Raw genomic sequence first — 144,179 nt, 5'->3', positions numbered from 1 at the left:
CTGAAGAGGCAGAATACCTCGGCTCGCTCCGTCTGATCATTGAAGAGATGTCAAAACAAATCTGATCACAGTCTGTAACCTTAGCTAAGCATAATGGACTTACTTCAGGCCATTTACTCTCTCTGGTGTTCATACCTGTTAAACATGCTTGAAGAAATAGCTGACTTTAAGCATCAGTGAAGACTGGGAATTACACTCCCTTTGTTATGCTAATGCTTTCAAGCATCAACTTCCAGCTATCAGAAGACAATTTTTGTCCCCTTATGCCCATGACACCATGTATTTTGGATCAAGATTCCATTAGTTTAGGTGGATTCCCAAAAAGAAAATTGCTCCTTATTCTCTCCACTACCTAATTTCCTCACTCCTTCTCAGGAGTACCCTTCTCACAAAGCTGGCCTGTATCTTCCAGTTGTCACAAGAATATATTAGTGTGGAAAATATGCAGTTGCTGAAAACAAAATCATAATTGCAACCATGACTAAATGTTATACATTTAAGTCCAGACTGTGGTTGACCCAGAATGGCGTCATAGATCCTCCGGTTCACAATATATCCAGCGGATCAACAAGTTGACGACCAACAACAGGCCACCATTCATCATGCTTACTACAGGACATTATACAACCCTGTATGTAAGGTATACGTTCAACCCAGCCGCCCGAAACCTTTTTATTTGGCATTGTACGTTTCTGCAAACCACGGAATATATTTCTGAACCGAGAATACATTTGTGACATCACGTCACAAGAAGGTTTACGACAAGAAAGCACGACAAGAGCAAGCACGGTTTCACAACCGGATCTTTTATCAACCAGGTCATCCAGTAATTTAACAAAGGAAGAACAGCAGTGAACGTTTGAACCAACCAAATTGTCCGGGCTGACATGATTTGCATTTGGGGAGAGGGGAGGTCGTTCAAAAGGAGCTGGGGTCAGCAGTTAGAAACCAAATGCCCCGCCGACCGGCCAACAAACTCACAGATTAGCCACCACTTTATTCGGAGGGAAAACTGAAAGTCACCATACCTGTAATGCAAGAGTCCATCATTGGGCAACAAAAACCCTATGGTAGGTCAAAGTTGAACCAGGAATTAACATTGTAAACAGTGGTGAAAGTTTATGACAGACAGTTTGGGTCATACTTTGACGGTTTGCCTTAATATTCTCTTAACTTTTGAGAACACTTCACTTTCATTTGTTTTGTTGATCCGAAGCTATTTTAGTTTACACCTCTTGACAATAGGCTCCCCTTCCCCTAAGCACATTTGGTGCTTTTTTTTAGGCCATAATGTGCAATGCTAGATTCATGGTCTGAATGTTCCAGTCCAGAGGAAAAGCAAAAGGAGTGAAAAAAGCTTTAGTGTCAGCCAATTATCTCAGCTAACAAACTGCGCTCTGCTAATCTGTCCAAATGAACCCAGATGAGAAAAAGGTTCCAGAGTTTGAACAAACCAAAGCTAGCGGCGAACATACCCTCACTGAAAAGATAACCAAACACCATTTGATACAGCCAGTTGTCTCATTTACACACTTTAGCTGTCAGCATTCCCACACGTCTGTATTACAACATGACAAACTAATCAAGCACCATGGGAACGGGGTGAGCCCGGGAGCCATCTGCAGCCGTATGGAGGGTGGGACCGCGCAAAGCTATTCTATTCACTACGCCTCGTTCTATTTCTAATAAGTCATCAAGTACCGTCCTGCAGGCCCCCTGAGCTGTTAAGCTCTTGCTCAAACATGATCCTTGCCATGTTAGTGATTTGCAGGACAATTGGCCCACTAGGGATGTGAAAAAGGTCAGGCAGAGGTGCTTGTCCGGTCCACTATGTTAAAGCTGATACACAAGCAAGCCCTAATCTCTCTCAGACTATGCCACTGGCCACCTAGCTAGGGATTAGAAACTCCGCTGCGAGTGTGAGACCTCCGGGTCTGGACCGGGTTCAATATGGGCGAGATGCAAACCTGCAGTCCGCCTGTTGTCACTGCTAACACAAGTCATTAATGTCAGTTTAGGTCTTTTGGTTTAAGTCACTAGAAAATCAATCCTGTGTTGTACCAAAATGGAAATACGGGACAGACATTTGTTTCCCGCAGAGGAAGCATCCCATTGACGTTGGTGGTTCTCAGACTTTCCGTCTAGCTCCGCCATCAAGCAAATACTTCACTTTGCTTCATGCACAACTATTTACATATGTATAAGGGTTTTAGCATCAGCCTGAGTTGTGCTTTGCAGCAGCATTTAGTCCTAATTAGTTTCTAGCATGGTAAAACATTAATTGCTATTGTGAAAAGACAAATGTTTAAATACTGACCCTAAACCAGATATGCATTTAAATAAGCAATCTTCCGATCCCAGTCAGATCTTCATCAGTTAAACAATATATGTAATGGTTACCACACCACTGTAGCTATACTGGTAGCTATACAGGCTCTGTGAAGACATGTGAGGTTAAGCATCCAACCTACTGAAGATTATGAATCTCAAATCAACAATTTAAACAGTATCCAAGTAAAACTAGAAATACATGAATCCCCAACAGTAGGATTACAAAGACAACACGTATATTTGATACGATATTTATACTTATGTATTTAAATAAAAAATACAGTTCTAAGATAAAAGAAAAACAACAAAATTTGATAAATTGCAAAAACACTGTTGAACCTGCTTAACATATTTATGTATTTTGTAAGTGGGACATTTGTATGAGGGAGTGGTTAAAATAGGAGGGTTTGGCTAGGAGGAAGATATAATAATCATTTTCAGAATGTTACCATAACACTGCTGATTGACATTTTTTATAAAGGAAACCTGGAGACAACCCACAAGGGTTTATGGGTGATGAAATGATAGGACATTATCTTTATGTTTCTTTTATTCACTGCACAGTTGTAATAGAATATTCAAAATGAAGAAGTATCCATTTGCAATCAGAACATACATCTGTAGTAATTCACCACATGCCATATTATTCTTTTATTATACGGACATCTTTGATGCATAGTAGTCATCACTGCACTATCTCGGCACTGCACGACCCAGGGATCTCTTGTCAAACACTTTTCTTTTGATTTACTGTTGATGAGGTCTGACTCTCTTCAGCTATATTCATTCTTCGGTCTTCTTCTGCTCTGCTGATGCCACACATTCATCTTCTGCTGTAGCCAGTAACTGGTGTTTTTTTGTTGGAAGTGCAACATATTTGTCTGCACATATCTCTGTTTCTTCAAGGAGAAAATAAAAGATAAATCTGAAATGAATATTTTGTTGCAGTGCTGTTTACAGGCCTCGAAGTAAATGGATATTAATTCATCCTCTTCCTGTTGCATGTTGCGCAACACTTCTCACACTGTTGTGTGTGCGTATGTGTATTTCTGTGTGTTGGTCGCTGCCCTGAAGAGAAAACTGTGTGTGGCTGTTTTGTTTTGCATTTCATTCTCGACTGAGCGGGACATGGAGGAGCAAGTCGAGAGCTGTTTACCAGAATAACAGAAGGATTCACAATTTGAAAAGATATGTGCCATTTCATAATAGAAAAGCTAACTCACAGCCAGGAGGCTCGGCTGAGTTCCAGCTGGCTCAGGGTCAGTAGGATGACATACACTGTAAATTATACGCTGAATATGATTTGACCTGTCTGTCGCCTCAAAAGTCTCTAAATCAAGGTATGTTTTTATATGTAAACCACAGGAGTTGTGGCAGTAGTTTGATGTATTCATTTGTGATTGTAGCTGTTGTGGAAAATGGGAAATTCAGCTTCTGCTTAGGGAACAACAGTAGAGGTTTTCACAAATCCACTCGATTAAAAGTACTTGATACCTGATCCAGGAGCTGGAGTTTATTCTGTCTGATCAGGCCAAGTAGGATTACGTACTATTGCAGCAATGGAAGTTACTTGATATATGATCATGATTTGCATGAAGAATTTGACATGTTTCTGCAAGAAACTGTATAGATATGGTGGTGGAGGCAGGATGTATGGGCCTGATTTTTAATTAATTGGCTGAAGTTGCTAAATAGTGACAACATTCTGCATTCTGCCACTTTGCATTGCAACGTTTAATATCTTCCGAAAAGTTATTTTATCAGTTTTTTTGACAAATGTTCAGCAGGCTTCTGCAGTGTTTAGGCATCAAAACTACTTGGTTAGGTTTAGGAAAACATCGGAGTTTGGCTTAAAATAAGTTTGTTTAAAATTCTTGGTTAGTTGTGTTACTCACGGACGGAAATTACTAAATTCCCCAAAAAGTAAATGTTGACTTCCAGTTTCACACGGGACACTAATAGTGGTCTTCTGGCTGAAAGTCGGGTGTTTTTAGTCCCGCCCACTCCAACCTCCTCCCTGACTTTTTTTAATACTACGCCATCGCTCAAGATTACTTGGATTACATCTGAATCGATTGCGTGAGCTATAAATGGATTATAGTGAATTACTTTTAGTTGGTATAGTTACAAACATTGTATGAGAACAGCCTGTGCTTTCAGACCAGATTTCAACAATCTTGTGATTACAAGCCCTGATTACTACCTCGATGTATGACTGCTCGACTTTAAGCCCTTTTCCACTGCAGAAATTCAAAACATAATGTACCATTGTTTAAGGTTCTGCTGTTGCACTGCGAAGACAGAAGGTAAAACTGAATACTAAAACGTTACTCGTAATTTCAGTGCTGACGACTGTGACCGATCAAGAAGATGTGCCATGTCGTCACATCACAAACGACCACTACATCTGTAACCGTCATTTCCTTGCTCCATTAGTTTCAACCGGCACAACCGATACTTGAGAAGAGAACAAAGGAGAAAGATTGTTAGACAAACCAAGATGTTTCAGACCCTCATTGTTGGAGAGAAGGCCATTCAGTGCTGTAGTCAGCGGTTAGAAACCAAAATGTCTTTTAGCATCTGGCAAAAATTAGGATACAACAAAGCCATGCTAGCAGCTGTGTGAGGCTGTACACAACAGTGCTTTGAGCTAAATGCTATATCCAGCTAAATGCTAACATGCTCACAATGACAATGTTAACAAGCTGATGTTGAGCAGGTATATATATATATATATATATATAATGTCTCCCATTTTCACCATCACCAGCTTAGCTGGTTAGCATGCTAACATTAGCTGATTGGCGTTAAAGACAATGTACAAATAAAGCTGAAGGGAATGTCATTAGTTCTGCCAGGAATCATACATGTACCATACCATTCACATCCATCTCTGTAATATTCAAGTCTACTTACTGTAGATTGCAGTGTAACATTACAGTGTCTTTCAGTTTCTTGCACCTCCTTACACCTATAAACAAACTAACCAGTAACTAACCAGTAACGCATCAAATGGAACTTGGTCAGTGCCCCTCAGCGTCTGATACCGCCGATCCGTATGGAATATAATATTTTAAGGAGAAAATTGATTTGAACAGAGTGTATCAAATATCTACATGCAGTGTGTGTAACGTGCACCATGTGATAAATGACATTTTCAAGCCGAGCAGAATGTGTGTATCTGAAAGTAGTAAAACTTTGCAGGTGATGTTGTGGTAGAGTGAATAGATCCATTGTGTCCCCGCCAATTCAGAGGAGGTTGCTGTGTACCCAGCTCAGTTCACTCTTCATATGTTTTATGGATTGCCATAACTCTGACACTGATACTGACTATTTAAACAGTGTATTTTGTTCCTCCGCTCTGAAGCAGCAGCATGGCCACTGTCATTTTCAGCCCTGCATGCCCCAACAGTAGTTTTCAGTGCGGAAAGGCACCTGCAGAGCCGCAGATGAGATTGCTGATACTGGGGTTTCGGTTGTCCCCAACCTTGGTACGTCCCGGGCCCCCCCCTGTCCTCACCCGTACATTTTGAGCGAGGGATTATGGGTTCATTTGCCCATCCGTTTAGCACCGCAAAGCCGCCGTCGGCCTTTGACTGGAGGGGCCTCCACAACATGGGCCCTCCCGCATGGGGTCTGAATGCTAAAACGTAGACCAAGATTAAGGAGGCGGCCCCCTTCCTCCCTGACAGTCCCTGCCCCGCCGCTTGACGCGGTGTCAAGCCCAGGTGCCGCGGAGGCTCAGCTCCTCTCAGTGCTCCAGACAGGCCAGATCCGGGCTTTGACAGGCTCGGTCTGTGGGGAGAGTCTGAGTCCAGACGCTGCTCTGACCCCGCTGCCCTCCTGTATGTTGTTTACCTTCAGGTGTTGGCACCTGCTCAAAGAGAGAAAGGAGGGGAAGTAGAAAAAAAGAGAAACAGGGATGTCTGCTTCTACCTCTCCCAGACAGGAATCAGGAATTGACATTGCTGGGGCTCAAAACAGCCAGACATTGTGGGTCCTGTGGGGCTGCCTAGAACTGACTGGACCATGACCATGGCTTAAGCAGATTCTCCAGGCCAAATGGACCTGAATTCATCTTTTTTTTTTGCCTTGACAAGAAAAAGAACAGTTTAATCATAAGTTTCTCTGTTGCCGCTTTAAGGGGAGAAAAAAACAAACTTTTATTTAAATCTAAATTTGTAATTATGCTTTTTTTATTTTTCAAGTATATAATGAATGGCTTTCAGGTCATGCGGCATTTCAATTGACAAACTCCAACCAAACCTTGAATTACTGCCAGAATAAAAGAGGAGACGGCGGCCACGTGGGCGACCCCGACGTGAGCTCACGCTGGGCTGCACCGCCACCTCCTTCCCCCGGCCTCGGTGTGAATGCACTCTTTTTCAATAGCTTGATTTGATATAATTTACTGCATTTCGTCCAACAATGTGACGTCCTAATGAGGATTCCAAAACACAATGCGGACTCAAATACATTTGGCCCCCCAAATTGGAGGTTAAAAAAAGACCGGACGGCCGTCGCAGCAGATATACTTGCTCGCCGACGGCTTTACTGCACACTGATCCATTCTTGGTGAGCATCAGTGCATGGGTAATTATGGAGAATTATTCAACAGAGGCATAATTATGCAAAGTCTTTTAAATGACGGACAAATGTGTCGCATTATGTGCATTGTTTTGCAAATGCGGTTGACGATTTTTCGTTATCTGTATCTTGCTCCGCAACACCTGTTTTGTATAATTAAAACAAACTTTGACATGGAATTTTTGACTGAAGCAATTAATAGAATCATAAATGCCATTCAACTTCGAGGAAGGCTCACGGGGGATTTATTTTCATGTGGACATTCTCTCTTTTTGCCACGTGGGCGACAAATGCCAAACTAGACGCCGAGTGTGGACTTGAACGTATGCCTCTCCGAGACTTCAGAGTGAATAGTGTAATTTTAGAATCCTCACAAAAGAGGGCTTCACTCGCTCTTTTGCATGTTATTTTTAGAATTGCATGCCTTCATTATGTGTTCTGCTCAAAGACACCCACAATCCTGCCAATCCATCCTGGTTTACGCTTACACTGCTGTGATAAACAGAGCTGAAGTGCTGTTTGGATGCTGTTATTGGTGCTGTTCAAAGTGTGGTAACTTAAATTCAATCATCCACATTCAACATTCACAAGAGGTCTATAAGCACCAAATATAACACATAATAAGACATTTCAAATGAATCCACCATCACCGGTGTAGTTTAGTAACTGATAACACAGTATAACATCCTAAAAGTGTGTTATGAATCTACTGAAGTACAAAGGTAAAAGTAATTTGTAATCCGGTATAACACTGATATATCATTACAGACGATTACGAAATGTTATAGAGCAGTCATTACCTGTTTTCATGGTAAATAGATTGTACTTGCGTAGCACTTTTCTCATCTTCTGACCACTCAAAGCGCTTTAATACTATTGTAATCATACCATGCAAGGTGCCACCTGCCCATCAGGACTAACTAGCATTCACACACATTCACACACCGTAGGCACAGCTACGAATAGGAAATTGGGGTTAATCGACATGGACTAGTGAGCCGGGGATCGAACCGCTGATCCTCTGATTGAAGGACGACCCTGCTCACCACTGTATGTTATACATCAAAGTAACTGTAAGACAATACATTTGTTGTATTTTGATACAATCAGTATGAGAATGTCCCCAATATGTTCATGAACAAGTGTGAATTTGCAATAGCTCATGCATCCACGAGTTATCAAAGAGGGTATGGTGTAAATATAGGGGGCTGGGCTAACCCACACCTTTCGACAAAGGGAGTCTCTGCTGAGACCGGTGATGCCTATGAAAAACAGCTGATGAGTTAGGCCACGATATGTGAATCTGTTCACATGGTGCGACTGACCGATGGGATCAAACCCGAGGCCGGTACTGTGGCGTTCCACTGTCACCACTCAAAATGAGTGTAATGTGGACGAAACGGAGGTGTAGATCCATTCAGATTGTGCCATTAATGGAACTCTAGTGTAAGTACGAAAAGGTCTCATCCCATGTCTGATCATGTATTCCCCCCGGGGTCAAAGTCAATAACCCATTACATGGATTAAAAGAGCCTCTCTTGTCCTCCACCGCTCACTTCTGGACAGCAAATAGCGTCGGATTTTTATTCATTGGTTTCTATCACAAAGACATAGTTGGTAAAGTACGTGTCAAAGCAATTTACTCCCTAACATATACTCCCACACGGAACAGGACTCCTGCTGCTCGCTTAAGCATTGGACTTCCTGACTCACAAAGAGAGGCAGAATAAAAAGGAAAAAAAAGAATCCCATCTCGGAGGGAATCTTAAGCAGATGCATGGAAGCAGGAAAATCCCCCTGGATAAGCCGTTATGGTGCGACAACCTCTTTCTGGTTATGAGCTGACAACACACTGCCTTTATTAAAAACAGGTTCCATCTGTGACAGATCTAGGAAAAGGTATTTCAGAGCGACGCGGGGTTGCGTCTGACACAATCGGCCGATCCGAGCCGGGTGCGGGGGGCGTTCACAACGCTTAAACTGCTGCAGCGGAGAAACCAGACGAGATCCGTGCCTCCAATCTCGCCCTTGGAATTTCAGGTTCATGCTTGACAACGTATTTACCCGTCTGATGTGTGCGAAGCGGAGTTCTAACAGGCTCACATTTATCACCCCGTTACATCCACGGGATCCAAGAATTCTTCCAGCAAAGCCATGATATATTCATATCAATTCAGAATAATCCTTTGTATATACTTGTAAGATACTGTATGTATGTATTTTGGTCTCCTCTTGTCTTTTCTTCTCTCTTCTTTTTCAACTTGATTTTTAAAAGGTTCACAAAATGATGGTTATAGTGCCAATAATGAGGAAAGGGATAATATGAGACATTTTATGATGATGTGTCGGCCCCTGTCCAGTGGCGAACAGATGTTGGGTTGGCAAACAGCTACCCAAACTGACATTGCATACAAATGGATGAAATGAGCAGCGGGTATGACAACCAGCTGAGGGGAACTGGTTTGTGCCCAGTTGGATTATCACCTGTGTTGAACTGTAGGAAATGTGAAATAGCGCATAATGCCAAATTGTGAAATAGATGTAATTTACTGGTTTTGCATCGGCGCTAAAGTAGTTGTTGCTCCTGGGACAGCATGTGGGGACCCGGATTAATCTCTAAAACCCTACCACAGCACTATAGGCCCATTAAAAGCATATCAGCACTGCACCTCAGTGAAGTGAATTCTCCACAGGTCCAATCTCCTCAGCACTCAGGATGCTTGGGATTCATAGGCAGCTGGACCGATGCAAAACTACAGTATCCGGACTCGGCCAGCGCTGCTGTTTCTCCAATACGTCCCGGTGACCTCGGGAGTCGATATCCTTATTTGCTTACTTAGTCCAAGGCACGCCACGGCGCGCCACAGTTGTTAACGGCAAAGCAATGATTTATTTAGCCAATTAAACTTGGGGATAATTAGGTGGAGACAACGAGGGAGCCGGGCGGGGAATTTGTCCAGTACGCAGAGGTTAATGATAATCCTCTTTGAGATAAGTGCCATGTGACCAATGGGAGCTCAGACCGGGGCGCCCGGTCCAGCAGACGCCGGGATAAGGCAAGCCCGGCGGCTGATTTACTGTAACTCCCGAGTGTCGCGCTCATTACTGTAACGTCTTCTTCCACTTATTTGACCGTGTTTATTTCGACCTGATTAGCCCCATTTTTTTTCTTTTTTTTTCTGGAGAGTGGATTAATTGAACGAATAGACTGAGACTCCAATGTTGTGGGGCGGACTGACAAACATTGCGTGTCTTCTGCTGCTGGTTTCCACATTATTGACAGCAGTGTGTATAATGAAGTAATCATTGCCTACTTAGACAGATTAGGTGCTGGGTTTTTCTTTTCTCGCACTCGGTCATTAAAAGAAAATTTTGAGCATTTAAATACAGATTGATTGGCTGGCTGCTCCTTTAATTTGGGGTAGGTGCGAGATGATCGCTGCACAATAATTGATAAAATGCTTAATCATCATCAGACATAATCATATTCAGTAAATAAATGTTTAAAGTGCTCTCACTTGATCATAGCATTTAAGATAACAATAGGTAATTTAATTGATCACAATTTGTGTGAGTGTTATTTCTTTTTTTGCCCAATGGCGACACAATGTGAGTGTGACTCATTGGTAATGGAATGAAACACTGGCTTTTCCACATGTGAGTTGTTGTTGTTGTTTTTTTTATGTGTATATTGTAATAAAATAAAATCCTCAAAACTGCAGATACAAGGTTTCCCTGTGAGACTGCTGTTACAGTGTGTTGTAGCCACCTTGCGGCAGTGGCAGTGGAAGCAATGTGTTAATATCTCTACAAACATGTAAATACTTGTTTGCCCAGTTATGTCATCGCCTCATCGCAGCTGTTCGGGATCTGCTGTACTTTACGTGACAGCGGCACAGCCGGTGAGTCACACACTACAGCCAAAAAGAAAGAACAGAAAACACCTTTCAATTCCTGTTACATTCTGTACAATCCGCCATATTATTACAGACGGATTTGAGTCAGAGCAAAGTGAGTCAGGAAGGGATTTCACCGTGGAGACGCATCCCACATGTATCATCCCAGTGCAGGTCCAGACGGGAGTCGAATGGGAAGTCGTCCCCTCTGCAGCTCCGCACCTCGAGTCGTGTATTCCGCGTGACTCAGATCCAGGACATGAACGGGACTCGGCGGCGGTCTGCTCACGATGACAGGTTGTGTGATGCACCGCTGAGTACAGTTATTTAAAAACGCACACACTCAAGTGCATGTAGAAAAGCTCCTCTCGGGGGAGCAAAAAAATAAGTGGGTGATGGATTTGAGACACAGGTGGACAGAGCTGCAGCTGTTAGTGTGTCCATTTCTACCTGCTGGGAGAACTGTGGGGGGGGTCCTGAGAGCATTGAGCCCCTCCCCTACCCGCTATGCTGCAGGCCTGCAGCTCCATAAACAGCTCTGGTCCTTCAGCCAGCCAAGTTTCATGGACCCTAAAGTTTGGAAACAATCATGACATACCTCCTCGATCCTTATGCTGCGTTCACACCAAAAGCGCTGTGAAGATTCACAACGCTTTACTCGCTTGACTTGATGTGGTTAATTCGCTTCATTCGCGCCAGAAAGGGGCCGTGGTTTATCTCCGTAAAAACTGTTACTATTTCTGCCACCCACCATTGAAATAACCAATAGTTCTGCTTTATACTTGTTGTGGAAATTCCACAAACGTCGGAACATCAGACGCCCTCGTGTCTGGGTTCATTATATTATCCGTAGTCGCACACAGCTCTACTACATTATCTTAGAACTACATTATCAGTGCTCAGGAAAAGAACGTCAAAAACCTTGTAGCACTTTAGTAGCACTTAAATAGCACTCACTGCATGTAGTAGTTTGGCCTTCTCGAAGAAATTGTACCTCCTTGATTATTGTTGTTCTGAGTTTGTACTCATGGTTGAATGCACTTACTGCAAGTTGCTTTGGATAAAGGGTCAGCTAAATGTAATGTAAGGAAAGACAGCGTTGCAGCCATAGAGTGACCATGTGAGTGCATACGTGAAAGCCTTGGAGTTATTTTTAAATCCACGCTCTGTTTATTATCTATGCCAAGCATTTAGGTAAGTTACTGCGAGCATTTGGCTGAAAGTCACCAATGGAAACGGTTTGCTTGTTGAAAGTGAAACACCTCTTCTGAAACGGCCGTGATGCCGTCCGAATGGAGTGGAACTCGAGTCCGCTGTCGGAACATCGACGCTGAAATTTGAACATGCAACAATCAGGCATTTCTGATGCTGGGAACAGTTTTAATTCAATGTTTAAATGGACGGCATGGGGGCTAAACGCCACTTCCTGTAAAAGGCTCTGGGGTGGACTGGCAGCAGCCCAAAAACAAACAAAGGAAGTGCTTTGGGAAGGGCGGCTGGCTGCTTATTCTCACAGACATTAACATGAACATAGTGTGCGAGCTTTAATAACCACAGACATATACCAGATTCCATCATTTCTAACAAAGTGGGGAGTAATGATAAGTATAAGTAATGCATTCATAAGTGTATGAAGAGCAGGGAATTCCTGATTGAACGATGTAAATTTACATATTCCGTTGCACTTATTAATTCCACACCCATCCACAAAATGTGGATAAAATGATGATTTGTTTCCAGCAGTGAGCAATAAGATAAATGTGATTATTGCCACTAATTTAAAATTATTTTTGTACCGCCTTATATCTAGCAGTAACCATACGGCAGTGGTTATGAATGACAATAGTAATCAGTGATTTTTTTTTTGTATGTGACATTCAGCATGCTGTACATTCATAATAGCATACAAGCAATGCATTATGTATTAATGTGTAATTATGGAATGCTATTTTTCTTTGTGGCATTTGCATGTTTGCTTCACTGTGTGCTTCCCAGTCACATCTTTGATGATTATTGTCATCGTTTGGCTGCTGCCGCCATATACAACAAATATTTCAACAAATATTGAGCATATTGACGTCCTTCCTCCTGCATAAGATATACTGAGCTATAATAAGCACAGAACACTGCATTTAAAGAAATGGTATAACAGGAAGTGGAGAACATCCAAGAAAACCAATCTGGCTTGAGGTTGTTGCCAAAGTCAGAGCTGTCCCTTCCAAATTTCATGCAATATCTGAATCCTGTGTGGATTGTCGAGTATATGCCCTTGCATGTGCAACGTGTTGTGGGTGGCTTTTTTTTGTTCTGAAACAAGAGAAAATGTCTTTGAAATGGTTCACAGAGCTATGCAGAAATATTGCCTAATCAATCAGCAACCTTTCCCCGATAATACTGCTGCTTCTGTGGTGTCGTCGTCAATATATGAATTACTTGGTCAATGTGGAAGACACGGACTCGCTACCTGAAGATATTTTGTCAAGTGGAAAAGAATGAGCTTCCTGATGGTTACAATTGTCATGGAGATTTATGAAGGTTGATGACTGGAAATGCCATGGGGTCATTGAAGTCAAAGGGTTGATCCCACTGAGATTCCCTGAGGACCATGAATGTGGACAGTATTGTCATTTCTATCTGCCTATTAGACTTTGAAATTTTTGCCTGATAGTGATGCTGTGGAAAGGGTCATGGAGGGGAGGGGAGGGTCACCGACATCAGCAAGAATTGTCCTCTGGGAACCATTAAAAACCCAGATCAGATTCCAGAGCAATCTGGCCTGTAGTTGTTGAGATTGTTGCTCATGGACAAAGTCTTGGATCAGCATCGCCATCCCTGATTCTTGTAAAAGTCGCCTAAATCTCCATGACCTCTGGAGCGGAGCCCTTTTTAAAGATGATTTTTGTGACATTCGTGCTTTATTAAGGGGTTCACAGTGCATGGGAGGTATAAAGTGAGATGTGAAATAGAGCCACAAAATGTCTTGACACTGAATTTGTACTTACAGGCCAGAAAGTGAGCCACAAGGGCATATCACCAGCGCCTTTTTATGGAGATTTTAGTCTCTCCTCTTCTTGCCTGCCTGCCTCTTTCCCACTGGACAAAAAAAAAACACTAACACCCATTAACATCTTTGGCCTTCAGTGGGGAAGGTTGCAATCAGCATTCATTCCCGGGACAATTGCCTCTGCTGCAGTCTCAGGTATTTATCGGCTCCGACTCCGATGGGCCGAGGAGGAAACATGACGCACGGGTGGACCAGCTAATTTTAGCTCTGGCACAATGCTATGTGACGTACGTTGAAGTGAGTATACAATATATAGAAAAACAGGTATTTGGAACATTTTTATTATTCATTCATGTACCAAAATATACTATTACGACGCTCTCCTCAAGGTCTCAAGACTGCATTGACAGAAAGAGTGATTTTACATGGTTGGTTGTTGTAAAACAGGACAGACCGAAAATGAAACTCATCAAAACCATCTTTGTTGGTCTTTCCAGTGTTGCAACTCTGGTTTTAGTGGAAATAAACTCTTAATTCACGAGTTAGATCTGAACAGGCCGTATATGGTCTCTTCAAAGGCACAAGGCTCCATGGACAGAGGCAGTAATCAAAACTCGACAGAAACACAACCAAACTCATCAAAACCATCTTTGTTAATTGTTCCACTATTGCAACAATCTCCAATTCTGTGTGTGTGACACACCAGAAAAAAACAAAACAGGTATACTCATCTGGCATTGGGAAAGGAGTCACAAAAAAACATGCATGTACGTGCTAATTTTGATGGGAAAGTCCATGACTCACCCGTAACGTTCCCCGAACACGACCTCGGCAGATGATTTTTGGTTTTCGCCGGGATCCAATAATGTCCAATGGGAAAGCAAGGAATTTACAGCGCCTGCCGAGCACGGGCTCCAATCCTCGCGAAGACAAACTGCAGGTAAAAATAAAGTTGACAGGAATCTGATGAGATGCCTGAGCTGCTTAGTACCGCGAGCCATCAAAACGATGAGCGATCGCATGTGACAGACGTCAGCATGGGACGTGTGGTATTCTAAACAAGTGATTATGAGTTGCAATACAAGACAAGACAGTGGGACGGAGCTGTGTGGAAATTCTGTGGGTGGGACGCACAAATAAACAAAGCCGACGCGCCCACTCTCACAGCTCGCACTTTTCATGCTTGAGTGTCGGTGACAGGTCATGAAAGGAGAGAATACTGAGAGAGATATCTGTCATGGTGTGAAAAACGAGGAATGAAGACAACAACCACGACCGGGGAAAGAAGAGGGGAAACAACGGGTTTGATTTGAGGGGAAACTCTGATGAAAGCTTTCGCAACGATAGGAATACATGAAAAAAAATGATATAACAGACTATTGATAGCATCTAGCATATACAATTGAAGCTTTATACGGGATGAAATGCTCAAACGGAACATGGCTTGTTTGCATCACGACCATTTTGATTTTTTTTTTTGTATTCAGGAAGGTTTCGCATAGAGAAAGGCTCTCGGCGATGATCACAATGGTGGCCTTCCGTTCACATGTCTTTCCTCTCAAATCTTCCATTGCCACCGCCACCTCGCTTTGGTATTAAAGGAGACGTGTCATCTTGAGAACTACTGTTGCAAAGGTTCACCATAGTTTTCTCAAGCCAATCAGAGCAGACGGGGCTTTTTTTCAGCAGGAGGTCTTAAAGAGACAGGCGCTAAAACGAAGCATTTCAAACAGAGGATGAATACGGGTAAATTCAGATTAAAATAATGTGTTTTTTCAACAGTAAAGCATGTAAATATGTTCTATCAGAAACCCAGAATACTGTGTGAACCTGACAATGAGCATGACATGACACCTTTAAGATATTTTGTCCATTTGAAATAGTTTCAAGAACAGTATCGAGAAAGAATAAAACAGCGCTGTTTTATCTCTTTATGTTTTCCCCCTTTGTTTCTTTCTAATGTAGCATTAAGATTGGGAAAAAAATCAGAAATATTCAAACCCAAGACTCCACCTGTATTTTTTAAATGTCATATGATGATACGTTGCAATGGAAATATTGTCGATATCTTGTGCAACACTTTATACACATTTCCTCAAAATGAACGGTTACATAGTGACCTTATATCATTGTGTATTTGTGCCAATTAGAACACAATAATGCCATTTAGTTTGATAATATAATCATTTAAAAAACACAAGCTAGCTAGACATCGTTTATTGTGTTCTCTCAACTAGCATAATAAGACATTTATTCAAATAAAAAAAAGACGTCATGACGTCATGTCATCGAGTCATTTCTAATTGAAAGCAAAAACGCGTTTGATGGAAAGACTATCTGCTTTTTGTGTTACAAAGAAAAAGGTTCCCTCCAGCAGCGATCAGTGCTGACACTAACTGTACGCTCCTGTATGAATGAACCGCAGCAGTGTTTCCACTCGCATCTCTATTAGCTGGATATTTGTGGAGGCAACACATTTCTCTCTGCCATAAACTGTGCAGAGGGGAAATAGCCTCTTTGCTGTGTGTGACAGCAGCTCCATGGATGCATGTACTCTGAAAGCTGGTCTTTTCCACACAGGGAGGAGGAGCAAAACTCTGATCAGCATGCCTGAGCCAGCGCTTGGATTCAAGCTCGCTCCACTGTAGCCCGAAGTCATCAGATAGAGCAAAAACAGAAGAAGAAGAAAAAGCTGTAAATCTAGAAAGATCACCAAGCCCTGACAAGGAAGCGAGGAGGCAATCAACACATTTAAAAACCACTGTATCCACTGCGTCGCGTTCTGCACTAAAGTTTTGGGACTCGGCGGCGGAGGGACTAATGGGATTATCACGAATATCATGTGGTGATGTGGCAGCTACGCTGATGACTAGCCCAAGGGTGTGGAAAAACAATTATTGTGCAAAACCACCATGGGGAAAAGAGAGCGCATTTAAAAAAATTATAATAATAAAGATTTTTTTCTTCTCCCCGACCCTTCATCTTCATAAACCTGCGTGGGGAGAGAGAGAGAGAGAGAGAGAGAGAGAGAGCTGCTTCAGAGCCGGTGTGTTTTGATAGCTGTCACGGGACGTCACTCACAGCTTTGACAGGTCCGACATTAACCCCGGAGCCTCGCCGGTGTCGAGCGGCGTGCGTGTGCGCCGGCGGCGACTGTAAAGTTGATGAGCTGTTAAAATGACTTATTATGTGTTGTTTTTTTCCCGATGCCTTATCTATTATGTCAAGGGAACAGGGTTTCAATTTAACGGCAAATATAACTTTACAACGGCTCCAGCCCTATAAAGTGCGTTTTTTCTTCTTCCCTACACTCCTTTTGTTATATGGAGGCTATTATTAAGCAACGCGCTCAAAATGAGGAATAAGTGCTTCCCCTTGGTCTTTATTGTCCTCCGATGTTGCGATACGTCCTCGGGGGGTCGGAGTGGCAGCGTTCGATTTCACATGTTGAATCCGACATGTACGACGACGAGAGGCACAATTGTTTGGAGATTTAATTATCTGATAGCATTGTATGAAGTATGGCTTTTCCGATTATCGGACGCTCTTGTGCGGCGCCCTGTCTCGTCGGTCGAGCTTCCTCGCCCCTTTTCCGAGCATCTTCTGGATCATAAACCGTATCGCGTGTCTTTATCAGCTCCTGTGTCTGGCATCTACGGCCTCTCATTCAATCTCTCAGCCACAAATCATACTGTCACTTTTTTTATTGCTTCCATCTTTCGATTCCACGTCGTCGACTCCCCTCAGGTGCTTCTTTGAAATAAGACAAAACTGTGTTCGTCTGATCTCAGTCAAACAGGCCCACCGTCGACACACACACACACACACACACAGACCAAACAACACATTCTCGCATCAAAAGTAAATGTATACTCGCCCTCCGTACCCGTCTAGAGTCAGTTCAGGGATGGCGAGCCAAAAATACGCTCATGAAAGTGTCTTTTTGAAACAAACATCCGCCTTCACAGGAAGTTAGGTTCAGGGGACAAAAACAAGACGCGGTTGTTTAATGCACTGGCGATCTGAGTAAACCAGAAACTAAATCCGTTATTGTTTTCATCCAGTTTGTTCGTGTTTTGAATGATGCAAATAAAGCAATCAGCGAGCTACTGACGGAGAAAGAAAATAATTAAATGCATTGCGCCGCTCACGGTGGAATGTTTTTCTTAAACGGTGCTCAATGCGAGGCAATTGCTTGACATTGCGAATCCATCAACACACCTTGAAAGTCACCGCAATACATTTCACGATTGCCTTTGTTTTTCTTGGCTCTCTTGCACGAGGTACGCTTTAGCCATGGTTAGATCTTCCAACTCGTAAATCTAGTTCATCCAGATGACGCAAACCGGGAGGGAAAAAGTGTCGGGGGTTTGTTTCCAATGCACTCTGGCAGCGATACACACACATGCACACTTGTACTCATGACTTTGTAAGGACACTCATAGACACAATGCAATCCCCTTGGCCATTACCATAAGCATAAGCATAACCATCACAACTAAATGCATGACCCCAACCAAGAATTGTAACTTGGACTCTAAAACCAAGTCTAAACCCTCAAACTGGCTTTTTTTTCAAAACTGTTAGGATTAACTGACTAACTGGTGAAGTATGGAAGTTATGGAGCAAACGTTGGGTAAAATAACCACGTAAAAAGAAGCTAATGGCCGACAACCGGCGATAACGCCCAGTCGGCTGATAGCATGAAGCAGGTGGAGTCATTTAAGTTTAACTTCACTGATCCATGCTGTTCAGGAAACACATTTCACCAAAGTGTATTTCTCATTGTGGAAAAAGAGAGTCTTGTTGCAGTGATGTCTCAAACTGTCTCTCCGTGCCCGACATCTCATAACAGCCTTTAATAAACCCATTACTGGTTCCTCTTGGAAGCGCTTATATGCATAGTGGTGGGATTTATGCAGGAAACATGGAAGGTGATGGGCTTCACACTATTTCACACTGGATATGTTTCGTGACAGCGAGCTGTAATGGATTGAAAGGTGCAAATCCATATGGATTTACCATAGGGAAGTAATAAAACATGTCGGTTGGCTTTTTTTCGTCTTTTTTCGGGGGGGAGTGGGCGACCCAGCTGCAGACCCTGGAAGATGAACAGTCTTTCTCTGTTTAGCGGGAACGCAGACACATTTCACATAATCACAAATGTGCCGTTTCAATCCTCACCTCCCAACAAACGCAGGGAGAAAAAAGGGCTGCAAAAGGTTGACGCTTCGCACTTATTAATTGAAAAGTTTCTCTTTCGCCTTTTTATACTTTTATTTTGTTGGTTTATGATTTTAAATTATTGTTAAAATATTAGTTTATGTTAATTTGTCCATCTTTACTTCCATATTAATTTATTGACTGGATAAAAACATTTACTCTCTCCTCCTCATATATATTGCTTCCCTTATTGCCTGCATCTCTGTTTAATCTCCCTTTTAATCCTTCATTTGTGCTTAATTGCGTATTAAACCTCCCTTTTTTCTTATTTGCATCATTTTCATTGCTTTTTTCTTTTGCTTTCTGGCTGAATTGTGTGTGTGTGTGTGTGTGTGTGTGTGTGTGTTTTTTCAAAAGACCTTTGAGGTTTCAGTCTCTCACCCGCTCCTTGCTCATTTCTTCACTTGGAATCCGTCGCTACCAGTTGTATCATGCAAATAAAGCAAATGTGTAAAGCTGTGCAGCCGTATTGCTGTGAAAGGGACAGAAAAAGGAAAGGAAAACCTGAAAAGCAGGTGAAAGGAAAATAAAAAGACACTTCTTTCCACAACATCAGTAAAATGTAAATTATCTGAAGGGCGCTATTATGTTGCCAAGGACATGAATTATGTGCCGTTCCATTATCTTTATCAATGCTTCTTACATTTAACATCTCATACAGACGAACTTCATCTCAAATACATTCTTCAAAGTATCCTTCAGTGTCTCCCTCTTTTTTATCTACATCACAGAACAACAAACAGAAGTCTTGCCTCCGTGGTTCTGACAGCCACGCGGATCCCAAAGTCACCCAAGTTAACAAGTGGCATATTATAATTCCGCCGCTCTGGGAAGTGGGCACGCAACGGTGACCTCTCGCTGCGTCGGAGTACGCCGCCGGCATATTAATGCCGATGTAAACATAGTCCAGGGCTAAATTACAGCGCTGCGACGGCATCCTCCACATTTTAATGAAAAGGATGCCGGTGGCTCCCGGTGTCTGTTTGCAGTGGAGCGTCTCAAAGGTCAGCGATGGTCACTCCAAGCCATCGCTGTGAAAGAGGCCTAAGGGCACGGCGTACATGTCTGTCAGAGCGAAATCATGCAGCGGGGTCGCTGCGTCAGAAATGGATCAGAGATCTCATTTCACAGACAGACGTGAGCACACAGAGGAAAGAAGGGACTGTCAATGTTGGTATATTGTAACGTGTATTATTCAGTACACTAACAAAATAAACACAATCAAAATTGTTAAAAAACACTTTTTTTATATTTCACATCCTGTTTGGCAGTTTAATTAAAACACGCACTAGGTTTTAAATGCCGACAAAATGTTGCACATTTGCTGCAAAATAACTGGCGATTATAGCTGCCAGATAAATGTATTGGTGGTGTAGCGCCATGAAATATGTTATTTCATATTACTAATTTAATACAACTGTGTCCATTACTAACAATTTACTTTAAATTGTGTGTTTAAGTTAAGTCATATGTTGTTTGAGAACATTACATTACCTGTTCACATACTGGCTGTGAAGGGCAGACAGTATTGCATTGGTCCCTTAGAAAAGAGCGCTGTCTCTTTAAGAGAGGAGTGACGGAGACGTACAGTGTAGGCTGAAGACAAAAACGTATGTTTGTTTTTAAAATGGGATTTGTTAAATAAAAGTTGCAAAACTGAAGAAGGGCCTGTTTGTGGACAGTTTGTTTCAAGGGTGCAACAGTAGCAAAAAAAAGAAGGGAAAATATAAGTAAAAAGATGAGATCAGATTTAACTTGACTCGTTCATGAGAAAGAAATGAAGGACAGCGGTTACTATGTTGTAAATGAGTAAGGTGGTCGGGTTTAGTGATACCATTAGGAATAACTAAATGGAAATAGCTGGGCTTCTCACTGATGGCCTTTCATATAGAGGAATCAGTATATCATTGAGACTATTTCATAACCAGTAGAAGTACCTCATTGAGATGTTCAGTATGACAGAAGCTTGAAATCAATGTAGAAGAGGCAGAATTGAGGAAGTGATGAGTCAGAACTGTGCATGAATGCTGTCCATCTTCTGCTTCAAAGCTGTGATTCACTCAGCCTTTCCTAACCCATAATTATCTGAATCAGAAGATAATTCTGATAGGGCAGATCCCTATATAAATCTTACATAATCTCTTTTGCTTCCCCTAAAGGGCAAAGAGAAGGAAATCTGGAGGCAAAAACGTGAAACGCAGGATGTTTTAATGACAGAGAGGAGTCGAGAGAGTTTGGAGCTAGCCAGTGGCGTCTCATTAATATAAACACACGGCGTGGGGCGGGCTGGGGCCGGCGTTAAAGGATGACTACCGGCTCCCGTATCCCACCTCAGTCGGTGCTGATGCACTGCAGCCGAAGCGAGTGGTGATGAGGAAGGAGTTTAAGGGAGGCGAGTGGCGATTGATGTATCATGATAGCGCGTCTCACCCAAGGCTTCAGCCTCGCTGCTGCAGAGCTGTGGGCCTAGCTGAGACCTGTTGAGGAGTCTTACTCGTTTCCTCTGACTCGAACTTGTTTCTTTTTTTACATTCAGGCTAAATGTATAAGATTAGATTGCAGGGCTGCATGCAGTGCTTAATTAGGCCTGGTCTAATGCGCACAACTCTCCGTGTTTTCTTCTTCTTCTTTTTTCAACCAAAGTATCTTCCTACATCGGTTCGTATGATATCTTACAAAATGTTACTTCTCGTTTTTGGTGCCTTTTTTTTCTACAAAAGCCAGCAACAGGTGTCCATTTCTGCTCGTTACATGCATACAGTCTCTTCAAAATAAACTTCTGTCTTCACAGGAAACACCTCAGTTCGGGGGTTTTTATCAACAAGTTGAGTTAGGTTTAGTCAACAAGCTGAGTTAGGTTTAGTCAACAAGTTGAGTTAGGTTTAATCAACAAGTTGAGTTAGGTTTAGTCAACGAGTTGAGTTAGGTTTAGTCAGCAAGCTGAGTTAGGTTTAGTCAACAAGTTGAGTTAGGTTTAGTCAACAAGCTGAGTTAGATTCAGGAATAGTTTGTGAAATATTAAAGAAATACATATGTTCAACATAATATCCCATCCACAAAAGGAAAGCCACAAAAAAAAGACTAACTTTGCTGAATTACTAAAGGCAGTTGGGGCATTGCATTCATCCTCACTCAACCAGACATAGTGAAAACAATCAATATTTGCTCAGCCTGCTCATCCACTCAGACATCTGTTCTGACATGTGCCATCCACCAAAGGTGATACAGGAGCCAACTGACGCAGTACCCACGTGAGGCGAGTACAGTAAGCAGTGTGTGGCCATTGTAGCCTTGTCACTACCGTGCCTCATATTGAGTGAATCTGTAAGAAATAATATGCTAATACCACAGATCTTAGTTCCAGCTTTATTGGCTCAAATGTGCGCTGCTTATTTCCTGGAATTAGTTTGTTTCAGGCTGGAGTTGATTTAGGTTGTCTTCACCACAGCCAAGAGACGCTCTTTAGGAAGCAATTTCCACATTGCAAGGGGCAATCGATTGCACGTGCAGATGATCGCCAACACACATTTTAAAGTGAACCGCCATGACTCTGCCACGAAAAGGAAAGACCGCCCTGCTCGGCAAAATGTCCAGATGATATGCAGGGCTCACTATTTTTGGTTATATTCAGACTTTTGTGCGCCTCTCAGCAACATATGTTAATGTATCCGAGTCAACAGGACACAGGGAATGAATTATTGCATGTTTTTTTTTTCCATGAACCTTAATAATATTTGCATGCCATTCTTTGTGTGCTTAACCACAACAAAGTCATGAAATAAAAAAAAGGTCATTGGATGTTGTTGGCTAGAACAGATAAGCACTACATTTATTATTATTTTTCTCCAGTGGCAAAATGCAGCAAACAACACAGAGTTGAATGTTTCCATACCCAGGTCTGCAACAGCTTCATCTGCATATTAAAACATTCAGCCCATTGTGCGAGCAGCTGATTAAAGAGCGATCGTAAAAAAGGAAGAAAAAAAGAGGACATCTTTTTCTCAGGGGTCTTGAGTGCCAGACAGGCAGCTTGGCTGAAGGCTGCGTCTGGGCGGCGGACAGCCGTCGGACAGCCGCTGCCCGGTGGGAGACGCGGGCCGAACATCGGCCCGAACTGAATGCTGTCAGACTGCAGCGCGGGCAGCTGGAGAAACAGTGAAATAAAACACCTTTTCTGCCGCTCATCCTTCAGGTTTGAGGGGTGAGTGAGGGAGGGAGGGGGGGGGGGGCTACCTTCTTCTCTTTCAAGTCGCTGGAACCCTCCAGCGCCGAGGAGACGGTCAAGTAAGTCGACACTGCTGCTGCATTTGGATCGGGGTGATATACAGTAACAGTCAGTACCTGCAGGGCCATACGAGCCCCGTGGAGCCTCGTTAATCCTCCACCACTTCATAAAATGAGATTTACAGCTGAACGGGCAGCTGTACGATCCCATCGTTGCACTGTGTTTTCGCAGTTGTGCCGCGACATATGTGAATTAGCCAGAAAATTCGAGCAACCCAATAAATCAATAGCAATATTAAAAGCTCAAATCGTCACTGGGAATGTGAATTATTCTTATTTTCATTTGAACAAGTTAGATTTCCTAAGGTTATTTGAAAATGCCCCGATTCACAATGACATTTCTCCAACTTCGTTCTCAGCTAACGTAGCTAATGCTGGACGTCAATTGAGGAAAAACACGTGCAAGTTGGCCGTTTTTTCTACTTTATCCTCCGGGCGTTTGCGAGTCGCAAGCAGGAAATGGGAGGACAAATAGTCCCCGACTGAGCTCGGAGCTCAGCAGGGACTGGCAATGAGCTGAGCACGAACTTAAGCTTTGTTAATGGACCTATGAGCAGAGGCCTTAATGCTCAACGGGCTGTTTGTTGCATTATTCTCCGGAACGCCAGCGGCCATACGAACAGTATGCACTGTGAAGAGGCGAGATGATAACGAGTGTAACCGGAAAAACACCATAAACCAACCTAAACAACAGCAAGGAGGGATTGTAATTAACTTTAAACTCATATCTCATATTCATAGATATCATTTATTGCCTTTATACAAGCCCTGTGAAGAAAGAAGGCACGTATTGAATGCATTATAAAGAACTTCCTGTAAAACAATTTCATTTGGCTGGCAAACATGTGTATTTCTTAGCCTCTGGTTTTTAAAGCATTTCAAAATGAATCGTCTATCTTCACAAAATCCCCCGACATGTTTACTTTGTTTAATTATTACATTTGTGACAGTCACGTCTGAAACGCACAAAAGAAATCCTGATGCGCAGGCGTTTCCGGCGTTTCCTGTGGCAGAGGAATGTCACAAACAGGAGCTCCCGGGCCGACTTCCTCGCCAACTCACGTTTCACTATTCCGCTTTCAGACGTCTCGGCCGATTGGGAAGCCATTTTAATCAGCTCTAAGTAAACAAACAACACAGCGGCGCGTCGCCCCACATGAATGATGCGGAGTGAGGCCGACCACATGGTGCCCGTAAGTGCAGACGTCTGGCTATCTTCATTTGTCAACAACCATTCCAACAATCCCGCCATTGTAGGCCGCTGAGGGAGGAGAGACACGATCCCGGGAATGACGAGAAATTGGACTACAACCGCGGTGTCTTATACCAATTAATTAGCACTTCAGTTGACTTTCAAGTGCGTGGCAATATGAAACAGGCACTAAGAGGCTTGTCTTTACGTGTGGTTCTGTCTTTAATTTGGATACAACATCGTGGCAACAATTACTACCGCTGTGTTTTATTAACGATGAGAATGTCGAGTCATTTGAGGCTCCATTAGTTCTGTTTGCGTCTCATTTTTCATTCTGGCTTGCCGTTCTTCCCGTAATTACAGCAAATGAATTTATATATATTTGATTTCTGTGCTGCGGGGGAAAAAAAACGAGTTGGCTGGGAAATCTTCTTCACTCTGAAGTTGCAATGTCGCACTTCCTGTGACCCTTAAGTAAGTTGCAACGCACTAAAAACCCCCGCCCGTATAACTAAAAAAATAGAACAACATTCCAGACAGAAATGTGCTTAACAAATACAAGCGCACACTTCTCCCTTTGAATCTCCTAATTGGATCACGGAGCATCGTGGCTTTCGCCTCGTCTCCCGATGAACACAGTTTCCTAATTGTGACTCAAGGCACATGTGAGTTTTAAGCACAGGGGAAATTGTGTGTGGCGCTTTGCGTTCTAGAACTTCACCGGGAGTCGTGGGCCGTCGTCTCCGGCAGGAATGTGATTATATCAACAACAAAAAAACGGTGTCAGGTGCAAATGGCTTTGAGCTGCCCCACAACAATACCAGTTGAGTTTCCAACACTTGAGATTTCCTCTGGGACGGTCTTTCCATATTACCGATCTATAAAAAGAAGCAAATTGCCTGCCTGCTCCAACCCAAACCGCCATTTGACGAGGGGGGCCTCTGGGCTGCTCCTCATGGCCGCTATTAATGCTCTGGGTGGTGTTTTCCTCCAGGGTGGGGGGGGGGGGGGGGGGGCTGACAGGCAGACTTCAGACCGCCATCTCCTCCTCCTCCTCCTCCTCCTCCTCCTGGACGCCTGGATCAACCACCGGCTGTGGACGACACTTACTGGCACAGCCCGAGAAGGACGGGTGCAGGGGAACAAGATACAACTGTGTACATAAGTAGCTCCAACTTCTTTACACATCTCAGCAGCAGTCGGAGACGGGTAATTCGAGCCTAGAGGGGAGGAAACACTGGTGGAGGAGTTAAGTGCTGCCTGCTGATGAGGACACCGGGTGAATGTTTAACAGATTCCTCTGGAAAGGGAAGACAAATTGTAAGCGTTTGTCTGTGTGGACTTTTTTATACACAGTAATACACTTTCTTCAAACGCATTGAGAAACATTTGGACCATCATTGGGGCACTTCAACTTTCCACTTGACACCAGAGCTGGTGATATTTTTAAAAAGGGAAGGGTTGGTCCTCTTCAATGTCAGAATGTTTTGTGTTCGCTAAACAGGGCTGAATTATAACAAGCTGCGGTCAATCAAACACAGAACAAAGAAGCGTGGCGGAGAGCAGAATGTCAGCAGCTGCCAAACTATTGTAAAAGTATTCTTCATTATAAAAAAAAAAAGGGCGACACATTTGAATTGCCGTCAGTGATGTCGACACAGTCCTGAAGGCACTGGCGTCTATGAGGTGAGTGTCAGTCCACAGTTTGCAGTGACAACAGCTGCGTCTTCTTACAGCCACTCCCTCGCCCGTTGTTGCCCCTGTGACAGAGCTCCTGTTGGACCTAAATTAGCTTGAAAAGCCCCCTCCCCTCCCCCGGCACGGAGCTGGAGCTCCGACACGAAAAAGCATCAGAGCTCCAGCAGCGACCTTTGACACGTCGCACAATTACGCTTTCCCCACTGTTCGCCAATCAATTTGGCGGCGACAAGGCGAAGGCGACGGCGGCTTCATTACCCTCGCTGCTGAGCATAATAGCTCTAAACGCTTAGTGTCACTTCCATATGAGGATGGCAGGAAGGCTTTAATTAGAGGACGCCACGGCGGGCATGTTTAGGGTTCGGCACAATGATGGGAAACAGGCAGCTTCCAATGTAGACGAGGAAACTGGAGAAATCTAGGAACATGAGAAAAAGAAAAGAGCCATAAAGGGCAAGAAGCATTAGCCAGGATTCTGTAGCTTGGATACGTTAGCGAGTGAAAGGCTCGTCCAGTTTGTTGGAAAGATGGACTCGTCAGATGGTCAACAGCAGTGCTGCCAATAGTGGACACAAGCTATATATCACAGCAATAAAATGGTCTATTGACCGTGTTGTTGTTGTTTTAATGCATTCATCCCTTTTCTCATTTTTAGAGGGCACCAAGAAGATTGGCTACCATCCCAACGAGTTGAGCATTTTTAAATAAAGGTGTTATTAATAACTCGAGTTGAAAAAAGACCTTTAAACCATGGGGGCGACTTTTTTTCCTTGTGCGATTAATTTGCACGTCAATAAAAAAATTGACCAACGTTTTTTTTCCATGAGTACACGGAACGCAAATATTACACAGCTGAAAGAAGCAGCATGATTTTTTCAAGTTGAGGTAGATTTTTCTCAGCTTTTGCGCCGCCAATAAAGGTACTAATGTATCACGTTGCATGGGAGAGACGTATTCAAAATGTACACTACAACACTCATGAGGATTGCTGTTAGTGCATTGAACCACTTTTAAGACCCAACGAGTTGAACAAGGGCTATTTAATTGTCCGTCTATGGGACAAATGACATCACGTGACCCATGGTTTGGCCACTCTTTAAAATGTGCTTCAAAGCGCGGGGGTCTTCCTGGGGGCTTGCGCATACTTCCATTTTGTTTTGCCTTTCACAATAAATGCCCTAGTTATACACACTGCGTAATTGTTTACCAGAGGGAATTCAAATTCCCTCAAAGCATTTCAATGAAAGGAAAGTCAATAAGAAAAAGCTTGCAGTAGCTTAAGTTATACAACACTTTAGCTCAGACAGACAGCCAGATGCTTCTCTGGGTCAATAGGAGCCGTGTGGTTGCTCCACTAGTTGCACAAATCCATGGGACCCTTTGAATAAACAAGTTTTGCAACTGTGGCACAAATTCGCAGGGAAGTATTTTGTATTTTCGCAACGCTTATTTGTCACATCCCCCGGTGTGTAAAAGGCCTCAAGGCTGGAAAAGAATCACCATGTGCACTCGGTTGGCAATCGTGTACTCGGCTCCTTAAAATACCCAAATTCTCAGAAACCCAACAGAGGACTTTGGAGAGCGAGGGAGCTACGGACGAACGGCGCCGATAAGACACAAGTTGTAATAAATGGACAGATACTGGTTCAGTGGTGGTGTGACACAGACGGTTTATGATCAAGGTAACAGTAATCCAGATTAATTCAACAATCATTAGTTAAACACTTTCACGCAGGACTCGGCTGTGTATCAAGGGCAAAAAGGATTAGCGGCAATTTGCATAATAAACAGGCCAAACAAACACACAAATACAGAAAAGCAGAGGTAAATAAACCTTGAAGGGAGTCCTTGTCTGCTTCTGTCCATTTTTATGTACACAGTTTATTAATCAATATTTGTGTCCATAATTACAGCTGTTTTGCGTGTTGGGAGGTAATGGAGATTAATTAGTGACCTGCACCGAAATGCTGTATGTGTAGAGGGATAATGAGCTCCGCTTTATGCTTTCATTTTTAAGTGATATTTCAAGTCAACCACGAAAGTTGGAAATCCACTTTCGACTTCCTAATTGCGTTTGTTGTCGTCGCCGTCGTTGTTTGTCTTTGTTTCCTGTTCAAGACCCCCGCCGGTTCCTCCATCTTCTCGGTGAAAGTCTCTCAAGCAGCAGAGCGTTAATGAGCCGGGTGCCGTCGTCGCAGTGGGACTCTCCCTGGCTTAAAGTGACCTTCCACAGATTAAAAACACCATTTAGTGTCTCGCCATGTGGCTCAAACATTAAAGACGCCGTCACAAACTAGAACCCAGGAGCTGAAAGGAAAAGACTTTGACACGGTGTCGGAAACTCTTTAACTGCTTCACCCCCTAGAGGCCAAAATATACAATATATATATATATTTGTCTTAATAGGGAGGGGGGTTAAGGGAGATAGTGGGTCAACAGTAGATCCCACGTAGTGGTGAACATCACCAATTGAAATAATAATAAATGAATGAACTTTGAGAGTGTATCAGGGTGTAGAACAGTATTATGAAGGTATATGACGGCCATTCCTGTGCTGTGAAATTGTTGCAGCAATTTTTTGGGGTTGATACCATTTGTTGCACAGAATTGGTGCTAAATTCAACCATATTTGACCATTAAAATAATTGATTAAAAAAGCATATTTTTGTAATCCCTCCAGACTACCACGTTAAGATCCAAAGATACCATGATGTGATTTTGTATAAAAAACGTTTGACTTTTTTTTTTTTTTTAATTTTGTGATATGGATGTCGATGCACTTTTGTTCTGGAAACTGCTCAGAAACCTCAGTATATTCACAAACCCTCCGATTGCATTGGCCTTCATTTTGGGATTGCACAGTTTCATGACGCTGTGCTTATCCCACAGGTCATAACACGTCATTTATACGGGGACGCCAAGTTTAAAAAAGGGATCTCCCTGTGAAATGCCTAAGACAAACATAATCACACATGAATACGACTCATTGAAACTGCAAAAGTCCCCGACTCTACAGTCATTCACAATTCCAAAACTGTTTAGTTTAGAAATGTTCAAAGCTCATAGCTATAACACAAAGCCCGCTACAGCCCCTGAAAGACAGTGATGATCGTCTCTGAAAAAATTATAATTATATTATATATTAGAGCTGTTGCATCCTAACTTTTACAATTTTGCAGCACATGTGCCGGTTATTTTTCTGGAAATATATCCAGACATATATGGCGCGGAGGTCTCCGATGTGCCACTCCAAAAAAGGAAGAAATAAGTCTAAAACATGTAATTAAAATAATGCAAAAATCAAATGAGCCAAGTAAGCTTTGAGTCTGTCGTATGTCAGTCTAAATAAGAAGTGATAAAATAGAAGGAAAACAAACAGAAAATGCCTTTAAATGCTAAAGAAAATGCCTTTTTTTTTGTCTTTAAAACAGGCCGATTAAAAGTCACATGCACCAGATTGACGTTTAATAAAGTCTCAAAGGTGACGGAGCAGGAACATGAAACACACTTTGAACACCGTGGGGGCTCATTGAGCATCACAGCAGCGACTTCAACCTACCAGGAGTCCTCTTGTCCTATATGCTTCTTCTATTGTGCGCGTGCGTGCGCGCGCGCGCGTGTGCGTGTCGAACAAGAGCGTGTATTTTCCCGAAGAAAACCAAAAATATCTCAACCAAGCAAGTTGTGACATTTCTTCCGCCGTGCGCGAGCCTCCCCCCGCCCACCAGCCTCCCTCCGCGCGCTCATTGGCCCCCGGTTTTCCAGACCGCTCCCGCCTCCGCGCAGCGATTGGAGCAGCGCGCCGCCCGTCACCTTGACAGACACCGCCGAAGCCACAGACTCCGCCCAGCGGCGGCAGACGCTATTTGAGTGGGGACCAGCGGATTGTTGTACACAGAGCCGCTCTCAGTGTCGTCAATGGGAAGCACGCGAGGCGGTGGCACAGAGAGTTACGGTCGAGATTAAAAAAGAGAAGAAAAAGGAAACCCGCGGCTTGCACCATGCTCTCCAGGTCCACCTCGTGTCTGTGGATTACATTTTGCCTTCATGTTTGCTGTCACGTATACAGCGGAGAAGCACAGAACACGAAGGAAGGTAAGTTCCGAAAGTTTGGCTCTCTTCTCCCCCATCGCGCTGCGGGGAAAACGAGCTGCGGAACCAGCGGAGAGCTGTCAACGCATTCAGCAGCGGGCTTCCCTTGTTTTCTTTCTATGTTCCCCTGTTTGAAAAAGCCCACGCGAAGCTTTGACAAATAGCTGGATTGTGTTTTTTTTGTTGTTGTTTTTTTGTAAAGCCAAAGCCCCGTCAGAACGAGGCCGGTGTGCGGGGATGGCAGCGTCTGCTCCCGGGGCTGCTCCAAGCGACCTCTCGGTGCTTTTACGCACGGCGACGACACGGATTATTGACGCCGGAGCTGTTTTAAAAAACATATATATTTATTATGATTTGACTCCAGCGTTTTCGGCACAACTCGTTATAGATTATCAATCCATCACGACACAACTAGGTAGGCTAATACCGGCGGATCGATGGTTCCGGCGGGGCTCGGGAGTGAGTCTTCAGTCTGGACGCAGTTCTTCTGGAGGGGCATTTCCTCCACAAAGTGGCCTCGGCTCTTAACTGTCTGTGTCTTGCGGGAAAGGAGGGGGGGTTCAAGGGGGGGATTGGTGCGGAGCCGTAATCTGCACCGAGACGCTCCAGCTGATCGGAGTCAAAGCTATAAAGCACCAAAATAAGAGAGAGGGGGGGTGGTTCAAATATCGCCAGATGGCTGGAAAAAAATACCACTTTTAGTCGATTGGATTCTGGAGGACTTAAGTGAAATGATGTCGTGCGTAAAAACAGAAAATCACAAGGGCAGGTATTGGTTGTGTCTCCAGCGGGACTACGGCGTTATAACCGCGCGCCGTGCGGATGTTATAGCTGATATGGAACGTAAAGCCTCGGCGCTTAAAATGCGGGATTTCAGCAGACCTCCATACTGTCCCCTGTAACATAGAACCAGAGCATGATTATTTATATATATATTTTATTTTTACAGCGATGCGTCCTGGCTCTCACAATGCTGCCTGCTGATTATTAAATAAAACAACTTCATGTTTTGGTGGAGAAAAAAAAGCCCTCTCCGTGGTTGCCGCTATGCGCTCTCACGGACGCTTCCGGGACATAAAACAGGACAAATTTGGACAAATTTCCGTTTTATTTTGTATTATATATGTGTTTAAATGAACATGTTCTTGAGTTGAAGCGCATTGGCCGTGTGTGCGTCGGGATGAAAAGCAGCAGCAGCAGCAGCAGCTTTGACCTTAACGCAACAACTTCCAATAATAAACGGATGCGTAAAAACCAAAATGCGTAAATGCGCTTAAATATTACGCGTAATGATTCCCGGCACGTTCTAATGCGCGTGTTTTTTTGTAAAAAAAAATGTATGGCTCTTTATTTAATCTCAATGCGCACTGTCAGTGTCTTCATTTGTCTCTCAGAAAGTTCCCCCGCAGACACGAGGACCTGTCTGCTGCAGTGCATATATCTGTGTGTGTATGTGTGTGTGTGTGTGTGTGTGTGTGTGTGTGTGTGTGTGATTATTTATATATATATATATATATATATATATATATATATATATATATATATATATATATATATATATATATATATCTCACTATAGGGGCTATATATATTAATGAATGTTCCAGCTTTAGCTGCTTCTGGTAGGAATTAGGTCACGGGTATATGCGCTATAGGTATCGATGTGTGGCAGTAATATGCAGTCCCGGTGTCCCCGGTGAGATTTAACCACCTGCCTCTCGGTTTCCTGTCACTAGTGACTCTGCTGGACTCCAAGGCACAGCAGACAGAACTGGAGTGGATCTCCTATCCTCCCAATGGGGTAAGTCCGCAGAATGTCTGCATCACACCGGCGCGCTCCGTATCTATCCATTTGTTCTTCTTCCAGCTTCCCACATCTGTGACGGGAATACTAATATTTAGAGGAGGGCATTGGGACACACTTGAGGACCAGTCGGCGATATCGCTCCCCCTTTAAACAAAAGATAAAGAATGCTCTGCCGGCCTTTGACATTCAGAGCACAAAGGGCCTTGGGCTACACGTCCAACCTGCTAGTCTGATTAAAAGCAGGCTGCGGGAAACTTTTTTTAAATAAGTAATGCGAGCAGGAGCAGATAAACTTGAGCAACCATCAGAGACATTCACTCACGGCAGTTTATTGTGTCCAATAAAGAAAAAAATGACGATATTTCTTCAACCTTTCGCCACATTCATGACAGAGTAGCCGCCAGCCACATCCACACGTATTCCTCAAATGTACGCGTTGATTCCCGAATGTCTTCTTGCTTTTTTCCAGTGGGAAGAGATCAGCGGCTTGGACGAGAACTACACGCCCATCCGCACGTACCAGGTGTGCCAAGTCATGGAGCCCAATCAGAACAACTGGCTTCGGACTAACTGGATAGAGAAGGGCACTGCCCAGAGAATTTTTGTAGAACTGAAGTTCACCCTGAGGGATTGTAACAGCCTGCCCGGTGTGGTGGGCACTTGCAAGGAGACGTTCAACCTGTACTACCAGGAGACGGATTCGGAGGTGGGCCGGAGCCTGCGGGAGAACCAGTACGTGAAGATCGACACGATCGCCGCGGACGAGAGCTTCACGCAGGGCGACCTGGGCGAGCGGAAGATGAAGCTGAACACGGAGGTGCGCATCATCGGGCCCCTGTCCCGCAGGGGCTTCTACCTGGCCTTCCAGGACGTGGGCGCGTGCATCGCCCTGGTGTCGGTCAAGGTCTACTACAAGAAGTGCTGGTCCATCATCGAGAACCTGGCCACGTTCCCGGACACCGTGACGGGGTCCGAGTTCTCCTCGCTGGTGGAGGTGGAGGGCGCGTGCGTGAGCGACGCCGAGGAGGAGGCCGACAACTCCCCCAAGATGCACTGCAGCGCCGAAGGGGAGTGGCTCGTGCCCATAGGGAAATGTATATGCAAGGCTGGATTTCACCAGAAAGGGGACTCGTGTGAACGTGAGTACCCTTTTATTTATTTTTGTATTTGCTCCTTATTGTTGTTTCTTCTTGAATTAGCTTTTATAAATACGTATGGGGCGTCCTTGGATTTCACACAACAAAAGAAAAACAACACAATCAACTGGGGAATATTTGTGATTTGATTATGCAAAGCAGGCGATTGGCAATTCGGCCACCGCCGGCTGAATAGTTGTGCTTGCAAATGGGATTCAAGCATCTGACTTAACGGCGGGGAAGATGGATAAAATATTGAGGCCAAACGATGTCATAGCCTCGCTGCTAATTGGTCGCGAGGCTCTTTATTAGCCGTGATTGTGTTGACTCACTGGGATCAAACAAGAGCTGGAGTTTACTCCGACCCCTCCGGTGTCTTCCTCACTGGCCTGGAACCAAGACAATCACACCGGTCTAGAGGAAGTCCGGACTGTTTTTGTTTTCTTCCCCCCCGTATCGTCGTTCCACCACCGGAACCAGACGACCCCGACGGAGAGAGGCAAAACAAATAGCCGGCCGCCATGTGGCATTCAGGGCCTCGGGGATATTTGCGAAGGAGCCCAACAGGAAGGGCAAAGACGAGCCTTCGCAAGCGGCTCGCTCCGGCCTTGTTGTGGTGCCGGATCGTGCTGCTTCAATTAACAATAACGTGCTCTCTGTCACTCCGGGGGATTATTTCCAGCGGGCACCTGACTTGAAAGATAAAAATCACAGTGGATTTAAAAAAGGGGGAGGTGGGTGAGTTAGGTCACACAACTTAAGTGGCCTGCCCCTGTCAGCCAAGCTTCTTTTTCCCCTCCTCTCTGGGCAACCTCAATCTAAGCAGCTTATGAGGAGCAGCAGCCAGCAATAATTGAATGGAATGTGTCTAAGAACAAATTAGTGTCCCTAGCAGGACGATCTTTTAGGCCACGCCGTCATCCATTAGGGACCCCACTGAGGGAGGTGTGCTAATGAAATGTATTAGGCCGTGTCGTTTAGAGAAACACAGTCCGCCTCGAGTCGTCTCTGACGCTCGAGGGTTCAACCGCAAGGAGCTCCGTCTATTGTTCTTTGTGGTTTTATCCAGCCGTGCACCACTGTGGGAAGAAAGCCCACTGCTTATTTTCCACGGGGGAGAGCGACTGCATGACAGCTACGGGGAAGTCTCAGCCCCCGTGACCCACGGACTGTTGCATGTCCCTGTGAATCGTGTCAACTAAAACAAATAGCACGGCACAGACGGCAGTGCGGCGTGTTTAGAGTCTGCGTGCGGATCAAATTCCAGTCTCGACGCCGCACCTTTTTTATGAGCTTTATCTCCGCCGGGGCATGAGAGGCCTTTTTGTAGTAACGGGTAGTTAATCTAAATAAAATGAGCATCGCGGTGCACCATCAGCATTTCTTCCGGCGGCTGAAATGAAAACGTCCATTCAGTAGTTCTCCCCCTCCCCGAGCACAATCTCAAAAGCCATTCAAAGTATTGCTGGAGGCCGAAACCCGCAGAGCTATAAGTCCAAGTGGCCGTGACCGTTAAGAAACGTGAAGTCCATGACGTTTGGACCAGCTTGTCTTGGCGGGGCAAAAGCACATATTTATGTAATGATGCATCTGGGTGATGCTGCACCTTTTTTGTTTGTTTGAAAGGGTTCAGTATGCCTCGAGGAAACGAAGTGTGGTCCGAAACGGCAAAAAAAAGTGTTGTTTTGAATGGGCAAACTGGAGGGGGAGGGGCCTGCCGTCATTTGGAGAGAGGGATGATGACAGAGTTTACACCTGCGAACTTGTTTGTACAGATAGAACATGATAAAAATCTTTCAAAAAAGAGTGCTTGAGAAAGTCAATGCCAAGTCTCTGATCATAGGTGTGTGTGTCACATTCTCATTTAACTGTTCAAACAAGTTTCTCAGTAGATTTGATCTCTGAGCCCAAAAAATAAAATTAACTCCCACATTCCAACATTGGAAAGTAGTGAGGGTTTCCAGATTGCGTTGACAGTCACAAGGATGACTCTACTTATCGTTCAATATATGGACATTAGCTTATCACCTGAGGCTCTGGTGTGTGTTTTGGTTGAAGCCAAATGTTGTTGTTGGGGTCAAACAGGGCGACTGTGACTCAGTGGTGAGCAGCGTCGTCCGTCATTTAGAGGATCGGCAGTTCGATCCCCGGCTCCAATTGCCCATGTCGATGTGTCCTTGAGCAAGACACTTAAACTTAAATTGCTCCCGTAGCTGCGCCTACGGTGTATGAATGGTTGAATCTCATCAGTGTGTGAATGGGTGAATGATGTCATGTAGTGTTAAAGCGCTTTGAGTGGTCGGAAGACCAAAAAGCGCTATACAAGTACGGGTCCAAACTTATCGCTAATATATTGATATTTAAGGATTATTCTTACCATTGAGCAATTGGCAGGATATTGTCTTAAATAATGCATGTTGTATACCGCTGTGCCAAATTGTTTTGGCACAACATTTTATTAATTGTGCGTTATTTGATTTTGTTTTATATATTAAGGATATTACATTTTTCACTTTCAAATTCCAATGTCTGAATATTCTTCAGAATTAAAAGTGTGTTGCTCTTAGGAGGGGATTCACTTGCATGCCTATGATATTATATCATGATAAGAATAGTGACGATAATATCGTGTATCGCAATGATTTCTGGGACGATACATCGTCGATACATCGTCGAATGACCCCGACATGGCACTCCCTTCGTCGTCCCCTCGCTCTGGTATCGGCGGTGTGCTACGATGTGCAACATGGCCGCCGGCGGGCCGGGTGCAGGTGGAGCGAAGCAAGTTGAGCTGTCAGCCTTGTCATTTGAAAAGCCCGTCCCCCTCCTTCTGTGGATGCGAATGGCCTCCTCTGAAAACGTGTTGCGGTCCACTCATTCATCACCGTCAGCGATGAGAGACCCCTTGTCCCGCTCTCCCCCCCCCCCCCCCCTCTCCACTGTCTCTCTTTAACTCTTTGTGTGGCAAATCTTTGGCAGTAAATGCCACTCCCCCGCCCCGCCTGCTGCGTTCACTGGTCTCAGTGTAATGGGTGTTTGGAAACGGCCAGTTGAAGTGTCCCCGCAGCCTGCCGCGCGCGGGGGTTCTTCATTTTGCGAAGGCCGTGCGTGTGGCGGAAAATAGCGCCCATTCATCCCGCTGGTCTTGTTCAGCGCCGGCCACTGGCGGCCGAGGGGCCGCGGAGCCGTTCGGGACGGAGAGAGGGCCCTTGTGGTGGGACATTGGCGCCTTTGTTCGCGCTCAATCCCGGGAATGTATGTTGTCCCTTTTTTTGACACATCGCATCATTGTGGCACTAAGTAACCAGTGGCTGGGAAATGATTAACTGTTGACCCTCGACCAGGGGAGAGCGAGAGCGGCCTCTATCTGGTGGAAACCCCAGATAAAACAAGGCTCTATCTTTCTGCTATCGCTGCACGCTAACAAGAGAATTAATGAGAGGATACAGCATCCTGTAGACGCCGGCACCATCCATCTCGACTGTCAGGGAGTTGGACAGAAGTTAGTTGGAGACTGATTGATGATTTGAGCCCCCGAGGGACGGGAGGGAGGGGGAGGGGCTGAGCTGTCAAGGGCCTGACCACGGCAGCTAACGTGTACGGAAGGCACCAGGCGGCGAGGCCCACCTCCTGGCCTGGAGGGGGGGGGGGAAAGCTACATTTAGCATTTCAAATGAAGGCAGGAAGCCAAGAGACAGGAGGTCCTCATGCATCTTGGCGCTCCCCTGATTGATAAGGTGTGAATTTAATACACCAAATGGCTGTCTTTTACCACCGCTCCAGAGCTTAATTATGCAAATAGCAGGTGTGCGTCGAATCCACAAGAGACCCAAATGGACCTAAATCACTCAAGATTGAAATAAATTGGTGACGGATGGGAGCTCATCCCGTCACCGCCGGTGTCGGCTTCCCGTGAATGGCAGCATTCTTCCACAGCCCAGGGCTTCTACCTCCTTGTTGTCTTGGCCCGGCAGGTAGCAGTCAGTCACACAGATGTCTAATTCTCTGCTCGGGATGTTCCACCCGTACAGTACAGGTGGTGTCCTGAGATGGATCACTTGGGTTGAGATATACCAAAGGATTGTTCAGATTTAATCATTAAAGTTGTGTTACGTAAAAATGCCAGAATTAGAAGCAATGTGAGGAGGTTTAATACCACCGTACATGTAAATATATGTGTGTGTTTTGGACTGTTGGTCAGACAGAAGAAGACATTTGAATCTGTTCAGGTAATTGAAATAATAAAGTTCATAGACTAAACAATAAAAAAAAGAACACCATTAATTTGCTCTTTAACCATTATTTTCATTATTGATTACTATATTAGCCATTGTCTTAATGAATTAATACATTGTTGTTTGGTTTAACAAATAGTATAAAAATGCCCAATTACAAATTCCCATAATCCATGGCGACACCTGTGTAAAAACTACAGAAAGTGTTCACATTAATAAAGGTGTTACAGGGGGATTATTGTATTTTGTTTTTGCTTCAAAAATATCTCTAAATACACTTATTTATTTATATATATATATATATATATATATATATATATATATATATATATATATATATATATATATATATATAAGTTTAAGTTTTCGTATAAGTTCGATGTCCATGAACATCTAACAGTAATTTTCCTTATGGATTACATATCTCTAAATTTGAGATTTAGAGATATGTAAAGAGACAAAACTCACAATAAAAGTTGAATATGGATTTGACAGGTGTTTCGATAAATACGTCTCGATAACAGCGTTGTGAAAATCGTAGAATTGTGACAGCCCACTCCGCCCGTTTGTTTGTCTGTAATTCGTGATCATAAGCATCTGGTCACTTTGAAAGTTGTCTTTCCCTTCCTACTTCCTCCATTGCCTTCAAAATAAAGGTCTCTGTGTCTGCTGTGGACCGGACAAAGACATTGTGATTTCAAAGCAAGTTTCTGCAGCAAGGGGAACAATGGTTGTTCAAATTACAAAAAGAAAAGAAAAAAAGGCCAATGAAAAGGTTGTTAGATTTGAGCTGAAGTTGCTTTACAGAGAACAGCATGTAGACTTGTCTCCATGAGCACAAGATACTGCTGTATCCCCGTGCTCCACTAATGCCTTCTCATTAGGAGGAGCTAAAGCACAGTTACCTCCCGAGGATGAAGAGACTGCACAATGTTTGAATTCTGGATCTTAGCGAGCTGTAGTGAAACCGTGTTTCTTTTAACTCCACATCCAGTGCCCCCCTTTTTTTTCCTTTTTTTTTAAAATGAGAAGTAAAAGCAAGAAGAAGTTGTTTCCCGGGATACACTCGCCTGAGCTGGTGCCAGCTGGGCTTTCTCTGGGATCCGGCCTCCCTGTCAACATGTCAAATTAAATACAAATGGCTCATTTCAGAAGTGAAAAAAACACAACTTTCACCGGGAGGCTCATTCACAAAGTCGTTTGGCTGGGTAAATATTTGTCTCAAAGTTACATTCATAAGAGTCGCATGCTAGAACAATGGCAGGAAAGCAAAAGGACCTGTCGCCACTAATTATTTGCTCCAACTGGTTTTCACTAGAAACACTAGGAAATACTATAAGGAGCATTAAAAACAAGTCTGCATCTGCACATTTTCCAGATTAACTCTTGAGCCGTGTGCTGTTTGTAGTATCAGTTTCAGTATCAACCAAGTTTTTTTCCCAGGCTCATTACTGGACCTGTCGCGATATCTCTCGATATATTGTCCCAAAACTAGTCGAAATAATATAAAACACAAATAAAATAACACAGCCAAACAAATTAATACAATTCTGACATGTTGGCTAAAATGTTGGTGTTTTATGTAAAGGAATGCGCAGTATCGAGGTCGGCAAAAAGTAATCGAGGTCGATACACGGACATGACCTCGCTTAAGTCGATAACGTAAAAAATAATCGCGTCCATGTCCATTTATCGTAGGATAAGTCGATAACGGGAAAATCTTCGCGGTCATGTCTGTACGATAAATCGATAACACAAAAAATGTCGAGGTCATTTCCACACATCGTATAATAGGTAGATAACGTAAAAAAATCCTAGGTCATGTCGATATATCGTACTATATGCCGATAGCGTTGAGATAATCGAGGTCATGTCTATTTATATTGTGCGATAAGTCGATAACGTAGTTATCCAAGATGGCCTACTTTTTTATAGTGTTGTTATTGTTACTTCTTCATAGAAAGAACAACAGTTGGGAGTCAGTGGTAGTTTACTAGCAAATAGGAACATGATCTAGTCGACTCAAAGTTTTACGCAATTTGAAATGGTTTGGTATCGGGTTTCAACATAGTGCAGACATCTGTAGATGAATAAATAGGACTCTCAATACTTTAGTCATCAGAGAAGTGATGTGCAGATAATAATCAATGGGACTGCTTCAGATACCGAGGGGAAAGTCTAAATGTAATGATTTAGCTTTAACACAAGGAAGAGCGCATTTCTACTGAGATTCCTCAGCAGCATTTATTGACGTTCCCCCTCAATGCAAATCAGCGACGCTAACGTCTCTTCGTGGAGTAACGTTGTGCCGAATTCTAGAATATGTGCATGACGGGTCAGTCAGGTTTGACGTCCTTACTTCTCTGAAAGGAAACGGTGCACATTTTTAGGCGCAAATTGCGCCATCTGCTAAAGAAAACTAAGTGATGACTCATCAGTATCCAGGTCTTGGAATCTGACCTGCCTGGTCCAAATTTGAGGCCCGGCGCTGCATCCCATGAATAGACAGAATCCAAGTAAACAGTCCTCATTCTCACGCAAACAAAAGCCTCATGGTCAGCTATGCTGGTGAGAGACTTTGTTTTACCCCTCCAACCAGAAAAAAAAAAAAAAAAACGGAGACCCCAGTGACTTTTCGTCAGATAGTGTTATTTCCAAGGTGACACGGGGGTCCCGCATGTGTCCATGCATGAGGTCAGTGAATATTAACTTCATTTACACATGGCTGCAGACCAGCGCAGCGCCACAATGGAGGCCTGCCCGTTGTGTTTAGTAACACGAGCGCCTCGGCTGACAGGACACTGTCAAGACGGAAGATGGATGATCGCAGCAGTTGACCCCTGATCGCCAGAAGAGTCACCTCCCCGGCCCCCCGCCCTCCTCTCCCTGCATGACAAAAGAGCCCTCCCCGCGGAGCGGCGGCCCTCATCTCCTCTTGCACTAACAGGTTCAGACATCTTCATCGATCCGCGCCTCAATGCCCCTTGCAATTCTAAGCTTTTGCCCTTTTTCTTTTTTGTTTCTTTTTTGTTTCTTTTTGCTACCCAAACTGTGGCGCAGATGTCTGTTTTTGTAATTGCCTGCCCGCCGACCGCTCGAGAGGGACGCGATCAGACAGGCGAACTCCGTGTCAGAAGACAATGTCTTCGGTGTTCCGTGTTGCGTCCCCGTGGCATGAAGGTGAAAGTGATATGTGACCGGTGGTCTGGCCACCTTGAAGAGGCGGCGGGGAGCGGCTCCTCCGGGGAGGCTTCAGAACCCATGGCTCTGTACTTCAATCTTCCTCTAAGAGGAGAATCGATAAGTTATTACGTAATTTTGCACGGCTTCTTTTTTTCTTCTCCTCGCCTACATCAAGAGCAGAGGAAGCAGGACGTACAATGTGCTGCGGGGATGGCTCTGTTTTACCGGGACTTCTGGTTCTGTGTCTTCCAGAGACGATTTTAAATGACTCGGCAAAACAGGAGGGATCCAATTTTATAATAAACAACTTAAGGGCTCTATATCATTATTATTCTAATCATGTAATTACAGGACAGATTTTCTAGAATGTTTGATTAACTGTTTGGTCGACAAAAGGTCAGAATAGTGCAATAAAGTTTCCAAAGCAGAATGAACACGACTCATTTTCCGTCTTATCCTGAATATCTTCTGACCTTGATACTGCTAGGGGTAAATGTGTGTGTGTGTGTATATATTTTATATAAATATATATAATCAGTCTAGATTTTGCAAAAGCACCCATTTTTGTGTATCAAGGGAGGATTAATCACACCGGTGACGATCAGCTAGTTCCACATTGTTCCATTCTTTTCTACCATAGCTCTGGGACCCGAGCTGGGTCAGTGTGGGTTGGTAGTCATTGGCACAATTCAGAGATAATGCTCAGTTGCTGACTGGGGACATTTAGCTTGGGCTGCAGGGGGCTTTGGATCGGTCAGACCTTTGGACCCTCTGCTTTCATCCCCTGAATGCAGAGTCCTCCCCGTCTTTCAGCAAGGCTCCCTTTCTTTCTTTCTTTCTTTTTTTTTTTTTAGAGCCTCCCACCTCATCCAGTAAAAGGTAGCCGCAACGCCGGCCCTCAAAGGGCTACCTCCTCCATTCCTGCTTCCATGCGAGTTAAATGAACTAAACAAAAGGCGATTAGGTAGGGTTTCCACGTCACTGACAATCCATTTAAAAAAATTAAAAAGAAGAAGCTCACTCCGCGTGATAGCTCTCAGGAGGACTGTGGGTAGAGGACTCTATATGCACCTGCGGTCGGAGGGAGAGGCCCGGAAATTCACTGGTGTAGCGGGTTTAATCTTAAAAATGCCCTTCATTGTCCACCTCCAAATCCATGCAGTAAATCAGCAGGAGGGGCCGAACGAGAGAAAGCAGGTGTTCAAATTGGTTGTTTGCTACTTTGGAACCGCTGTCAGCGGAGGCCGGGACGCAGCAGAAGCAGCTGTGTCGAGCGAGATCGTGTTACCTCCACCTTTATGTTACCCTCAAAACTCCTGGAGATGTCTTTTGCTTGATGGTCTGAGATTGAGTTAAAAAAATTTAAGTGGAAGGAAGATTGACAATATTCCAAAACGATACTCAATACTTTATGAGTTCGCTACGTCTGTAAAACTGTCCCAGGAATATACATTTAAGTTTCTTAAATACTTCTGAGTTGATGTTTTTGGGACTATTTTCAGCTGCGGACTGATACACATGTGTTGTTCTGGTGAATCAGGGCTTGCCTCAAAATAAAAGACATGGTTAGATATATTTTTCATGGTCTTTCAATAGTATTTTCTGACAATAAGAAGCATATTGATCATCGCCAGCCTTATTCTTTTATTGGATCGCTTCACCCCAGTAACAAAAAACACTTTTCTTTTTTATCTTTAAAAGTAGGTTAGGTGTCTCGCCGTGTTGAAGTTTGTTTTTTCGATTTCTCGTGCTAAAAACTGTGATAAATGATATTTGAATTCCATCAATGGCACCATCTCTTTCATGTGATCAAACGTTGCCATTTAATTCGGGTTAAACTCTTGTTTTTGGAGACAGCAGCGGTACTTACAGGCGCATTAGCTTCAATTTTTGAGTATAACTTAATCAAGTGTCTGGCTTTGATCTTTCAGCTCGCGAACAACCGAGCAGGCACTTCCTTCAGCTCGGAGGGGCAAAGCTGCATGCCCTCCAACACGGGCTAAGGGAATGCTAATCTTCTCTCTTTTGTTTCTCATGGAAAGCTACTTATCTCCCGCTAAGCACAGGTACCTCGGATGAATGGGCTGGTTGTCTGTATGTGTGGAGTGTAGCGGCAGCCAGACAGAGTCATTCCAAGTATGCGTGGGGCGGAGGGGAGGATCCAGCAATCCAGCACCGTATGACATCAGATCACCTTACCGTTTGAGCTAACGTTTTTTTTTTTTCACCCATATTTTCCCACTGTGTCCGAGGTTTCCCGTCTTCTTCTTGCGATGGTTCTCGGGTTGCGTCACTTATTTGAAATTAACTTGTTTTTTTGTTTGGAAGGACTTGGGAAAAGCCTCGGTTCTTTCTTTTTATTTGTTTGAGGTGGGAGATTAGCGAAAAACACTGCTGCTAAGCGTCTCTTTCTTTACTTAAAACTAGAGCGATTTGGAGCACTGCGATGGGCTAGGAGGAAACCGAGGAAAAGAAGAGCATAATCACCTGCTGGTTACTTTGTTGCTCCTGTAATCAAACTGAAAAACTATTAATTCATATTTATGAGTATGACAAATACAAAAATAATTCTTAAGCGTGCTATTAGAATACTCTGAACGCAGTTCAGACGATGCAAAGCTGCAAACAAAAATGTCAGCCAGCACTGCAGAGGGCTCAATAAATAACGCACGTCTTCCTTGCAGGTGCACTTGATTTCTCCACAACCTTTGCAGCTACAAAAGTCCACACATCACCCGCAAGACGAGATCAATTGAGCTGTCCTTTTGGCTTTTCAAGTACGAGAAATACACTCGGCTAGGAGGCGTTGTGTGTATTTTCTTCTTCTTCTTCCCTTTCCTTCTTTCCCAGGTCTGCCTGCCTGTGTTGCCCTGAAATTACTCACAAGATGTACGGCCTCTTGCATTGTAGGGGAAAACACCACAGGCTTCAGTCCATAAAAAGAGCCGTAGCCATAGTTCAGCATGCATAAAATGCCAGTAAATAGAGCCTGATGAATGTCCACACCCGGGCCTTCCATTTATTGGAGGCAAAGAACATAAGTCACATCTAATCAGAGCAACACACACACACACACGGGCCCCGAGCTGCATTGATGCATATGGAATAAGCTCCGCGTTGAGCTATTGACATCCCTCTCTATAGTGACAACAAGCGGGCACGGTCTCTAATTGCATGCCCTGGAAGTAGAAAAAAAACGAGAAAAACATGAAGCAGGAGTTGTTTAGTTTTTTTAGAAACAGCATTTCATGCTTGTCTTAACATTCAGCGGGACACGGGGCATTTTGAAATAGCTGACAAAGAACGCTCATGACAGCATTAACAATGGGCCGCAGAGTTTTAGGGAGAGAGCGCCTTTTGTTCCCCCCCACGTGTTGCACCGCAGCAAAACACTAAAAACCCGCCATTGAAGTTCTCGCCATGTCTTGTGACCACAGACTGTACACAGGAAGTGGAACTTGTCACTGTGACGTCACCCATCGGTCTGTGGACGGCCTCCTTTTTGAATCCTCGAGTTGGGGTGTTTTTTTGGCCGTCGCCACCTTGGAACACGGCGTTCACTTGGTTGGTTGGTTGGGTTTTTTTTGTAACCAATGGATGGACGTGACCATATTTGGCGGGTAGCAACCTGTCAATCACAGTAAAGCCCGCCCTGAAGCATACTCTGCTTTATGGTCCATTTGACTCACTTAATTGGGACCATGACAACGACAAAAAATAAAGACAACATTAGCTCCACATTTTTTTTTAGAACCGGAGGTTGCTGCCTGGTTAGCGTGAGCTCCCATGCCACCATGAAAGCGAGATCATTTTCAGACATGGGAACATTTCAGATGATACACAGACTTGTTCAGAGGGCCAGGTCTGCATCGGATGTCTGAATCACACAGACAAAAAGGAAAAAGACACTGGGTGGAAACACACTTCTATAAACCACAGGCGACAGGCTCCCCATCGCACCGGGCGTGTGTTGAGAGTTGATATTTATAAAGACGTTTACCTAACCGAGAGGCTGTGAGCGCTTTCTTTTTTTAAATAAGAAAATAAACTGTTTCCTTTATCACGCTTGACCCGCTCCACCTGGCATTCATCAGCTATGGGGGGACGTGGACGGACTGCACGTCGGTCCTGTCGGCCGCTCTCCTCCCTCTGCCTCTTTTATCACTCTAATGGGGTGCTATCTCCAGGCCGCTCTCCCCGGGTCTCCGCGGCCCTGCTCGCAACCCCCCTTTCCCACACGCATTCTTTCCACATCCATCCCGGCACACGGGCGGATTTAACACATAATCAGGCTGGACGGGAGGGCAGCCGACGAAGGTGTGTGTGTGTGAGGAGGGGGTGGGGGCCTGACAGGACTCATCACTGCGAGGACCGCGGAGACAGAAAGGCCCACACTAGTCATTCGTGCTCGGGCAGTCTGTTCAAAATCAAAAAGGTGAATGTCCCACGTTTGTACACTGTAGCGCCGTCCCGCAGCAATATTGAGGCGGATGGGGGGAAGAAACTCAAAATCCCAGCTGCCCTGCTCGGACCAGAGTTCTGCACGCTCGGTCGTATCAAGGGTTGTGACCTTGATTGGATTTGTGGGTTGGAAACAAACGAGGAAGACACCTTTTTTGGGGCTTTCCCCGAGGGGGCCCCCGCTTCTTGTTAAGACTTCTGCACACAGCCCCCCCAAAAATACCATCCACGACCAATATATGGTATATGGATCACGTCCGCCCATGCAGGACACCCGGTGGAGCACAAACATGAGGCGAGGACGCCAAATACATGGTAGAGGAAGAAAAAAAAAGATGGAAAAGTTACGCGGGAAAACAAATAAGGGCACATTTGGGATCCGGCCTGTCGGCTGAGGTCTCGATTAACTGGAAAAGAAACCACCGCCTCCCAGACAAGGGAGAAATTATTTTCTATTTTGGCCAGGAAGGGATATGTCAGGCTGTCGCATAAGCAGTAAGTCATCCCCGCCTCCCTCTCTGTCCCTCACCCCGGAGTGTCATGACACTGCCAAAGCGCGTGAGAAACTGGATGCAATTCAAGAATGTTAAGAAGCTCAGCTCGGAGAGGGAGAGAGAAATAAACCGAGATCTTAGAAAAATACAGATTATTTTTTGTGTGTATATGTGTGTCTGCACAAGATAAGGAGACTTTGTATTATTCTCTGGGCCAGTGTGTGTGTGTCTGTGTGTGCGTGCGTCGTGATTGAGACACCAAAGTCACAGGAGCGTTTGATTATGTCTGTCCCGCTACTCCCTAGGACCTCTCCTTATCCCCGACTCCTCTTCCTCCCTCTGTATAAAATTGCTGACGGCAGCTTGTCCCCCTCCCTCCACCACACCTCACTGAATCAAAGTGCTTGACCACTGGAAGGGAAACTACAGATGCTGGGCTCTGTGTCCTGCTGTAGCTGGCTACAATGTGAGACTTCTTTTCTTCCCCTCTCTGCAAAACCTCAACCCGCTTCTCTGAGGGATGACTAATTTCTCAGCGTCGTAAATAAGCCGACTGTTGTGTCTGCCGCTGAGCTTTTTACTTTTAAAGGGCCAGTGTCAACGAGCTCAAATCATTAGTCTGCCTTTATCTGTGCCAGAAGAGGACCAGACTTGCGTAAATGGGCCCCCTGTCTTTTTTTTTCTCTTCCCCCTTCCAATGAGTCATTTCTTGTACACTTCATCCTGACAAATGTAATTACACGTTGGACTGGTAAGCCCTTCGTCAGTGGAAGTAGCTCCGTACGGTGTTTTAACGTGTTTGCGTGTCATGTTTGGTTGCTTTAGAAAGCTGCCGCATGAGCCGACAAGATATTCCCCACTCGGAAGGGAAGTGTCACCAAGGGGGCGGTCGACAGAGAACCTCTCGCTCGCTATCATCCTCCCTTCTCCGACTAAGGGTGTTTCTGGTGCCAGCGGCGGGGGAGTCGCCAGCAGCCAGTCAGTGTTTAGCCGCTGGGACTGGAATGCCGGGCCGGGCCGGCTGTGTTTGTACTTGTCACTCAATGCTCCGCCAGCGGTGGGAGAGCTGCAGAAGCACTTAGTTGCCCCCTTGTCATACAGGCATTTCATTTTTTTGAGGCCTCATTTGCCGCCTTGTTGCCTCTGTAAACATTTCCGGGTGCCAAAACCCAGTCTTGATTATCCACGAGGAAAAATGAACTGTGTTTTTTGTAGTTAAAGGGAAAGTCCGGGTTGTTTTTTGTAGTTGAGGGTCGTCGTTTCTATCCATTAATGCGGCGTTCATTTCAAAGTAATTACTTCGATTGGTGAGCACGGCACCAGTGAAAAAGCCTGATCGGTGCCGATTCCGGCCATCGGTCCCATTGAATCAACCGAGAGCTACCGGCGGACAAAGCTACTGCTGATACCGCGCCCGCATTAGCTTTGCAGAAATGCATTTTGATACGGAGATGGTAATTGGCCTCCACTGTGAAACTGTTGAAAATGGCATTCATGTTCAGCATTCAACATTTGTGCCTCCCTGCCCGGCAACTGCACATCCAGCTACGGGGGCTTGGAGCTAAATGTGGTTAAAAGGCATCTCTGGGTGTGAGAGAGGTGTTTCCATGACCCCGATTAAAACCTAAAAAGGTAAATGTAAGGTGTTTTGACAGGCTCGGATTGTGATTAGAAGCGCCTAGCAACATGACGCAAAGGACTCGGCAGAGAAATAAAACCTTGTTTTTTTGGGCTCCTGGCCTGATTGTCAGTGACAAAAAAAAAACGCGCCTTTCGTCTGCAGTATTCATCCTCAATACTGCACTGATTTCAGAACTGTTGTCCCCATTAGTTGCTGTACGAACACCAACAACATGGGGAAATACGTTGTTACCCTTTAATTAAAAAAACTGCCAGACTGGCGCCGTAAGGTTTGTTCCGGTAAACTAGATTGAGACATTTTCTCGACGCACTCTCCCAGGAGGTTTGTTTTGAAACGTTGAATGTCAAAAACAGTTTTTGTTGCATGTTCAACAAAGTTTGATGAAAGGAGACGGCCTCAGTGCAGCAAAGGAACTACAGACTGCGACCTAAAGCATTTAGCAGCTGCAGTTAACGGTTCTTAAATTTGAGGAAACGCTGCTGTGGTTTTGATCACCTTGAGTTTGAGTATTGGAATTGGTATTAATGGAGAGAGAGAGTGTCTGTCTTCCTAACATAAACAGTTTTAAAGTCATGAGGCTGAGTGGTAATAAAAGAGAGTTATCCAGTAAAGTTAACTTGAGACGCCCGCCCCTCCCCCGGCACTCTGCTCGTCTTAATCCCGGTTTTGGAACGCTGTCGTCCGCCGGTCGCATCGGGAGATAACCCGCCGGCCACCCAGCAGACGAGCTCTCAGAAAAAAACCCAACGGCAAACAGACCCGTGAGCTTATCAGAATGTTTAAACAGCCCCGGCATGCCGTTCTTGAACCTGCGGTAGAAAGCCCTCCAGTGTCACCGCCACCATCCGTGGAGGGGTGGGGTGGGGGTGTTTACACTGAACTTCAGATAGGTCGGCTTCTTCCCTCGGCCCGTCTCGTCAGAATGCTATCGCTCATCCGACGTGAAACACGCGGCAAATAAAGCAGCTCAATATGACGAGTAAGCACTTTTGTGGGCACGTTTCGCCCGGTCAGCATTCGGGGGCCCGCCTGCTCGCTCGCTCGCTCGCAGAGAGCCTCCTCGCGGCTCTGTTTTCAATTACCGGCTTCGGAAAGGTAAAGAAAGATTAGAGATAAAATCGTCTTTTTTTTTTTTAAAGGGGGGAAAAAAAAAGGGAAAGGAAAAAGGTCTTGTTCCAGGAGGCCGTGGCAGTGCGATAAATGGAGAATGACAGGGCTTTCATGTCGCTGAAACGGGGAAACCCTGAGCCCCGGCCTCCTCTTCACGCCGCTCTGGAAGTGGTACGACAAGAAAGATTCAGATCCCTTTATCCCTCTTATTCCGGAACCTGTCACAGGAGGCGTTGACCAATTTATTTCCCTCGGGGGCAAAAAAAAAAAAAAAAGGAAATAAAGAAATAGCAGAACCCTGATCTGTAATGGGGGTGGGGGGCTGGATACGACAACCTTTACTCATTTCCCCCTGCGGCTCATGAAAAATGCATTTTGGGTATAATTTGATAGTTTGTATGCAGAGCTATTCACAGAAATATAGATTTCTTGCAGATTGTTGAAGAAATCATGTGGCCTGGATTGCATAGCCTTTTTTTTTCTTCTTTTTCTTTTTCGGCAGGCTACGTTTCGCACACACAGCTGGTCACTGTGGATTAAGTCGACTCCGAGGCTGAAATAGCCCGACCCGGAATAGACATTTTACTCCTCACCAATGCGTGCGAGTTTGCTACGAGCCGGTATTTTTTTTTTCCTGCCGCTTCATTTCCATCTTTGCCGTTGCTCGCCGTCATGGGAATCATTTGTACCTAAAGGAAAACACTGGGTGGATGAACCATTTTTGGGTGTATAAGTGTGTAATTGGGACCGGCCTGAAAGTCTCCCGAATGTTACGTTCCCCAGGCCATGAAAGTGCATCGCCAATTATGTCATTATTTTAGTTTTTGACACATCACAAGTCCAATAGATGTACGGGTCAAACAAACACAGGACTTTCACCCAGGAGGCCGCTGTTCCAAAAGATCAATGTTGACTCATTTAAGTCGCGGGCGTAAACTAAAATAACTTAAACAAACTCATTAGAAGCACATCCATGATGTTTTACAAAACCTAGTAAAAGGTCAAAGTCATTTTTTTTTCTTTTCTTGTTGTTTTGTTTCATTCTCCAACACGTGTTTAAAACTGCAACCGTAATCCGGAAGATGAGCGTAATTGCAGTTCAGCCGTATGGGAGTGTAATTTAGTCGGAGACAGGGTTTGCAGTGAATATGCCTCTCTCCCCACACGGGCAGCGGCGAGTCCTCTGATTAGTCGTATCAGTCAGTCAGTCGGCTTTGTTTACCGTCTGGGTCCAAAAGGTAAAAAAAAACAACGTTGAACCGATCCACGAGCTCGATGTGTAAAACGCTCATCTCCTCCTCATGTTTCCTCTCAGAGATAAGACTTGTCGTAAACAAGTCGGACCCCTCCGCTGACCCCAGCATTCACCCGCCTCATTATTCACCTCGAGAAGGCCCTTTTTCTTCTTCTTCTTCTTCTTTCAGTCTGCTCGGTGGAGGCCCCCCCGGCAGGTTGAGGCGAAATACTGGCTGCTGCAAGATGTGAACACGGTGGTTTGTTCTGTCATGCCCTATTCGCCTCTTGATGGGTGTTCAGGTGTGAAGCGATGACTCTTCCAGGCTGTGTTTGCACAGGACTGAATTAAATATCACCTAGAGACGTTTGTCTGTGAAGCTAACGCCGTGTGAGCGCGGCTCAGCCGGGGTTTACTAAATATAAACTGAGAGTTTCTGGTTAAGGGTGGGAGTAATTATTCTTTTAGTTTTTTACCATGCCAGCTTGGCTGTATTTACCCATCACTGACTGCTTAGTTAGCACATATCTTGGTCATAATCCTTATTTGAACCACATTTAAGGGCTCAGATTCTTTTTAAACTTCATTATAGGGATTTCAAATCAATTTATTTTGTATAGCACTAAATCATAAATTTGCCTCGGAGCTTTCTGGCTCGGTCATCATTGTAAATTGGAACTTGACTCATCTGGTTAACAACTAAATAAAAAATATATAAACGACAATCTATACAACATACGACATAACAGGAAAAACTCCCCAACAAAAAAACACTTTAACGGGAGAAAAGGATGACAGGATGTGCCTGATTTTTTTTATTTTTTATATTCTGTAGGATGCTGACATCAGTTTAAAAGTTCTTCAAAAGTACATTTGCAGCTGTCCTCGCCACCGAAAGACTCCGGTTTATGTAAACGGAGCTTATGGGGATGCAAGAAGATGAATGCAAAGGAAAAAAATAATAATATTTGACACAAATGAGTTTGTTCTCTAAACATTTGCTTCTTTTGGTATCATGAATTATTTGAAAGGGACTCAAAACGACAGCAACAGAAAAATATTGGGAAACACTGCCATATTCAGTCATCTTTTTTTCTTCTTCTTTTTATTTCTTTGAAGATTGAATATGACAAATTGAGCACCTGTTTCTCATTTTCGCAGATTGCATGATGCTGGGATTTTGCAGGAACTGATGGATTACATGACACACCATACTGTCTGTGCAAAAAGGGAATGTTTCTCCTTTCCTTGACCCTCATCCTCTTTTTTTTCTTCTTCCCCCTCTCTCTCCAGCGTGCGGCCGTGGTTTCTACAAGTCTTCCTCCCAGGACCTCCAGTGCTCTCGCTGTCCGGTGCACAGCTTCAACGACCGCGAGGGCTCCTGGCGCTGCGACTGCGAGGACGGCTACTACCGGGCGCTCTCCGACCCGCCGTCCGTGGCCTGCACCAGTGAGTCCGCCCGCCTGTCCCGTTGCCATGCACACACGCCGCTTGTTGGGATGTGAATTTAAACAGAAGCACATGTGAAGGACCGAGGGGGAAAAAGGAAAAAAAAACGAAGAAAAGAAACACACACACACACTCACACACTCCAGAGCCCCACAGCAGACCTGTTCCGTCAGTCGGCATTGGCCTCATGAAAGCCCCAGATGTGTTCCGTGGCAGTTCTTCTGCCTCCCAGTGTGTCATTATAATTATGTTTGCAGGCTTTGCGTGTCTGTTTTCTGTCTTGGCTGGTCGCTAATGATGAGAGGAGCAATTTGCCATTTCCCGTCTGAAAGATTGCAATTACAGTCGGCAGCCCGGGCAGCGGCCCCGCGTCCTCATTTGTCCCGGGCCGGTGCCACGGTCATGTGACAGCCATTGATGGCTTATTTACACAGGCCTAGGGGGGGGGGAGAGGAGGAGAGGGAGTCTGATTTGCTCCAAATCCATTCTCAAGTGAGTTTATTTCAAGGTGCTCCTGGATGGGTCTCCCCTCCCCCTTCCTGCCCTGCTGCCTTCAGCTGCTGTGCAACAGGGAGTGTCACACCCCAGCAGGGCGATGTTAGCACTCTGCTTTATCTCTGGAGGTAAACAGCACCCCCCAAACATAATCTCTGCACCTTATCGGCGTGCCGGCTTCATTCTACTGATAATGTATCGCAAGACTCCCGGATGGGCCCACAGCCTTCTGGCTGCTACATATGCACCCTTCTTCTTCTTCTCTCTCTCTCTCTCTCTCTCTATATATATATGTATATATATATATATATATATTTTAAACCAACAATTTAAGCATTTAAGAGTGCAGTAATTTATTCTGCAGCACTTTTCATGTGGACGAGAAACAACAAGATATGCGTACGCGGTTAAATCAGCACGCCTTGTTCTCATCCCGGGAACACCCAAAGTAGGCCAAGTCAGAGAGTGTGTGTGTGTGTGTGTGTGTGTGTGTGTGTGTGTGTGTGTGTGACAAAGAGAGAGACTGCTGCTGAGATCGGATGCAAACAGTGGAACGTCACGAGCGACACGTTGACTTATCTGTGCATAAAATCTGAGAATTAAAAAGAGAGTATTACACGGGTTTGAGTTTGGATTTGATTCTGTGAATATCACGTTTCAAAGGATTCCTGCGTATTATTGGCGTCTGGCGAAGCGGCTCGGTGCTGCCGAGCTCTCTTTCCGTTTGTTTTTCGACACTCAGGTGCGTTTGGTGTTCTTCGGGTTATTTGGCACGGGCCTCGGGAGAGTTTGCACCTTTTTTTTTCTTTCTCTTTTGAATTCCACTTATTGGTCGGAAAAAAGTAATGTTTCTGCCGGGTGCAGGTTCATTAAAGTGAAAGTGCATTATCGAGAAGAAAAAAACCCACATATTAAAACAGCGGGGCAAGATGGAGGGTGGCGAGGAAAAGTAGATCATTACTTGGATAAGAAAGTTTTCTCTCCCGTTGTTAATGAGCTATGCTTTTACAGAAGCATTATCTGTCATCTAAATACCAAGCTTCTGTTTTGCATTTTAGCTGGCTGTGTTTCTCTCTGTTTCTTGGATGATTCGGAAGAAATGTGCTCAGCATTCGGGTCTCGAACTGCTCCCTCAGCACAAGTGGACTGTCCGGGGAGTCGGCCGTGTCCTTTTTGCCTCTAGCACTGTGGGCTGGATTCACCACAACAGGGGCAGAAACACGGAGCCATCACACACTGCTCTCCTTGTAGTCAGGTTTTGAGCACATAGAGGGTTCCTCTGGGAAACAGACATTCTTTAAAATGCTGCTATTCAGTCTGTAAATCCCGTTTTGATACATCCACGCCATAGACTGTGGAGAAGAGGTGGTGGTAGTCAGCTTGACGTCATCCATTTGGTTATTGGACGACAGTTTTTGGGCCTTGAGTTGCCCCAAGCACAAAGAATAAAACGGTACGTTACTGAGGAAGTGTGAATCGATTCAGTCCCCTCAATTTGTTGAATGAATGTTGACGCTCTTCAGTCCGCGTGAATATAGAAATAAATACAAGCATCAAAAAGATTTCACGATTAGTGTCCATTTGTATTTATTATTGCTTTGAGATTCGTGCCCGAAACAAGTTTAAAGCCATTTTAACAACAATGAATGTGACTTGATTCCAGAGTTGACTGTCTTGACTTGGTAGTTTTACGTCTTGACTTGGGAGTTGACTCGGGAATTGCCAGTCTTGACTTGGGACTTGCCAGTCTTGACTTGGTTCATGGGACTTGCCTGTCTTGACTTGGGACTTGGGACTTGGCTGTCTCGACTTGGGACTTAGGACTTGCCAGTCTTGACTCGGGAGTTGCCTGTCTCGACTTGGGACTTGCCTGTCTTGACTCGGGACTTGCCTGTCTTGACTCGGGACTTGTCTGTCTCGACTTGCCAGTCTTGACTTGGTTCATGGGACTTGCCTGTCTTGACTTGGGAACTAGGACTTACCTGTCTTGACTTGGGACTTGGGATTTGGCTCCAGACTTGACTTAGTAGTTTTACGTCTTTACTTGGTAGTTGACTCGGGACTTGTAAGTCTTGAACCGGGACTCATCATTCTTGATTTGGGACTCCATTTGGGGCTTGAGTGCAAAGACTCAAGACTTACTTTTGACATGCAAAAACAATGACTCAGCCCCACCCATCCTTTCTGAGCCCGACACAGATTAACATTCCAATGTTTTATTGTGTTTTTTAATCTCCGATGTAAACAAAGACAGAACCAGAGTGCAGCTCAGCAGGAGACATGTTTGTTGTCTGCTTGTGGCTCTGAGTCAGCCCTCCTAATGATGAAGTCTCTAAAGCAGCTGAAGTGGCTTAATCCCCTAACTGTCACTTGTGGCTGCGGTGTCTGCTGTCGAGAAGAAGTTACCAAGAGGCCAACGAAGCTTGCGTTGCCTCCATGGTTTCAGACGAGTAAAAAAAACAATTAAATAAAGTCTGACGGAAGGGTTTGTAAAAATAGAAAATGAGCACTGTCTGCTGAATGGAATCCGTGACCTCAATTTGAACACACGAAGTTCCGACAGATTCGTTTGTCGAGCTCGGTGCCCGTCAGCGTCGGGCACAAACAAAACCATAACTCAGGCTAAGCTAATTTGAGGCCAACCCGATGCCCACAAACCACCAGTCTTCTGTGTGTAGCGGGGAGGCGGCCGTACGGACCCTCGTTCCCATTACTCACTTCTCCAGCCACCCCGATCAGACGGCAACGCTCCGCTCCAACGTCGCCCGCTGGACGAGGGCAAGGACTCGAGAAAGTTCACACTTCTTTGCCGTGTCCTCTGGCTGTTCCTCTCTCTGCGTAATCACCTTGGCCAAGTAGTGTAGTAATTACTGAAGTTGCCTAATGCACACTTTCCATTATTCATTTTCATTAGCGCCGGGTCTACACTTGATGACCCCCATACCATTATATGTAAATATGTATTTTCAGCTTGAGTGAATAGCTTCGCTCTGCTCCTCCATATTTTTTTTTTTCACGCCTCTCTGTACGTGCATTTCCTCATTCATCGCTGGATTAAGTCACTGTGACCAATAGTCACTGTGATTTCTTTTTTCTCAAGACTTATCCAGACCAGGAGTGAATTGTAATTGAACATGAATTCGCACTGCCTGAACAAATAAGCGTGATTGACAGATTGTATTTTATTTAGATTATTTTTTATTTTTTTTAAATAGCAGTTTGTAAAGCCCACCGTATCCCAGGTCTTAGCAAAACAGTGAGATGGATCTCTGGCACACAGAGATTAAGGAAGTGTCGATGCGGATTTGAGAGGAAATGAGACGAAGATGTAACATGGGGGGACATGGAGAAGCCTGAATAAAGATGATGGGAGAAGTTTCAAAAACATATAGCGCCAAATCCATTGTTTCCCATGTGGTATGTGTGTGTGTGTGTAGCGAGAGAGAAGGGGGGGAAGGGCGGAAGGATGAACATTTGTTGTTTTTAATTTCTGGTCCACGCCATTCATATGCAAAGTTGTGAGAAAATGTGACGTACGGTGGGACGGCCATGGGGGGGCGTCTTCTCCCGGGGCTCCACACAAACAGGGGCCGCTGACAGGTCGGCGGAGTGGGCATCGATCACGCAACAGCTGCCAGCGGCGCTGGTGCAGGCTTTGGGGGCCGAGAAGGGCGGTTTGTGAGAAGTTGTCACCGGTCCCCCTCACACACTACTGCCGCTCCCCTTCAAAATGTGCCAGCTCGACAAGTTGCCGTCCGTTAAAGAGGGTCCGTCCTGCCTGGAGTTGCTTTTGGAAGGCCTGCAGAAGGTGGAGGGCTAGTGTGGCTGACTAGATGTCAGAAGTCACCTCAACGGGAACTCCAGTTTGATCCACAACGCCTGGTCACCGTGCTTTACTTATAGGTATAAGTATAGCACGATGACCAGGCGTTGTGGATACGGGGCGAGAAACTCAAGCAGTCCCACTATCAGACACCTGTCTGATAGTGGGACTGCTTGAGTTTCTCGCCCCGTCAGCATATCCTGTGGTCAGGGCTGGGTGGACCAGTAACTAACTAATCTAACGTTTGACACAAGAGCCTTTAACAAGACAGGACCTCCTGGGTCCGGGCCTCGGGGCAGTTAATCCTGCCGCCCATTATTTATATGTACTTTATCGTTTTCTTAGTATAAATGAAAGCTAAAACAAACAAATAAATAAGACGCCTGTCCTTTTGAGATCAGTACTGGGTAAAGGATGCGACGTATCACCAAACATATCGTTAAACTCGGGCATAATAATTGGAAATTACGCTGATGGAAACATAATGCCTCCCCGTCCCTGTCCTGACCACGCACATGTCAATTCTATGTAAATTGCCGTTTGATTTTATTCCTCCTCATCATGATTTACGAAGGCAGGGGGAGGTGGGGGGGAAGGGGGTCATGCAAATATGGTTTTGCAGGCACTTCACTCACAATCAGATGTCCTTATACGGGGTGGCATTTAAGAGTTTATGTGAAAACGTCCCGAAAAAAAAAAGTTAATTGTTTGAACACAGTCTTCGTGATGCATTCCTTTTACTTTTAATATTGTTATTCCTGCCCATGTGCCATCATGCTCTCTCCAGAGGCTAAAATGGAATTTTTGCTCGAACGAGCAGCAAAATCCATTACTGATTCCAGCGTGGCACTGAAGTGGTATCGAAATGTTGTTTACTACGACGACATCCGGAGGCTCTTCTTCTTCTTCTTCTTCTTCTTCTTCTTCTTCTTGGCTTCCCTCATGCGGGTCCTGCTGCAGCCACTTCATTAGAGGCTGGGTCACGGGAGGAGGGGCAACACACATTTGTAGAGCCAGGATTACCTCATGGGCGATTTGAATGACACTCTCTCTCTCTCTCTCTCTCCCCCCATCCATCCCTCCATCGCTCCCCAATTAGAGCAGAGCTGGCTAATAGGCTGTGGAGGGTTAAGGCAGCCCCCGAGCACCTCTCAAGGCAGATAAGCGCCGGATTCTTCTCTCCTAAGCTTGGATTTACTCAGGTCTCACAACTCTGCACAGAGTGGAGACGGGGCTGTTAAACGTGACCTAAAAAAAAACATCCCGATGCCGCACTATGTTTTTCTTTATGGTCGATTATTAGATGTAGCGGATGCTTCGGTGCGGCCGAGGTCTGCTTTTTTTCTCACCGCCTTTACGCACTGGAGTACTTAGTTCACTCACAGGTTCGGCGCCACGTCAGCATGCAAACGATGCGACAGGAGGCAAGGACTGTTCTTATTCGTCGCTTTTTTGTCGGCACACACGCTGGATGCGTGCACGGTGGCGGCGTTTGGGAAGGGGAAGCCAGCTAGTGATTGAGACGTTTCAGGCTGTGGGGGCTCTGGCAGGCTAATCCGTGAAATGAAACTTGACTGGGAGGAGGGGTGAGCGAGAGGGGAGAACACGAAAAGATAAGAAAGAGTGGGGAGGGAAATGGGAAGAAATGGGAAGAGCGACAAGCCCTTGAGCTATGAGGATGAGCAGACAGACAGACAGCAGAGGGGCTCAGGCTGCAGCGCAAATCCGTGCTGTAGGTGAAGTGGGGGCAGAGTTTCATACTGAGGAAAAGTACCGACTGAGCATATTCTGAGGCACAACGTGGCACCGAGGCAGAGGAAGAAGAAAGATGGATGATAGGGGTTCAGTATGCTTCTGAAAAGTGGGTAGTGGGCTTGTGTCATCTCACCACGTCACCATTTCTTTCTTCCATTTTTCTTATCTTTTTTTGTTACTTCCAGCTGTGAGGTTGCACACAAATGATAAATGACAAAGAGAGAAGCTCAAGCTCTGTCTCTTGTTTCCTCTACTCTGCACATGTTGGGGTTGTCTTTTACAAAAACAGAGACCTCCTTTACATCTTGCGTTGACACGCGTTCTGTCTCTGGACTTCATCCGGATATGATTGAGCCTGATCACGTTGACACCTGGTAGGTTATTAATATGCACCTCCAGTGTCCACGTTGAGCTCTGATTGAGATCTGATCGTTCTTTTGAGCTCAAACAACCAACCGCATGGTTCCAGTGCGTGAACCCAGCCAGGTATGAGGAGCCAATCAAAATATGCGTAAAAAAACACCCAATTTATATGGCAGCAGAAATGGCCTTGATGGTTTGACACTTTTTGACACCACCCGCCCACTGGAACCCTCGATTATCTTCTAGTAGGCCCGAACCCGGCGCCTCACATTCGCTAAAGCTGTTGCAGGCTTTAATGTGGAGTGATCGCATCACAACCAAAAGGTGCATTTACGCCAGCACTTCCACGTGATCACCCGAAACACATTTTAATACCACGTGTCATGTGGGAAAAGAATATCGGCTATAGGGTGATCTGACAAGCATTTTGTTTTAAGCATCTGAACCCCACAAAAAAACCCAAGAGATATGATTTTTACAGCTCCAGATCCAGGTCCAGGGTCAGTCCAATCTCATTTCCTTTCGCCTCTCGTTGCCTGAGATCTCGGCGCTTTGATCTGTGGCACCTGAGACCCGAACGAAAGTGGCCCGGGCAAAATGAGATGTAATCATCTCTCGCCGTGGCCATGGAAATGAAGGGGGGAGGGGAGAAAGATTCAGACTGGGAAAGTGCAAGTGCAAGTGCATGTGCGTGGGCGTCCCGAGTGCGGATGTGCCTGAGGCGCGCCTTCCCTTTTTTTTTGTCTGCGAGGAAGAACGAGAGCGCGGGGTCGATTGTCGGCGCCAAGGCCCGAAGTGGAGCGCCGCTATCGGCAGTCGCTCGTCTCCGCTCCACCGGCCACAGGTGGCTCTTTTGTCTTCCCGGTCCGTAGTCTGCTATCTCGCCCGATAATCATGAATATGGATGTCTCCCGTCGAGCCCCTCGGTTCTAAAGGGCGGGACAGGGGGAAAACAACCTAAGTGCTGTATTAATGAGCCTGGATATTGCGGTAGCAGTTTTGGGCTCGGCACATATGCATGACCCATTTTCTTAAGTTAATGTGACAAATTGAGCGAGTGGAGAGGTCCCTCCCCGAGATTCCGCTCAAAGAGTCTTTCCTGAGAAAAGCAGAGCGTTTAAAAAAGAGAACAGACTGAAGATGTTCTCCGTGCATTCATAAACAAAGAATACAAGTCATATAATCTTTACTGCTTTAGGGTGGGGGGTGGGTGAGCTAATTCATATCAACATCTGGGACCATAAAAGCCAACAGCCTGGAATTTGAAAGATGAAAGCAGCAATTGGTTATTCATTGTTTTACGAGATGAGCTAATCTCTCCGCCGTTGCGTGGACATTTACAGGCAAGAGCTTTGTGGTCCCGTGCGCTCTCGCCGCCGTGGAGCTATTCGTTATTGGGTTCCAAGGGAAACTCTAGACGGCAGTTACAGGGCGGTGATAATCCAGGTTTAAATCTCGTCCATAAATCCTGTGGGCGAGTCAGTCTTTCAGTCTTTTTTCGGAGGACATTAACTTTAAGTGTCCCGCTTGCCTGTATGATATAGCTCGCCGAGGCAACCCTGTAAAGCCATCATCTCCTGCTGGGTTCGCTGTATATTTTTGGAGAACTGGAAGGCCGCGTAAACCCCCGACTCAATCGTTTTAGAAGCAGCTGCGGATTTGACGCCGTTAAAGAATCGGTATGTAAACAAAGCCCGTAGTCCGTCTGGATGAGTCAGCGGCTATGGCTGCATGCACCAGTACACTGTAAAAAAAAAGAAAGAAAGGTCAGATAGTTTCAACAAGATTAAGATCCATGGAGCTCTTAAGCCTCTTTCATATTTTTTTCAGATATAATATATGCATTTTTGTAACCCATTGGCTATCTGCTTGGTGCAAAACAGCAGACAAACTAGCATTAATTAGGCGCCACAGAAGTATTTATTGCCATATCTGCTCCGTGTCCCCCAACCGGTCCAAAGAACAGATTGCAAGTAGCTTTGAAACTTGACGTCAACTGAAACGGTACTTACCCATTTGCCTGATTCGATTTCATCAACATGTAACTGTAACTGGATTTGAGACTGCAAGTTAGAAACTCAAGCAGCTGAGGTCAGCTAATAACTGTCGAGTCACATTTACACGAGTCGCTAAAGGCAGCGTCTCCCTCATAAAGCAGCTTCAAGTTGGTTTGCGCCTAATTATCACAGCTTTTGCTGTGCTAGCAGCGTAATGAAGTGTGGATCCGTGCTCATGCATGATTACAAGCGCATGTGGCTTGGCGCCGTGCGTGAGTCATCGTGGCAGAATGTGGTCGTGGAGACACCGGGTTTTGCAGGAATGACCGCAGAAGAGGTTCTGAGTACTTTGCCAGGTGTGGGTCATGGACAGATTTCGCCGCCGCAACCCGGGGCCGTCCTCTTTGTAGTCGACTAACACATACGCTTTTTGTCATGAAATTGATGTAACCGTTGCCCCCTCCCCACTTCACGCCAGCTGGCACAATGCTAGTGTTGTGGCGGGTGTGATTCCCATAGCTAGATTATGTCATTGAGGTGCTCTGGCACATGCAATAGAAATTAAAAAAAAGGCCGTCTGGAGAGTTTCAAGCCAAATACAAGACCTGTCTGGATGCAAATAAGCTAACAATTGTTTCCAACACCTCGATTTCAGCAAGCGATCAGTTGGCCATTTTTTAAAATCATTTTTAGTTACAAGACAAGAAACTCTTAATAGGAATACCTCGGCAATAGAGTGATAAGGAAAAACAGACGTGTGACCGCGCTGCATGAACTCTGCTATGAAGTGATTCTCCTTTGAAACTCTGGGCTCCATTTCACAGCCCTCCAACACTGACCTTGTGCCTGCCAGAGCTGACTTCTTTTCAGTGTAGGCTACCTGTACTGGTCTTATTATAATGAGTGTCAGTGTTTGGCTCTAGGGCTGGAGCTGGCATGTCCCGTAGTGTGTGTATGTGAGTGTGTTTTTTTTCTTCTCCTTTTCCTTCAGTGAAAGCACAGATCCAGTCATTGCACACTCTTGGCTGTCACTTTCCTTGGCACTCAGTTGTTTCATTCTGGCTTCCTCCGTGTCCACCTCTGACAGGACCTCCCTCGGCGCCACAGAACCTGGTCTACAACATCAACCAGACCACCGTCGGCCTGGAGTGGGGCCCGCCGGCCGACACGGGCGGCCGCAACGACGTCACCTACCGGGTCATATGCCGGCGTTGCAGCTGGGAACCCGAGGAGTGCGTGCCATGCGGGCCGAACGTGGGATACTCTCCGGCGCAGTCGGGATTAGTGGACACTTACCTGAGCGTCGTGGATCTGCTCGCCCACGCCAACTACACGTTCGAGGTGGAGGCCGTCAACGGCGTGTCGGACCTGAGCCGCACGCAGCGGCTGTTTGCGGCGGTCAGCATCGCTACCGGTCAAGCAGGTAAGGGCTTTTTACGTCACGCTAAACAGCACGTTGTAGCTGGTTTGTTTGATCCGCACACAAACAGAAATGTAAGAGTTGACCAACAGTTACGGCGCTTAACCCGCCTTAAAAGTGCATATATTTGTTTTCACATTTCTTTTTGATAGTGGATCAAACGTACAAGGTACAATGTGTGAATTTGTGCTTTTCAGAAGTGCTAGCTGCTAAGCTAGGCTAACCTTGTCCTTTTATTTTACACAGTAAGTCTGTCTCCTCCAAAATGACGTTCCCATACAACTAAACTGCACTCTCAATAATGTTTAGAGGGAAATGTACTTTCTCCCGGATTTGAGTTTTTACGGATTTACGCTGTAATTTGGAAAAAAAAAAAAACAACAAAACAAAAAAACAAAAAAGAGTTTGTCTTAAACAAAGTACTTTTTTTTTGATTATTTAAATTGGGTGAAATGAGTAAAATAAAAATAAGTTAACGTTAACTTTGGGTTTCACACGGGACATGAACGGCAGTCGATTTCGTTGTCTAAAGAACACAATGTTTCTGGAGAGAGATTGCCATCGATCCTTTTGTCTGACCCACATAAAGCAAGTGAATCACCGCGTACCACAACATGTTTCCCCCTAAACTGGAGTTGTAAATGTTCACCACGCAGCGGTCTGTGCACAGTTGGTCCAGCTGAGCGGGCGTTAGGCGACTCACAATTTAATTTTGGAAACATCTCAGATGCAAACTACGGTAATGATTCCCCATTAGCATTAATGACCATAGTCTGATATTATCCAGTAATATATCCACTATGCATATTACCCAGATTAACTTAATGTGTGTATCAGCACTACAGTAGCCAACATTATTAGCTTAGCAACGATGCAGACTCTGTGGTACCCGAAGAGCTTTATTTGCAGTGTAGTCTCCAGGGAACGCAGCGTAATTAAAATGCTATATTTTGTGATGACAAACTCTGAAGCCATTTCTGTATTCATTATTACTATGGATGCCCCCCAACAAGATTCCTCTTTCATGCTCGAGCATCCATGAACCACAGTTGGCCCAAAAGAGTGCTCCGACTGTGGTGATTAAAAGAAGAGAGACCTGAAGCTCCGGCTGCATATGTAAACCGCTGTCTCTCCGTCCATTCACGCTCACGTCATGGTTTCCATGGAGAGTTAAGCCGCTCACCTGCCATACATACGTCGGCATAAGCTGTGGTTTACAACCACAAACGGCTCACGACACATGGTATGTCTCAGTCGACTAGACGTTCGCATCTGGGAGAGGTAGAGAAAGAAAGGGGCATTTAAATGAACGGATGTGTGTCGGGGATGATGCATTTCGCCGCGCTCCATTCGTGACATAGACAATGCGCTGGAATGTGCCGAGGGTTGGCCTGGCCAAGGGCACGAGGATGGCGGGGAAAGGAAGGCAACCTGCAGAAAAAAAAGAAGAAAAAAAGACAGGAAAAACAACAATTAACACGAGCTCTTTGAGAGTCACTCATGATTATACGTGGCACGTTGACAATAGACAATTACTCAGCTGACCCGGTGGAATATTTCGCCATTAGCCGCCGTGAAGGCGAGCGGCGTGCTTGGCCAAGATGGTGTCATGTTTATTATTTTGAGTAAGTGGCACCATTTAAAGAGCTATAACACTGTAATCAGTGTAATGGGTCAGCAGGGACGAGGCAGCTGATGATTTTGTTGGCCGATTCCATTAAGTTCTGACAGCCAATAATATGTGCCGATCAATGTCTGTGATCCTTTTCCTGAAAAAATAAATAAAGACATGCCTTGGTTTCCCCCAAAGTATTTGGGGGTATTTGGGCGGACTAGCCTCTGAAACACTATTTAGGCCATGGTACTAAAACACCTCTTTGAAACCCAGACTAGTCCCATTCCTTTTGGATTTACAGCTCTTGAAGGCAAGCCGGCTCACTCCATCTGCTCTGATACCTTGAAAGCAGAGACTCTCAACCATTTGTGTGTCGAGGACCCCTAAAATCATACTCGAAAGGTCACCAACCCCGATTTTGCTTCAGGGACCTCCATCTGAAAATATGTGGTTGTTAGCACTACAACTACAGTTGGAGGAAGTGAGTCTTAATCACTTTCGGCTCACCTCTACAGTGGATTTATTGGTGATAATAAACTTTTCCCCATTCCTCTATCGAGTACCTCTGGGGAGGAGGGTCTGAAATTACGGTAAATGGCAGTTGCTGAAAAAGCTCTTCAAGCTCCGGCTGAAGTGCAAGTCGATCGTCGGCAATCGGTTGATATTGACGGCCGCGTGGCCCGTCTCTCTTGTTTCCCGTCTCCGTCGGACATTAGCTGCACTCCGCCGGACTCATTGTCCTACTCGCCGGACCCTCACTGCGTCCAACGCTCTCTGGGCTGTTAGGGAACGCTCGAGCGCTTTGTAATTGGAACGCCGGAGCTTCCTAAAACAATCGGGCCCCTTCCCGAGCGAGCGTGCACGACCTCTCGATAAGAGAACGACTGCATTATTAAAGCCTTTATGGCTCATCATTCAGAATTGATTAACCTTTCGTGTGGCGAGGCGCCCCATAGCAGCGAACCTTATAAAAAAAAAAAAAGGAAAATGCAAGAGTTGCTCCCCATCTCAGCCTCCTGCATGGTTAATCGCGTGCACGGGCCCCGTAGCTCGGCACTGGAGGGGATGAACGCGCGGCGTGTGAATGCAGATGGCGATCCATCTGATGAGGAATTCACACCTCCCCTAATTACACCAAAGGCGCGGCGAGGCTGGAGCTGCAACACGAGGTGCTGAGTGCTTATTGTTCCCAGAAACCTAATTACCTCTCAGCTCCGTCTTAAATGAGTTTAAGTGGAGGCTGCGAGTTCATAAGCTTGATTTCTCCAGCTCCGTCCTCGCGGCGGTTCAACAGAGATTGTTTTTCCCTTCTTTTCTTTTTTTTCCCCCCGCCGTCACGTTGAGGATTTCCGGCGTCTTCGCCGCCGTACGCTGGAAGTTATGAGCGCGTTTCAATCAGCGCTCCATTGTGAGTCGTCGAGCCTTAGCTTTCCTCAAGCGCCCTCGTAAACAGGGCCTTTTGTTCCTCTGGCACACTTGCGAGCGGGCACTGCTCTTAGAGCGAGCGTTAATATTTATTCAAGCGAATTTTCACATCTCTGAGCCTGGAAAATGGCTGTGGAGAAGGGCACAGCAATAGGATTGGAAATTGGTTATGGGAAAGGCTACAGGAGCCATGTGTGTGTGTATGTGTGTGTGTGTGTGTGTACAGGACCAATGAAATGGGGTTTAGGTGCGATCAGCAAGAGGTATAAACAATATAACGGGTGAAAGGAAGAGCCTGTGGAAATTGATTTTAATGTTGACTGCTTGTGTTAGCCAGCAGCACAAAGCCTGTTACACTCAGATAGCAACTTGTACAATAGTTGAGCTGTGCTCTGATGTATCCACAGGCTCCGCGGGTGAGTCAGAGCAGAAAAACAGTGGGTGTGACACGGCCAATGGATTATTTAGACTTTGGCGAGTTTCGACCAGAAATGCCTCAGAAAGGCCCGGGTCGTCATTTCCAAAACACTTGGATAAGATAAAGACATCCTTTCCCCAAATTCTGACCCGTCTCTGTACGAAGCCTTCTCTCTCTCGCAGCGCCTGCACAATTATTTTTGCACCTAGTACACAGGAGGAAGGTGTTTTGTGATCTCTCACTTCTGGATTTTTTTAAAAACGTGTTTTTTTTTTAAAACAAGAGCGACTAAAAAAGGGGAAATTAGTCCATTTTTCAAAATTTGTCCACAAAGAAATCCATGAATATTAGTAACTCTCAAACCTGAAAACCCGAGTGCTAAAGCTCGAGTGTGTGCCGGCATGAAGTGTGAAGCGTGGAGTTTCTCCACAGACGATTGTGGTGCAGAGTAGCCAGAAAAAGCATGCTGGCTGGAATACTGCAAAATGCAACCTGGATGCAGTGGTATATTTTTGGCATGCTGCATTTGACAAACTACGTATTGGGACATAAACATCCTTCACTGGCATATCATATGGTATGGTAATATTGGTATTGGAACGCAAATGTTTCCCCAAAGTCTGAACCTGAAAATGATCATGGTTTCTCCCCTTTAAATCAGGCTTTGTGTCAGATCAGTTTTTATTATATCCTTTTTCCCATCAGAATTTGCGTGTATATGTTTTCCAAACGCAGGAAAACGGGCAAAAAATAGCTGCTAGATTCTTTTCCCATGAGCCTTTCTGTTTTTGTTCTGGTGTGCCACGTTTGCCGAGAAGTAGCAGCGAGTAAACAGTGCAAATGTTACGGTGGCTACTTCTTTCAGACATCTGTTAATTATTCAGTCTCTCTTTCAAACACTCAAAAGTTGGTGATTGTTGGAACAGTGGAAAGACTGCTGATGAGTTGTGTTTTTATTAGTTTCACTGAAGCGTGTGTGTGGTTTTCTGTCTTGTGGTTTTTCCGAGAGCATATTAATTGTTTGTTTTGTACTTGATTCCAATTGTCCAAATCCCTGTTGATTTCCTTTATTACACATTCACCACAACTCACGTCACACACACACACACACACACACCATCGCACCAGAAAAGTGGCTAAAATTAGCACTTCCACCCGGGGCGGCATGCTTCCATCCCTTCTGAATCGGAGCCGGAGCCGATAAACACCTGCGACTTACTGCGGAGCCGTTTGTCCCCGGGAATGAATGCTGATTGTAACCTTTCCCACTGAATACAAAAAACAATGTTAGTGTGTGTTGGTGTTTTTTTGTATTTATCATTTTTGTATCTAGCGAGAACGGGGCTATAAAGAAATCTTAAAATCAGCGAACGCCGTTATCTCTCCTGGTTCTTTCCCCCTCCCCCCAGTCCAATTCGCTACATTTGTTTTTGCAACAGACGGCGTTGCACTGCAGTCCCTCCTCAAGTTCAAACCTAATTAAACATTCAAAGAGAACAACGGGCTATTCCCTTCAGTACAATCTCTCAATGCAAAGGACACAAGGATGTGAGCGAAGCATTTTTACTTTGATCGGAAAAATCCTCTGTGCCCTTGCACTGCGTGAGAAGCAACCATTACCATTTCAGAGGAGAAGATGGAGCGATATATACATATAGTTTCATGCATGATTTGATGATCACTTACCCACTACAAGAGAGGAGCAATGATCGTGTGAATAATGCATGTTGGGTGGGTGCAAATCGACTCCCCCAGCTCCCCAGTGGTAATCTATACGGCCACGTTATTGACACCTCATCATCACTAAATGGATCTTGGTCAGTGCGTTTGTGAAAGTAACACTCGGGGAACAATAAGGCCATTGATTTATCCTTTTCTGTGTTCTAATCTGCCATGGTGGCCTTAAACAGAAGGATTGATTGATTCTGAGCGGTCCCCTCTGACCGGTGCCAGCCAGTGTAATTTTCTAGTTAAGCGGATCCTCCTTTGTAGCATTTGTCCCCGGTTTTACGTTACCTGGGAGCCCATTCTCTTCACCCCCCCCCATGCTCCACATGCTCGCGGTAATTTGATGAGAGCCGGGCAAAGCGGCGAGATTCAACAGCTGCAATAAAACTGTGGTGGTCTCAGAGCAGCAGCTCGGAGCACTTAACCTGTAGCTTTTCTGTAAATGCCTCCTGATTTGTCTGTCACCCAATCCGTCAGCAATGAATAATTTTCATGGAAGGTGCACTTTAATTACTTTCCCATTTAAATGGCATTATCGTGGCCTATCTAGGTAATTAATCTCACCAAGTATCCTGTTTCAGCCTTTTATTGCTGGCAGACGAGCTCCCTAAATCCCCCCCCCACCCCAGAATCTGCCATGCTTGAACGGGCCCTCCCTCATTGAAGCTGGCGTTGCCTCTTTCCCCTTCACTTGGTCCCTATCGCATTCATTGGACTGTCCTTTCTTTCTGTGCAGGCAGCCTGTCAGAGCAACGGGCTGTTTCGCCGCCTTGGAAAGGACACATCCGTGCAGCGCTGTAGTCAAGGATAGGGCTCGCAACCAGCCCCGAAAACGGGGCCGATGGCTGCAGATATCTCGTGTTGTTATTCAGCATGGGTTTTTCTTCTCGCCAACAAATTGCATGACAAGATTCAAACCAACAATGAGTGTGTCTCAATGACTAACAAAGGGCCGTGGGTGTTTCACAGCTTGATATATCTTATTCCTCTGTGCCTCGGAGCTCCATTGTTGTCTAAAAATTATTGAAAACATCAATTGCACTGGTTGAAACGTTGTGTGCACACACACACACACACACACACACACACACACACACACACACACACACACACACAGTGCTGCTTTTTTTTTTACTCAGTCCTAAACAGCCACTGAAAGTGATTAATGCACTCTTTACAATGTAAAAAGGTAATTAGATCCAGATAAGGTTTTCCAGCTTGTCTCTATAGGAGAACCTTTCGGTTATTGGTAGAACCTTTTTTATAAAAAAAATGTTCCACTTGGAACATTAAGGGATATACCTCGAACATTCTGTAAAAGGTACCACCCAGAACCCTCTGCGGAGGTTTCATCCAGATCCTTTACATCTTCTAAGGGTGCTAACGGGAACTTTTATTGATTATCCAAGGGTTTAATCTAGAACCCACCCAGAGGGTATTACTGAGAACCTTTTTTCCATTTCAAGGGTTTCATCTAAGCCGACCCACGAGGTCTGACCAAGAACCCTTTCATATTCCAAGGAATTCACCCAGAACCCAGCCATGAGGTTCTACCAATAACCTTTTTATATTCCAAGAGTTTCATCCAAAACCCACCCACGAGGTTCTACCAAGAACCCTTTCATATTCCAAGGGTTTCATCTAGAGCTTTCTACATAAAGATACAAGGGAACCCATGTGCTATCTTTGCTACAGATACATTTTTTTTCTTTTTTGGAATACATAATTCAAGACAATCAATCAAAATCAATCAGCTGTAGAAATCTCTTTTCACATCTCAGCAATATAATATATAGTACTTCTAGAGCTTTTTCGGGGATTGCAGAGATGTAGATATTACAGAGAATCAGAAAGAAAAGGAGAGTCAGCATCCAGTTGTGGAACAAAGGAAAACCAAGACATCAGCAGAAAGTGTTGTAAGATATAAGACACACAGAAATGTCCTCATTGTTCCTTCGTACCAGCAGCTGATTAACAGGTGGTTCTGCTCAAATATGATGTTAAAAGAATAGGGAGGTTTTCCTCTGACTCTTCCTCATTTTTATTTTGGTCTACACCCACAGAAACTCTGTCTCCAGCGCTGTTTATTTTGGGTGTGGATGCTGTTATTAAGTCTGTACATTTGGCAGGGAGCGATATTATTTCATTGTGAAAGCTGTCTGAAAAGTTGCAACATTCTGATGTTTCTGGCCCCAGTTGGGAATATGTGGAAGTAAAAAAAAAAAGGGAGCGCTGATTCACATTCAGCTTGGTCCTATGGGCTGGCTTCCCCTCCCAGCAGACACAAGACACAGCTTTAATTATTCAGACCTCTGTGAGGCAACAGAAAGAGATTGAGGCGATGTTTACCTTCCCTACAGAAACTCAGCTTCTCAGTCAGACCCTCACCTTTCTGGAATCACTTCAGACGTCAGCCGTTCGCATTTATCAGCAGAGACATTTGACAAGTCATTTCTTTGGCAGAAGTTGGCCACTAAACAAGTTTCCCCCAGCATTGTTGCACGTATCAACGTTTTGGGGCGGGATATTCAATTAGCGTGTGCATTTTTTCCCGATATCTTCAACCCTCGTGAAAACAAACAAAAGAAGCTTGGGAATGGAAAATGTTCGACGAGACACGCGCATGCTCACGTGTTGGCGGCGGCCCGGCCCGGTGGTTAGAGGTGCGGCCCTGTGACACACTGTTACCCTGCTCTGTCTCTCCGGGTGACATGACTATCCAGATTTCCTTGGATGTGCGACGTCGAGAATCAAAGTGCCGGCATTGGCTCGGATTATTGTGATCCCTCTTGTCACCATACCTGTGTGAGGAGAAGCTGCTCTGGAGTCTGGAAGTATGGCGTGCCGGTACTCCCGTAACCATTGCCAGACGGCAGCAGGGTGGACAGGCTGTGGCCTGCGTGTGTGTGTGGGTGGCTTTTAATATCCTTGGGGCTCTTCGCGGGCAACTCTCGTCATCAATATCACCTGTGCTCGGTAGATGTGTGCAAATGATATTCTGGGCGGGTTTAATCCCCCGCTGTAGACCTCTTCTTGGCGGCGCCACATCCCCAGTCAGTTCGTAATGTTTCCAGTCTGGATGCTTTCTATTGGGGGGGGGGGAAGACATCTTGAGCCAGAAATCTTCAAAATGTCAGCAGCACTCTCACATACACTAAGCCAGGTTCCTTCCTATTCATACTCTGAAAGTTCTTACAAAGATATTTGTTCATATATCATTCATAACCTAATTGGCAGAACATTTTAAATTTGAAAATGGATTTGTATGAGTGTCGAGAGCATTTTCTGATTAATGAAGTGTGATAGAGAGATTCCTGCTGTAAAAAACATTCCATGTCAACACAATTTAACAATTTGTAACCTGGCTTCATCCAATGTTCAGATTTCTGCTCTGGAAAGGTATGCTAATTAGTAACTTTTGCCAATGTTAAAAACAACAAACAACTTATTTGCTTTAATATATGTACTCAACTAGGTAGTTCCATGGCGATGTACGTTAGTTGTTTTTGATTTCTTTGACTATTCACCCGGGGTTGACCCACATCCGAACAAATCCACGAGGGTCGTTTTGGTTTTATTAGTCCAGTTTCTGAGGTACATGTGTGATCCCTTAACATATGACGCCTCAATAGTACAAAGGAGGTTATGGGAATGTACATTTTTGGCTGCTGATGATTTTTAAAGATGTTATTTTGAATAGCTTTGAGCGGCACACGATATATCCCATGAGTTATAACGGGTGGAGGCAGACCTGCACGTATCTGGCATATCATATAGAAACACGACCAGACTGAGGGTCCGCCTCCGAGCCACCGGCGCAGAGTGACGGATCACGAGCGCCGAGCATTCGCTCAGTGAAATTACAGACCTGAGGGGTAGTTGATGAGAAATGTCACTGTCGACAAAAATGGAACTCTAATGTATTCCATCTCAGGTTTTGGTGGACGCGTATTAATGTCTGTCGGTGAGTGCCACTAATTAAGGGAGACGGTGTCGGCAGATGATGCGTGGGACAAATAACAGCGTGACCCGAGAACAAAAGAGCCGCAACGAGCGAGTTTACATATTTTACATATTGGGGATTTTTTGTTTTCAGCGAAAGTCCGATAATAATAATAATGATGAAGGAGGTCGGAAGCCAGTAGATGAGGCTGTCAAGGGTTTTTTTCTTTCTTTTTTTTTATACATTTTTCTCTTTTGGCATTGTAAATGAATGAAAGAGCATTATAGACAGGCTTATGGGGATATTCTTTTTATTTAGCATTTCCAAGATCAAAGTAAAAAATGTCTGCACTGTCACTTGGTTATTTCTTATTGCATATCTAGAAAATCAATACAAATGTGATAAAAAAAAGTCATAATGTTAAGAATGTAGTCAAACTTTCTGTATTCCAGGCATAAGAAGTGGGCATTAGTAGTTCCCGGCATAAGGAAAAAATGTTAACCCTAATGTTTACATTTTGAAAATATAGTTGCAATCAAGAATAAAGTCCAAAGTTTTGAGGGAAAAGCATTTCCCTTTTGATACTAAATAAAACAGGCTGGATTCTTTACTTTAATCTCGCCAATTTTGACTTCATCCTTCCACATTCAGTTGCAAAAGGAAACATCTAAAAACGTCTACGGATGAACTATAATGATTTGTTTATTGACATTAAAGCAACAGCAGCTCATGGTGACTTATAAAACCAGAAACACAAGACACCGTATCTAAAAAATCAGCATCTTCGCTTCTCTCCCTGAGAAAAATGCACTTCAGCATCCGTATTTAAAGTTGCCCCGTGTGTTCTCAAGCGTTGACCGGTCAGTGAAGGCAGCTGGCTTTGGCTCTGGAATGCAGCCGCTCTCCGGCTTACTGCCCACGGGTGACTGCAAGGCCTCGGTAAACACCAAAATACTTTCTTTGCTTCTCTCTCTTTATCCACTCACTCGCTTGCACTCCCTCTCTGCTCTTATATACTTTCCATCAAACACACACACATACATATACACATACATACCACACACACACACACCCTGTCAGCATGCACCTGTGACTCCCAGAGCCTCTCTTTATATGGGACACATGCTCTGGAATGTCACGCCCCTGGCTGCAAATGGCTCCGACACTTTGCAATAGAGCCATTCGAGTGTTTCATTTCCTGCCGAAGGAGTTAAAAGGACTTCCAAGGGTAATAAAAGCCAAGCAGGGTTGCACGCCGTAGGTGCCCTAAAGCAGTGAATTCCCCCTACTGGAAAACACACACACACACACACACACACACACACAGACAAAAGCAATCCCAGGTCAATAGCTAAACTTTGATCGCTGGTTCCCGTAGGCAATGGTATTTTGTCCGGTGGTGCAGAGGGATTGTTCGTAGCCGAGCAAGTGTTAGCATGTTAGCTGGAGAGGGAACATTTCATCGATCTCACACACACACACACACACACACACGTAATTTAAAGAGGACATGCCGTGAAATACTATCTTTTCCAGTGCTTGTGCACACATCATCAGGGCTGCCTGGATCATGTGACCCAACAAGCCATTCAGCGGCTATCCTCTCCCTCAAGTGGCCTCTTGGTGAACACACATGCATTCAGACAGATAGTATCGCGTTATATATGTCTGAGTAGAAACCCCCAATTAACCTAAAAATGACCCTTTTCATAATTTATATTACATCGGCTTTTAAAGAGCGATATATCACACGGGAAGAACGTAAAAACGAGCAATCAGGCAAATGCAGGGTTCCATCCTTCCATCCGATTAGTCCCGAGCACCGTGCATGTGATCAATCATGTGGTCTCTTAAAAAAGGAGTACCCTTTTAAAAGCAGATTCCAAGTGCTGTGAGTCGGAGTAGGTCGCTTGATTAACGAGTGCCATTCTTCATGGGACTCGTAAGATGGGCTTTCCAAACATTCCTGAAGGTCGGAGGTTCTCAGACCTTCCGTAACGACGGATGTTGGATTTATATGCGGTGTCGAACATTTGCGCTCGTTTTCTAGCGCATGACCTGGATGATGTCGTTTGCCAGAGAAAAAAAAAAGTGTTTGGTTCGTCTTCCCATCCCGAGGTCTGCGGAATGGTTTATGGCGGTGGAGCTGGCAGAGGGCTGCGCTTCGTAACACACAGTCGTGAGCTGCGGCTGCAGGGTGTGTGGGGATTTCTTTCTTTTTTTGTTGGGAGGGAGGGTGGGAGGTTGTCTGTGAGCATTGCTCACTGGTGCTTTGTGAGATGAAAAGAATCGAGGGAGATTGACAGCTCGACTTTTTTCCCCGTCTTTCATTGTCTCATCAGCATACTGTCTCCTGCAGTGAGGAAAACTAATTATGTCTTCAACCCCCTGCTTCACTGCCCCCCCCCACCACCACCCTCCCCTTTTATTCAGATCATCACACTTGGAAATCATAATGAGTTTGTGGCAGACCACTTTGGCTTTGGAGAAAGGAAGGGATGGAGAAGAAAAAAAAAGAAAATTCCAAAAGTCCGTTTGCCTCCGCTCAAACGGCCCGCTGGCAATTACGGGCGACCTTTTGACCCTCAAAAGCTGTCGCTTCAAATTCTTTCAGGGCCTTACCAAGACTTGGTTCAGTCCTGCACACCTGCTAGCTTCCTCAGCTGTACGGATTCTGCTTTAAAAACCAGCGCTCACCGGTATAAAACCTTTTTGTTATCAAAGCAGAGCGGGCGAATGACAGCCATCTGGCGCGCCGCTTTTAATCATTCGGTAAAAAAACAACGGTAAAAAGATTACGGCAGCCGAGGATCCGAAAGGGACGTCGGTGTTGGCTGTGGAGCAGATGGCCTTCACATCTGGGCTCGGAGGAAGTTAGTGGGTGCGTGAGGGATGCTGTGACGGGGTAACGCGGCCAAGAGTCCCTTTGTATCCGATGATCTCCGTCACCCGGCCCCTCTCTGCTCATTCCGCCGCATCCTTGGAAAGCCGGGACAAAGAGTTCGTGGAAAGTGTTTTCCGGTCTGACCGAAGCGCTTGCGAAGTCCTGCTGGGGTGCAAATGATTGCCCATTTAACCTTGTGGTGTAGGAGATTGTGGACAAAATGACGGAGACCACCGTGTTTTAGCTGGAAATAGATCTGTTACCTGAAGAGACATGCAAGGGATTCTGGGAAAAAAAAGAAAGCATGCTTTTAGGAAACATAATTAAAAAAAGGGAATCCTTGGATACATCTCTGTTGTTTTTCATGTAATGAGTTTCTTTGGGGGTTATTTGGTGCACTCTTTTTGCTTAACTTGCCATTGTCTACTTCTACCTCACTCACTTTCTACATTTCCTAGAATCACACAATGACATTGTATTACACTGTGATCTATTAAGGCTATTGCGATGAGTTTATAGTCTGTAAAATTGAACGTTAGTGCATAATAAAAATATACCAACCGGCATCATCCAATCATCCATAAACAAGATGCAGGTCCACTGGTAGATGCGCTCTTCAACAATGAATCGAGGAACCAAAAAAAGCTCAAAATTATGACCCCAGAATTGACCCTTATTAAGCTCGTCAAGTCTAGCTGTCAGAGCTACCGTGGAGCCCACACTGTCACTAACTGCACTCTATGAAGAAACATTATGATCGTAGATGTGCTGTAACCTTCCCGGGAAACTATCCCTATAACGCAACATTTAACCATTGCATGAGAGTTTAAAGAGCAGAACCCCGTCGGCAGACGATGCTAGACTATGATTAGCCAGTCTGCTTTGCCGGGGGCGGGACTTATCAAAAGGTAACTAGCCCCAAAACTTGATTTTAGTTTTAGCTGTGCTATTTTTACAGACAGATTTTCTGCCACCAAGCAGCCAGCATCTAGTGAGAACTCTTCTGTGAGAACCGTGTGCCGAAATGTATTCTCCGAAGAAAGATTACATCTAAATGAAAGTTGGAAGAGCCTGCGTCCTCAGAGACCGAGCTAATTAAATTTGTAAAATTCCTCCCAAACCATCTCCCCAACGCGCCGGCGACTCGCCGCCAAAAAGTATGTCACAATGTGTTAAGGTGTACTTTGGCAGAAGACGTCTTGACGAGGCCTGCGGGAGACCCCTACCCCTCCTGTGCTTTTATGCAGGTTTTTTTGGTTAAAAAAAAAACACCTCCAATGCTCAGGAAGAGAGATAATCACTTATTAATGTCACAACGTCATTTGATTTTGTCTATTATGCGAAATTAAATTACATCCAGCTTGCGAGAGTCGGCGCCTTAATGCACCGACTGGATGCATATTAATCTGACACATATTACAGATAGCGTCCTCGGCTGCCTGGATGAAATTAAATCTCAGTCGATAACGTAGGGATGAATTCAGTCTAACTCTAAAGTCGGCTCCGCCCCCCTCCCCCATACACACTCACACTGAAAGCATATGCATGGTGTGCTGCAGGAGACTTCGCCCCCGGACTGCCATCACCCTTTTTTTTCCTTTTTTTTTTTTTTGCGTGTTATTTTCTCACCTCATAATAACTGAAGGTAGAGCTTGCTTTAAATTGTGTGAACATGTCTGGCATTTGCATTCGAATAGCTCAGCGCTCCCCAATTAACTGGTGACAAAGTGGATCGGGGCGACGCTCGGCAAACATGCCGGACGTCTGACACAAAGAGGCAAAAGCCACTGTCTGTCATTGTTCCCTCGGAGGGTAATTGGGATGAGGGTTTGGGAAAAGCTCAGCACCCCCCGAAAAGCAAACTGTTGCCCGGGTTGCTCCGACTAAGTCCCTATCAGACAGAGATCACCAATTACAGTAGCGGCAAATCCCGCCACCAATACACAAAAGGCAGACGATGATGCGCCACCTCGCCACCGGCCTTGATCAGGATGTCGGGGCTTGGCCTCTCAATTTGCGAGCCCGCAACTTTAAGCCGCTTTGGCCCAATTTCACATGGCGTTGCTCCTCTATTTGGACTTTATGAGGAGAGGAACCATCCGTGTTCACTCGCAGCCATTAGCTCGCAGGGGAACTTTGACATTATTTTCTGTTTCGTCCTTTCGAGACTCCAGTTTCCCACCCCCCAAAAATGTTTCCTTCTTTTTTTTTCTCGCAAATTGCAACTGAAGTAGCTGTCAAAGTATTTCATGGCTTAATGTTAAGATGAAAGTTATGTTGGGTTTGTGAGGCTTGTCGGGATTTTATTTTTTTCTAAGAGAAAAAGAAGAAAAAAAGGTAGGAATGTACATTCTGTATGAGCAAACAAGTCTGTGTTTGATGGTTGGTGGAGAGAGTGGAGAGAATGAGACGGGCTACAAAAAGGAGCTTTAACCATTTCATCAGGTTGAGCACTTTTGAGCACTCCAAGGCAATTAACGAGAAAAGAAAAAGAAAAAAACACAGACACCCCAACCAGTTTTCAGTCTTCCATGACCTTTCATATCCTGTCACCTGCTGGCTGCGGCCAATCAGGGAGGACCTATGGAATCAGTTTAACCAGGTACTGTCAGTCTCCCATCGTTTGGAGCCGATCGATAGTCAAATGCACTTTGAGAAAAATATATTACACTAAAGTATCCTCTCTAGTTAGTTTACCAATGTAAACTGACCTTACTGCAGGAAAAATTACACTCACAGACATTTTAAAGGGAATTAAACCCTGTGTGAGCAGTTTGTATATATATATATATATATGTATATATATATATATATATATATATATATATATATATATATATATGGGGTTTTGTAGGCTCCTACCAATAAACATTATTATTTTGGGTTGTGTTTTATTGCTATCATGCAATAAATTGACATGACCCCGAATATTACATGTTGTTTACATGTCAACAATACGATGCCAGAATAAACATTAGTTATTTTACCCCTGTGGCACAAAATGGTCTAAAAATGACAATAACGTTATGTATTTATATTTATTTGCACATTATATTGAGCAGCTATACCGTGACGCCTGAGGAACTTTCTGCAAAAAAAAAAAAGAACGAAAAAAGCTGAACTCCGATACGAATTCAATTCTCTCATCAGCTTGTAAATGCTGCTGAGGCGGAGCGACGTCTCCGCAGAGCGCCGGGTAGCGACCCTAAACCTGCTTCCGTCCCGCGGGCGCATGTGTGTGTTTGCGCTCCCCGCTGCTGGTGGTCCTCTTCTCGTCGGGAATCTGCATCACAAACAGCCCCCGCTGCTTTCTGAGCCTGAATCCACACTGCAGCCCGCTATCTAGATATGAATGGTCCCAGAAAACTCTTCTAGAGTTTAATAATGAAGGATTAAGGCAATTCAGACTTCAGCTTTGTTTTTTTTCCCCATTTTATTTAAATTTTATTGTCCCTGTGTGACTAATGGGAGTTGCGGAGACCGGCCGCTCTACAGAGAGATCACAATGTGTTCAAGGCATCAACTGATGATTATTTCCATGTGGAGGCTGGAAATTTATTTGACCAGAGCACGGCATTAGCAGCGGGGAAAGATTAAGAAATATATATATATTTTCCTTCTCCTTAATGAACCTCTTTGACACCGCTTTCCTTCCTCCTCTGAAAGAAAATAGAACGCTGTAGAAATCTAAAATATAAAAAACAAACACAGTTTTTTTTCCTCCTTTTTGCCTGGCCAATCTGCAAACTTTAATCAGACTTCGAGGAGGTACAGCACTTTCCACGGGCTTCTTTTGGGAGAGCGAGTCATCTGTTCAGCCCGCAGTTTTTCTTTTCTTTCTTTCTTTTTTTTTTTACTGCCGACTGTTCCCTGCTTCTGTCCATAAGCTCACCACAAAGCCACCAAACAGCCGAGAAGACAATGAGAAGACATTCTCCAGCTAATAGAGCCGTTTCGAAGAAAAAAAACACACAAAAAAAAAAATCCTTTTTGGATCGCTTAACGCCACGAGGTGCCACCTCAAGCGCGCCGGCTGTATTATGTTGCTCGGCTCACAGCCGTGTTTTTTTGAAGTCCTTCTCGATATCGCCGGCGTTCCCTCTCCCGGCTTCACTGATGATCTCTGACATCTCATTAGAGCGCCTGTTATTCGTATTACCCGCACTAAGGCAAAGTGATCACGCCGGATATTGTGAGGTAGATTCCTGTAACCAGCCCGAAAGACAGAAAACGAGTCATTATCGAGTCCAATATATGGTTGGCAGCGACACAGAGACGTTTCTGCTGGAATGGGGAGAGTAGAAGCTATGAGATTGTTTCCCGAGATACATTTTCAAGGCTAATTATCTCGCAATAATGACATCATTAGAATGATAGTGAGCCAGCGCTCAGACTGTTGAAGAATGAGGCTTTGTTCACCCGACGCGCACACACACACACACACACACACACACACACACACACACACACACACACACACTCACACGCACTCACAAGCCGCCGTGAAATCTTGACAGGTTTTTAGTTTGTTTTTTTTTCTCCCAGAAAAATGATTTCTCAGAAAATAACTAAAAGTTGCAGGTGTTTTTTCTCTCTCTCCTAAATAAACATCTCTGCTGAGAATTATGAATGTAAACATAAGCTTTCAAGGGAAACGCTGTGCTGCAAAAGCTCTGCCAAGCTGTGATGTCCACCACCACTGAATATATAATATTGTAATTCTCGGTGGCTTTCTTTGGCTTTATCTCCGCCGAGCGGTGAGTATGAGTGATTTCCGACCATCTCCCAGTCTTCCCAGTCTTTTGACAGTCCGCCTGAGAGGAGGCGTGGACTTGTTGCTGTCAGCTGTGGGTTTTAATGCACAGGTGGAGAGAGCATCAGTGGGAGGATGAAAAGGGAAAGTCACGACCTTGACTGCAATAGTCTCGTGGCTGCGGGGGATTCTCGCCTTCCTCTGCGGCTGTGGGCCGTCCGGTACCTCCGTCTCCTCCGTGATTGGATGTCTACCGTGTGATTGCTCAACGTTGCCGTAAAATGATGGCCTCTGAAAAATAATTTTCTGAATGTGCAATCTTTATGTAACATGTGAAAAAAGAAGCCATCCAGTCCTCATGTCCACTATAACGTCTGGAAAGGAGGATTTCCGTTTGGTTGTAGTTGATCAAGGAAGAAGCCGTTAGCTTTGGGATCCAATGCCGTGGCTCTAGGTCGGTACCCACGTACTGGAGTGGCCTCCTCAAGGGACGTTGCATTGGGTTGGGTTTATTGGTTTGTTGGTTGGTTTGTCAGAAGAGTTTGGTAAAAATATAATAATATCGGATCGCAGGCGGATCCACGAATGATTGTTTGCTTTCGTGAAACAATGCGAGATCGTGCCTTTGGCGGAGGTGCGTAAAAGCTCTTTGTAGTTGGGAATGTGGTGAGTTTGGATTGTATGTGACACAAAGAAAGCAACGTGCAGACATTGCCTTTTGCTCGCGGCAATCGTGGACATGTTGTACTATGAGGAATGAATCCATTACATAATGATCAAAAGATCAAAGATACTGAAAATAATCCTCAGCTACAGGACGAATTTAGATGTAATGCAGTACATGATTTTGTGAGAGAAGATTTCATCCTTATTAGCCAAATCTAATACGCAAAACATGAACTTAACCATTAAGGTCTTAAAACTCTCGAAGACAGGGCCACACAATTCTTTCAAAAACCCTCTCAGCCCTCTGAAGCTGATTTGTGACTATACAAACAACATTTTTATTGAATTTAAATTGGAAAAAAACACCCAAAACACCTGGTCTTTTAGGACCAATAGGGCCTTTATTAGTTATGTAAATGCTTTCGGGAAGATGATCCCTTTGGCTCGATGACGTGGGAGAAGCTGTAGCACTTGTTCTGAGTTATTCTCTCGCACTCTGTCCCCGGTCAAAGGTCACATTTGGTCCTTCCTGAAGCCTGGCATCATTATGAACACACACACACACACACACACACCCTCCCCACAGGGGAGAATGGGAAAGAGGCTTTCTGTGGTCGCCCTCTTTTGTCTGTCGAGCAGGTGTTCCAGCATTACTGGGCGTCTCTCTCAAAGCAGCGAATCTGACTCTGTGCCCGGCCAATGCGGCCAGTCACTTACCCTGGAAGCCAGTGCTGACTGGAGGTAGGGGGGGGTGGACGGTGGAGGGTGGAGGGGGCGGGACAAAGGACAGCGGACGTGGCTTTTGTAGGGCACAGGGAGCCGGTGGGGGGGTGGTGTGGGCCCGATCCGTGCCGAGTTCAGCCGGGCAACCTGAGAGCTGGCTTTGTCTCCACAAGCGGCCGATCACTCAGCGCGGGTTTCGGTTGGAAAAAGGAAAAAAGGCCGTGCCGAGGCTTTAGAGGGCAGACTGCGTTGTCCCCGAGTCTGGGAATGATCAGCTCTTGTTAGACTCCGCTGCCTTTTTAGCACCGCAAGAACAGCTTCTCCGCGACACTTGATAATAAATCATGGTTATGAATTTGATCTACACCGATTGTTACGAGCAGCGAGTTGTGGCAAACCAACACTTTTTCTTTTTTTTTGGGGGGGGGGGGGGGGGGGAATCCCACACAAGTCCCACAGAGGTGGAGTCGCTGCTTGTCTCTGCCTGTGCGTGGCGGCCATTAATCACAATCAGTCGGCTGCTTCCATAAGTTAACAGAACATAAAGGAGAAAAGACGCCGCTCCGGAGGTCAATCACTGATCGGATCGGCACTTTCATGCGCACGAGCTGTCGTTCCCGTAAAAGTGTTCCTCCGGGACAAATATTCTCTGCATGTGTGTGTTTTTTCTTCTTCTTCTCTTTTTTTGTCGAGCACACCCAGTCGGGAGCGTTCGTGCGCTGCCGTCTGGTTCCCTTCACGTCCTGTCATTTGCTCTTTGTCTGCGCATAAAGAAGACATCAAGTGAGCTCATAGCAGACAGATGAGTGATGGAATAGCTCAGCGCTGATGACAGACGGAGAACAAGCCAATCCCCCAAAACTACAGTCAGCCACTAAGTAGGCTTTTGTGCAATCTCTTTTTTTTTCTTCTTCTTCTTTTTTTCTCTCCCGCATGCTGTCTGGCTGGAGGCCTGTCTGAAGTGTCTGGCCGGGTGGGGGCGGGAGCGTTACTCATCATGAGCGCGGCTGCCGGCATCAGGTCGTCCCCTTGATTACAGGGTGGCTGCTGCTGAGTCGGCGGGGCGTTCCAGTCTTATCCCTCATCACCAGGTGCTTTTGCTCTGGCTATTTCCTGCAGACGCACTCGCTGGACTCAGTCAAATGAGTCCCGCCGTCGCCATCGCCCGTCAGTTTCTCTTTTCTCACGGCGGAATTAGGTGTCGGGAGCTCTGAAGCAGACATTTATTGGATCAGTGTGAGATTCATTAAAAAAAAAAAGTAAAAAGTCAGAGTGCACCTGTGGTATTTTTTAAATACAGACATCGGATTCCCAAGAGCATCAGGAGTCTTCATCCAGAGGTTCCTTTTGAGGTGAAAAACACACTTCCACCATTTGTTTACTAATTCTAAACTAATGGACACACCGCTTCCTGTTCAAGCTGTCCATATGATAACATGATATCTCCACTGTGTTTGGCCCAGAGGCCAGACTATTATTCTAATACTGGAATACTACTTGCTCTGTTGGCACATTCATTTGGCATCATGTCCTATTGTAACACACTATCAGCTGATTTGCCCAAGTTTAAGTTGGCATCTCTACAATAAAGTCCTTATTATACACTGCAGATAAGCAGTGAACACCCATTGGTTTGTGGAAAACGAGAGGGGTGGAGCTAAGTACAACATAATTCTGAATTAGACACGATCGTGCAATAAACTCACTGCTCAAGGTTCAAAGTTATAAAACAAAAACGAGCACAACTCCCAGACCGGACAACGCCGTGGTAGCGACCTGTCAATCACACGGTAGCCACGCCATAAAGCATCCCCAGCTTTATGGTCTATTTGACTCTAAATGGGACCATAATTTACTACACGAACATCATGCTGTATTGAATTAATTGATTGATACATAAACTCATGTTCACATTGTTTACTGAGGGAATAAATCATGAGAGAAGTAGAGTCATTTTCTCATAGACTTCTATACAATCTGACTTCTTTTTGCAGCCAGAGGAGTCGCCCCCTGATTGGTTTCACTTTTCAGAACCAGAGGTTGCTAATGTAGTTTATTAGCACTAGAATTTAAATTCTAGTAGAGAGCACGGCTTTCCAAACACTGGTTTGTAGGTCTGACCAAAGCTCACACAGTGTAAGTCTGTACTGAAGGGTCCAGTGTGGTTTAACAGCTTTTATTCTATTTAATATTTGTCTCAAACTGCGTTATTCTCTCTTTTTGAGACGAGGGCGGTCCCTCTAGAATAAGATGCCTTCCCGTGAAATGAAACACCCGAACGCCAGCCCAATTTGCTAGAATAAACAAACCTGTCCCCAACCGGTTGACAGACGGCATTCTACATTCGGCACCTTGCACAACTGTCCGCAGCGGCAGAGCGGGGTCACTTCCAGTGCTCGTCGGACCCTGATCTGATTTAAGCCGCATGGCGTCTCGGAGAGCTGCGGGCCTGGCCCAGATCTGTTGGCAATCAGCTGCGCGTTGGACTCGACCGGTCTGTGCAGAATTACAGAGGCGGCTGGAGGGGCCGCGGATATGATTTCCCTGGCACGGAGCCTGTCCAAGACTGTGATTAAAGAGCATATGAGCGCTGATTAACACGATCACCGTCCTATTTCGATAATAAATGGATGTTTACGATGCCAGCCCTAAGCGATCATATGTCCCGGCGTTCCGCAAAGCGGCGGCGGCGGCGGTGGTGGCTTTAATTTGAAATTTGAATATTTCCCATGCCGGATGCCAAACATTAGATTTATTCGGCGATAATAAGGGAATGGGAGCAGCTGCCTCTGTGTGAAGATAAGTGCGACGATGGGGGTTGAAACTTTTGAAATAAAAGCGGCGCCTCAGGACCCTGACTCCGGTGTGCGCCATCGGTCGGCGGCGCAGTTGCATTCCGTGAATTATCTCGCTTATCAATCCCCGCGGAGCTCAGATGTCCAATCAGGGGCTTCAGATTGGAGCGCGAGGGGCCCCTCAGGCTGCGCTTTGACATTTAAGGGGTGGGGAAGGCCGGCTGGCTGCTTAGGCCCCGGCATCTCGCCGTAATCGGCTCTGTGCCTTTTCTCTTTTTTTCATTTTTTTTTTTGTTCTACTCCGCAGTCTTTGTTTTATTAAGATAAACGATAAAGCCACTGTGTATGCAAACGCATATCTCTGCTTAGCCCGGGCTTGTATTTGGAAAGACATGCCTCGCAGCTGCTCAGCAGAAAGGTCAGCGAGGCGGCGGATAAGCAACGCCAAGCGTGTACATTATAACCAGCGCTTTCATTTCTCATCTGGCCTGTGTGTTTGTTTCCCAGCGCGCTCGCCTCCTCGACAGCCCGCGTGCCGATAGCATCATCATAACACTGCTCGCCATCAAAAGGGGGGACGTGGACAAAAGGCGGCGTGACCTCATCAGGGCCGTCTGGGCGATGGGTTCCCGACGATCTCGGGGTAAACTTTGGGGCGATATGAGAGTGTGTGGATATCGGGGCCTTCCCGGGGGATTTACGCTCGATTACAGTGGGTTCAGATGGGAAAATGTTTTGTCTGCGAACGCCACTGAGGTTTTATTTACAAACTCGCCGAGCTCTTTCCTCGGAATGGCGGTTAAAACCCCGCCTCTCATTCCCAGCGACCTCCCTGAAAACGAGCCCCGCACCTCAAAAGCGCCCTCACATCACGTTGCATCCAGCACACACTGCTGTGCATTGTCACTGCAATTATGATCGCCAGAATAAGTCAACAAATGTTCTTATTTGGCAGCCTTCTGGCGTGGTGAAAACACAGGTATTTGCACAATCATGCTGCGGCGCACATTGGATTTATGTTCCGTGTCGTTGTCCTTCGAGTCAGTCTTGCCGTTTCCCATCTGTCCAGCTGATCACGAGGACTTTCTGAAACGTGACCCGGATCCTGCGAGACGGAGGAGGAAATTACTGCTCACACCTGGCATTTATTGAAATGCGCCTCAGCTGATTGCTTGTGATCGTGTTTGCTTCAATGCGCATGCTTTAGGTGGTGGGCGAGAGGAAAGAGGAAACCTACAGTTGCCAGGGCTTTTTTCTATGTGTGTTTCCCTGTCCACCTCAGAATTTGGCTCTAGCCTTTGAATCTGATTAAATCTCTCTGGGACAATAATTCGTCCTCATGCATTGCCTTTTAGAATGTCTCGCCCCAATTTTAATCTGGGGCGATTGGAAGTCGTTTGACCATTGGCACATTTCTATTGTCAAATCGGAGAGCATGTGCTGTTTCTGTCTGTAGCTCGGTAGCTATCCTTTATTATTATATATATCTGGGAGAAAATGCAGCTATATTGTAGGTCTGCAACAATGAAGTGATCTAAGGTTATGAGATTTTATTCGAAAAAGATATATTTTTATCCTTTTTTTTCCCCTACAAAACACTATGAACAGCCAACACATGTTTTGGCACTGCCTTCGCCGTCGCCCATTCGCTGCTGTTGTGGCTGTAAAAAGGATGCACAATTTTTTGGGGGGGGGAAATCACAAATCCCACGAAATGACTTGTTTTGATGACTTTGGTTCGATAACATTTGGAAAGTCTAGAAGAGCCACACGATTGGAAGACAACAAATGTACAAATCTAAATTGGGCATCATTATAATTAAATAGATATGGTAATAATTATCATCACGGATCAATTTTTTCCGAAATAATATTGTGTAAATGTATCATGATTAGAGCCTGATTGCTAAATCGCCCAATATTAGCCAACAGATGTTGTTGTTGTCATATAGGAGGTAATAATGACATGTGTTTATCTTTTATGTAAAACCAAAAAATGAATGCAGCTCTTATTTTGTCTTCAAATCAGATAAACGGCAATCTGGTGGAAATGACTTAAATTGTGTCTTTTTTTGTGAGTGTGAGCCTTATTCCTCGTCGGTGTATTTCTGGTGCACTCACACCCGCGTGTTAACCTGCCCCTTTTATGAAAGGATCCCCCCCGAGATGCATTTCAGTGCCCTGAGTGAACCGGGCCATCATTTCACCATTACTGGGGTATGATTATGTAAATGTCGGGCCATGCTACAATGGTGTCGAGATGACTCTATTCTTGCCCTACGTGAGGGAAAAAATAGATGTGCCGATTGCAGACCCCCCCGATTCTAGCTGCAGGAAATCAGGGAGTGTGCTCCGAGTGGCTGATGATAGGCTGCCAGCCCTGCTCCCTCATTTGGACACTGACACAGGAAAGCTGAGTGCCTCGTCAGTAAGTGGGATCCACGCTGGCTTGACAATTATGTAACAAAGCTGACCCATGATTTCTGCATCTGTTACACCACCGTCTGGCATTTTGATATTATACGAGGGAGGCGGGGGCTACCACCGCATGTTAAAATGAACTCCCTGTCAGGAGGGGCAATCATGCACAGTGTGCCTCGTGTGTGCATGTAGCATGAATGCAATCCCCCCCACTGACCTACCACTGCGGTTCTGATATTGGGCTTGGCGGCGGCACACGGGGCTATACTTAAGCTGTTAGGTGCGGCCGATGCACTCAGCAAATCACACAGCGAGAAACATTTACTTGCTTGAGCGCGGGGAGAATTCAAGGAGAGATTCTATTATCCCGGAGAAGCTATTCTCATTGACACCTAATGCATTTACTTTCTGGACAAACGCATCCAGCCGTCGCTCGGCGAGCATTTGACGATCGCGCTTAAGAAAAACAAAATGCAGCTTCTTCGGCAAAGACAATTGGATTTGACTCTGTTGATGGATAGAATTGATGGGAATATATGATAGTGGGGCCCTTGAACTGGGATATAATGAGGGGGGAGCTTGATGGCTGTGTTGAGCTGTCAGCGGTGAAAGCGTCAGAAATATATTAACAATCATCCCGTCACCTCTGGAGCTGTCAGCCCTATGGAACATGAAAGACCCGGCCCAGGCCTTCTTCACATCAGGCGCGGCTAATTGCTTTCAAACGGAGTCGCCTTTGACCCTCCCGCATGGTCACTAAAGGTGTCCCCGCCTCGAACCGGCATTGTTATGCAGCGAGCGCTCCGTCCTCTGCCGGGCTCTTTTAAAAAACTCTATTTTCAAACACACTTGGTTCAAGGGTATTTCGTGCGCCTCCATCAGAAGTGTTGGCGGTGAATAGGAATCGTCGGGCCGTCCAAAATGTCCCAGAGATGGTACCATTAGCTGCTGATGGGAGGACACGCTGCAGCTTCACCTGCTGTTTGGCCTCGAGCCACGTGATCTTTGTGAACGCTGAGCTTGTAAAGGCATTAGATTGATCGTATCGGGTAATATACAAGGGTGTAGGTTTGGTTCTAGAAGGGAGGGGACACAAGGACCTTTCTCTCTGAGAACGGCCGCCTCGATGAGAGCATAGTTAGTGGGCCAGAAAGCCGAGTTAATGCACCCTTTTACGGCCGATGTCATCAGCAGTATGCGTTGGCGGTGGAAGTGGCGTTTTTGCCCCAGCCATCAAGATGGTTTCGCCAGCTTTAAACATTGGTTTGGGACTGTGAGCAGCATCATAACGTTTGGTTGCTGCAAATTTGGTTGTTAGAATTGGTATTCCAACAGTGGGGTTCTACAGAATTCAGACCAGATCACAAGCTGGCGGCTTTAACTGGTGACTTTCCGACGAATACTTTGCTCGTAGTCTCACTGGTTGTTTCAGTTGGTCGATCTTTTCTTTTTAGTTACAACCTTTTCTTTGTGTTGTCTTTTCTTTACACGGCCTTTTTTTTTGGCATCGGCTCACATATTGAACCAATCAGCGTACACTTGAGTCACTCGCAGTTCCTGTCGTGCTTGGAGAGTTACCTACCCTGTAATAAGAGCTATAAAAGTCTCTTTAGGCCTTCGAAGACCTGCGATCGTTCCTGGTCCTTGCGGTGCGGACACATTCCTGGAACTATGTTCCTAGTTTCTGAAAAGGCCTTGAAATACTTTGAAAAATTCTACTTTTAAGCAATGATCATGACGGAACAAAAAGCGCTACTGAGTCAGTCCTTTTTTTTTTTTTTTTTTATGTTTGCGTCCAAGCGGAGGTGACATGTTACAAGCCGGCAGCGGTTGGCTGAAACGCGATGGTGCCGTGTGGAGTTCCAAAAGCCGCCGGCCAGACACGCAAGCCCAAGAGCGAAGAAGCTTGTCTCACCAATTGGGAGCGTTCTCTTCACATTCATCAGATCCCCGGTCTATTATTGTCCTTCATCCGTTACCGTGTGACTCACCGGCGGTAAAAAAAAAAGAAGGGAATTTCTGTTTTTATCCAGTCACTGGATGAATGGCCTTCAGAGCTAAGATGCAAGCCACTTTCAGTCCTGGGCAGCTCCAAAAGACGGGCGGAGATTGGCAGGAAAGCAGATGAACATCCACCCCCGCACACACACACACACACACACACACACACAGACACACTTTCTCCAGGAGTAAACCGCTGCACACCCACGCACCGACATGTGCAGGCATTCCAGCTGTAAAAAACAGCTGGGGGTCGCAGGAAATTTGGTGAAATGATCTGGCTGTCTTGAAATGAGTGGTTTTCATTTAACCGTGAGACAAACTGCCCGGCAATAACCTTAAAGGGTAATCCCACCAATTTTGCACAAGACAGTCGGTTTACCAGTCGTCTGTGGCTCTGGAGGACCTTTGTCAGGTCTTTTTAGTGTCTGAGAATGAGATGACGACGTCATCAAGGGTTATCTCAGTTCAGGCTACAATCTGCAGAGAGCCTGGGCTACAAACAAAACCATTGGGGGCATTATGGGAAATGTGGGAGCCGGACGTCTAGGAAGCCGGCCCCATGCAAGGGAGTAAAAGTCAGGATGTCCAAAATATATCTGGATCTCATCCCTTGTTGCTTTGATTTTAAAACATGTTGAGCCCTAGGGTACCCCGATCGGGGGACCTTTTTATTTCAGGAAAATCAAGAAAAAATCATGGTATAAATCCCCCCCCCCCCCCCAAAAAAAACATGTTAGGTATCAAATTAAACATAAAAATCAGGGCTACAATAATATATAATCCTGATGTACAACCTCTAAACACAACTTAATAATATGAATATAATAATATGAAATTGCTCGAGTGCAGCTTTAACTTCATGTCTCGTGATCCCCATCAAAGAGAGCTATTTGTATCCGCAACAATCATGCTGCGACAACTCCTTGAATGTCAATTTTTCTCCCCCCAAAGATGTCAACATTTAAGAGCAGTCTCGCTCGGCCCGGTTATGGGAGTCACAACACAGAGCAGAAGTAATCTTGATTATGTCATACCTCGTTAGCGTCAAGCCAGCCAAACCAAACTGTCGACGGGCTTTTTGTTTCACGGGCTGCTGGAGATGATGTGTTGAAAAAAAAATAAAAAAGGGGAGAAAAAAAAAACGGCCTCAGTCTAACAGGCACACTCCCCTGAACTGTAAATATGCAGCTCTGCGGTGGTGACTGAGGAAACTGAATCGTACCTATGCAGCGTGTTAAAGGCAGCAATGGCTGTCAATGTGTGAAATACTTGAGAGGAAGGAGAGCAGGGCCAGCTGGCAAAGCAGGACTTTAAGTGTATTAACATAGTTTCCTGAACCATACAGCCTTTGAATGATTGAAAGGACTTTTATTAGAACGTGTCAAATGTGTTTTTATCCGTCACTTTATGCAGTTTCAAACACGCCTATGGCCGTTGCCTGTCTAGAAAGCATGCTTTACATTTGTTTATGTGCCCATATTCCATATTGGGCCCAAAGGATTCTTTGTTTATTATAATAACTTTCTCTCGGAGACGTTATAATCTCCTGTTTCAAATTAAAAACATGTTTAAGAACCTTTAAAAAACGCCACCAAACTCTGCACCCCAACGCCGACACCGGCGGCGTTAGGATGCAAACAGCAGTAATTATTATACGAGTTTATGGCGTCGGTGCGGGCACGCAGGCGGAGGGAGGCGCGTGTGTAATGAAGTACCTCCAGCGTCTTGCTCCTCGCCTCGGAGTCCCCAAAAAAGAGGAGGATATTAAAACGTTCATAAGACGCCGGGATGCAGAGCACGGTGGCGAGCGGGGCTTCTGGATCAGTTAGCTTTACAGGAGGAGGTGTTAAGGGTCACTGACACATTTTTCTAATATTGCAAAATGAATGCACAAATGCCGTTCCAGTCACTTTGAGACCGGCATGACAATTATAGAACGTTCCGCCGCGCTAAACCCCCGCAGGTGTGTTGAGAGTGTGGCCGACTGGTTCCGGTCTCCTTCATATCCAGTTTGTCATTAATGGACCACCTGAGTGAGCCACAGGGACGGGGGGCAGGGGGAGGGGGATAGAGGGGGACGGAGAGGAGCCAGACGAGCAGGTTTTACTTCCCAGTTAACGCTCAAATCTGGCCTCCACTCGAAAGCCCCCTGAGGAATCGAGAGTGACCGTTTTTTACCCAATTCTAAAAAAAAATAAAAAAATCATGATCGGCCTTTTAAGCCCCGCGTGGTCCGCCGCCGCGTCCCGCTAATGCCGCTCACTGATCTCATGATCTCTGTGGAAACACCGGGGCCCCACACCCCCTGGCTCTCTGTCAGGGGGTAAAGGGAGTGAAGCTTTGGCGGAGCGGGGGGGGCTGAGTCATCGCCGCTTCACAGCCACGGGCCAAAGGCGGGGGTAAATGGGGCAGATCAGAGTCACACTCAAGCTTTGTGGGGAAAGGTGGCTCATTGTGCTGAACGCCGGCTCTGCGGCTCTTATTGCGGCAATAAACCGGCTGCCACTTGAAAACTATGCATCTCTGCTAATTATGTGGGTGGTTTTATTTCGTAAATGAAGAGCCAATTAGCACAACGGTACAAATTACTCATCTGCACATGTGTGACATTTCAAAACAACTTGAGGAAGTAAAAGGCCAACGTTGGAGGCAGAGAAGATCAATACTAAGTCCCAATCAATTGATCAATCAAGCACTTTATTGTCATTGACAATATTGCAGTTGCGTCAACCTCAAATGGTGCATTGCATTATAAGACTAAACGCCTGTATACTAGATATAGCTATGGTACAAATGAAATGAAAGATACAAATACGATAAGCAAGTTGCTTCATGGGAAATATAGGATAGTGTCTTAAAAGCCAACTCTGGTCCCGGGGTTGGTAGTTTGAGACGATATCAAGTGGGCAGCACGTTGGAGCTTGAGCAAGAAGGGCACGTTTGAGTACTTCAAATACCTCGGGTATTTCAAAAGCCTCATCTAAACCAAACCCCCAAGTAGAGCGCCGGGCTTTAAGGCAACTGTGACACGGTGGTCGAACGGTGGAATCACAACTTCCTACGTCATACTACGGACTTAACGTCTCTTGTGGGTGGGCCTTTGACTTCATAGTTTTGTATTGTTGTCAAATGATTTGTGTCCACGGCAAGTCGTTTTTAGATGAAGACATTTTGGGCCCTTTTTGAACGCTTTTTACAGTATGTTTCGTCTGGTGGGAAGCTTACAGACTATAGCAGAGTTTGGATGGGACCATCAGCAGCTACGGGGTGAATCAATGGGTTTGTTTTGGTACTTGCTTCTTGAAAACAGCGCCAAAGCTCTATTTTACTTTCTTATTGACTGATTTTCAAGTAGAAGGTAGAAAGTCAAAATCCCAAAGCATAACAAGATGAATGGTCCTGAAGGAGATTTGTCTTCGACGCTGCATGTTGTGAAGCCTTTCGCCCGAACCGCCATTCAATCAGCAGTTTGATTCCTCTGTCCTACTTTATATGAATGTTGCAACGAATTCAGTCCCAAACGAAGAATTATAAAAAGATAAATGCACTCCCACAGCTTGGTTTACAAGCGTATAAAACACACCACGGGGCCAGTACGCAACTAAATGCGTCTTATTTGTTCACCGACTGCTCAAGTCCAGGAGCTCCTCACAGGGTAAATATATATCCCGACTGAAGCAGCGTGCCTCTTTGCAGCAAAAAAAAAAAGCGTCTGCAGGGGATGAAAGCAAATGTCAGATTAAAGCAGTAAATGTAGACAAGAAGCATCATTTAGTGCCCGTAAAGCCCTCAAACCCGATTTTAGGAGAGGTCCGTATATCAAGGACGCCGTCTGGATGGGCGGGGGCAGAAGAAAGCGGCCAAATTGGATGAGGTTAAGCTGCACTAACTGCTTGTTGTGACTCTGGAGGGAAAACTCAATCGTCCCCTTTGACCGTCCGCCCCGCGCCCAGAAAGGATGCATTGTTCCCGTGTTTTGGGTGGATTATGAGGGAACATGTCACAACAGCAGTTTTTTGTTTGTTTTGTTTAGTTAGTTTTTTTGTGACGAGGTCTTGGGTGTCCTCCATCGTTGGCATTGCTGTCAGGAATGCTGATGAGGACTAATGAGGTTTTAATCCAGCTGGAGTCATTAGTGGCAGGGTCATCTTAAAACAATCTCGGGTCACTGGGCATGGCACTTCCAGGGAAAGAGCTTTGTGTCTCCTGTTGGATGTTGTTCAGAGGTCACGCTTGAGACTGTACAGATGCAGACGTATGGGATGCCAGTGGAGGAACATGAGCTTGTTTGTAAATTGCTCTCCAAAAAAAAATTCCTAAATCCGCATCATTTAAGCATTCACATCTCCTTCGGTGTCGATCCGTCAGCTCTCCTTTCTAGTGAAAAGCACGTCCCTGATCCGTGAGAGACCCCGGAAAAATAAATAAAGAAGTCAAAGTACGGCGTCTGACAAGTGGCTCCCACTTCAGAGTCCACGTCGTCCCCGGGACGTCTTTTTCAAACTCGCTAAGACGCGTTAATTAATATGTTTTTGCCCCGGGAGCAGCGTGAGTCATCAAGATTTCACAGTGTGTTTACAGAATGGATTTTTGAGGCTGTTGAAAGTGAAGATTACAATTTTTTTTTAAAGCATCATCTCCTTGGGGTGAGATTTAGTAAGCCAAAAAGCTTTCCTTGTTTTTTTTTTCCCTTTTTTTCTCTCTCACTGGGGTCTTTAAGAAAAATGCTGTAAAATGCTGGTGATTATAATCAAGACGATGTAAAGGTGGTGGAAGTGGAACCAGAAGCCGAAAGGCAGAACTCACAGCAGTGGTGACACTCTGCAGAAACTTCTCACGTCAGAGAAGTAGGACTCTTTCAAAAAAAAAAATATATCTATCTTTAAGAGCTTTCAAGGAAGAAGTTTGCCTATGCTGAAACCAGCAAATTAAAAACTAATCTCTGCTATAAAAAAGTTGGTTTAGCTTTGGAAACAGGTTGAAGATCTCCCTAAATTACATTTATTATACTTCTTTGTATGGTAGCTCCGTATATTACTGCGATTCTGCTTTGGCCCTTCTTTCTACAGAAGAGTTTTCCTGTTATAAATTACCCAAATGTTTCAGTTCATTTAATTGTAATATCATACAAGTAAAATATTTATAAAATATATATTTCAGACAGAAATAAGTTAAGAAGCGTGCGCTCATTTGTAAACAAGAAACCACATTTAAAAAGCTGAAAATGCAAATATCTCAGAATTGTTGGTAACAAATGAAGGCATTCTGTCCACTGGGAGACGTGAGAGGGCTTTTATTTTGGACAGGAAGTATTGAGTTAAAAGTCATCTTCATGTTAATTTTGCTGAGAGCTACCTTTGCAAAGGTGCACCACATTGTTCTCAAAAGCCAATCAGAGTAGACGTGTCTTTTTTTGGTTGGGGGGGTTCTTAAAGAGACAGGCTCCCAAACACAGCATTTCAGACCGTATTTGAAAAGAGAAAAAAGGGTTTATTTTAACATCAAATCATGTTAGCAGGTTCTAGCGGAAACCCCAAAAATACAAGCATGAACCTGAAAATGAGCATGACACGTCCCTTTTAATTCCAGCTCAGCTTGTTACCATCATTCACTTTGACAACTAAAAGGTGTGTGTGTGTGTGTGTGTGTGTGTGTGTGTGTGTGTGTGTGTGTGTGTGTGTGTGTGTGTGTGTCTATGAGCAAATCTAAATGTGGCAGCAGTTAATCAGGCAGCCAGACACTTTAAATGACTCGCGCAAAGAGCCAGAGACAATCAGTGTGCATAAGACTGATACATCGGAAGGTTACAGGTACACCCGTCTCCCTGTGAGAGGATTTCTCAATAGAGCTGTCATCATCTGCTTGCTCCCCGCTGGAAACATTGAAGATGAATTTCCATGTCGGCATTTTTCCCCACCGGCTGGCCCGGCAGCGGTCGTCTCTTCTGCCGATTTGGAATTCCGATCACGCGGCGTAAACATTAGGAACGCGCGTCGGTTGGCTGGAAAGGCCCCCCGATGCCCGGTGAACCTCGCTCATTGAGAACTCTTCTTGTCCCAACAGCTCCGTCCCAGGTCAGCGAGGTCATCAAGGAGAAGGTGCAGCAGCGCAGCATCCAGCTGTCCTGGCAGGAGCCCCAGCAGCCCAACGGCGTCATCACGGAGTACGAAATCAAGTACTACGAAAAGGTGAGCGCCGCAGCCGCTTCATTTAGCGTCCTTGTCTCCTTGTCTCCTTCCCATCCCCCTTGTTCCATTTCTCGGCCACTTCACATTCACTTCCGCCGACTCTTCATTTTGCATTCAATCTGCGACGCCGCCGTGAGTGGAATTCACAAGGTTCCCGCAAGTGCCTTCTTTATCTCATAATTGCAATAATGAATGAAGATGCTCATAAGATTTTAATCAGACCGCAGTCCTTCACAAGCTCCCCAACAAGCATACGCATGTTAGCGCACACAGACACACACGCAGGCAGAATTAGTAATCTGTCACCGTTATCTCTTTCTCCCCTTCCCCTGAACACATCAGCTCTTTACAGTAAAGGTTTAATGGAGCGACTTTAACCCGGCGAGGATCAAAGGCAAACGGGTGCAGCAGAGCTCCGGTGCCCGTCTTGGGCCAGCCTCCGACGAATCAGTCTCCTACGTCACGTACTGTGGTCTGCCCGGCTGTAAAAGTAGAAAATTGGAAACAACAACTACACCCCGTCTCTAACGGAGCCTGGCATTCCACTTGGGCTCTCGCAGAGCAAAAAAAAACTAAAATTATTTACAGGCTGACGGGCACGTACACAGCCTGTGCATCCAAATGTATTTTCTCTTTGATGAAGAACATTTCGTCGCGTGTGTTAATGTGCGGCGGCGGCGGCGGCATGCTGCCTGTAATGGGAAGATTATAATCTCACTTGTAATGTACAATCTTTTAATTTTTTCTTCAATTCTGTAAATTCTAAAAGCCGGTATTCAAACATTGGACACACTCTCACTGATTTGATTTCCTATTGAGTTTGTCTCAAAAAACACTGACCAATCAGTCCCATTTGCTTTGATTTTGATGTTTTTTTTCCAATCGACATGTGTCGCCTTTAAAAATCCGCCATTGAAAGATCATTGCAAGGCTTTTAACATGAAACATCGGAGTGGGGGAGAAAGTTCCCTTAATGTTACCTGAGCACCGATGAAAAGGAAACGGCAAAGTAGAAGCAGTGCATGTCACACATCAAACACGTATATGCACATTATACTGAATGTATCAAGATGGAGTTAAGTGTTTAGAGCATACAAAAACAACTCTGACTAATGAATACCCTGCCTGTATCTATTCAATTCAGTTTATTTTATATAGCCCAACATCACAAATACAAGTTTGCCTCAGAGGGCTTTACAATCTGTACACATGACATCCCTGTCCCGGGACCTCACATCGGATCAGGAAAAACTCCCCCAATAAAGATAGTAAAAACCCTTTCAGAGGGAAAAAAAGGGGAAGAAACCTGAGGGAGAGCAACAGAGGAGGATCCCTCTCCCCAGATGGACAGAAGCAATAGATGTCATGTGACCAGAATGAATAACGTAACGGAGTTACAGCATATTCAATGAATGTGGCAGAAATTATTCATATAATGAGTAGTAGGCATGGTCCATGATCCAGATAGCCACGACCCATTAAGCAGAAGGAGGAACATCTAGTCGGATGAACAATAATAAACACATTTATTCCGAGGACAAAGTGCAAGTAATCACATCTCCTGAAGGATTCAGACTCAGTTATACACCAGACAGTTGGATGTCCTTTTTATTTCATCCACGTGGATCAAACATGGTTTATTCCTTGCGCAGGATCAGAAGGACCGGGTCTACTCCACGGTGAGGTCCAAGTCCACGTCGGCCACAGTGAACAACCTGAAGCCCAGCACGGCCTACGTGTTCCAGATCCGGGCCTTCACGGAGGCCGGGTACGGCACCTACGGTCCCCGGCTGGAGATCACCACCAAGGAGGAGGCCACAGGTAGGACGATGCAACTTAACTTCCGGCAGCTTTCTCTGGATCTTTTTCCTGGAATATCGTCAACAAAGATTTGGCTCTAGATGGGAACATGACGAGCTGAAGTTAGGGCCGAGGTAGACTCAAACTTTTGTCAATAGCTTAAGAATTCAGACTTTTTTTTAAAAATCGTTCCCAGAAAGCATGAGCACCAGAGTATTAGTATTCATTCAGATTCACCTTCATGATAAACAAGAAGATAAAAAAAGAGGTGACTTTGAAACGGACATAAAGTTTGATTATGTGCCCATTCCTCGATTTTATATATAGGCCTTCCGCCATAAAAATACATCTCCTTTTTTATGCAGATATATGAATATCCGTTTACACTATTTCAATGTATTTGGTGAAGGTCTGCATGAAAGTGGAAAACTGAAGGTTGGTTTGGCACGAGGAGACGGAAGCATTTTTATTTGACTCCTCAGTGTTCATCCCGTCTGATTCTCCGTAGAATATAAACTGAGAACGTTAATATGTCTCCGAATGCACCGAGCACCTGACAGGGTGACCGTCTGACCACAAATATATATATATATATATATATATATATATATATATATATATATATATATATGTGGTCAGACTCTCACCCTGTCATATATATATATATATATATATATATATATCACCACATCGTTTTAGAACCCAGGCTCTAACTCTAAATCCGAGCCCAACCTGTTAATGCCCCGGCCCCCTGTAGTAATGGCCCGGGGAAGTAATTTGCTCGCGAGCATAGCAAACAGAAATTGCGTTTGACTTTGTGCTGACAACACGTCATGGGAGAAATCAGCGAGTGTGAGGACAAGCTACTGTAGTGTCATGAGGATAAACTCATTTAAATCTAATCAGCTGCATTAGCTCTGCCCCGAGTGCCGCAGCGTGTTGGCGGGGAGTTGAGGTGAGAGACGCTGCTCCGAGGTGTTACGGATCATGACGCCTGGCTCTGTAATATATATATATATATATATATATATCGCAGAGGCCCGGGGTCGCGTGAGGAACGAGGCAATTAAACTAAACAAACATTTAAAAAAAAAAAGAAGGGATATCAACATTTGTGGGGTGAGGAAAAAAACACGCTCTTTGAGCCGCCGTTCAATTAATTCCTCTTAACAGCCAACCTGCCCACCCTAACAAGCCCCTCCCCCAACCCCTTTCGCCTTACAGCCACTAGTCCTGCATTAAAAATAAAATAACAGAAAAAAAACAGAAAAAACTCCAGACAATTGGTGCTTTATCAGGAACAACTGATCGAATATCGTCAAACATCTCAGCCCCCACAGACAGGCCACAACAACAACAAACACTTTGCAAGTATTTATACAGTGCAGATCCACTTGATTTAAAATGCATGAACCATCACACACACACACATACACAACTCAGTTGACTTTACACAGCGACGCGACTCTCGATCGGCAGCGTGGGAGCTCCGAACGTGGAAACAATCCAACCTGAATGTGTCTTTGTTTGAGATGAAGGGCATCGCCGTCGCCGTCTGGGACGATTAAGCCCACTTTCTGAAACAGTGGAGCCGTGTGTGTGAGGACGGCTCAAAAATAGAAGCAGTCCCTCCTCCTCCTCCTCCTCCTCCTCATATTCCTGCGCTCCCTCAGAGGGGGAGGGGTCATCAACCCCCACGCCTCTCGTCTGGGGCTCAAACACGTTGCTGTCGTTTGATGTGCCGAAGTTCTCACCGAGCTCTTTTTTCTTTGCATGTCTTGTCCGTGTGTGTGTGTGTGTGTTTCTACATGTGTGTGTGTTCGTCTCGTCAGCGGCGATCGTCTCCAGCGAGCAGAACCCCGTCATCATCATCGCGGTGGTGGCCGTGGCGGGGACCATCATCCTGGTGTTCATGGTGTTCGGCTTCATCATCGGGAGAAGGTACGCTCTCGCGGGCCCCATTGACTCTCCGCTCCTGTGAGTCTGCGCTTGTCATATTAGTCCTTCTCTCGTCCCTCACGGGGGCCTCCGCGCCCGCGGTCGTCCTCTCACACACACACACACACACACCAGCACGCACGCCAGCACACCAGCACGCACGCACACACGTGCCCGCTCATCATCTCGTGGCATGCTGTGCTAATGGGTTGTGATGCATCATTTTTTTTTCATTCCCACCACCCCTCCTCCCTCCAACATTTTTAAGCAATTTTTTTTTTTGCAGAGCCATTATGAGACAAGCACTCCAGAGTGAGAGAGAGAGAGCTTTGGCTCTGCATTCCCGTGTGTGAGTGTGTGTGCGTGTGTGTGTGTGTGAGTGAGATCCAGAGCACCCAGCCCATTGTCATTAGCATCATTCCATCACACACTTCATCAGTGTTTTCATCTGCACGGATGGCATTTGGTCAGAACTCGCTGGGGTTGGTCAGGATTAGCCTTGTGCCCCGCCCCCTTCTTCTACAAGTCAAGTCAGGCTGATGTCATACACGTCCCACACCAGGTGTCGGGCTGACTTTCACTCTCCAGTGAAGAGAAAAGATCCTCACGTCTGACTTGACAGCGTTGAAACTGAATCATCTCATGCAGACCATGCAAAGCACAATGCCCTTCAATTCGGTTATCATTTAGTTTTTTCATTTTGGAGATAAAAAAAAAACTAAAAACATTGGATACATATTATGCAAATACATTGCAGCATTGTCCCTCAATACGAGACCAAATTCAAAATGCGTTGTCTTCATTAGTCACATGGACACAAAAACATGTGATACTATGGTCCAGAATGGAAAATACCAAAGTGTACCCTTTAAGTTCATTGTGCCTTTAAAAAAAAGAAACATGACATAGAATGTCACATGGTCCCTACTGTTTTTCTATTTCTAAGACACTGGCACTTTCTATTCAGTTACACAAAGAGAATCATAATCTGGCCACACACAATTATATCCAGCACACGTCAATAGAGAGTTTAGCCTAATCTATTCTGAAAATAAATAACATGATAGACGTTGAGAAACAGTAATCTGCCACAAACATCTTCCTCTTCAAGGTCCTGATCTCAGAACAGCTGCAGATGTAGAGAAAGAGAACAGAGAGAACAGGTGCACAAAGGCTGCGCACGAGTCACTTCATCAACGGCTAGTGCATGTCCATCACTTGTGGCTTGTTCCACCATTCACACGTCATCCATCACTTTCTTTCTCCTTTCTTTCTCCCCAGTTTGTGCTCAAAGACCAACTGTGTGCTGCAAAGCACCTGCTGGACGGGAACCTTCAACACGTTAATATTGCAAAAGAATATTACAAGACGTGTTGAACCGTCCTCTAGTCCGCGGCGCATGCATTGTTTGACGTGTGACGTGATTGGATATTGGGAGCCCGGCTATACGGGGAGGGGGCGGGTTCACCGCTCCCGCTCCCTCGTCGGCTGGGCTCCTCTGAGGATTTGTCATGCGCGGCGTGAGCTGGCGCATTCAAATTCTAGTAATTTAGGGCGTTCATTTCCTCTGCACAATCAGTTGATTCTGCCACCCTCTTCCTCCTCCCCCGTGCAGGCACTGCGGGTACAGCAAAGCAGATCAGGAGGGAGACGAGGAGCTCTACTTCCAGTGTGAGTGTCCAAAGTTCATGTGTACACACACACACACACATGCACAACACTGCATGCTGAATAGGAAGGGGTGCCTTAATAAAAAGAAGAAGAAAAAAAATAAACATTAGCACCCACAGGCACGAGCGTTTGATCCCAGTTCATTTGATTGGTGTCAAAGCCGGGGAACAATCAGCCGAACATCTGCCGCTGATTGGCTGGACTCTGTTCGTGGAGATGAAGGCGTCGGGGAACTACAAACGCGGCAATGTGACAGCTGTCAGGGAGGGAGGAGAGGTCGACCCCGAGGAGGAGGGAGTGTTCTGTTCTGTTAAGTACCGAGAGAGAAGGTCGACGGCACGTTCCTGCCGAAAAACCAGCGGACACGACAGAACACACATCTGCTGACGTCACGGCCGCGCTAGCGCGACCTCCACCAGGGAGGGTCGTGTTTGCGGCTCGGTTGGTCTGTTCGTTCATCGTTTTTCTCTCGCGCCAACGAGGGAACGCGTGCTGCGTTCATGCGGCGTCGGGATATTTTGAAAAAAAAATGTCATTCACGTGAGAACACCACGTCTTCTTTGCGGCGTCCGTGTTTGTTTCCACGTTCCGACTTAAAGCTCATGAACACATCACGACGAGACATTGCAGATGAATTTAGTTGTGATGGGGAAAAAAACTGAACAAATTGTTCTACATTTGAAAGTGTTGCCACCATTCACAGTTGCTTCTGTGGCACTTTTTTGCCATTTAAATAATTAGTTTGCTTTTTCCTACACCATGCCAGGCATCAACAACTGTAATGTGTGTGCTAAAGGAGGCATGAAGATGGGGTGGGAGGATAACAATATGAAGTGATAAAAAGGTTGGAGTGCTAGTACTCAGGAACTTCCATCTACGGGAGCTTCTGGAGCTCACACAGCTCGCTCTGTGGAAGAGGCTCCTCTTCTAGGCCTCTTCCATCAGTTCGAGTGGCTTTTTTCCTTTTTTTCCTACACCAACCCCTAATGATGCCCCTGGGGATGCAGCTGCAGACTGCCTCCCCAAGTGGAGCCGTAATGATCCACGCTGTAGGCAAACTGCTGATTTGGTAACAAAAAAGGGGTCGAGAGGGTGACGCTGCGAAACGGCAGCGCCGGCGAGTCCGACACAGCCGACGCGAAGTGTCGCGACGCGTCCACTTCGGCGGTGAGAACAGGAAGAAGGCCGGCGTCCGGCCCTAATGGAGCGATCCGCCGCGCAATATCTAAACGACGAGAGGCTGCCGGGGCGACAGAAGCCAAGATAGCTGCGAGTCCAACACGTGGAACCCAATTTGTCTGCCGTGTAGCGGCGAGGAAGTCGCGATAAGACATCTCCTATCAGATCCGCTGACATCTCGGATGGACGGAGCAATTACGGGAGCAAGTGGAGGGAAACGTGGGCCCGGAGGAGCACGGGGCATTTGTTGGTGTTGGTGTTGGTGTCGACGGCGGCGGCGATGGGCCCGCATCAAGATGGGGGGGGGGTCCAGGGCCTCTCCGATCCGGATGAGCTTGCAGTTTTCCGCTCTGTTGTGTTGCTCCGTCGTGTGTTATCCAGTGCGTCGTGGCTGGAGCTCATTAAATTTGAAAGTTGACAGGTCGTATTGTTATCCGTGGAATTTAAAATGCACAGTGGAATCGCCCCCGTGAGTGGATGTGTTTGCTTAATAGTGCAGGATCCTGTAATTTGCTGTTAATTTGTGATAAGTGTAAATCCCCCCCTTCCCGTCTCTGGCCTCACTCGAACCTTGTTTGTTTTCCTTATTGGTTACAAACTGCTTCCACTATCACTTCATGAACTCCTCTCATAACAGCAAAAAAAAAAGGACTGCGGCGATGCAGTTTTCTGCTCTGGCTCAACTTCACAATGCAACTTTTGTCAACAGTTTTCTTTTTGAGCTCGAACTCAGATAGAATATTTAACTATATTTAATCAGCTCCCATTCATTTGGTCACTTTTGTGAGCTGGAAATCAAGTAAAAAATTGATTTGGCTACTCATTAAGAAATGGGTCATTTAAACTTGGACATTAGTGTCGGGACAAATAGAGCCTGAACACACCATCCCAAACGTCTGTCCTGTGAGGCTCGTCGTATGATGGGAAAGATAAGTTGAGCGACAGGAAACGCCGAGCGCCTCAATCTGGATTCCTACAAAATAAAAGAACTTGAATGAAATGACTTTCTGGTAATAGAAGCAAGTGGTATTTAAACCACATGAATCCAAATACATGGTTTACAAAGTGAAAGCTGTAAAATGGAATTAAGATGTTCACATTAAAGAGGACATGTCATGCTTATTATCAGAATTATACCAATTGTTGTATTATTAAAGCATACAAACGAGTACAAAAACAACAACAGTCAAGTTGTCAAGACAAGGGGTGATGTACTCGAATGAGCACGGGAATTGTTTTTATGATACAACATTATAAAGGCGGTTAAGCCTTAATAGAGTTTTTAGCCGTTTGTATAATTCTAATGAGTAGAATCTTTCTTTGGTTCCATTGGAAAATGTCTGAATGGTAAAACAACAATGATATCCTGTATCAATAAGCACGATGAACCGACATAGCCGGCGCGACAGACTCTTCTTCAGCGAGGTGGTCTCAGGTTACAGGTTACAGGTTACTCAAATTTTTGCCTCCCATTTGTGATGGATTTTTTTTCCTCTCGGAAACACTTTTTTTTTTCTTTGACACCGCTCGCCGACTGCTCAGCAATTCCCTCTGGTCTCGGTAATCGTTTGCCTGTCAAGTGCCCGCCGGTGCGCAGCGTGCATATTTATTCATAACAGTAATCCTCTTACCTTTCTACAGTTAAATTTCCAGGCACCAAGACCTACATCGACCCCGAGACCTACGAGGACCCCAACCGGGCCGTCCATCAGTTTGCCAAGGAGCTGGACGCCTCCTGCATTAAAATTGAGCGGGTTATCGGAGCAGGTGAGCACCGCCCCGGATCTCTCTATCCCTGCCTTTTGCTGTTGAGTCACTCCGGGCTCTCATACATCACACTGACAGCCAGATATTTACACCTTGGCACAGCTTCATGCATTGTGTATTGATGGCGCCATTGCAAAAGGAAGGGGTGGGTTGGGTGAGGGGAGTTCATTGCTATTAACGTGTGGGCTTCGCCTGGTGGAGGCAGTCAGCGAGATCTTTTCCACAGCTGAGAAATTGCTGCCACATGGATTTTACAGAGGCGGTCAATGACAGTATCTATGCAACACCAGCGTGTCTTATTATAGGTCTTGGCTACATTCCCTCGAGTGTAACAAGATGTCGCACTCCCAATTTGTAGTCCACCGCTGCACAGCTGCTTTGTCTCAAAATACACTAATACATCTGTCGTGGTGAAGTGCTTTTTTTAAACATTTTATTATTATTATTATAAGCTCCCCCACGCCTCACTCACAAACCGCGCTCGTCCCCAACACAGGAGAGTTCGGGGAGGTGTGCAGCGGCCGGCTCAAGCTGCCCGGGAAGCGGGACACGTCGGTCGCCATCAAGACGCTGAAAGTGGGCTACACGGAGAAGCAGAGGCGGGACTTCCTGTGCGAGGCCAGCATCATGGGCCAGTTCGACCATCCCAACGTGGTTCACCTGGAGGGAGTCGTGACGAGAGGTAATCTCACGCCTGATAGGGCGAATAACAGCGGAAAAAACATTGTTTATCATGCACTGGTACATTTGGGGATTTTTATGCTTTTTTTGCTTCCATAACTTGCATCCAAAGTACTACTTTAGCTTTTTGCTTTTGTATTTTTTTCTGTCTCCGAGCCATTAGATAATGCTTCATTAGCATATTTAAACATAACATTTCAGAGAAAAAAAATGATTGTGGTGAAACTTTATATTTAATTTTACTTTTTTTCTCCTATTCAACAGTTTTTTTCCCCAGACTTTTGAATATAAGAGCAACTGAAGTGGAGATTGTTGGCTCAAAGCTTCCAGTTTCATTCCTCTCTATATTCTGAAGGTTTTTTACTGAGGGTTTTTTTCATATATAATTCATATCCTCATTTATAGAACATTTTATACCTAAAACCATGGCCACAATTGATATTTGTATAGCTGTTGACAGTATTTTCTGATTTGTGGACTCATACAAAGAGATATCCAAAATCTGTTAAAAAAAACAAAACAAAAAACGTGTCAACAAAGGAATCAATTTGCAATTTCAGAAAAAAATTTCAATAAAAATATAAAAATAGTTGTAATGTTAGGGATGAACTGTGGAAGTTTCATGGTGGCAACTATTAATTAGGACGATTACCCCATTAACTCGGGGTGTCTCCCCCTTAAAAATCCTCCAAGATCAGTTTCATCAAAGCATATTTAGCTTTGGGAGGTAAACGCGTTGTAGTCAGAGTGATATTATATCTGATTAAATTAGCCACAGTCCTTGTTTAACATTTTCTCATTTAGACACTGTAATAAAAAGGAGCAGATGGTAACTTTTAATTAAAAGCCAATACAGACGGCTAAAAATAACTCCAAAGCAGTTCCGTACTTGTTTATAGTGAAACATTTTTTTTTTTTGTGAGCAAACAAACTCTGCTATGAATTGATCACCCGCTTCATTTTCCCGCCTCCCCTCTCTGTGTTCACCAGGGAAGCCCGTGATGATTGTCATCGAGTACATGGAGAACGGCTCATTAGATGGCTTCCTCAGGGTGAGTGTCACCTTCGTAAAAAAAAAAAAAAAAAGGGCACGAGCATCTCTTGTAACTTTCCTTTTTTTTTGCATCTGCTAGCCAGCGTCCCAGAGAGCAGGCGGTCTTGCGGGAGGATCTGTGCGTCGCATAATAAATATCATAAATCTTGCTCTCAGAGCTGCTGCAGTGCCGTGACCTACATTTCCCACATGGTCGGCGGAGACGGCTGACCCGCCTGTGTTTTTCCCCCTCTGTGCAGAAACACGACGGTCAGTTCACAGTCATCCAGTTGGTGGGGATGCTGCGGGGCATAGCGGCGGGAATGAGATACCTCTCCGACATGGGATACGTCCACCGAGATCTGGCTGCGCGAAACATCCTTGTCAACAGCAATCTCGTATGTAAAGTGTCTGACTTCGGCCTGTCAAGGGTGATCGACGACGATCCCGAGGCTGTCTACACAACAACTGTGAGTCAATTAAAGTGCTTGCTCTCTCTAGCCAGAGCGCTGTCTGAATCCTCTAATCAAGTCACAGCCGGTGCATGAAAATAGAGCAGGGGCGCTGGTGCACGCCCAAGTGGTCTGCACCATTTTTAATTTGCAAAACAAGATATGTCTTGTAGCAACTTTCTGACAATTCACCCTTTGTGAAGGGTTCGCAAGTTGTAACTAATGCCCTATTTAGGGTTCATTAATCACTTACTAACGCTTTATAAATCAGTTATAAGCCATTAATAAGAACAACTGTAGGGTTGGGAAATGTCTTTGCTTGCTTATCAGACACATACACATACACTGAGTTTATTACAGATGCAACATATGGGTCATGGACCTTTTTTAAGCGTCAAATTTGAACTGAAACAGCATATTTAATACGAAACCCATGCTGCAACAACCAATCACAAGCAAAACCCCAACAATCTGAAAGGGGGGGAGTCAACACCAATGGCCAGGATATTATTGACTGACTATTTTCATAATTAATTCACTGTAGGACATTTTTAAGGGCAGAAAAGTCTTTGCTTCTTTTCTTTGCGTTCTATAACAAAAATCAAGTGATTTTATCTTTTTAAACCTCTAGGGGGGGAGAAAAACTGTGTCCTAAGGCATTTTTCACTAATTTTTCACTGTGAAATAGCAAGTCTTAAAAGGGTCATGGGATTCGTACTTTCCACTGATCCATTAAGTCATTCGTGAGTATGTAATTGTAATAGCAGATACGCCCTTAATAACTGAACTGAAGGCGAGATGCCCTGCAGCACTGGAAAAGCCACCAACGGGATATTACGCAACCTTGTTGTTCTTATTAATGATTAATCAATGAAACATGAATAGATGATTAACTATGCATTACTAAAGCCACAGATTACATCATGTGAAGGCGTGCCTCATTAGAAAGTGGCGGCAGTATTTTTGCTCTATTTTTTGGAAAAGTCACTTATTTGTGTTCTTTGTAACCATGTCTCTAACTCTCTCTAATTGATGTTTTTAGGGGAAGATGCAGGATATAATGCATTTGATCTTTACTCCAGCCTCTGACCTGCGTTTTACTGCACAGGGCGGCAAAATACCCGTCCGATGGACCGCGCCGGAAGCCATACAGTATCGAAAATTCACCTCTGCGAGTGACGTGTGGAGTTATGGCATTGTCATGTGGGAGGTCATGTCCTATGGGGAACGGCCCTACTGGGACATGTCCAATCAAGACGTAAGTTACTAGCTGCTGTGGAGCCGTTGAGTTGCTCTGTCATTCTGCCGATGGACTGCCTCAAAACCAAAGAGCAGGAAAAAAGAGAGAGATGTGTGTTTTTTTAAGACATATTTTTGCAGTTTTATATCATTTCTTTGACAAGTTTCTGAACCATAAACCATGTGTTGCTCACAAATAACGAGCTCATAGAAAAAATATAGCATCAGTGCAGTCTTAGAAAACCACTTTTTTTATTTTATCAACTGTCATCTGAAACGTTGCAGGGATTTTCTCAAAGTTCTTCCCTAATTAATTCTCATGAAGTCATTCCAATGAAAACATAAGTATCGCAAACAAAACTCCCACTTTGTGGTTCTCCTGCGAGTCTTCTCTCGCAGCCCGGGCCGGGACGGTAACCTTGCGCTTAATTAGTTCAAGAAGTCTCGCTGTGATCACGCAAGTCTGATTGCGTCTGGAGGAGAAACAGACCCGCAATGGGATCCGCATAGCGATGAAGTCCTGAGAACGAGGATTTGATGCTGGCTTCACTGTAAACAACAGGAGTGGAAAGAACTTGTCATGCAGAAGGTTTTTTGATTCAAATGCCCTTAAAAGTTTTATAATTAGTTATGGTAATTCAAACCAGTGCGAGTAGCCGTGTTGAACCAATTAAAGAGACAGCAGCTCAAGCGTACTTTGCCGTTTGCGTTGCATTCGTTACGGACATCGGAGTCGAGGATGTAAAGACATTGATACGCTCTGAATTTAAAAAGGAGGCCCAGTCAGGGAGGGTCTAATGAGAATATGTTATGTGTTGCATTATGGGAAGTGGAGGACAAAGGGTTTTCCAAGCTGGACCCATGCTTGTGTGTAAATGTCAGGATATGTGCTGCTTTGATTTTTATTATTATTTTATTTTATCTGTCTCTTGCAACCCCAAACCAAAAAGCGTATAAAATACTTCTTTAATAATCCCTTTTATAGGTGTTTTGACACCTGTCAATGAAACCTGTAAAGACCTCTATACCGTCACTTACTGCAGGAGAGGGAATTAATTCACATCTCTCTTGTTGTACATAAAACCTAACTAGATTCCTGTTGGATATTTACAACAGTAATGAGTATTTTCTTTCAAATAGAAGACATTTAATGAAGGCAAACCTCAGTCAAGCACAACACAATCAAAAACAATATATTTCAGCTCCATCAATGCAGCTCTAAAAAAAAACTGAACAAAACAAAAAATACATAAATATACACACAGCTTCAAAGCCTCAGAATCTTCTCCCACCTGACTGCTGATGTTGTGAAACATCTAATGTCGGCGGGTTCTTTTAGGTGCTGTAATTTAATTAGAAACTGTATCTTTAAAAGTGCCTCAGCCTCAAGTACATTGTGGGAGCTGACTCCTGACATTGACCAGACTTTTGTTCCTCAAAGAGTCCCATAATTCCTCTTCTTTTTTTTTCTTCTTTTTTTTTAACAAATGTCACAAATTGCCATAATGATTCACTCACCCGCAGTCCTCTGAGTGCTGTCGCCTGCCTTCCAGCCAACTCCCACTGAGGGAGTCCAACTGCGGCGGACCGCTCGAAGCTGTCCCTTATTGTCGGACGTTTGGCACATTTTGATTGATGGTGGATGGCGAGCTTGTGCGGGGCCTCACGATTTCTATATGGTGCATAGTGTTTAGCACCCACAGCGGCAGGCCCAAACATTATTAAGATTCTCCGGCGCTCCAAAGCAGAGGCTCGCTGATTGAACAATCGGATGTTAGAAATGCTAAACAAGATGGCCGGGGCATTAAAGAGCCGTATGTGGTGCTACTCGCCAGACATCAATGTCAGACGTTTTTTTTGCACTTCGTCAAGATGTCAGCAAACATCCTCTGGGGTCTGCAGGAAGAATGTTATTTGCATTTTTACGAACAGTTTTGGTGTTTTGACACCTTTTTCCCTCCGTGAGTCACTCTCGTCTGAGCGGTCCTGACTGAAATAGCTGATGAAAATATGCAAAAGCGTACACAGCTCCTTATCCGCACAATAAATAAAAGGGGGAGCTAATCAAATCAAATCAAATCAAAGTGCCCGCTGCACCTACTGCTCTCACGTCATTGACTTTTAATGAACTCAGTGCTAAACTGCATGCATGATGCAGAGTGACAATAGATTAGGTTTATAGGCACTGTGGAAAGATTATTCTTTTCAGAGCTGTATAAATATAGGCTTTTGTTTACTCGCATGCAATATACTATATAAGGTGCTCAATACTTAAAATGTAACTTTGACCTTGCATAACCTTAAAGGTTATCAGTAAAATGTCAGCCAATAAAGACAGGTGTAATGGAATCTCCTAAAGAGTTGCGTAAAAGCTTAGCTGCAGGGTACAGCACTAAATGAAGTGTTTTTTTTCGACTGAGCCCAGCAAGAGGAGCGCTTCAATACTCGAGCAAAGGCAAACTAAAAGCTTATACTGTATTTTCAGGACCGGTAAATGAGAGAAAGGGTCTGATTTTGGTCATGTGCCTGGTCTGAATACATTTCACAACCTCAGAAGTGCCTGTCAGTTGGTCATATAGCTTTGCCAACCCTCACCCACCACACCTTTGTTGTGCAATACTTGTCTGAATGTGACTGCTTGTTTATAACCTTCTGGTGCTTCTAAAGGCTATTTATAAAAGGGTTTAATGAAGGTAATACTAAAGGCTGATTCTTAAGAGTTTGGGGTTGGGGAGCTACTAATGGCTGATACCAAAGGGTTTGGGGTTAGGGGAATAGTATAAGCTGATACCAAAGTGTTTTGGCTGAGGAAAGTCCTGAAGGCTGACTCTTAAGGGTTAGTGTCAGCGGTTGGGATTAGAATTTGGGTGATGTTAAAGGCTGATACCAAATGCTTTGGGGTTATGGTTTGGAAGGTACTAAAGGCTAATACCCTAGGGTTTAGGGTTAGGTAGATACTAAAGGCTGATACCAAATGGTTTTGGGTTAGGTTTAGGAACATACTAAAGGTGGTACTAAAGGGTTTTGGGTTAGGATAAGGTAGGTCCTAAAGGCTACTACCAGAGGGTTTGGGGTTAGGAAGATACTAAAAGGTTTTTGGTTAGATTTGGGGAGGTACTAAAGGCTCATACCAAAGGGCTTGGGGTTAGGTTGAGAATGATACTAAGTGCTGATACTAATGACTCCATCTGTTTTGCATCTCCCAGGTCATAAAGGCAATAGAGGAAGGCTACCGTCTTCCAGCCCCAATGGACTGCCCACCAGGCCTGCACCAGCTAATGCTGGACTGCTGGCAGAAAGACAGAGCTGAACGTCCCAAATTCGATCAGATAGTTGGCATCCTAGACAAGATGATCCGCAACCCTAACACATTGAAAACGCCAGTGGGAACATGTACAAGGTGAGGAAAAAGAAACCAAATGAATAATTTTTAAATGTGGCTTCATACAATAAATAATTTGAACTTTTATTTTAGTGCATTAGTGGAGGATCCAAAGTGTCCAGAGGATGATTTAGCCTCTGTAGTTCACAGATGAAAGATAAATCCTGGGGGATCGATACCACAAAGCTGCTTCCATGGCTTTATGGTCAATAGCAGGGCTTTTAAATCAATCTCTGTAATGAGTTCTTGGTACTTTAAAGTGCAGTGGGAACTCCAGACCTCAGTCTGACGTTTGTCAGATGAATTCTATTTGCAGTCAGAACATACTTTCCTGAGGTGAGATGGAGAGGTTACAGCTGGTTAAAAAGCGCTTTATTACACGAAGACTGTATGCGGGGAATGTAGTCAGATTCAAAAGATATTGACAAAAAAATAGTTTTCAGAAGCAAGCTGACACGCTCGCATGTCTTTGTGAATGTCTTATTGATTGAAGCCTCCAATCAGTTTGTCCTCCCCCTCTTTGCAATTTGCTGCACCGCTGGATGCCTTTGGTCGTCTTTTTGTCTCGTCTCCCGGCTTGATTGTGTTTCCAGCGGAACGTTTCCTTTTCCACACGAGACATAAACACCGTTCTGTGCTCATCCCACAGACCAATTAGTCCACTGCTGGATCAGAGCACACCAGACTTCACCGCTTTCCGCTCAGTGGGAGAGTGGCTGGAAGCCATCAAGATGGAGCGATACAGGGACAACTTCACGGCGGCTGGCTACGGTTCCCTGGAATCTGTGGCCAGGATGTCAATCGAGTAAGTAGATGTGAAGCCCTCACGCGGTTCGGCATCAGTAGAGGACATTAATACCAGCCACACTTAAGACTGTGATCTCACCTCCACTTCCTTCCTACACTCCACTTCCTTCCATCCCAACACATCTTTTTTTTGGTTGCATTTTTGCCTCCAAGCAAAGTTTTGTGAGACTCCCACCCCGTGAGGTTCATACATCTTCAATCACTGGCCTGAGCCTTTATCTACCCAAACTTGAGAGATGTAACCTATATATATATATATATATATATATATATATATATATATATATATATATATATATATATATATATATACACGATACATTTTTCAGGAAGACGCCTCTCTGACAGCAAATCAAAACAGGAGCAAATGAATGAACAATACAAACTCAATCGTGTTTATCCGTCCTGACAAATTGAATGTAATGTACATTTCCACATCACTAATTCCATCCCATCCTATACACACTGCTCTATTGCCCAGAGTTTGTCTTTAAATCAGAGAGAGTATTTCCAATCTTTTCTAGTTTGCGGTTGTTTCATTGCTACCCTCAATGAAAAACGTCCACAGATGTTTCACATTAAAAGCCTTCTAGGGGCTCATAGTTGCTCCCTATCCTGGTTGGCTTTTAAGTAAAAAATCCACATAAACAATTGAGTTTTGTTTATTGTGGCTTAATTTACGACGGATGGAAAACAGCAAATTAGAGGTTATTGGATTTGATTAGTGAGAACATGGTTTCTGTTACAGATCGCAATATCAGGACAATATCAGGACATTCTGATGTGGAATATCTAAATGAAGGCTCTCTAGAAGGCCTTAGTGAGCGGTGTTCCTGCTAAATTCAAATGAGTTTGCCCGAAGGATCAGGCTGATACAATCATAAGCATCGAAAGGTTCAATCAAAAAAGTTATGCTATATTAGAGAAAATGTGGGGGAAAAAGAGACGTGTATCATATGTCACAGCTTAGCCTAAACATGAGCACGTACGTTTAGCTTCATGATCCAACATCTATGAATGCATTGTTTCACTGTAAGGTTCTTATTCGTGGTGTTTCACAGTTCCTTACACATTCCCATGTAGTGTGTTAAGCCTCATGAACTTGTGTGAACTCTTTTTTTTATTTATTTTTTCTTGCATTCTTACTAGTTGACGGTTGCCCTCGAGTCGCCACGTTGACCATCAGATGTCAACATTCGTCTCTGCGTTCCCATAAAATGCTCAAGGGTTCAAATGAACTTCCAAACATACTTCCCAAGATAAAACAAAACGTCAGATCATATTTTTTTATTTTTTGGGGAGATTGATTAACAAAAGCCTAAAAAAAAAAGCTGCCTTTTATGTTTTCATGAGGCTGTAAGTGGCACTTGTTTGGCCCCTCACTGGTCCAGTGCATTGATTGATGTGTTGTCTTTTCTTCCCAGGGACGTGATGAGCTTGGGGATCACGCTGGTGGGCCATCAGAAGAAGATCATGAGCAGCATACAGACTATGAGAGCCCAGATGCTGCACCTCCACGGCACGGGCGTCCAGGTGTGACCAGGGACGACGTCGAAAAAGAAAAAGAAAAAAAAACAAGAAAAAAACAGAACTTATCTGGAGCAGTGCCTGGGACGTAAAGCGGGATAATCGTCAAAGTAAACAGACATCTGTTGTGTCCGACTCTTCCGGCTTGCGTCTGGAGTGAAATCATTCCTTTGTTCCTCGGTGAAGAAGTGCGGTCCGCATCTTCAAAAGGGCGCTAAAGAGAGGAAAAGGGCAGGGGGGGAAACTGCAACACACAAAGAAAAAAAAGAAACTACCTGGACGAGATAGAGACTTTCTTTTCACTTTTTTCTTTTTGTTTCTTTTTTCTTAAGAAGCGCTTATGAACTCAACCATATATCAAACGGCGCTTTGGAAAGGAGTTTGACGCTTCCGTCTTTTTATTTTTTATTTAATGAATGACTTTAAGTGCACACCATGGCTATGGATTACCTTAAAAAAAAAGAACAAAAAAAAACAAACAATGTGTCTACTTGCGGTGCTTTCACTTAATTCTCTTTCTAATTAGTTTATTTTGCATCCGTCTGCCACAGTGACGTGTTGTGGCCCACGCAACAGTTCTCTCTCTCTCTCTCTCTCTTCTACTTGGACTTGACAACAGGGTAAACTCTCTTTTATCCAAAACGCAGAGGGAACTTTTTAGGCGCAGACTCAAAAGGTACTTTTTTGTGCTGCCAACACATGCTGGACTGTTTGAACTGTTTGCAGTGACTCGTGTTTCCCTTCATGTGCTGTTGAAGTGAAAACAGTAACCTCTCGTGCTTGTTTGCAGCCTACGGGAGTGTGTGTGTGTGTGTGTGTGTGTGTGTGTGTGTGTGTGTGTGTGTGTGTGTGTGTAGGGGGGGGGTTCCGATATCGTTTTCAACCTCTCAATTGTTTTTTTTTAATCAAGGAATTTCCTGAAGAGCGCAACACTGAGGAGGCGAGTTGTTCTTCGAATCAAAAGACTTTTATATCAGAGTAGCAATATCCTTTGTCTTAGTGTTCGCTGCAGGAAACGCAGAACGGTTACACGGTTATTGCGTCGACTCTCGCGGCGCCGTTGAGAGACTTGATTGAAATTGAAGCCACCATCCTTTTTTTGCCATCACGTTGCACACACGGTGTTTGTTTTCGGTGCGTTGTCGAACCGCAGAGTACAGTTTTCAAAATGGGTGGATCCAAGAACGTTGTAGACGTAATACTGCCTTAAAGAAATGCGTTAGATTAAGTATTGCCGCTATTTTAGGTACTTCGGTGGCAATGCTTTCTGCATTCATTTAAAGGGTGGACAAGCTCCCTGTTTTTATTTGATTTTGTTCCTTGTAGTGTGATGTCTTTTTATCTGGAACTTGAACTGGTGAAATGGAGCGTTTAACGAGTGACGCGGTCGGCGAAGAGACGGACTAAACAGAGCAATAATTACCAGGTAGAAATGGTCCTGGCCTGAAGAATATAATTTTTTTCTTTTTTTTTATAGGTGCTAGGTTTTATTGCCTGTGTCTGACAAACCCTTTGGAAAGAGATTCAGTCACTGCCGGAAACGAAAGAAATGTACCGCTTAGACCTGAAAACGGTTTTGAAAAAAACAAAAAGTGCTCGGGAAATCGGCCGTGCCAAGTCATCAGAAGAAATAATCATGTCGTATTTTTGGCCGCCGCGATATACGCTAAAACGCTTGGCGGAAATCAAACGCCGGCCGTGGAAATGTTGAATTGGGTGGCTGGAGAGATGAAAGAGGCGCCTTCGTTCGAAAACCCCAGAAAAGGTGCCCCTTAGCCATGCTGACGACATCTTCCGACGCCGTTGTCCAGAAATCAAAGAGCCCTCTTCAGGGTTTCGGGTCTGTATTTTCAGGACCAAACGACGGAGCTCCAGTCGGACGCGGATCGCGCCATTAAACCCCCTCCCCCCCATCCCATCGCCACCCAGCTCTGTAGACACGCCATGTAGAGATCCCTTATTTATCCCCGCGTCTCCGCCACTCATCCCTCACAGGCGTGGTAGATGTGACGGAGCATGCATTAAAGCGTCTCTCAAGATTGCTCCTCTTTTCTCCCATACGTCTTTTGTACGGAGAACAGAGACGAGGGGGCTTTGCAGAAGATGTGCTGAAAGCCAATCAACCTATTCTGTGCCATCTGTCTCCACTTCAAATGCAAAAGGAAGAGAAAAAAAAAAGGTTCCCATGTTGAGTGTGTTTTCAGTGCAGTGATCTTTCATGAGAAAATGCATTTATTCGGCTGTCACGTAAACAGGAGTGGTGTTCATGGAGGAAAAACCATTACAAGCATGTCTTGTAACCTGAGATACATCTGTGTATCCAGTCATTTCTGTCAACCGTTTTCATCTCCAATGCATAGAAAAAATGCATTGTCCCTCGCTGACGGAAAGTACAAACCATTACTAGCTTTCTTCATTCTGCCGGTTATCCATTAAACTGCATCCACATGGAGCAGAGTACCTTTTGAAAAAAACATTAGAAAGATTGATGTACGCCTGCCGAGACACTGGCGAGTAAAGTCGGTCGCCTATAAAAGAGGTAACTAGAATCATGCCGTCATACCTGTTGGGCTGGATGTCGATGGCCCGATCAGACCTCATCGATCCCTCCAAAGCATATAGACCCTTTCACAGCCAAACGCCAACAGAAATATGCCTGTGCATCCGGAAGACTTAGCAAGTGTCAAGCTTTACATTAAAACTGCTACCAGTGTCAATAAATGTCTGGTTGTCAGGATCGATGATCTCACAGCTGACTTTTAGAGAAACCAGACCGCCTCTCCACCGTTTCAGAGCAACAGCGGCTTTAATTTAACAAGTGGTCGCTTCGTGACTGGTGACTTTCAGCCGAATGCGTCCGTGGTCGCTCGTAGAGACTTGCGTGAACGGTTGGTGTAGATAGTAAACAAAGCTCACGTTTGGAGCGGCCATTTTTAAAACCCATTGTAATTAGTTTGGGTTGCGTTTGCGATCCTTGGTGGTTCACGCTCTTTGCATGGCCTGATGAGCTTTTGCACTATTCCTTGCGTGGGTCATCATCGTTTACAGATCACTGATTCTAAATGGCAGATGTAGATGATCACATAAGTAGAGGGGTTTTCATTAATCCTGCTTATTGTGTCATATTTTCAATCGTAAAATATAAAACGTTCGGGAACGCACCTCAGGAGTATTTTCATCATCAGATACTCCACTGATCCACAGATATCCAATTAGAGAGCATAAAGGACGACCAAATTCACATTCACATTCAAGTCAGAATTTACCATTTCCGGTTGATTTATTCATCAAGTTAATAATTTCAGCTCTGGATTTCATTGCGTCAGTGAGCTGCAATTAAATAACTGTACTTGTTCCATTGTCTGACGACAGAGATAGAAGAAAAAAAAGTGAATGATGACTACTAACGGTTGAGTTTGGCTGTATGAAAACACTGTAGGAGTGATGACAGAAACCAGGAGGCGTAACCAGACGCTGTTTAACCAGAGGCTGTTTTAACCATGCGCTGTTATAACCATGCGCTGTTATAACCATGCGCCGTTTTAACCGGACACCATTTTAACCGGACGCCATTTTAACCAGACGCTGGCTGTGATTGTGGTTCCAAGGAGACAACATGTCCTGTTGTCCTCTTGTCCAGCTGCTTTGGTGAGGGCACAGATCTTAATCTCTTTAGGTTCAGGGTTTAGAGTTTTGGATGATGGTAAAAGGTTTTATAGTCATCAAAAATGCAGTATCTGCCCAATTGCTTTTGCTCCCCTCTGAAGCACTTTTGATGACTATATAAAACCTTTTACCGCCTTTACCTTCGCTGCCTTTAACAAGTGAACGTAAATGTCCCTGAAATAGCGAGTGTGGACTGCATTTTGTCTTCGCACCTAAATGCTGTTTTCAGGATGATCCAGCTTAGCGTATAGGATGGATATAGTTGAATTCATTTCCACTGCGGGACTCACCTTTGTCAGGAGACACCAGGAATTAGCCCTGACCGGCTCTGAGCCCCCCACCACTCCCATGTCACACACACACACTCTCCATTTATCCATACAGCAGAGCTCAGCAATTGGACCTTGGCCAGACCTTTGAATTGAATACCGGCATGAAGTCATTCAGTCAGCACAAAACTCCCCGGTTCGCAGGCGGCTCTGTCTCTCTCACCCCCCCACTCCACTCGCCGCTCTGATTTTAAAACCGGGTCCCTGGAGCCCTCTTTACACCCCAGGGTAGAATGCCTCTGTCCTCGTTTTTTTTTTTTTTCCTCCCCGTGCTGGGGAAACAGCAGTTTGAGCCAAATTGAGATTAAGGCCGGGATGCAATCGATTCGACGTCCGACTCACCTGGAAACCTTCACCGCCAGAAGTCACTTTATTGTCCGTTTCAGCTCAGTTCATCCACATTTTTAAACTGCAGGTCGCTCAACTCTGGACACGAAAAGTTTTGTTGTGGCTCTATTTCAGCAAAAAAAAAAAAAAAAAAATACAAAATGTAAAAAATGAAAATGTAAAAAAAAAAAATTGCAGGATGTAGAGGGGTTGGTTGGAATCAGGAATAGCAGATAGAGTATGAAGTTATTTTTCAAATCTTGTGGTTCAACAGTTGGAAATTAGTTTCACCGCCTTGGTCGAGGCGGTGGATAATTCCAAAGAGTGCAGCACTGTTGATTGTGTCAGAGAGACGAGATTTGAGGGGATCTTTGTATATGTACTAATTGTAAAACTTGTACATTTTATTTATATTGTTTTTTACACATATTACTCAGTAGAGAGCTCTGAATACATTGAAAATGCACTATATTTTTCTATCTCGCAGATGAATTATTGTCAACCACCAAGATTTCAGTTGTACATATTTTTTTCTTCATTTAGGACCAAAGACAGCTGATAGGATTTCCATCTTTACTTTCACTTTGTTTCTGATTTTTGCATTTTTAGTTTGTTGTACAGTAATACAAATTGTCAATTTATTATTTATTTTTCTGTGATGAAAGTATTCAGAATATCCACTGGTCAAAAGTATTTTCCCCAACAGCAGAACTGTAAAATCATTTAATTAGACAATTTCTTGTTACATAGACAATTCTTTTTGCTTTGTAACCTTTGTAATAGACTGTACATATATTTTTGGAAATATAATACAATCTCTATAGAAGTTTTGGGTGTCCTTTGCAGTGTTTTTTTTTCCATCATTACTCTGACTCATTTTCATACCTGATGTTGTGTTCACTTTATCAGCTAGTTTGTTGAGATCAGACATCCATGTGAGTTTTAGTCATATTAAGTCAACTAAAGATTGTTTTACTAGTACATTTTGAACCCATCATAACTATGGATGGCCATTTTAGTCCAACCCATTCTCACTTCCAACCACATGGCTCATTTCACTACAAATAATTGCAATTATTTATGATTTAATAGTTCTTTTTCTGTCAGAAAGTTTGTATTTTCTGATGCCACATAATTTGAGGGTACCATTTTCTAATGAAGCAGCTTTTGTGGTAGAAAGCATTCATAAGATGTAACCCATGACTTTATTATAAATGTATTCTCAGCCATTATTAAGAACACATGTTTGACATGGAGTGAGATTGATTTAATTATTGATTTATGGAGTTAATGGATTCAAAATCTATCTACTGCTTTTGTCCCAAAACCCGAATCCTCAAGAAATCAGCTTGGTCTTAATTTGCTGAGTGAACTGTGCATGACATGAACTCATTTAAAACAAACTTAACAATATTGTTTCGTTATAAATGGAAACAGAACACATGGCAATTGACATTATTCATTTGAAGGCTACAATTTTAGGCTTTGCACACTGCGCTTAGCCCCAGGCTAAGGGAGTTGTTGGCCCCGGGCTGAGACAGCTGCCACAACCCTGACACATGCGGGTACGTGGGGAAGCACCGAGTTTGAGGGGTTATCCCCTGGAAATAGCCTCAACAAGGCTACAAGTTGATAGTGTGAGAAAGTAACAAAGGAATTGTTTGAAAGGGCTGGAAGCTAAAAAGTAGTAGTCATGTGTTTATGGACATTTGTGAATGCAGTGTGAATGGTATATCCCTGGGCTTAGGTCAACTCTATGTTAACAATGTGCGTGGGAAAAGTGGCCAACTTAGCTTATAGGGTCAACTCTCAGCCCAGGGATAAGGATAGCTTAAAATGTGCGGGGTGAAAAGACGATTTATGAAATGTTCTTGCTAGACTGCATTTACAATGATAACTTCACTGGAAATGGTCCATACAGTTAAATGTACTCTATTAGACAAAGCCGCCCTGTTTGATTTACACATTTGTAAGGTAGGACATTTTGTCAATTATGAAGGAACCTGGCAGAGGTCAAATATGAGATTTATGAGGAGCACTTAGCTTAAAATCAACACAACAACTCAATGAATAATAATAGGAAAAGCCTCACTTATTATACACACAACATCACTGGAAAGTGGAAACAGTAACAATGCTGGAACACAAATAAAATAAGGCATATGTCCATGAGTCTGCTGCCCCAGTGCATGCTGGGAAGGGTTCCCTACACACCTACCTCACAAAAGGGCAGATCATCTAAGCTCCAATCATCAGAATCTACTTAATTTACGTACAGAATTTAAGTTACGTAACATGTATACTTATTCAACCACTGGTAGGACTATAGAGAAAGGGTTTTTATCAATGGATTACCATTTCCTTTGGGACATTGGCGGTGCAATTACTTTTCCTGCGGCTGGTTCCACGTTACACCACTGATTGACGGGTGGCATCGGTAACGTGCACCGAAAAAAGCCCAGCATTGTGCCAACGAAGGCGGGGAAGAAGAAGAAAAAACACACGCCATCAGACATGTAATCAATGCAGTCTTCCGAAACATGTGTTTTGCAAATGTTTCATGAGCAAGGAAATGTATTCAACAAATATATTTTCTATTATTTATCTTCTCCCTGCAGCTGCCATGGAGGTTTGGACATGCTCGCTAGCTTGTTTGCACATGCATGCACGATAAGGCTGTCCAAACAGTCCTCCAAACTGTCCTGTTTTGTTCTTTAATCTTCCAGAAATTCCAGTTCTTTGAAGGAGCTTGAATGGATCTCTCCTGATCATGTCTTTCAGCAGTTTTCGTATTTATTTTAGTAAGTCCGGTAGTGGCTCAACATGCCGTCTCCAATTCTTCTCCACTCTGTCTGTGAGTTTGGATTACACATGAATCTGGCTTCCACCCATGTATTTCTCTGTGGCTACGCCTCGCTTCCCATTAGCTTAAACTGCATAGTCTCATCCTGCTTAATAGATCATCTGCAGAAGTATTCCCATCAGAAAGCCTGCTCTTGCTTTGGTTATTTGTCTCTGTTCTGGCTTTGAAATCTGAAACTGGATACTTAATCTTAAAAAAAGGTAACGTACTCTTAATCTGTGCCCAAAAGTGGTCCACTTTACACTGTCTTTTTTGGTTGTTATTGTCAAACAAATATCAGGATTACAGAAGTTAGTGCTTATGCCAAAGTTATACTTTCATTGTATGCTGGGGTCCGTGTGGTGTAGAAAGACATTAAAAACATGTTACAGCTAATTATTTATAATAAAAATAATTAGTACATGTTTACCAAACCGGCAAATTAATAATGATTAGTTTTGCTCTCAAATACATCTTAATGATGTTACAGTTGAGCAGTTTACAAGCACTGTGTGTGTTTGGGAAGTAAGTAAAGATTCTCACACACACACACACACAGACACACGCACATCGTTATGCTGTTGGAATAAAACCCATGAAAAAACACAATTTGTTTTGTCTGACAAGACATGACTCGCTGCCAAAAAACCCACGGCACGAGACATCAGACAGCTGAACAGAAAGGCAGTCGCAGCAGTCAACACACCGACCCTGGAACAATTGAGAAGAAAACTAGAAAACTAGAATGGCACTCTGAGATGGAGGACCGTGGTGCATTCACATGCTCCACGGATGGTTCCTGAGATGCTACTGTGAATATTTGAGCGGTGCCTAGTAACGAGCCGTATTGATCATCTTCCACCCCTGACTACTGCGCGTATGTATGAGTCCATTTTTAGATATATATATATATATATATATATATATATATATAATATAACCGAGGCTTTAGCTTTAGCCAAATTACCCATGTCATTTCCTGAAAATAGTGGACAGAACATCTCTTTCCAGATTCAGGGCCTTGTTACGCTGGATAATCAAGCAAACAGACTTTTAGCGATACTTTAACTTCTAACTCACACACACATTTTAACAAGCGCATTAAAAACAGCTGGATGGAAAAACACTCGATGTTCCCCTTGGAGAGATCATTTATTTTCTTTGCCACATTCACATAATAATGCATTCCACATGAGATGGTTCATTTAATTGTGTTAAAAGGCATTTTGAGAGAACTTGTCCGAGCCCATCATCAGAGACAAAAGCCTGCTATTGATCCAAGGCCATGCGTGTTAAACGTCTTCTCTGAGGTCGGAACACCTGCACATCTTGGCACGCTGTTGTGAGAAAGCTACACAAAGCTATGATGATCAAAGATTGTTTTGTGATATGCAGAGCGAGTACAATACAACAAGGGTTCTGTGTCGTTTTTATCTCTCCAATGGAATTGATTATGACAGAAATGTGTCTTCTCTGGGCTCGCACTGCTTAAAAAGCGGGGGTCCTTCCCTTTGCCTCAGGTTGAGCATGTCAGAACATGCAAGTTAAAGAGTCAGGCTACCTCAATGTCAGTGGGACTACTATTTGTACACAGTCATGAGAAAACCCATTGCTATACAATTTGCATTTATATGAAATGAAGAAAAAATAAAATCTTCCACTTGTTCTTTATCATTTTCAATCATGATTGATTGACTAATAACTAATCATTTGTTTTAATGTTAAGGTTTACAGCATATTTGGTAGTATAGTATATATATATATATATATATCTTTATTTAAAAGGGACCATGTACAGTTAAAACATAAATGTCACCATTTGATGCACTGAACCAGATTTTAGCTACAGCTAATTTGCATCTGTAGTCCCTTGACAGACCATAACAAACATAAAACAAGAGCAAACTTTACAGGGTAAAATACACAATACAACATTATATGTGGGGAGAAGAACACAATACAAAGCTAAAGTACAGCACATTAAAAATAAGTAATAAAAACCATTAAAAGTAGGTAATACAAACCATTAAAAGTAAGTAAAAAAACATTAAAATTAAGTGATACAAACCATAATAATTGTGCTCAATGAGTACATGGTAACCAGCGATGCACCATCCCTAAAATAGCTTCATTGGTCAGTTGGCAATTTCCAAAATGTGTCACACTTGATGGAGCCTGACTGATAAATCAGCCTGACATGTTGGCTGATATTAAAGGCAGAAAGAGTGCGATTTGTCCGTTGCGGTTCAGAAACACAACATTCAGAGCCCTGGGGAAGAGTGCCCAGAAACACAGCAAAATGAAAAGAGTAAGAGAGAGAATTTTTGTGTGAGTCCATACATACCTTTTGCTCTGGCTTTCAACGTTACCGGCAGATCAGATAAGTGTCATCAGCCACATAGACATGGCTTAGAAGAGTCCGGCCATACCGAGTAGGTCCGGAAGGCTGTTACCATCTATTCACGTTTGATCAACGAATACAAAAGCACGACGGCGACCTCTAACGACGTGGTAATCAAAGCGAGAGCAAAAGAAGAAGTCAGGTGACGTAGTAATGAGGACTGGCTTGGTCGATGGATCTAAACAATACACACAAATTTCACCCAGGACGATCTATCCGGTGTGAAACCAAAAGCCAACGTTGACTTATTTGAACCAGACTTTTTTCATTAAAGTTATCTACGTAATGTACGGAAGTTATGTAACTAAAATACTTATCTTAACCGAAACAACGGCTTTTTCCTAAACCTAACCAAATAGTGTTTTTGCCTAAACCTAAAGTTGTTTTAAAACACCTCCCCCCCCCCCCCTCCTCCCAGCTGATGCTGTTGATCTTAGGAATCAATGCTCTGCGTGGTCAGCACCGAGGAACTTGAAGCAGGCGTCCAATGAGGTTCTTGAGGTCGTAACTCCATCCGTGGAGATGAGCAGTCAGTGGGCAAAACGCTGTTCGCTGAAAAGAAAAAAACAGCGGTGTGTGTTCAATGGGCGAATGCATGCCCGTGATTGGAGGTGATTATTACCCATTGAGTCCAGAGGGCGGAGCCTGCGTGTTCAGCTCTTGCTCGTGAAGAGGCACGCTATCTGCTCTGGCGCAGATACCGTGCCTACCTAACTATTGCAGGTATGGCATTACCCATTCATACAAAAGTATAAATAAAGCTTTAGTTTACTGCAGATAAATATTACAGTCGTTTATGATACCATGATATCGTTGTTGGCTTATCACCACCCTGTAATGGATCGCATATTGGATCTTTACATATCAAAATGTCTTCATCTACATCTTCCCCATAAACGGATGCACTGCCGCAGAAAAACAGTGGAATCTGGCCGACTGCCAGAGGAAGATAACAGGGAAAGAAATCATTTGTATTTGGCAATTCTGCAATAATCCTGAGCCCCGCTTCGGCATTATTACAGTATCTGACATTTTGCATCGAATTTAGAAGTCAACCGGGGATATGGAGATGAATGTTTTAAACTGTTTAAATTGATTAGGAGGAACGTGCGGGCCTGACTAATGGTTTACCTGTTGGACTCGACAGGGAAAACAGATCATGACCCATTTAGAAAACAAAGGCTTTGCTTTTCACCGTTCAGGTGTGTCCTTTGGGAAAATATAATGTGGTATTTACAGATGCAACAAGGAAGACTTTTCACGCCTAATCTGTTGCTCTTGTCTTGAAGAAAAATAGAGGTGATTTCTTTAGAAAGGGGCCTTGTGTCCTCAAATGGATTCGGTGCTCCATCAAAAGTTTAGCCATCGACTTGCCTGTTGGAGGAGAGCATCAATCCATTCTCATTATGTTGTGGATATTGTTGAAAGTTTTGATTTCCAAAGTGGGGTTTGCTAATCAGACCAAGCTGTAAATACAGTTATTTTTGCATGTCTGCACAATTGGATAAAACATACTCCCCTTTGTGTTTTTTTGGGGTACAAAGTAGATTTTTCTAAGCTTTTGCAGCACAATTAAGGCATCAACCAGTCACGATGAGAGGAACTGGTTGAGTTGCCTCTATTGTTATGAGGCTAATAAAAAAAATACTCAGAGGCTCCAAGTTATGCAAGTATTTCAACCTGCTTCGAACGGGCCGAACTACAATGCCTCAAACCACCTGAATTTATTTATTCATTTATTTTATGTATTCATTCACCAGAGACAGTTAAGATTAATCAACATTTCCGTTTACACCTTAATGTAAATGTGTCAAGAGTTAGCTAGAGAGCTCTAGTCCCTCGGAAGGTTGTTAATAGGGCCAGAGAGGAGGTGACATGATCGCTCGTGATTGCTGGTTTGGTTTGCAGGTTGGCCTCAAGCTAGCAAAGGTTTCCAAAAAAACTCGAGGCAGAGACGAAATTTAAGATAAATAATTATGATCCAATAACGCCAGCAGACACTCAGGGAACTGAGGCTGGAAGGCGTACTGAAACAGTGAAGAAAAACTGGCACAGATAAAGGGAGGAAGGCTAATGAGGGACAGGCGAAATTAATCAGGGCAGGGTGGGTAATCACACAGGAGGGAAACGCACAAGGGCAGGAAGTGCAGTAAGTGGTTTTAATAGATTTGGGTTCTTTAAAATGGGGGAACTAAGCATAAAAATGGTAGAATGCATATTTTATAGGACAATGTATAACAAGGGTTCCACTGTTCAATTGGCTTGGATGTACAGAAAACACCCTCAAATTTAATTGCATGTATATATAAATATATATATATATATATATTTAAAAGAGACCACGCACAGTTAAAACATAAATGTCACCATTTGATGCACTGTACCAGATTTTAGCTACAGCTAATTCGCATCTGTAGTCCCTTGACAGACCATAACAAACATAAAACAAGAGCAAACAGTACAGGATAAAATACACAATACAACATTATATGCGGGGAGAAGGGCACACAATACAATGCTACAGTACAGCACATTAAAAATAAGTAATACAAACCGTTAAAAGTAAGTAATACAAACCATTAAAAGTTAAAAAAAGCATACTTACTAATTTCCAATCCAAGCACAATGCCAACACAACAACAAATGCATAGCTGTCACAGAGACCCATCGGAGCGGTTCAAACTCCCTGTGTGCAGTGTTGAAGATGATGGGGTGCTTTCTGACTCTCCAAACAGCACAACTTTGCCTTGATTTTCACTTCAATCTTGTGCGTAATCCTGAGTAAGAAGCTACTCGGGCTCTACGTGTGGGATGTCAACAAAAATAATCAGAAAATCAAACATTGTCTCTTGCCTTAATCTTCTCTCTGGTTTCATCATTAGGAGGGTAAACATCATATTTTTCGGTACAAAGCGCTCGCAAATTCCTCCGAAGGCGCTCTCGATCGACAAATCAGCATAAACAATTACGGCGGCTGTAATTAAGAACACTGAGTGACAAGGGCATAAGAACGGGAACTCAAGAAAGAAAAAGGAGTAAATAATGAGCAGTGGTGTTAAATCATCCAATACAATCTTCTGAAAAGAGGTTGCTGATCGCCACACAGGTCCGGCTCATATTTCGTGCAAATTCTCAGGGCGTTCTCAATGCCGACTCGTCAAACTGTCGTGCAGGCCTGCCACTAGGGGGAGTAGTAATTATGACGAGACTAAAAGGAGGAAGTCAGGCAACGTTGCATGAAGAGCGGTAACGTCTGCGTCGGGTTGGAGGTTGGGTCGGGCCAGATGGTGTCAAACACACACAGGACTTTCAACAAGGAGATCACCTCATCAAATCATTTATCATCTGCGCTACACAAAAAAAAAAAAAAAAACACATGTCACTCGCTTTACCTGATCCGGACATCTTGTTTGATGGCTACTGCTTATGTGCAACGCTCAACGGTGTTGAGAAAGAAGCGAGATGCAACACTTGTTTCCTACTTTCATCATCAGCGCTGTGAAAACGCTTCGTATCGTTAGGTGATCGTTAACCAGACCTAGCAAAATGTAACGTTAGCCAGAGCTAGCAAAATGCAACGTTAGCCAGAGCTAGCAAAATGTAACGTTAACCAGAGCTAGGAAAATGTAACGTTAACCAGAGCTAGGAAAATGTAACGTTAGCCAGAGCTGGCAAAATGTAACGTTAGCCAGAGATAGCAAAATGTAACGTTAGCCAGAGATAGCAAAATGTAACGTTAGCCAGAGATAGCAAAATGTAACGTTAGCCAGAGATAGCAAAATGTAACGTTAGCCAGAGATAGCAAAATGTAACATTAGCCAGAGATAGCAAAATGTAACGTTAGCCAGAGCTAGCAAAATGTCAGCAATTTGGAAAAAATCTGTCAAACTGCAATAAATGGCATTCATTCTCGGTGAATTGCCGTTTTTCACAAAGGGTTTAATATGAGTTAGTTCATACAACAATAATAGTGATGATATCAAACCGATAGAGAGTTAGTTGTATACAGCTGTAATAAATACATATATATTAGTTTTTAATGTACGCATGTGGTGTTGGATTGGCACTCTACATCGACCGATACGCAAGTTCAGGTACATCTAAATCGGTATCAGGAAAGGAAAACATCTGAAAATTTCTAGAAATGATCATAAAACAGATCAACAACTTTTCAAAAATGAAAGAAACTGGCCTACAGTAGATACTGTTGTTCCAAAAGAATAGCATAAAGTACACCACAAGTTTGATTACGATTATTTCTTCCTGGTAAATCCAAAAGCTAATGCGTTTCAAATGCAAATCTACCTTGACGATACATGATTAAGTGTTGCAGCTACAGTCCGATTCATCAAATGTCTGTATTCAGAGTGTCTCGGGACTCTTTGGGCTGATTGAGAGTAGCCTTGGCTACTCGCCTTGGATTCACAGGGTCCTCTTTATGGCCGGGGAGGGGGGGCACTGTGGCACCTTTCTGCGCTAAGTATTCTAAGGAGGCAGTAAAATATGGCTACCCCCTCTTCCCCCACAACCGCTACAATCCGCAATCCCCAAGGTGGATGATCAGTTCCGCAGGCTGGCAAATGGCTCTGTGGGAAAGGTTGATGGATTTGGCAGATACAATGGTTTCTTCAAAGACACAGTGCCTCTGCCGTTAGCTTGCTTACTCGGCCAGAGTAGCTCAGCTCTGCTTCCAGCCCGGCAGATCGCTCATTAAAATAAAACCCATTGCTTAAACTAATGCACTACATGGAAATCGTGTTACAGTATATTGATGCCGCGATAATCATGACCGCAACCGCTATGTAAATGGTTAAGTGTTTGCATCCTGTCATGCTGTAATTACACGCGCAGCATCTTGTTTGTGCTATTGCCATGATATCTTTGTCTCATTGTTCAGTGTGATTCAAACCAAAACCAATCATCACTATTATTACAGAATTACTGTTTTTCCACACCAGAGATGGAATATAGAATTCTCCCCGTTTATAATGTATGTTTTAATATACTGGGGTTATTGTTTTTTTTAATAGTATTTAGGCATGCTCTTAAATCTCTCACAGCAATAGCGTAAAATTGATTATCTATGATAAAATGAGATTAATGTTATTGATCCAACTCGGGGTAACTAAAGTGGGAAAAAACAAGAGCAGATGTTGTATTTAGTATAGTACAAAGCTTGGATTACAACTCACACAGTTGTTTGCTGCTATATTATTGCTCTGAATGTTGAGCATAGAACCGTATGATAATATTAACTATAATAGAAATAGTACTAATATAATTTGGTGGAGAATAATGTGAAGCCTTAATTACCAACCGGCAAAAGTGGGCCTATTTTCTTTAAATAATTTTATTGAAAATTTGTTTTGGAATAAGCACAATATCAAAAAGCATGATCAGGGCCTGAAGAAGGATGGATTTTGATATCAACCTGCTTTTCATGTCTAACTACAATTTAACGATGTTGATGGCTGTCACCCAAAGCCCAGGTATTAGTATTGATATTGGGACATCCCTTACAAAAAGGGGCCCCCAAATATGTTAACCTCTTTGTGCAGGTACTAGTGTAAACAGCTTGAAATAAAGTTGTTGAGCTTCTACCGAGCAGCAAAAAAAACAAAGTATATGAAAGATCTAAATTGTGTAATTCCTGTTTGAAATGGTGTTGGTCTTGCTGTATTATCAGCCGGTACACATTGCCGCCGTCTTTCCCGACAGCTTGCAGAGGAGACTTTGTTGATGATCGGACTGAATGGCTTTTGTTTTACCACGGAGTGATTTTTGGAAAAGTTCAACTGATTCACTTGGGTGGCAATAATGCAGTGACATTTGGAGAAACAAATTGAATAGTTTATGTGTTGATATTCACTCTAATTACAAGTGCTGAGTGTTCGGTTTGATTGGAACTACAAGTAGACTGAATGAGTTTTGTGAAAATCCCTCTTCATCCGCAACAGCACTGTTAGCTCTCTATGTGGTACCGGCTCGGCTGCCCTGAACAAACATGGAACATAAGGCATTGAGCCATGTTTCGCCGCGCGGGAGTAGTTCAGAAGATCTACTCCAATGTTTCCAAACGTGGTTTGAGTAATTGCTGTGTTATTGGCACTGATGAACACTTCCTGTAGATACATTAACATTCTGTGCAAAATCAGACAAAAAACCCTGCAGGTTCATCCGAGACTCCTTCACCCAAATAAGGTAATGAGGGACAGATACATGCCAAGTACAGGATGATTCATGCAGATTTGATTTACACATAAGCATATTGCTGCCAAGGCATGAAAAGAAAAAACTATCAATATGTTATAATGTGAAAAGTTTATAATTAAAACACTTTAACAAATGTTCTAATTATACCAAGGTATTTTAATATTATATCAAGATATGTTGTTATCATTACATATAAACGTGTCACCTTATGATAGGAGGCTTTTCTTATGATAACAATATGCTATTTATCTTGTTATAGCATATATAGCATGATAAGTTATTGTAATAACAAGATTGTTTTTAATGTTATGACAAGATATGTTCACGTTTTTCCTGCATACAAACATCTCAGGTTGAGAAGAAACTGTTATGATAACAATATGCTATTTATCATGTTAGCGTATGTAACATGATGCGTTATTGTTATAACAAAACACCTATTGTATCAATGTGTAAAACATGTTGTTATAACAATACGCATATTGTTATAACAATATACTAAACATGTTATAGTGTATATTACATGATAGGTTATTGTTATAACAACATGTTTTACACAAAACAATACACATATTGTTATAATAATATACTAAACATGTTATAGCGCATATTACATAAGTTATTGTTATAACCAGATGTTGTTCACGTTATAACAACATATTTTCACGTTATTACTACATACAAACTTGTCACATTATATTCAGAAACGTTCCAACAATATACTATTCAGCATATTATAATAAAACATACATGGTGGTTTGATGCCCGGCTCCCGTGTCAAAGCGTGACACTGAACCCCATGTTGCTCAACCTGGTGCTTCACGTCAGCCCGCTGCTCCTAAATACACAAGACGGGTTTTCATGTGTATTTCCCCTCTTCTTAAAAAGTGTTCACGGCATATCAATTTGAACAACTGGTTCACCACGAGCAAAAGTTCAATCTCCCTTCAGGCAACACCGGCATCCTGTCAGCAGAGCTGCAGTGAGCGAGCGAAAACCGGTCCAATCAGGACTGATCAGCAGCATCCCAGCAGTCCGGAGTCAACAAGAGTGATTTGAGCGGGTGTGTGCCCGTGTAAGGTCAGGACTATCCTCGCTGCAAATCACCCTCTCACCGGGCAGCAATGTGAGGCATGAAGTGGCGGGGAAAATCACAGAATGGCCTATTGTAAATTGTGCTGAGCGGGAGATGTGTGGGCCAGCATTGTGACACTATTATCTTTCCATCTGACATGAGATGCGCCGCATTATTCATGGAGGAATGAATAGATGGAGGATCCCAAAGGCCCGGGTGAGTGGAGACGGGCAAACAAAAATAATAGATGAGTATTTATGCAGCCGCTGTAGTGGAAGCACTGCCAGGAGATTACTTACAAACTGATATATAACGTGCGTGACATGCCATCCCTTTAGGAATGATTAGACTGCGCAGATTCTGCAGATTTTCATAAAACGAACAGCAATTGTTAACAGCTGTCCCTTTTCCCCTGCTTTATTTCTGCACATTTGCAGATAGCGTTGGAGAAGACTTCTGAAAAATCAGCCACAATTCACTGCGGCTCTCACACTGAATGTATAATAGTCCGGTCCTACTGGCGAACAGCTGCTTGGCTGGTCTCCTCCCCCCCCCCTCCTCTCCTTTTTGCAGGAAGCTTAATTTTGGATAAACACAGCTGATGAACGCGCCCCGCACAGTGTCCCAGTAATGACTAATGATGACGCCGCTCAGCTAGCATGCGCGAGAGGTCGGTAGCGCGCGGGGATGCAACCTTTAGGAGCCCGATGGGGCCTGTAGGGTCTCTTTACGGACCGGGGGTGGGCGGGTCGATGCTCAAAAGCCAGGACCCAATAGGGGTCCCTAATGGGGCCTGTATTGATCCTAGCATGGTGTTCACCCCATGGGTCTAATGGAAAAGGCTGAAGAAGAAAAAAAAAAAGCTCTCCACTCTCATAATTTGGATCACACATAGGGAGCAGAAGTGTTCACTTAGTTTAGACAAAACTGGCCTGGAAGGCGTTCGTTGGAGCGTCTACAAGGTGAGCAGATATCGTAAAAAAAGAGCAGCCGAGGAGGCTCGTGCTGGGGAAAAGCAGGCAGGCCCCTTGAGTGCTTACAGACACCAGCTATGATGTATAGCCTACACGTCCCCAAACGACCTTGACGCGGTATATAGAATGTAAACTCGGTTACACAGCGTGTTTTGCGCATGGTGCTGAAAGAGCCGTCGTCAGCTTCGGAGGCCAGATAAACGACGACCTCTGCTTTGATTGGGATCAGGCCGCTTGTGTGGCGAAGCGTCTCTGGCGAGGTGTGGTGCAGTACCTCTGTACACGATGCTCACATCGGACAACTCTGCACATTCAGGGGACTAATTTACATCCGAAGACAACATTCTGTGTCGAATGTGCAGGGATTGGTGACCCAGTGTATAGGCAACCATGTGGAGTTATTGTTGTTGTTGTTAAAACTATAACCACAATCCTTTACTGCGAGTACTCCCCAGTGGAGCGGAATATTTCAGAGGTGTACAATTACAAGACAAATTAATACCAAATCCTTTGCATTCAATTGGACCGCTTAAGAGTGGGCGGGCTTTTAATGTAGCGCCATACGGAGCTACAGATGACTGTCAAACTAAATTATACATATTTCCAAACTACTCCATGTTTGCGAATACATTTGTGTCCATGCAGCTATTCAATTCAATTCAGTTTATTTTGTATAGCCCAACATCACAAATACAAGCTTGCCTCGGAGGGCTTTACAATCTGTACACATGACATCCCTGTCCCGGGACCTCACATCGGATCAGGAAAAACTCCCCCAATAAAGATAGTAAAAACCCTTTCACAGGGAAAAAAGGGGAAGAAACCTGAGGGAGAGCAACAGAGGAGGATCCCTCTCCCCGGATGGACAGAAGCAATAGATGTCATGTGGCCAGAATGAATAACGTAACGGAGTTACAGCACATTCAAATGAATGTGACAGAAATTATTCTTATAATGAGTAGTATGCATGGTCCATGATCCAGATAGCCACGACCCATTAAGCAGAAGGAGGTAGAGGGGAGGTAGAGAGGAGGGGCATACAGAGTGTGTCACTCACAAGTAGAAGAAGAAAGAACAAAAAAACGTAAAGGCAACATCAGCCACCAAACTGAATTTGGCGAGTTAGCATAGAAGACATGTTTGATTGAAAAAAAGGGAACTTTGACAGATTCTGACTGATTGACAGTTTTTTCTCCAGGTGCCCATTTAGCAGAAATGTAAGGATGTTTCTTCACTTTTTTAAGTGTGTTAGGTGATTAATCAGCATAATTCAGGCTATGGTGTCTGGAGGTTGGTCCATTGACCGTGATCATTGACTTGGCTTTCAATCTATAAGTGGTTTAAAGTGAATTTGGCTGCTGAACTTTTCTAACAAAATTCCCTGGGGGTTGGGGAGCGATGACCCCCGACCCCTGTGATGTCAAAGAAGGCCGGCTCATAAAATACATCCAGATAAACCAAATGTAGTATATATACATGTATATAGTTTTTAAATCACTGTTCAAAGAACTCACTTTTGTATCCTTTTCAACTTTTTCAGCTGGCCAACATCCACGTCTTTTGATTCCAAGAGAATGTCATCTCTTATTGCAGCTACTGCAGATGCACTGATTACCAAATTAACCTTCGGATCACTATTCAACTCTAATTGTTAACGAGAAATGTTTTGCCTGCAATCGCTCGTTTCAATTTCAGCCGCTGGCGCAGCTGTCAGCTGCAGCGCACATCTGCAGGGGGAGGATGGCCAGCAAGCCAGCAGAGAGACGCGTCACAGCCACACTAAAAGGATTACTTTGAATTGTGACAAACTTTTTTTCCCCCCACAAAAACATCCTGCAGAGTTCGATCGGATCGCTCAGCTGTGATTTACGGGAAAAGGTCAACTAAATGCACCATCGAATGATCAAAGCGCTCTTCTGCTGATGTTTTAGTGAGACGACTCGGGGAGCAGACGCTTCGCCGCATTCTTTCCCAAAATAAAGACTCAGGCGGTGATTCACTTCTCTTTTACACTCATGTGGAGTGATTTCAAAGCATGCAATAACTGGATTAGTGGCCGTCTTCCAGCAACTTTCACCCCAGTTTGACCAGTGATCTTTTCCACCTGCTAGCTATCGCAAAATGTTTTGGCAGTTTTTTTGGAGAGGAAGGCTTTCTTGGCCTTTACAAGTCAAAGGAGAGATGTTTGTTTAACTGAAAATATTGAAGTGAATTTGTTTGAATAAGTACAGTTTATCATTCACATTTTTATTTGACACTTATTTAGAAAAAATGCTCTCGGATCTCTATCATTTGGCTCTCAATCTTATTGTATGAGCTTTACTTTCCAGTTGCTTTCTCTCCTCGATCCCTGTGCCAATGCAGGAAGTTGCATCATGTGCAGTGTGAAGACGTGGGGGTGGAAAGATGGGGTGTTCACGTGTTCGTCTGCAAGACTGGGGTTCCACTCCTCTGTCCAACTCTCACCGTTGTCCTCAGGCAGCAAGGTCACATGACAATGACAAACAGACCGGATGAATCGAAAGGTAAAGAAGGAAAAAGGTTTTATTTCTCTCTTTATTTTCCCTCTGGTGCAAAAGAGTTGCATTAGAGCACCACAGTTGCTGTTTGCGTCCGTTTACCAAAAACTAAATTCAAACTCCTTATGAACAGCTGAACGGGGAATGGCAGAAGGGAGGGTACAAACGGCTGAAATAATGCCCCATGAATGTAGCATCCATCACACAAAGCATGAAGCATGATGGATTGAGCGCGAGCAGCAGCGAGGGGGATCCGGCCCCTTCCTGATCTGTGTGCCAGAGCATCAGGAGAGGTGAGAAATGGATGCAATTAACGCTGTGTCATTGGTAGCATTATCATGAATACTGCAAGGTGAGGGGTAATTTGTATGATTGATAGAAGGAGTGTCTGACCACAGATTCTAAGTATTACTTTCCACAAGGCTTTGCAGTTGAGGGCCAATGGGAGACAAACAAAAAGATAATCAGGTAGAAAACATCACAAGAATTGTTGATTCCCATATGTTGACTTGAAAATCTATCGTAATAATTAATTGAATAACCTAATAAAGGTCTGAAATTACCATCTGAGAATAGGCTGGTAGGAGTTGGATAGATTTACGATGGTTTAAGTGAAAATAATAAGACTAAATACACGCATAGAGTTAGTAAGAGTCTGGTTTGAGTGCATTTTTTCAATCAGCGAGGGGGTCACGTCCAAGTAAAAATCCAGTTACAGAAGGATAGTTTGGATTTTGTGAAGTGGGGTTGTATCATAGTAAGTGGACATAGTCACCGTGACAACCAGTGAACGCAAGTGACCATATTTGGACTTCAGAGGAGTGACATGCTGGTAAAGACGCGGTATACGGCTCTGGCAGCAATCTGTCAATCACTAGGTAGGGGCCCTAAAGCTTACCCTGCTTTATCTATCTATCTGTCTATTTTACCCTAAATAGGACCATAAATCACTTAATGAACATCAGGCTGTATTGAAGAAGACTTTAAAGTAGTGATTGATACTGTGGACATGAGGATATGTGTTGGTACATTGACAATTTACCTCTCATTGATGCACGCATTCATAAACCAATGGCGGCGGAGCGACCATGCAAGGAGCCAGCCTACCCATTGAGGGCCACCAAGGTTTCAGTGTCTCACTCAAGGACAATTTGGGAATCGAACCACCATCCTACCACCCCAAGTCAATACCAAGTCAATACCCCCCAAAAAAGGGACATCTCTCATGCAAGCTGTGAGAAAAGCATGCCCGATGAAACCATCGCCTCGATCTCCATCTGCACGAGATAGTCGTGACATCTCTCGCAGCACGTGTTCGTGCCGCAATTAATCCTCCAAATTTTATTTTGAGCATTTGCATAAGTGATTACGTTAGTCTGCAGCAGCCATATGGTCCACCTGCATTAATTGCTTAATGGCAGCATGAGGGGGTTGGGGGGGATTTGGGTCTTGCATGAGGTCTTGACAGCTTCCTTTTTAGAGGAAATGCATGCGGCGATGGCGGCGTCATCTCCGACCTCAAGCCGCATTTCCTTTCTCCTTAACGTCTGGAGCTGAGAGCAAAGACGCCCCTCTCCCAAAGAAGCTGTTGACCCATTGTCAGACTTTATACACAAGGTCACTCCAACGGAGGAGCCAAGATCAATTGTATTCATGTCATTTCCGCTGACGCCGCTGCCTTGTAGCGGGCCAGTCCACTCACTTGAGCTGTCACCTCGCACTAACTCAGCCGCCTGGAGGATCCTCCTGATCTCCGGCACGTTCAACCAGCTCATTTCTCCTTGTTGCTCCTGATTTGTTTTACACAAGTGTAATTTTCCCTTTTAACGAATAAAAAAAAAAACACACCACATGTGTCTTTTGGCAGCAGCTTCTGAGCTTCATTGTATAAGTAGCCACCGCTGCAAAACCACACATTTGAAGGGATTGGGAAAGAAATCTGTTTATGTCATTGCAGCTTCTTTTGTTGGACCTGATCCCAAAAAGTGAGATTGCAGAACGTGAAAGTCCCGGTTCAAGCCGTCTGCTTGGTGTCCTTTTGTTAAAATGCAGGCGAGAAAGCACCAAAGGATTGCCTATGTGCCAATTAAATTTAAATAAAAATGTACCCCTAACTGTGCTACCAAGCAAATCGCTTGTGTGCTTTTTGCACGGATTTAAATGAGTTTTTATGCAGAAAATATGAACAAAATGTACCCCTTTCTGTGTGAAAGATCATCAATGCAAAGAAAATGACATTCAGAAACATCAGTGCTAGTAGCCACATGCAAACACAGTGAAATTATTAGCGTATTAGTACGCACAGGAACTGCCGGCCCGCTTATTGGCTCCCAAGCAAAGTCTACTCAGTGAGCAAGCAAGAGCGAGATAGATTGATTTGTGCTGCGACTACAACGTCACCATCAAATTATTGATTACCGCAAAGACCAGGCCTGAGAAGCAGACACCTAAATAATAGCCGACAATATATCGCCCTAATATTACTTTAGGCCCTGCGCCACAGCAATATTTATTCAGCACCCCCCCACCCTCCATCAATGGACAGCGACTCATATTAAATTGAGTGCCCTCCTAATCAGTAAACACAACATGAAACTCATCAATATAAGACAGTATGTCAACAATAAGTCAAGACAAAGCTGTGATCACAGTATACTGTAACAACATTAATTCAGCAGCCGCCATCAGCGACAAATGGTAAACTGAGTGCCCTGCTGATCAGTAAACACATTATGTGTATGAAAGTGTGTATGTGTTTATAAGCGTCATTTATAACGATATTCAAATTCTTAAATCAACATTTGAATGCTTGTTTTTGTGCAAGTCTATTCATTGCGTTTAAATTAGATGTTTCTGCATAATTGCAGACTATGCTAATATTATTAGTAATATACTATTTGTGGATTTAGATTCCAGTGATGGCAGCATAGGCTTGTTTCCAACTCGTGTGATTCAAATATTTGCATTAACTCTAAAAGTAAAAAAAAAAATCAACAACCATATCCTTCGCAAAAAACTATATGCAATAATATATTCCACTCCAATCCATAATTGTTGACTTTTCATAACTACATTTTCACTGCCAGCCCATGCATTAAGGCACCATTGTGCGTAGCATTGTTTCTGACCACCTCTCAAGTACATCTGCTGTTGCCACAATTTTATTTTCAAGGTGGACTGTCAAAAAAAAAGAAACAAACAAAATCATGAACAAAAAATACTCACACGGTGCATACGGGATTACAGCTGCCAGCGACACTGGTAACTGAAAACACATTTATAAAAAGGTGTCCACTCAAGGGGAAACCACCGCCAACAACAAGGACAAGGTGGGGCCAACCCTAATGGCCGTCACGTGAAACAGGCTTCCTACCCTGGATCTTGCAATAAACTATTTACATTATAAACAAATGTGATGACTTTACAGTGTTTAAGATGATGTGCTTGGCCTAAACAAACACGCCTTTACAGAACTTCACTCTCCTCTCCAGACTCAGAAACTCCAGCGTTAGCACCTATAGGAATTCAAGAGGAGGGAAAAGGTATGAGACAGTGCATGATAGATGGTATGAGTTAAGTTTCAAAGAGTTTCAAAGAGTTACAAAGGTATATGGAACAAGTGTCCGCCACACGGTATCTTTACCCCTAATGTGCCGAGTGTTCAAGTGCAGCCGCATGAGCCTCTGATTTGAGTTTTGCAGAGAATTCAAAAAAGGTGAGTGGGTAGTGGTCAGTAAATACCACAATTGGCATTCCTCAGTCAAGATAAAAAATGAAAGTGCTGCAATGCCAAGATTCTGCATCCACAGAATGATTCAGCTGGTAGGAGTTGAACGTCTTGCAAAAGAAACTAACTGGACGTCCCACACCTTGTTTATCGGTTTGAAGGAGTACAGCACCTGCTCCAATATGGCTGACATCCACGCAAAGCTTTTAAGGCTGAGCCAATCATGGAGCTAAACACGTCAAAGCTTTAATGTTACAAAGAGCTCGCAGAACAAATTCATTTAGATTTTGCCTTGGGCAAGTCAGAAGTTGCGGAAAAAAACAGCCTTCGGGCAAATTTCCATCGGCTACTCATACAAACAACGAATGAATATGACCCAGCTGATCCTAACAGGTATTACTGTAAACCACTGTGTATTGTTGAAGTCAAAACCCATAACTGTATAAGAGAACTGTCCATAGGTGTCGTGAAAGCAGATGGGGAGGAATCAGGTCTTGTCACAGCATTTACTTTTACAATTCTATACCACATGATGACTTGTCAGATTTTTCAACGAGCAAATATGGAGAAGCCCCGCTAGAAGAAGCTGGCACAGCAATGTGGGTTTTGAGCATGTACTTCATTTCACCATCAATTATTTTTTATTTCTACAAACTCGGTAGAATCTTTGACGAATTGGTTTTATATGGCCCGAGTCGATGTCATGTTCAATTAGATTCGTTTTTGAAGCCAAATAAAGATGGATCACTTTTTGATCAGTTCAGCCAACTCCGTAATCTTGAAGCAATTCAGAGTTCTTCAAGAGACCAAGCAGCACAGAATCATCAAGGAATGTGGACACACTTCTGAGAAATCAGGGAAGTCAGACTTAACTTGAGCCCACGCACAAACATGATAAGATTTCAAGAAGTTTATGATTGGTTTCTTTTACTGCGGTCTGCATTCGCAATTAGATAGTTTTGTTCAGACGGCTGACGTACTATTGACTTCCTAACACCACTATGTTTTGGGCTCTAAATACTACAATACCCCATGAGCTCCTGTATTGTGCCGTAGAGTACGCATAACATGCATATTACACTGGTGTGTAGTTTCAAAATGACGTTGATGTTTAAGCACTTGCTTTACACGTGTAGTCTCACCACTGCAATTATATGACGCCCAACAGATAACTGTGTTTAATGTCCTTATGTGATGTTTGGCTGATACCTGATCCATTGAATCAGGTCTCTGTGCATTCCATTTTATGACCAACCAGATGTAAATTGTGTTGCCTCCCTGATTTCTTCAAAGTAACTTGGATTATTGTTGTTGTTTTGCTATTCTCGGTCTTGATCGGTGCTATTTAAAGCTAAAGTTTTGCGATCGTAAGCTAAACTGTTTAAATGAAACAGTGCCAAAGTAAAGCAACAGTAAAATACTGCATGTTTCTAGAGTGATGTAATGTGCGTTTAGTCATGGCTGGTAGTTACCTTTACCAACGTTTGAAGGTCTGGTCTGAATGATGGCGGCGCACAACCCTGTAGGCAGTCTGAACATGTTTCATGTCTTCATGCCTTCCCTTATCTTTTTGTAGGTTACACCTGAGGTACAACTCATCCATAAGTAAGATGGCTTCCATATTTGCAGCCACACTACCTACCACTGTCTGATATTCAGAGGCCTTAAACAAATGCATATTAAAGTATATTCTTGTTTCATGAATGAAGTGAGTTGAAGCAGTGGTGCAGTGTATGTGTTTGACCAAACACTTCCTGCACTTTCAGAAAGCAATACCCCCGACCAGGGCCTTTTTTAAAGGTTAAAAATCATAGACTGTATATCGGAAGTGGACGGAGTCATCCTGTTATCACCCATTGGTTTGTGGACTAATATTTTGAGTTCTGCATTTTGGCCGCTGCCATCTTGGTTTTTGGGCATTGCCATATAATTTTGTATCAACCAGAAATGGCACGAGAAGGTGGAGCTAAGTACAACCAAAAGACATTGTTATTTTAATGTATTGAAAACACACTGTGAAAGGGTTACAGTTGTAAGAGGAATACATAGACAACTCCCAGATGGGACAACGCCATGGTAGCGACCGGTCAGTAGTGTCACCGTAACTTACTTTGGATCCCAGTCCCTGCGATTGAAAGACAATGAGTTTCACAAAAGCTAACTAATCTCTGCGGAAATATGCCAAATATCCTTTGAAAAAAGTAAAGCTCTAGTGGAGTGTTGAGGCCTGGTCATTCTTGGTGACGCGGTGAGTATTTTCCGTGCCATTTGGTGATCGACTGGTCATGGAGAGTAACAGCCACCAGTATTGAAAGCCAGGAACATGCTAGCACTAGTCACAATAGCTCCAAAAGCTTCTGTTTCTTGATATCATGCCTGCTGGCACTTTTTAATCAATAATAGCAAAAACCTTGCAAACCTGTTCAGTTGAGCAGTTCTTGTCTTGGTAGAGTATTAGAAAAGACTGGTTGCTGGGACACAGCCAATAAGAAACAAGAGCTTCCTCCATTTTGGACTTTCTAACCCGTTGCTCCATCAGAGAGAAGCACCGTCTGTCTTCACAGTTTGCCGTCAATGACACAGATTTGAGTGGCAAGTTTCCCTAAAATGTAGAACTTGATGCAAATGATTTACTTTTAAACGTGAATGTAAAAAAAAAAGTGCACAACATGGAGCAGTGTTTTTGATGGATCTTGTATTGTGTGTTCATCAGTTACAAACACAGGAGATATAAATCCTGCCTATGGTTCCATGCTATTCCACTAAAATCCTTTATTTTTTTGCCTCCTTTTTGGAGTAAACAGTTAACAAGGAGCTAGCTCGGTCCCACTTTGGATCCTACAGTCAAGTTATCTTCAGTTAGTGAAGGAAATACTTCACCCACACAATGGCCATTTGTACATTAATGAATCCCGCCGTGTTACCTTGAATTCTTGAAGGAAACTTTGCTTCATTGAACGCCTCCTCGCTGAGCAAAGAATCCAAAAACGTAGAAAAGTCTTTGTGAATTGAATTAAAAACTCACACAACTCTTCCAGTGTAATCCAAGTCTCATCCATCCAGTCGTGTATGCTCACTAACTCCCAAACACATGCATCTTCAGTAAAACCATGCCATTTGAAAAAAAACTGTACGAGCATGGACGAGTAGAGTGATACTGTTTATGATGAAGTGTTTTAATTAGCAAGGTTTTCAGCAGAGATGCATGTTGGGGCCGTACAATTAATCGATTAGCAATTGCGGTCATTATTTTGGCTTCCCAGGATTAATTGAACAGGATCGCCTGTGCCTACTGACATTTAAAATGCGTGCTCTGCTCATAAAGGTCTTTTGATTTGTACATTAGCGGGAATGAATGCAGGACAATATGCAAGGGAAAGCCGTATTTGTTTAGCGCTATTCTAGTCTTCCGACAACTCAAAGCGCTTTAACACTGCATGACATCATTCACCCATTCACACACACACTGATGAGAGGAGCTACCATGCAAGGTGCCACATCAGGATTATCAACCATTCATACACCGTAGGCACAGCTACGGGAGCAATTTAGGGTTAAGTGTCTTGCTCAAGGACACATCGACATGGGCTAGCGGTGCCGGGGATCGAACCGCCGATCCTCTGATTGAGGGACAACCCTGCTCACCACTAAGCCACAGTCGCCCACAAAATCACAATTATATCACAATGTCAGGATCTAGAGTTGGGTATCAGTTCTGACTTCAATTAAAGACTTTTCTCTGTATTTCGATTCTCAGTTCAATTCAGGCAAGGAAAATAAAGTCCTCACGAAGAATTCAAGGCAACGCCTGGTGAGATATCGATACACAAATGGTCATTTCTTTCTCGGGTGAAGTATTCCTTTACCGAGTCCAGATATCAAAGCGCTACTGACAGGCCCATAAAAACTGCTCTTCAACCAGAGAGGAGGGAGATTATCAAAGATGCTCTGTCTGCTGGACTGTGTAAAGCCAATCCATTTTTTATGAAAATACAATACTGGCTGCTCAATCAGCATGCAGCACAGCATGCAGGAATGCAAGCTGCTGATCTCACTGCTATTTCTGCCTTCCGCCGTGTCTAAAGCTGACTTTCGAGAGCACACTGTCTTCTGTTGTGCTGTGTAGGTCAGTCGCAGTATTGACTGAGAGTGTTTTCAGGCATATTAAATCCAGTGACAGTTCCTGAGGTCAGGGGGGTTTGGAGAAGTCGCGGCGTCCATGTCGGACTGGATCACAGCATGTTTTAGCAAAAAATCTATTATATATTTGCGAGAACAGTTCCACCACAAAGGTTTTGGATGTGGGTGTTTTATTGAGGAACGTAAAGCAAGAGACAAATAAAGAATGGAATGTTAGCCAAGTAAATTCAACTTAATGTCTTTCTTCTTTTTGTTCAGCTTGCAGTCCACTGAAGAACTTCTCTATTCTGTTATACTGTTAAATAAGTCAATATATTGGCTTTAATAGACTGCCATTAAAGGCAGAGCGGTTTCATCTAAAGTAAGTGCTAAAATACTGCCAGGCTGGTGTGCCAAAGAGTCTGTTGTAGATGAGAAAGGGAATCCATGTCGGTTTTTTTTTGGGGGGGGGGGGGGGGGGGGGGGTTGCTCCCTGAAAGTCCTGCATTGGATGCACACAGTTTGTTCTGGATACAAATGCTAATTGCATTTTAATGTATCATTAAATATAAACCCATAAATCAAATGGTAGCACAGTAATTGGGGTTTAGAGACTTAGTGGCCCCTTAGGAGAAATAATCCCACTTTCAGAGTGTTCCGAGCAGTGCTGGATTTCAGAGCAAACACAGATAAATGGCCAGCTTTCCTGTCCGACCACAGTTGTTTTCACTGGGGTGTCGAGGCCCAGCTTCTGAAGGGTAGAGCCTGATGGAAACAGCATGTCCAGGATCCAGGATCCTCTGTGAATGAAGGCAGACAATGGTAATGCTCCCACCGGGGGGAGGCTAGCCAGGATGCCAGCAGCTTTGAATCAAAATTTGAATGCAATCTGGTAAACCAACAAGGGCACATGCAGGTTAAGCCGAGCTGATTTCATAACTGCAACACAGGCACGTGTAAGGGTGTGTGTTTGCGTGGGCGTATGTGTGTTTAGTGGAGTTACACGACAATGTCAGATTCGCTTTCTGCAGAACAGTGTCAGAGAAAGCTGCAGCTCTAGCAGACAGGACACACTTCAGTTTATGTTTTGAAGTGAAGGACGAAAGCATACTTCCAGTATGAAATGTGGAAAATTCAAGCACATGATCTGACCTTTACTGTAATCATCTGCAACAACAGCATTGTCATGCAAAATTCCTGTAACGACACAGATTAGCAGATTTAAATAACTAAAACGTTCATAACAGCTTTCCCACTTCCTTCTAACACTTAAAGCTACTACGAGGAATGTAATTATTTTGTTGAGTTTGGTGGCCCCTGTGGACAAAGGTGGTAGTGTTTCTACCACTGGAAGTGTAGGCTGGATCTAGGTCAGGGTCCTCTGAAGGCCTTTCTGGTGAAATGCTTCGGCTGACAGCGAGTATTAAGAATTAGTATATAGAATAATCTCACTGATGGTTTCTTAGGTCTTATGAAGGCATCGTTACATTGTCAATAAAAAAAACAAAATCACCTGCTTCGGTTTAGGCAAAAAAGATTGTGTTTTGAGTTTAAAACACTACATTTGTAAAGTCACAGTGCAACACAGTGAACACAGACAGACACCACCCGGGTCACGTACAGCTGTCTCCGGGGTGAACATCCTGTTTGTTTGACCCGTCCGCCCTCCAAAGTCAGGAACACCTCTGATCGGTCAACAGACTCAACTCAAGGCATCAGGAATTGCATGTGGACAGCTGACAACAACAACAGCAACATTTGAGACACGAAATAATGGATAAAAAAACAAACAAATAATCAAAGAAAAGCCTTCAGTGTTGGATTTATCCGTATGGATTTATTTGACAAAGTCTCCAAAAAAGAAACAGCAGCTCAAGGCTGGATTTCAAAGCTTCTGAAAGGGATACAATCGCACCGGAGCCCTTATTGAAACAGCACAGTGGTTAGCTTCTCGGCTGAAAGTATGGCTCTCGCATGCAGCGCCTCAGAAAAATAAAGTATGTTATATACCACATACCTTGACTTGAAGGCTACAAAATTGGTACAGTTGTATTTGAGAAGTTTAAATCAAATTGGTCCATTTGGATGGGAGATGTGCAGCAGCAGGTAATAAATCAATGAACTGTGTGCATTGCTCTTCACTCAACCTGAATCTGTGAGAGTTTGTTGATTTCCCATCATTTTTAGTAACTTCATGCAGTGAGTGACAGTGTGGGCTCTGGCAGCTAGCCGGAGTAGCAGCGGGGGGCGGGGTTTAGCGAAGGGTCAATTGGCACACCGTTGTGGCGGCTGTGGGAGGTGTGTGTGTGTGTGGGGGGGGGGGGGCTAGGTGTTCCTAGTGTCGCAGAAAGCCATGCAGTGGCTGCCTGAAGACATTGCCAAAATAAAAAACAAGAACATTACAGATCACCACTCTAAATTGTATGCGAGACTCGCACAATCTATACATGAGCATGAACTCACACACAGACATATATAGTACATAATCAAAGAATCCAGAAAAGAGAAGAATATATTCCATCTATCACTGGAAAGGTGGAAGATAAGCTGCTGAAATCTCCCCGTCAGACGTGGCTGCCCTGATCTGTTGTTTTAACGGAATTAGGAGGATTGGAGGTGGATTATTGTTGGGGCTGAACCAACACTGTGTGGGACTGCCGGGCTGCGCTTCGATGTTCCATGCATTTTATACTGTTGTCAGAGTGATGTGACGGGGAATGAAAGGCTTTTCTGTGCACACAGGCTGAGTCGTCGGGAGGAGGAATGTAGCATGCTATTGAACTCTGCTGGAGACACAATGATTAAGGGAAAAGACATATTACTATTCACCCTATGAATTGGGGATTAAATGAATTCCAAACTGATTACCATCTGGCAAGAGAAACTTTTTTTCCGCTGAAAAGTCCCATTGCTCTGGTGCCGTGTCAAACTTACCCTGTCATGCCACTGTTGAGTGATTTGTCATGCAGCGCTTATTTGGCGGGGGCTGGAATGGAATTAACCTAATCTGACATCCAACTTCTATTTTATACAGGCACCTGCACACTGCTGGAGTGAAAGGGAAATCCCAGCCCAAACCCCTGTGCTGTTCCTACAAACAACTAACGCCGCTTGATGTTTGTTTGTTTTTTATCAACACTTACAGGCATTGTTTTCTCCTCTCTGACTTTGTTAAACCGGTAAAACTTGCGATGCTTTTGTCTCTGCTGGATCAAAGAGAGCGCCTGTGGGTGCTGTCAGAAGTCATCCGGGGAAATGTAGGACTTCAGCGCCTGATGTCAAAAGTACGCAATGGAGGGAGAGGGCGAGTGGACACACTTAAAGTACGCCGACGTGCTTTGTGTCACTTGATGACAAAAACTAAATTGTTGATTCACGCATGCTTGTTTTATAATGCATGACGCAGGATTCATCATAAGAGCCGTTTACGGTCGTGTTTCGTGTAATGTATGTTTTTCAGTGTTTCTTACAAAATACAATGAATCTGATTAACAAAGGTTTTATGATTTATTCTCAGATTAATTCAGAAACTAAAAAGGCATCAATATCTTCCACCTTCTACCTGACCAGAGGTCTAATTAGCTGTAACATGCACGTGGGGGTGATCACAGCCTGCAACAATACCATTGAAATGCTTTGTATTAAGTAGTATTAGCAAATTAAATAAATAACTAATCAACACCAACTATTTTATGGTCTACAATTCAAATGTATCCTTATTAGAATCAGTGTGTGTTTTGTTGTGAGTGGTCATGCCGTTGCATTTTTGGGATGAATCTGGCAACATTTCTTAATATTTAGAAAATATGTAAATAAAATCTGCGTTATTTACATCATTGTTTACAATGTTTCCTGGCATGTTACAGCCAACGATTAGCGGTAAAATAGGGTTTTTATAACCCAACCCATTATTAGCACGATTTTTGTATTGTAACAATGTATAAAAAACACATCGAGGACCCACACATGAAAACATTGCTCCATAGCACAACTAGTGGTAAAAACGTGTAAAAGTTCCTCGTGGTAGCTTTTTTATATCCATGATGCAGTGTCGGGTATGCATTAATTAATTCATGCTGCTGTTAATGCACGCTGTTGTTTTTCCTCGGGTAGAGGGTTATTTTGGCTGCTGCTCTGTATAAGCAGTATGAAAACATTCAGTAATCTAATTGAAAAAATAAATGCTAAGTGTGCCATCTTGAAAATAGGCAAATAGTTGATAGTGGTGTGTAGAGCGTCTTATTTGGCTCCACAATGAGGCCGGTAAATTAGAATTGAATGTTGCTTTAACTGCATATATACATGGACTGTGGAACAAAAGTGGCCAAACAGAAACAGAAAGTAATGAGATTACAATGGACTTTCAGTTCTCCAGTGCATTTCCATTACCGAGCATCATTTGGAGCAGGCGTGCAGTGTTGCGTGGCAGATGACACTGCGGAAGTAACCTTCCTCGCCCTCACCGGCGCCGCCTGGAATAGAACGACACCGTGTCGCTAATGTGGGTCTTCTAATTTGTGGCCATTACTTTGTTGCCATTGCTGTTGAGATTATTTTTAACAATAGGATATAACCTTAATGAAGAGCATTCTTGGTTAATGTAATGATCAATAATTGGAGAATTTACGGAGGGTGGATGAGTGAAAAGTAGCCGCCCGTGAAAGAAAATCTGCCAAATTATGTCTGTGAGAGGGAATAAGGGCGGAATAACTCACAGATAGACACTTGCTGTGTGCGTGTCTGTGCAATCACCCTCCTTCTCCACTTATTTATGTAAAATTCACGCAAGTGCAGAAACAACGAGAAGAATCACGCATGGAGGGAGGGAGATACAGCGTGTGTTTTAAAATTCTAGTCGTTTTGGTTGCCATCCCACAGCAATGTGTCACTGTCAAATGCTTTATCTGTCAACTGCACTCTTGCCCATAGACAGCCCTGGGCCTTGTGGGAGACTTCACGGTGGCTTTTTCTTTTCTTTTTTCCCCTCTTCTTTCCCCGACGTCTGCCTGTGGCAGGTGTGCAGTCATCACAACTCTATTAGCTTCACCACGGCAATAAAAACACATTAACCCGCTACTCTGAGGACCTCGCTCATTACCCTGCTCGGGCTCTGAGGAGCTTAGTTGACTGGGACGGGATGTCTACTAATGGATGTTGGCCAATACACGTATGCACACTCAAAGGGACTCGGAAAGCCCTCGCACCTGACATGACCCAAGCGGTCCAGTCTCAGGTCTGAATGAATTCAAAAGTACGGTTTTCATTCCCCTTGAATGGACAGCAAACAACTCCGGTTCCAGTCTTAATCTGCCAGACTTCCAACAATTCAAATGACAAATCTTTAATTAGAAATTACTTGCGTGAAGCAGGTTGACAACCATAAATAGTTCAGGAAAACTTCCACCATTTCTATCTGTACTGTTCTCCCTATGTGTTTTACTTCCGAAGTGTGAACATAGATAAACAGCCAGCCAAACTCCTTTTCAAGAGCCAGGAATGCGAGCATACTTGCTCCTTTATTGACTTCCAACATCTTATTAAATCATCTTGAACGTTGAATCTGAGTGAAACTAGAAAATAAAATACAAAACATCTTACCTGAATAGCAGATAAATATAAACAGCCTCATGTTCACAATTCACCTTGAAATGCTAACAAAAGCCACTATTCCTTATCGTACAACACGTGAAGAATAAAAAACACTTACAGTCGTTGCTTTCTTAGGAATACAGGCAAAGGATTACTGTGGATTAAACATGGGGTGCCACACAGCCGTGACCATGCTCCCTGCAGTTTACAGCTCTTAACTTCCTACTTCCTGTTTCTCACTTCCTGCTTCATTACAGGTGTAAAAATAAAAGCGCTACACCCATTTATGCATAAAACAGTTAACTTAAACACTTCTTTAACATATGCAGGGCAGAACACTATCTGTTATGTAAAGTGGTACTCACTTAAAGGTTCTCTATACAAAGTTTAGAGCGCTAATATTGCAACAAACAACAATTAGCTACTATGTATCGCATCGTCGCGGAAG

General features: G+C 44.2%; 1 protein-coding gene across 3 annotated transcripts; it reads left to right on the top strand.

The window, feature by feature from the left end:
- The first annotated feature begins 30,190 nt into the window (after nucleotides 1–30,190).
- On the top strand, nucleotides 30,191–110,365 carry epha7 (eph receptor A7). 3 transcript variants are annotated; one of them, XM_079214679.1, is made up of 17 exons: nucleotides 30,191–30,310; nucleotides 32,044–32,108; nucleotides 32,584–33,253; nucleotides 50,903–51,058; nucleotides 60,579–60,914; nucleotides 92,350–92,474; nucleotides 94,127–94,295; nucleotides 96,107–96,215; nucleotides 97,828–97,883; nucleotides 100,704–100,829; nucleotides 101,326–101,511; nucleotides 102,501–102,562; nucleotides 102,804–103,013; nucleotides 104,038–104,253; nucleotides 107,441–107,634; nucleotides 108,266–108,421; nucleotides 109,848–110,365. In XM_079214679.1, exons 1-17 carry the CDS (start codon nucleotides 30,217–30,219, stop codon nucleotides 109,960–109,962), a joined length of 3,045 nt encoding a protein of 1,014 aa, XP_079070805.1. In that variant the 5' UTR covers nucleotides 30,191–30,216; the 3' UTR covers nucleotides 109,963–110,365. The 3 variants fall into 3 exon arrangements, with proteins under 3 accessions (XP_079070805.1, XP_079070806.1, XP_079070804.1); XM_079214680.1 differs by having other exon boundaries at nucleotides 96,107–96,251; nucleotides 104,104–104,253; XM_079214678.1 differs by having other exon boundaries at nucleotides 96,107–96,251.
- Nucleotides 110,366–144,179: the final 33,814 nt, after the last annotated feature.

Source organism: Taurulus bubalis, assembly GCF_910589615.1.
Source record: "Taurulus bubalis genome assembly, chromosome: 3".
Classification (NCBI taxonomy): Eukaryota; Metazoa; Chordata; class Actinopteri; order Perciformes; family Cottidae; genus Taurulus; species Taurulus bubalis.
This window is presented reverse-complemented; position numbering and strand designations above follow the sequence as displayed.

Excerpts from the sequence above, each read along its gene's own strand:
- epha7 (XM_079214678.1), top strand. The coding sequence starts at position 30,217 with ATGCTCTCCAGGTCCACCTCGTGTCTGTGGATTACATTTTGCCTTCAT. Across the intron at positions 94,296-96,106 it reads CACCAAGGAGGAGGCCACAG|CGGCGATCGTCTCCAGCGAG; the intron begins GTAGGACGATGC and ends TCGTCTCGTCAG. Across the intron at positions 96,252-97,827 it reads CCCATTGACTCTCCGCTCCT|GCACTGCGGGTACAGCAAAG; the intron begins GTGAGTCTGCGC and ends TCCCCCGTGCAG.